This window comes from Scyliorhinus torazame, chromosome 7 (assembly GCF_047496885.1).
Source record: "Scyliorhinus torazame isolate Kashiwa2021f chromosome 7, sScyTor2.1, whole genome shotgun sequence".
Taxonomy (NCBI): Eukaryota; Metazoa; Chordata; class Chondrichthyes; order Carcharhiniformes; family Scyliorhinidae; genus Scyliorhinus; species Scyliorhinus torazame.
The window spans coordinates 262,796,371-262,940,549 of NC_092713.1; the positions used below are offsets into that span (position 1 = coordinate 262,796,371).

The 144,179-nt window shown below is 50.4% G+C and overlaps 1 protein-coding gene across 1 annotated transcript; it reads right to left on the reverse strand.

Annotated features, from left to right (window-relative positions):
• Positions 1–1,906: 1,906 nt before the first annotated feature.
• Positions 1,907–107,154, reverse strand: tgfbi (transforming growth factor, beta-induced). The gene is made up of 17 exons (XM_072512368.1): positions 106,976–107,154; positions 106,394–106,492; positions 66,205–66,269; positions 51,609–51,766; positions 49,582–49,746; positions 49,307–49,453; positions 46,475–46,616; positions 36,139–36,351; positions 24,164–24,301; positions 18,410–18,555; positions 17,388–17,524; positions 16,383–16,513; positions 9,134–9,249; positions 8,938–9,040; positions 6,901–6,980; positions 2,931–2,955; positions 1,907–2,799 (listed from the first exon to the last, which is right to left on the reverse strand). Exons 1-17 carry the CDS (start codon positions 107,083–107,085, stop codon positions 2,768–2,770), a joined length of 2,007 nt encoding a protein of 668 aa, XP_072368469.1. The 5' UTR covers positions 107,086–107,154; the 3' UTR covers positions 1,907–2,767.
• Positions 107,155–144,179: the final 37,025 nt, after the last annotated feature.

A 144,179-nucleotide genomic window follows, 5' to 3' on the forward strand; every position in this document is an offset into this window, starting at 1 on the left:
ACCATTCTCGACTGTTGCAAAACCCCATCTTGTTCACTAATACCTTTCAAGAAAGGAAATCTGCCATTATTATTTGGCCTGGCCTACATTTGACTCCAGATCCACAGCAATGGGTTGGATTCTCCGCAGCCCCGTGGGGAGACATCGGGCCGGGCGGTTCTTCGGGCGCGCGGCTGATCGGGGGGGCTACATTTCAAAGCTGCCTCTGCGGTCCGAGTTCGCCATGGCGCTCGGCGCGGCCACTGGAGGCCGCCGCCGTGCGCATACGTGGACTCCAGACCAGGGGCGGAATTCTCCCCCAACGGCGCGATGTCCGCCGACTGGCGCCAAAAACGGCGCCAATCAGACGGGCATCGCGCCGGCCCAAAGGTGCGGAATGCTCCGCATCTTTGGCGGCCTAGCCCCAACATTGAGGGGCTAGGCCGACGCCGGAGGGATTTCCGCCCCGCCAGCTGGCGGAAATGGCGTTTGTTGCCCCGCCAGCTGGCGCGGAAATGCGGCGCATGCGCGGGAGCGTCAGCGGCCGCTGACAGTTTCCCGGCGCATGCACGGGAGCGTCAGCGGCCGCTGAAAGTTTCCCGCGCATGCGCAGTGGGGAGTGTGTCTTCCGCCTCCGCCATGGTGGAGGCCGTAGCGGAGGCGGAAGGGAAAGAGTGCCCCCAAGGCACAGGCCCGCCCGCGGATCGGTGGGCCCCGATCGCGGGCCAGGCCACCATGGGGGCACCCCCCGGGGTCAGATCGCCCCGCGCGCCCCCCCCAGGACCCCGGAGCCCGCCCACGCCGCCTGGTCCCGCCGGTAAATACCAGGTTTGATTTACGCCGGCGGGACAGGCAATTTCTGGGCGGGACTTCGGCCCATCCGGGCCGGAGAATTGAACGGGGGGTCCCGCCAACCAGCGCGGCCCGATTCCCACCCCCGCCCAATCTCCGGTACCGGAGACTTCGGCGTGGGCGGGATTCACGGCGGCCAACGGCCATTCTCCGACCCGGCGGGGGGTCGGAGAATGACGCCACTGGGGTGAAATTCTCCCCCAACGGCGCGATGTCCGCTGCGCCAAAAACGGCGCCAATCAGACGGGCATCGCGCCGGCCCAAAGGTGTGGAATGCTCTGCATCTTTGGCGGCCTAGCCCCAACATTGAGGGGCTAGGCCGATGCCGGAGGGATTTCCGCCCCGCCAGCTGGAGGAAATGGCGTTTGTTGCCCCGCCAGCTGGCGCGGAAATGCGGCGCATGCGCGGAAGCGTCAGCGGCCGCTGAAAGTTTCCCGCGCATGCGCAGTGGGGAGAGTGTCTTCCGCCTCCGCCATGGTGGAGGCCGTAGCGGAGGCGGAAGGGAAAGAATGCCCCCACGGCACAGGCCCGCCCGCGGATCGGTGGGCCCCGATGGCAATTTCTGGGCGGGACTTCGGCCCATCCGGGCCGGAGAATTGAACGGGGGGTCCCGCCAACCGGCGCGGCCCGATTCCCGCCCCCGCCCAATCTCCGGTACCAGAGACTTCGGCGGGGCGGGGGCGGGATTCACAGCGGCCAACGGCCATTCTCCCACACGGCGGGGGGTCGGAGAATGACGCCCCAGAAGTGCAGGGGCCCATATCCGCAACTAAAGCTGCGTGAATCACTCTGGGTCTCTGCTAGCCACCTGCAGGTGAGTGAATCGGAAACTTTTTTTATCGGAAACGCGGGAGTGAAACACCAGCGTTTTTACGCAGGTGTGGGGACATTTTGGGAGAATCTAGCCCACTATGCTTCTTAAGTGATCCCTCAAGGACAATTTGGGATGGGCAGTTAATTTTGGATGAGCCAGTGAAAGAATAAAAAAGTTACAGAATCATTCAACAAACCAACCAATCTAATAATTGTGGTAACGATACCGTAAGGTTTCTATTTAATTAATAAAGAACAAGACTTTCTAAAAAATGAACACTTTATTGCAGTTTCAAATTACTTCAGAGAAATGAATATTTTTGAAAATATTACAGAAGAAATTTTGAAGATAAATATAATATTTTAAAAGGATTTCCAATGTGTTTGGAGATATATATAATATATATATATGACCCTTACCAAAGTCTAAGTGATATAACATAAAACCCGACTGCAGCTTGTGACATGCATTGATGTGAACACTCAGGTATATAAACATAATCTAGCATGTGTATAGTAGGAGGAAATAAAATTTAAAATGAAATGGAAACAAAATTATGTGGTACTGCAGATATCTTTTCGCATAAATGTTGGGTTACATTCATTGCAAGCAATCCAGAAACCCAAGAGGAGTGCACAGAAACATGCTGCTGAATGGTACATGCATGGGCACGCATTGACTCAAATACAAATGTACAATGTCCCACAAGCACACATGTGATACACACACACAATTTCGATATGCACTTACACACTATTGGGAACAGACACACATATGCTCATGCATACAAAGACTAACATGCACTCGTGTTTTATGTTTCCGACCTGCAAACTTCACTTATAGGCTAGCTGTAGCTTCAAACTAGACTCCACCACTACTCCGCCCGCCCCCCACCATTCATAAGAATGCTAAATGCAACCTCGAGTGACAAATGAGAAAAGTAACGCTGCAATTTCAATCCTAATCCTGAAAATGTACAAATCAGCAAGCAATATGACATTATAGTGAGGAAATGACATGCTATAGAATATAAACATTCAAATTGAGAAAAATATGTGTCACAGAATTCAGAGTTCCTGAAAGGTTCTTGCAATGATCTACTGGCTGCTTTTCACAGTCATTTTACTTGCTCTTTTGCAGAATGGCACCTCGGACTGAAATTTAAAATAAAATTGTATTATTGAACTTATAATGCATTCAACAATGAATCACTAAAATATGCAGTAAGATTGATTACCATTGCAAGAATTAAAATTATATAAATATTTCTGGGTGTTTTACATACCTTTCCGTATCCTAGGGCGTGGAACCTAAAACCCCAAAAAATTAGTTAGACTTTGGTATTCTTGTTCAATCTCTATAAGAAATGTGACAACTTTCATGCACATTACAATTGAATCATATGAAAGAAACAGACTAGATCTGACCAACAAGACTGTTGCCAATTACCCATAAATGCATTCTTTCAAGGCTAGAGGCTGTGCCTTGATTTATCCAAAATCTTTACAATCTGAAGTGACTCTTTGGTAGAGTGCAGATTCTCCAAGAAATAAATTCAATGGGCGGGATTCACCGCAATCGGAGAATTGGCTCGACGCCAGCGCCGAGAACAGAGCGAACCATTCCGGCTTCGGGTCAACCGGAAGTTGAGGAATTCTCCGCACTTCTGGGGGCTAGGCCAGCGCCGGATGGGTTGGCGCCGCGCCAGCTGGCGCTGAAGGGATTACGCAAGTTAGCGCATGCGCAGAACCGTTGGCGTGGTTTAGCGCATGCGCAGACCAGCCGGCGTATTCTGGCACATGCGCAGAGGGGTGTCTTCTTCGCGCCGACCATGGCGGAGCCCTACAGGGGCCGGCGCGGAAGGAAGGAGTGCCCCATGGCACAGGCCCACCCACAGATAGGTGGGCCCCGATCGCGGGCCAGGCCACCATTGGGGGTCCCGGGGCCGGATCCCCCCGTGGCCCAGCCGAGGACCGCACCAGCCGGCCTACCAGCCAGGTCCCGCCGTGAGGGACCATGTCCAATCCACGGCAGCAGGACTGGCCAGAAACCGACGGCCGCTCGGCCCATAGGTGCCCGGAGAATTGCCGGGGGGGCCGCTGCCAACGGCCCCCGACTGGCGTGGCATGATCCCCGCCCCCGCCCGAAAATCGGTGCCGGAGAATACGGCAGCCAGCGTCGGAGCGGCGAGGTGGGATTTGTGCCGCCCCCCCAGGGATTTTCCAACCCGGTGGGGGGTCGGAGAATTCCGCCCAATAAGTTTCGCACCAAGGCATCCTCAGTCATTACTCTGTCAGCCTCTGCACAAAGTAACTCCTCATGGTCTGTGATTTCAATCTCCCACTCATCTCTGCTCCAATTTCACTGCCCTCCTGTTCTCTTAATTCCCCTCCCCTACCCACTCTACATTAACTTCCACAGACACCCCTTGAACTTGTCTTTGCTCGTGGCATCATTCCTCTCATTCTGTCAGTCCATGAGGGTATCTCTGACCACTTTGTTGCATCCCTCGTGATTTACAACCCCAACCCTCTTCGGACCTCATTTCATTCTGCATCCACTGATAGAAAACTCTCTCGCAAGTCACTTACAACCGCTACTTCAAATTTGCAACTACCTCGCCTTTATTTCTACGTTTGCCACAAATTGTCTACAGCTATCACTCTCCTTATATATTCATTCTGCCTTTCATGCCCCGAGCCCAGTTAAACACTCACTCTCTCTTACACTGGCCATTGCCCCATCTTAATTCCCTTAGATCCCAGGGATGCACATTGAAATGTATCGGGGCACAACTGGCTTAACTATCCATTACTAGATTTGGCTTCACCACATAAAGTACTGGAAAGCTATTTTTTATTCTTTCATGGGACGTTGGTGTTGCTGGCTGGGCCATCATTTTTATTTTCTATGAGAATCATAGGATCATAGAATTTACAGTGCAGAAGGAGGCCATTTGGCCCATCAGGTCTGCACCGGCCCTTGGAAAGAGCACCCTACCTAAGCTCACACCTCCATCCTATCCCCGTAATCCCACCTAACCTTTTTTTGGACACTAACGGGATTTTATCATGGCCATTCCACCTAACCTGCTCATCTTTGGACTGTGGGAGGAAACCGGAACACCCGGAGGAAACCCACGCACACACGGGAAGAACGTGCAGATTCCGCACAGACAGTGATCCAAGCCGAGAATCGAACTTAGGACCCTGGAGGTGTGAAGCAACTGTGCTAACCACTGTGCTACTGAGAAGATGGTGATGAACATCCTTCTTAAACCGCTGCAGTCCAATTGGTGTAGGTATACCCATAGTGCTTTTAGAGAGGGAGTTCCAGGAATTTGACCCAGCAACAGTGAAGGAATGGTGATATAGCTCCATTTTGCAGGATGTTATGCATCTACTCCCCTTGTCCTTCTAAGTGGTAAAGTTCACAGGTTTTCAAGGGTGCTATTGAAGGAGCCTTGGTGAGCTGCTGCAGTGCATCTTAGAATAGAATCAGAGAATCCCAGCAGTGGAGCAGGAATCCATTTGACCCTTGAGTCTGCACTGACCCTCTGAAAGAGCACCTTATCTAGACACACGCCCCCAACCTATCCCTGCAACCAGTAACCCTACCTAACCTTTTGGACGCTATAAGATGCAATTTATCATGGCCAAACCACCTAACCTGTACATCTTTGGACTGCGGGAACAAACGAGAGCATCCGAAGGTGACCCACGCAGACACGGGGAGAATGTACAAACTCCACAGAGGCAGCCACCCAAGGCTGGAATTGAACCCAGTCCCTGGCGCTCTTCACCGACCTTTGGAAAGAGCACCTTACCTCGGCCCACTCCCTTGCCCATTGCTTCAACCCTGTTACCCCACCTAACGCCACCTAACCTTTGGACACCGAGGAACAATTTAGCATGGCCAAGCCACGTAACCTGTGCATCTTTGGACTGTGGGAGGAAACAGGAGCACCCAGAGGAGACCCTCTGCACGAATGCATGAATGCACAAATTCACACAGACAGTCACCCAAGGCCAGAATCGAACCCAATCTCTGGCACTGCAAGGCAGCAGTGCTGACCACTGTGCCATCGTGAAAGCGATATCTCATAGATGGTACACAATGTTGCCACTGTGCATCAGTGGTGAAGATGGTGGATGGGGGCTGCTTCGTACTGGCTGGTGCGAAGCTTCTTCACTGTTGTTGGAGCTGAATTCATCTAGGAAAGTGTGAGTATTCCATCACACTCCTGATTTGTGCCTTGTAGGTGACGGACATGACTTTGGGAGTCAGGCAGTGCGTTAGTCTCCACAGGATTCCCAGCCTCTGACCTGCTCTTGTAACCACAGAATTGTTTTTCTATTCATTCATGGGATGACTAGGCCAGCATTTATTACCCATCACTAATTGCCATTGTTAAGGAGATTGTGAGCTGCCTTCTTGAACTGCTACAGTGCATGTAGTGTAGGTACACACAGCGTGCTGCTAGGGAGGCAGTTCCTGGATTTTGGCTCATTGACAGTGAAGTAACGACAACATAGTTCCAAATCAGGATGGTGAGTGGCTTGGAGGGGGACTTCCAGGTGATGGTTTCCCATGTCCCTGCTGCCCTTGTCCTGCTAAATGATAGCGGTCATGGGTTTGGATCATCTCAGCGCATGCGCAGGGCATTCTTCTCCGCGCTGGCCATGGCGGACCGTTACACCGGCCGGCGCAGAGGGAAAGAATACCCCCACGGCACAGGCCCACCCGTGGATCGGCGGGCCCCGATCGCGGGCCAGGCACCGTGGGGCCCCCCCGGGGCCAGATCCCCCCCCCCCCCCGCGTCCACCGCCCGAGGACTCCGCAGGACGTCTGCAGAGCCAGGTCCCGCCGATACGGACCTGGTGTATTTTACGCCGGCGGGACCTGCCGAAAACGGGTGGCCACTCGGCCCATCGTGGGCCGGAGAATCGCCGGGGGCGGGGCGCCATCAACAGCCCCCGACTGGCACGCCGCGATTCCCACCCCTGCTGAAAAACCGGCGCCAGAGAACCCGGCAGCCGGCATCGGGGCGGGATTTACGCCGCCCCCCCCGACGATACCCCAGCCCGCGGGGGGTTGGAGAATCCCGCCCAAGAAGACTGGGACTTCCTTCACTGATTTTCACCTCTTTCATCACATTATACCAAACTGCAAAATAAAGAGTTAAGAACCGGTGTTCCAAGCTACCCTTCAGGGATTTGGAATACCCTCACATTTAACATCAACAGGGTTATTACCTTAGCTGGGCTGACTCCAAAGCGAAGGATATCGTCACTGCTGATCTCCATGCCATTTTGGCTTTCTGATTGTCTCGTAGCTTGTAAATGAAACAATATGTTTGTTTAAAATCCACTATGGTGCATTTAACAGTGAATTACATGCCTGAATTAAATCTCTGGTTGAAAACAAAGCTTAAAATTGATGATCTACCAAATCACAGAATTATTACAGCATATAGGAGGCCTATTGGTCCATTGTGTGCACCACAGTGCTCTCCAAATCAGCATAGTCCAAAATAAACACATTTGCCAGTAGTTTAAGATCAAATCCAAACATTTGTACCCACTTGTTCTTTTTTAAAAAACTAAATTTAGAGTACCCAGTTCGTTTTTCCAATTAAGGGGCAATTTTTATTTTTAGTGTGGCCAATCCACCTACCCTGCACATCTTTGGGTTGTGGGGGTGAGACCCACACAGACACGGGGAGAATGTACAATCCCCACACGGACGGTGTTTATGTAGTTACATTGTGTACCTTGTGTTGCCCTATTATGTATTTTTTTAATGTTATTTTCTCTTCATGTACTTAATAATCTGTTGAGCTGCTCGCAGAAAAATACTATTCACTGTACCTCGGTACACGTGACAATAAACAAAATCCAATCCAATCCAGTTACATGGGGCCAGGATCGAACCCGGGTCCTCGGCACCGTGAGGCCGCTGTGCTGATCACTGCGCCACCGTGCCGCCCTATACCCACTAGTTCTAAGCTTGTGCTTTTGTTTTCTTTTCATAAGATGCTTAGAGACATTTGAAATAAAACCACCATTTGCCAATTATCATCTCGCTACAACACCACTTATACCTGTAAGCAGAAAGATCATTGACCTGAAACATTAACATTGGTTCTCTCTCCCCAAATACTGCCTAACCCGCTGAGCATTCCCAGCATTTTATGTTTTTTAACAATATTTTTATTGGCATTTTCAACATTTACAATATAACAGTTTGGCGTGTAAGGCACATGGTATTTACAAAGTAGCAGCTCAAGTGTGTCTGATATTTACCAGCCAGTTCGTATCCTATGTACAACCGTTTTTACAAGTGGTCCCTTCCTCCCCCCCGCCCTCACCATTGCCACCCCCCCCCCCCCCCCCCCCCCCCCCCCCCAAACCACTTTGCTTTCCCCTGTTTGAGGCATGCTCCATTTCACATGTTCTGGGCATGCCCCAGACTTGTCAGGTTCTGTACAGCCTTCTTTAAGGCGCTTTCCATGATCATGGGGGTGAGGGTGGAGCCATGCCTGAGAGTGGCAGTCTTCGGGGTATCGGAACAGCCAGCCCTTCATATGGGGAAGAGGGCCGACGCCCTGGCTTTTGCATCTCTAATCGCGCGCTGGAGAATCCTGCTTGGCTGCCCTCCTAGAGATGCAGACTGGCTGGCAGACCTGGCAGAATTTCTCCATTTGCCAATAAACACATTTGCCAGTAGTTTAAGATCAAGTGTATTTCATGTTTTTAAATCAAATTTTCAACATACATAGTTTCGGTTTTGATCTGGTTGAAAAATTTATTGACAGCTGGTGGCATTTAATTTCAAATCAATAAATCTGGAATTGAAAGCTCTCAAAAATGATGACCCCCCAAATCATCAGTTCTGCGAAAATCCAGCTGGTTCACTAATGCCCTTTAGGAAAGGGACTCTGCTGCCCTTACCTGGTCTGGCTTACATATGACACCAGACCCAGAACATTGTGGTTGACTCTTAACTGAACTCTAAAATGGCTGAGTGAGCCATTCAATTCAAGGATAGTTATGGATGGGAAACAAGTACCATCCCATAAAAGATTTATTTTTTCAAAATTTCCTGTTGTCTAGAAAGGGGAAGATAATAAAACAAATTGAAGAAGAACGGTTTTCCATTTTTCTCAAGTTACTTAGCTATCCAGTTAAACCTTTCACATTAAACACTGCATGTGTACTGTATACAGTTGTTTCATTGTATAGCATTGTGTGTTGTAAAGCCTTTTTCATTCTATGCAAACTGCTCCTTACCAGAGGGCTGCAGGACCTGGTTAATGGCATGGATCACGCCATTAGTTGCCATCAGGTCGGACTCTATAACGGGAAATTTATTTACATGGAGCACATGTCTTTTCTGAAAGAGATCACACAATATTTCTGTTTATTCACAGTATCAACCAAAGTGAAGTGACGGCAGAATTCAGTGGTAAGAAGCTGAGCACTTAACTGTTCCCACTTCCAGCTTAGCACCGTGCAGGGATTTCAATAACACAATCTGGCTGGCAGCACCACCGCTAACCAAGATTTGTTCAGTAATGTGGTACTTCAACAAACTGGGGTCACCTGACGGGAAAGGAGAAGAAAGCAAAAATGTCAACAAATTGTTAACCTTGGCCGAGGAAGTAACGATTGGTTTTGCTTAACGAAGAAATGTTTATTTTAATTGGCACAGAGTCAGTTGAGAAGAATTGTTACTTCAAATTCAAAATGACGGTTCATCTATTAGCACAGGTTTTAAAAAGATTAATATATTTGCATGAATTAAGATGACAATTGACCCTCGAATGTGAATCCATTTGTCATGAATAGGGAAGATATGTTTATAAGTGTGCGATGAATCAAAAAGGCTCTGGTGCATTTCAATGGCAGTATTGAATGTTGTTATGACATTGGTGCAAATTCAAATTACATGACGTTAAAAGAAAGGAAAGAATGTTCTTTTGCTAATCTATTCTGGTATGTTCTGCAAGGTCTGGCTATACTCTGACAGCTCATTGTAAAATAGTTGTACAAATATTGCCTTCTTTAAAAGTTGTCTTTTGCTCTGAGGTGTTTTTAATAATTCATTTTCTGGATGTGGGCAGTGGTTGAAGCCTGGGATTTGTTACACGTCCCTAGTTGCCCATGTGGGGGTGGAGGTGAGTCTTCTCATTACACTGCATTGCTATTCAGCAGGGAATTGCAGAATTGTGACCATGAACAGCAACATGGGCGTCATTCTCCGAACCCCGGCCAGGTCGGAGAATGGCCGTTGGCCGCCGTGAATCCCGCCCCCGCCCCCGCCGAAGTCTCCGGTACCGGAGATTGGGCGGGGGCGGGAATCGGGCCGCACCGGTTGGCGGGACCCCCCACTCAATTCTCCGGCCCGGATGGGCCGAAGTCCCGCCCAGAAATTGCCTGTCCCGCCAGCGTAAATCAAAGCTGGTATTTACCGGCGGGACCAGGCGGCGTGGGCGGGCTCCGAGGTCCTGGGGGGGGGCGCGGGGCGATCTGACCCCGGGGGTGCCCCCACGGTGGCCTGGCCCGCGATCGGGACCCACCGATCCGCGGGCGGGCCTGTGCCGTGGGGGCACTCTTTCCCTTCCGCCTCCGCCACGGCCACGGCATTCCGCACCTTTGGGCCGGCGCGATGCCCGTCTGATTGGCGCCGTTTTTGGCGCCAGTCGGCGGACATCGCGCCGTTGGGGGAGAATTTCGCCCCATATGTTCAAATCATCATTATGCATAATTTGGAGGTGATGATGTTCTCATGCACCTATTGTCCTTGTCATTCTAGGTGGTGGAGATCGTGGGTATCGGAGGTGTTGCCAAAAAAAATTTGGCTGCTATATTTTCTGTAAATAGTACACATTGTCACCACCCCTTCTAACACAGGCCTACTGTGGCTGCAGTTGATGTTTAGATTAATAGGTGCAGCATTAATCAAGTGGATTGTTTTGTCCTTAATATATTAGAACATGTTGAAAATTCCTCAGCTGAATCCATCCGTGGAGCAGAGAATATCCCAGTTTATTTCTGAGCTGTTACTTGGAGGTGGTGGAAACGCTCTGGGGTGACAAAAGCAAAAGCATTCGTCTCTGACCTAATGGAATAGCTATGACATTTGTGTCTGGTTAATGATGCCACCTGTGATGTTTGCCATGGGAGACTTGCCAATCATTTTACTGACTTCAGGGGCGAAATTCTCCGACCCCCCGCCGGGTCGGAGAATCGCCTGGGGCTGACGTGAATCCCGCCCCCGCCAGTTGCCGAAGTCTCCGGCACCGGATATTCGGCGGGGGCGGGAATCGCGCCGCACCAGTTGGCGGGCCCCCCCGCTCGATTCTCTGACCCGGATGGGCCGAAGTCCCGCCGGTAAAATGCCTGTCCCGCCGGCGTAAATTAGACCACCTACCTTACCAGCGGGACAAGGCGGCGCGGGCGGGCTCCGGGGTCCTGGGGGGGGCGGGGGGCGATCTGGCCCCGGGCGGTGCCCCCACGGTGGCTTGGCCCATTATCAGGGCCCACCGATCCGTGGGCGGGCCTGTGCCGGTGGGGCACTCTTTCCCTTCCGCCTCCGCCACGGTCTCCACCATGGCGGAGGCGGAAGAGACTCCCTCCACTGCGCATGCGCGGGAATGCCGTCAGCGGCCACTGACGCTCCCGCGCATGCGCCGCCCGGAGATGTCATTTCCGCGCCACCTGGCGGGGCACCAAAGGTCTTTTCCGCCAGCTGGCGGGGCGGAAATACATCCGGCGCCAGCCAAGCCCCTCAGTGTTGGGGCTCGGCCCCCAAAGATGCGGAGCATTCCGCACCTTTGGGGCGGCGCGATGCCCGTCTAATTTGCGCCGTTTTGGCGCCAGTTGGCAGACATCGCGCCGTTTCCGGAGAATTTTGCCCCTGGATTGAGGAAGACTTGCTTCCACTGCAGTTCAATGCACTCCAAAATGGATGATATGTCCAAAGCACATTCTGCATTCTCTGCCATATCTGGGGCAGAGAGTGCTCCAATTCGTGGGTAGATGTAGCGCTGAATTTTCCATTCTGTGCACAGCGGAGGAGAGAAAACCGGTGCGCAGCTTGCAGGCTGCACAGTTGAGTTTTCTCTCCAGATCATTCAGTACAGTGTGCAGAACAAATCTGGAGGCATGACTCCTGCTGTCATGCGAGCAGGGCGGGATCAGAACCCCCCCATATGGGGAACCCCACCAATGGAGCTACCAGAGCGCCTATTGGCAATCATGGGGCAGTGCTAGGGGGCAGTGCCTGGCCATGTCTCTCTCCTCCATGAGGCCTATACTTACCTGAACCCCCCCGCCCACACCACCCCGGCCACCCTGCCCCGCCCCCGTCCAGCCGGACTCCCTTCACCTGGTTCCTGTGTTGAAAAGCAGTTGTAAATCTCACCAGCATGATAATTCGAAATGTGTTGGGGGGGCGGGAAGGGACGATATGATGGGGAAACCGGCTAATTATAATTACATTCATTGAAATGAGATTCCCGACCTTCCTATGTGGCAGCTCAGTATGTTAGCGGCGGGGGGCAGAGAGAATCAGGAAACAAAACCTCACCGGTGAGATTTTCGTTTTCCGAGTCTCGTGGGATTGTGCGCCCACGTCGTCATTTGCCTTCGCGGCGAATTTGGGCCGAACATCAAGACGGAGTGCTTTGATGTTTGTGTACTCTTTCCAATGCCTGAACTTCACCTCTGTAAGCTCTCAATGAAATTTTTCAATACGTTCAGAGCTTTACCAAATAAAACTTTTCTATTTTGGTTGGTCACAAGCCAGGGACATCTACAAGTCGGAGGTGATGTTTGACCCCTTCAGCGTCGCTTTTACGACATCTCTAAGCTGTTTCCGCTGTCCTCTTGGGAGTCTCCAAAGCAGAACTGTTGGTTTGGAAGTCAGGGGCGTCATTCTCCGACCCCCCAGCGGGTCGGAGAATGGCCGTTGGCCGCCGTGAATCCCGCCCCCGCCTGTTGCCGAAGTCTCCGGTACCGGATATTCGGTAGGGGCGGGAATCGGGCCGCGCCGGTTGGCGGGCCCCCCCCCCCGTTCAATTCTCCGGCCCGGATGGGCCGAAGTCCCGCCGAGAAATTGCCTGTCCCGCCGGCGTAAATCAAAGCTGGTATTTACCGGCGGGGCCAGGCGGCGTGGGCGGGCTCCGGGGTCCTGGGGGGGGCGCGAGGTGATCTGACGCCGGGGGGTGCCCCCACGGTGGCCTGGCCCGCGATCGGGGCCCACCGATCCGCGGGCGGGCCTGTGCCGTGGGGGCACTCTTTCCCTTCCGCATCCGCCACGGCCTCCACCATGGCGGAGGCGGAAGACACTCTCCCCACTGCGCATGCGCGGGAAACTGTCGGTGGCCGCTGACGCTCCCGCGCATGCGCCGCATTTCCGCACCAGCTGGCGGGGCACCAAACGCCATTTCCGCCAGCTGGCGGGGCAACAAACGCCATTTCCGCCAGCTGGCGGGGCGGAAATCCCTCCGGCGTCGGCCTAGCCCCTCAATGTTGGGGCTCGGCCCCCAAAGATGCGGAGCATTCCGCACCTTTGGGCCGGCGCGATGCCCGTCTGATTGGCGCCGTTTTTGGCGCCAGTCGGCGGACATCGCGCCGTTGGGGGAGAATTTCGCCCCATATGTTCAAATCATCATTATGCATAATTTGGAGGTGATGATGTTCTCATGCACCTATTGTCCTTGTCATTCTAGGTGGTGGAGATCGTGGGTATCGGAGGTGTTGCCAAAAAAAATTTGGCTGCTATATTTTCTGTAAATAGTACACATTGTCACCACCCCTTCTAACACAGGCCTACTGTGGCTGCAGTTGATGTTTAGATTAATAGGTGCAGTATTAATCAAGTGGATTGTTTTGTCCTTAATATATTAGAACATGTTGAAAATTCCTCAGCTGAATCCATCCGTGGAGCAGAGGATATCCCAGTTTATTTCTGAGCTGTTACTTGGAGGTGGTGGAAACGCTCTGGGGTGACAAAAGCAAAAGCATTCGTCTCTGACCTAATGGAATAGCTATGACATTTGTGTCTGGTTAATGATGCCACCTGTGATGTTTGCCATGGGAGACCGTTCAATTCTCCGGCCCGGATGGGCCGAAGTCCCGCCGAGAAATTGCCTGTCCTGCCGGCGTAAATTAAAGTAGGTATTTACCGGCGGGACAAGGCGGCGTGGGCGGGCTCCGGGGTCTTGGGGGGGTGCGGGCGATCTGACCCCGGGGGTGCCCCCACGGTGGCCTGGCCCGCGATCGGGGCCCACCGATCCGCGGGCGGGCCTGTGCCGTGGGGGCACTCTTTCCCTTCCGCCTCCACCATGGCGGAGGCGGAAGAGACTCTCCCCACTGCGCATGCGCGGGAAACTGTCAGCGGCCGCTGACACTCCCGCGCATGCGCCGCCCGGGGATGTCATTTCCGTGCCAGATTGCGGGGCAACAAACGCCATTTCCGCCAGTTGGCGGGGCGGAAATACCTCCGCCGCCGGCCTAGCCCCTCAATGTTGGGGCTCGGCCCCCAAAGATGCGGAGCATTCCGCACCTTTGGGGCGGCACGATGCCCGTCTGATTGGCGCCGTTTTGGGCGCCAGTCGGTGGACATCGCGCTGTTGGGGGAGAATTTTGCCCCAGATGCCAGGCACACAAACTACATATCAATCCCAACAAAGCTGCTCTTCAATAATTAGCAAACGTGTTTGGCTCTGTCAATTGTGACGGTTTATGCAGTATCTTCCTCAAATCTGGCTGCTCTCAGGAACTGGTCATCAACCTCCACCCACCATGACCAACAAGCTGTGATCCTTATCAATGGAACCTTCACAGATCCTGCCTCAGTCATTGCACAATGGACTGTCTCCATATTGTTTGCTGCAGCACCGCACTTCACCTTCAACAAATTACCTACAGGCATGGAGATATTCTATTGGTAACACTATAAAAGACAGGCGATTAAGCTCATTTTTACTAGAGGATATTATTTCCTGCCACTTATATGATGTGAATCATAGAAGTTTACAACATGGCAACAGTCCCGTCGGCCCAACTTGTCCATGCCGCCCAGTTTTTACCACTAAGCCCGTCTCAATTGCCCACATTTGGCCCATATTCCTTGTTACCCATCTTTCCCTTAAATCTGTCTAAATGCTTTTTAAAGGACAAAATTGTACCCGCCTCTACTACTGCCTCTGGCAGCTTGCTCCAGACACTCACCACCCTCTTGCGTGAAAAGAATTGTCCCTCTGGACCATTTTGTACCTCTCCCCTCTCACCTTAAACCGGTGCCCTCTAATTTTAGGCTCCCCTACCCTTGAGAAAAGATGTTGACTATCTACCTTATCTATGCCCCTCATTATTTTATAGACGTCTATAAGTTCACCCCTAAGCCTCCTACGCCCCAGGGAAAATAGTCGGGAGTCTATCCAGCCTCTCCTTATAACTCAAGCCATCAAGTCCCGGTAGCACTCTAGTAAATCTTTTCGGCACTCTTTCTAGTTTAATAATATCCTTTCTATAATAGGGCGACCAGAACTGTACACAGTATTCCAAGTGTGGCCTTACTAATAGCTCGTACAACTTCAGCAAGACTTCCCAACAATGTTACTTGACACCTTTCAGCACATGTTTCTTTTCATGCATTTAGCTAGAAGTGAACACACAATATAACAAACGATTGAAGAAACAACGACGGTTAGTCAATGCTTGAAATTTAACTGGGAAAAGCAGCCATTCTTGAAAATTATGCATCTTGGGGCTAAGTTTCTTGTCACTGTCGAACTGACAGGGAAAAGCTGATTGCTCTGATACTTTCGAGTCAGAAATTTAACAAAACAGTAATTTTAATGCCCAGTCCTCCAAATCACGAAGAATAATGTAGTTGGGGAGGGAGAGTGTCAGTAGAGACTGTACTTTGGTCAACAGAACAGAATATAATCATACTCTCAGACACTGAGGGCCTAATTTAACTTCAAATGATTAAGTTAACTACTGTAACAGGCAAGAATAATAAATAATACTTTAATCAGAACCATTAAGTCAAAAACTCTGAACTTGAGCAGTAGGGAGCTCGAGTCTTCCCCAACAAAAGGCCACACTGCAAGAAAGAACAGCCAGACTATAAAACAAAAAATAGATAGAAATCGTTCATTTTCAGTGTATTGTTAATTTCCAAAATTACAATATAAATGTTTCTCAGCAAATGGTTCCTTGTTATTTAGGAATAAAAGTAAAGTCGCCAAGTCCCAAATGGCCATTGGCTACATTCCCCTCTGTAGGGTGAACCGATTGGTGGTGATTTAACCTGAGGATCACCTCACACCTCAGGCGAGGGACAAGCTTGAGAAAGAGGGGCCTTAATGAATAACGGGAATTGAACCTGCGCTGTTGGCCTCATGAACCAGCTGTCTAGCCAACTGAACTAAATCGGCCCATATAAATGGAAGGACATTTGGATGAAAAATCATGAATGCTCAACAAGAAATTACATGTGCTCAAAGCTGCACAGTATAGTGGTGAATTTACTGGGGAGAATGTCCAAATGCACCTGCTTCAGAAAACTTGAACATGTTAAGAGGTTTGCAAATTTCTATCGCTGCAAACAGGCAAACGAACATATTATTTGCACAACGGAATCTTCTAAACAAATTTAAATAGTGTGCCACAATATTTCAGATATATTGAAAGTGAGATGAGGATGCTGTAACTTTTACCGACTATTCTGTTCCGTTCCCTGTTAGGTAGAGTTAGGATAGCTTCATTGGTTGGTGCAAAGATTGTGAATGTGCCGGGCCTGTTGAGCGTTTCAGTCAGTCCTGCTGTCTGGATGGCTCCCACTAACATACTGAAACAATCAAAAAGCAAAAGATTCTAATTAACAGATTAATTTCCTTAATGATTTATTGAATTCACTATTGGGATCAGCAACAATGAACACAAACTTTTTAATTTTTAAGTGTTTCCTTTCCACCTTTTCTCCTCTCTATGCCATACATGACCTCAATTGGACCCCACCTGGATGCCAGCCTGGTGCTGCCACAGTGCCGAGGTGGCATTGGCAGGGGCACTGCCCAGGTGCTAATCTGGCAGTGCCAAGCTGGCATTTTCCCCATGCTGCAGATCGGCCCCGGGTTGTGCCCTGAGTGGGTGAGTACACCATTATACATGAGTTGGAGCTTTGGGCGAGTCAGGGGGTTGAGAGTTTGGGATGCCATTTAAAAATGTTGTCCAGCTCTCCTTCTCCACTTAGGAGTTCCGGCGAACAGAACACCTCAGTGCAAAAAATGGGACTAAGTGCGACCTCGTTGGGCATTCCCCGCTGAGGCCCCGTATCTACCCAAATGGGCGTTCAATAGCATGGTGTTTATCAGCGCTCCGAGCGCCGGGAAACACCCGGCTAAATACACTCGCTACGAAACTGTTCCCATTCGGGCGAGATCGCGCCCCAAGAATGTTTGCTGGACTAGCTCACTCCATTATTTTCCATCCTTTAACAATCGCATGACTCAAATGAGTAATGTACTATCCTGGAATTATGGTTGGACATCCTACTACTTGGTGTCCAGGATGTTTGTGCTTTATGGACTGTATCACCACAGGATTCCTTAAAAACCTTATTGTATTTTTAATTAATAATTTTATTCTGTATGATTACTCAAGCCCTGGATACTCATGCACTGCCATTGGAAATAACCATTCACTTTTATCTTACTCCATACCTGAAACGATCATCAGCTTTCAGAATGTCCATAACAGTTGCTACTGGAGGAGTTAGTATCTTGTCCATTATCATCATTGAACCATATCTGCCTCTTCTGTCGTGGGCAGCAATACATGAGTTTTCAACACATAAAGCCTTAAAGAGAACAGAGAATTTGATGGATCAAAAGACATTTTCTCAATCCAAGCTTTGCACCTTAAGCTTCAGCTCCTACTCTTCCAATGTCCTATCTTGAACATATGGTTATCATTAAATCATAATGAACATTGGATCATTATCAGTTATTGCGTTGGGAGAAAGGGTTCTGATTTCCATTCTAAAGATTACTTAAAATCATGATTTGTCTGCAAGCACTGGTGATGTACAAATGCCACTGTGTATTGACATAACATGTTATGCTCTGTGAGAAGTTGTTGGGTTGGCAGGTTAGTGGGGCCAGGCCATGCCGGTGAGTGCAGTACTGCAATATTCTCAATGTCATCAAGTTCAATGATTCATATACAAGGCTATTTGGAAACCCCAAATAATGAGCTGACATTATTGTACACAAATGCATTTAACATGTAATGATTTTTAAAAAATCTTTATATAGATATGTACACCTCTGATTGTATATAAATGTCAAGCCTAACGATAAACATTCTCTATCCCACCGCACCAGATTTCTGGTGCGCCGCGCCCCCAGGATTCTCCGTCTCATCAGCCGGCCAATGGGGTTTCCCACTGTGGGCAGCCCCACGCCATCGTGAAATCCCTGGGTTGCCGGCGCAATGGAGAATCCCGCCAGCAGAGAATCCAGCCCCAGATACGTCATGCTGTTATTTGTTCAATCAAAACCAACTTCATATCCAATCAAATGAGTCACATTTTAGTATCAGTTTCAAATTGTTTCTGGCATTTACAGGAAATTCTTAACCTCACCACCAGGCTCAATATCTGTCCATGATACAAGTGCCTCCAATTATTGTTCTTCTTCACAGTAATGTATAGAAGAATCCAAAATACTGAAAATACACATACATTACGGTACACAAAGACTCTCAGTTTTTTGCCATTCAGGGTTTCAAGCAGCTGCCCATGGTACAGATATTTGGAGGAGAGCTGATCTTTCACAATGTGGCTCAGCAGCAGGTTCCTCACATCTTCATTCATAACTGTTGACACCTCTGTATAAAACATAGCAGAGCACTCTCAAAAGAATGTATTTCACTTCAAATAATATTCATGTTGAGCCTGTTTGAGAAGCTGACTTTGTCCCTGTGCAACTAATCAAAAAAGAAATAAAGGCTTTCTGCACTATCCTGCATTCTTTGCACATTAGAGGAGAGGGTTTCAGGCACAAAACTACACAGATATGGAATGCTATTGTTAAAGTTTAAAATGTCAAAGAATCTGTTGGGCTAAGAAATAAGTGGTGCAAATAAAAGAATCCTTGTTGAACAGAAACAGACAGAGCTGCTGAAACATGGCAGTACAATAACAACCTAAGAACAATTCTTCTTGCATTGAGCAATATCTCGAGTGTCTAAAATACTAAGGTACTTCATCAAGTTCTATATTATCACTAATCACTAAAGTGGTCAATAGATTATGTCCCCACTAGGAACTTAACCCCGATTAATATACACACTGACCACAAAAGAGGTTCCTTCTAGCTATGAGGCCAATCCAGGATGGACAGAAGTACTTTTATTCTTTGTGCCTTTTGCCAAATGTCTATCAAACAGAACAATCCAATTGGAGTGCATTCACACCGTAACTGTTATGCTGCAGTTCCTGCACTACAGCTGCAATTTTAGCTGTGGCCATCTAGTATTACACGGGATTTAATAGCCTGCAGTGACTTCAGATCATTTACTGCCCTGATTACACTCAGGCTTTGACTTCTACCATCTTGGCAAGTACGTTATTTGTGAAGCTGGAACAGCCACGTGTTGCAGGTGGGAAGTCTATTTTGATATATAAATCAGGATCCAATGGCATATATATTGCACCAATTTCAATGTTGACGCACATATTGGATAAGTACACGGTGCTCATGTTCTGCCCATTTATAGAGCGAATTAACCTGGAAGGGGATATTAACCAGCAGTCCTGAAAAGGACCTTGAGGCCATTCAAGCATTAGCCTGAAAATGTTTAATTTTAAAAAAATTTCAGGGGTCATAATTTTCTTTCTGTCTCTACAGAAATACTTCACCCTGGGCATAAGCTCTCCCCCACCCACACTGAGGAAGCACCCTCCTCCTCATAGGACTCAGCTGATCACACCTCATTGTCAGGACAAGAAGCAGCCAAACGGATTCACGCAAATGAGGCCCGGACCTTTTTGATTTGTCCTCAGGGTGTGGCCATCGCTACCAAGACCAGCATTTAGTGTCTCTCCCTAATTTTGAAGCATAAATGGATCAGCACATGTTGCGTATATGTTCTGCCTATTATCACCAGCCCATTTATTGGAAGGCAGGGAAGTAACCAGCAATCTTGAAAGGGACCACTGCTACCACTGTTGCTGATAGTGGAAGGAGTGAAACTGTAAGGTGGTGGATGTGGTGCTTTATAGGTGGTGGACAGGCTTTGTGGAGTCAGGAGGCGAGTTACTCGCTGCAGAATTCACAGCCTCTCACCTGCTCTTACAGCCACAGAATTTATATGGTTGTTTCAGTTCAGTTACTTATCAGTGGTAACCCCCAGGATGTTGGTCGTGGGGTATTCAGCCTGGTAATGCCATTGAATGCTATGGGGAGATTGTTAGATTCTCTCTTGTTGGAGATGGTCATTGTCTGGCACTCAACGTGTGAATGTTACTTGCCACTTATCAGCCTTCACACAGCTTAGACTTCACGGGGCAATGCAGCAATCGCAACTGTACGCAACCTGCCAATGGCACGTTTTGTGCCAAACTTTATTTTCAGCCCCAGTGTGAGCCAGTCTGAATCTGACGTCAGCAGCTGGTACCAGAACAAGGTGGCACAGGGCCCCTTGGTAGTCTCATTCTGCTTCATTCCAGGATCAGTTAGAATCCTGACACCTAATGTACTAACCAGAAGATTGGCAAAGTTCAAGCTTCCTCACACTAATGTGAAACATAGGCCGGGATTCTCCGTTCTCGTGTCTGAGTGCTTGGGATTGGTCCCCAATGGCTCTAGCAGCACCCCCAAAGTGCTATTCTATGGCACCTGGAAAGAAATTTGTTGGAAATCGGGTTTTGTGGCACAGTGGTTAGCACTGCTGCCTCACAGCACCAGGGACCCTGATTCAATTCCGGCCTCTGTCTGTGTGGAGTGTGTACGTTCTCTCCGTGTGTGCGTGGGTTTCCTCCGGGTGCTCCGAATTCCTCCCACAGTCCAAAGATGTGCAGGTTAGGTGGATTGGCCATGCTAAACTGCCCCTGAGTGTCCAAAAGGTTAGATGGGATTACTTCCACTTTAATATGAGAAAATGTTATTTCTTACATACTGAATTACTGTTTACAGGGTTTAGAGGTGCAGATAAGAACACTTTCACTTTGCTGCGAGGAATGTGTATTTATGAGATAATGAATGACTGTGGGCAGCACGGTAGCACAGTGGTTAGCACTGTTGCTTCACAGCTCCAGGGTCCCAGGCTCGATTCCCGGCTTGGATCACTGTCTGTGTGGAGTCTGCACGCTCTCTTCGTGTTTGTGTGATTTTCCTCCGGGTACTCAAGATTATTTAACACCTTGCCACTCCTCAGACTGCAAGCTGCAGGAACCATGGGCGTCATTCTCCGACCCCACACCGGGTCGGAGAATGGCCGTAGGCCGCCGTGAATCCCGCCGCCGCCCCCGCCGAAGTCTCCTGTACCGGAGATTGGGCGGGGGCGGGAATCGGGCCGCGCCGGTTGGCGGGACCCCCCGCTGGATTCTCTGGCCCGAATGGGCCGAAGTCCCGCCCAGAAATTGCCTGTCCCGCCGGCGTAAATCAAACCTGGTATTTACCAGGGGGACCAGGCGGCGTGGGCGGGCTCCGGGGTCCTGGGGGGGGCGCGGGGCGATCTGACCCCGGGGGTGCCCCCACGGTGGCCTGGCCCGCGATCGGGGCCCACCGATCCGCGGGCGGGCCTGTGCCGTGGGGGCACTCTTTCCCTTCCGCCTCCGCTACGGCCTCCACCATGGCGGAGGCGGAAGGGACTCTCCCCACTGCGCATGCGCGGGAAACTGACAGCGGCCGCTGATGCTCCCGCGTATGCGCCGCATTTCCGCGCCAGCTGGCGGGGCAACAAACGCCATTTCCGCCAGCTGGCGGGGCGGAAATCCCTCCGGCGTCGGCCTAGCCCCTCAATGTTGGGGCTAGGCCGCCAAAGATGCGGAGCATTCCGCACCTTTGGGCCGGTGCGATGCCCGTCTGATTGGCGCCGTGTTTGGCGCCAGTCGGCAGACATCGCGCCGTTGGGGGAGAATTTCGCCCCATGCTCCTCAATACTTGCATCAATTCACTCCAGCGGGTTCTTTTTGCTGGGAGACCAGAGCTCCCATCTGGCTGGTGAATGGTGAGTCCTGCCTATTGAGCTATTTGCATGAACCCGCCGTGTCGGGGCGGAAAGCCCGCTGGGACGTCGGGAAATCCGCGATGGCTGGCATGGGAAGCATGGAGAATCCCAACTGGTTCGTCAACCGGCACGAATCCTGGGCTGGATTATCCGATTTTGAGGATATGTCCGGAGGATTCCTGGCGTTTTACATGTGAACAATTGCCGTCGCCCAGCACCGATCCTCCGACTGGTGAGGGACTAGCAGCCGCGCCACGCAAAACGCCCAGCCACTACAAAATAAATGGCTGGAGAATTGCTGGGTCTGTGGCCGCGCATGCACACAATGATGACCAGCAACAATCACGCCGTACGACATGGTGCAGGCTGCACAAATGCGACCTGCCAAGTAGTGCCCCCCTGGACACCCCCTCGCACCCCCTGGCCACCCCCCACAAGTCTCCACAGCCCTCGCCAAAGCCCCCCTGGCCAGCAGCATGGCTCCCACCTGACTGTGGCAGCGCTGTACGCAGTCCGCAGCTGCCACGCCGGGTTCCCGACCACTGAGACCACATGTCAACCACACGGTCGGGAACTCGGCCCATCGGGGGAGGGCCTTCAGGTGACGTCCTTCAGGTGACGTTCGGAGGCTGTCCCAACAGTGCGCGCCACGATGACGCCGTTTGAGAGGGCAGAGCAGCGCAACCTGTGTAAAACAGTTGCCACCCCCGATTCCTGATTCCGAAATAGTCGTCGGGAAACGGAGGATCCCGCCCCCGGAATTTGCCTCGCCGCAGGATTCTCCCCAAGACCGGCACTCCCAATCTTAGAGACGGTGAACGGAGAATCCCAGCCATAGTGTGCCAGCACGGTGAGTGCCGAGCCTTTCAAGGTATGGAATGTGCTTCAGTTTGACCTGGGATATTGCACTCTGATCAAATTAATTTTAAATTGTTTTATCTCCCTACCAGCACGATACCGATATCAATCATTTTATTCTACTTTTTATGTGCAATTTTCAATAATTAATGCTTTTTTAATGCAGGGAAACCTCATAAATGTCGACCTTTCACTCGATGATATGAATATTCATCTCAAAGATCATCACAACAAAAGAAGAAGTTCTAAGTTCAAAATAGTTTAAAATGTACTAAATAACAACTCCCCTGTCATGTGGGCAGCACTGTAGCACAGTGGGTAGCACTGTTGCCTCACAGCTCTCGGGTCCCAGGTTCGATTCCCGGCTTAGGTCACTGGCTGTGTGGAGTCTGCACGCTCTCCCTGTGTCTGCGTGGGCTCCCTCCGGGTGCTCTGGTTTCCTCCCACACACCCCAAAAGACGTGCCGTTAGGTGAATTGGACATTCTGAATTCTCCCTCTGCCTCCCGAACAGGCGCCGGAATGTGGCGACTAGGGGAGTTTCACAGTAACTTCATTGCAGTGTTAATGTAAGCCTACTTGTGACAATAATAATGATTATTATTAGTAAATACCCATGGATGTTGGAAATTTGAAATAAATACACAAAATACTGGAAAGACTCAGCAGGGGTGGCAGCATCTGTGGAGAGAGAAACAGAGGGCAAGATCTCCCGGCTGGTCATGCTGACAGGATGTGCTGGTCCTGCAGGTGGCGCATCGCTGCCATGGATTTCCCGGTGGAGTAGGGTGGACTCAATGGGAAATCCCATTGACCGCCGTGAGACCAGAAGGTCCCTCCGCCAGCCAATGGCAGGCCACTCTCAACACTGAGAAACAAATAACTTCATTGCAGTGTTAATGTAAGGCTACTTGCGATGCTAATAAAGATTATTATTGTTACATGCCTCGGCGAGGACAGAGAATCTCACCCAGAGTTAGCATTTCAAGTCCATATGATTCCCCTGACATCTATTCGGAGTAATGTAACACATGGAACGCAGCTTTTGCAAAAACTGAATAAGTAATTTAAATTCACTGATCAACCTGCAGTATTGATGAAATTATAGTCACTGATACAGATTAGTACAGATGGGAAATATTTAACTTTTACTTTCATTTACTTGGAATTATTAGATTAACATGTGCTCCTGTTTGTGAGATCAGTAAATGACTTCCTTACATACTACAAAACAGGATTATTTTGATTCATAAATCAAGAACGGCAGTGTCTAATTCCACTGAGCAATTTAACATTTTGTACTGCTTCTTTGAAAACCATACTTGGATGAATGTTTCAAAAATAAAAAGACACAGTGAATTGGATTTTGTTTTTAGAAATGTATATGGTGCGCAGATTCCCCTTACCTGTGAATGCTACATCCTGAGGAGCAAGAAGCGTTAAAAGTTCTTTCCCTTCTAGATAGGAGGTCAGGCCAGCTTGTTTGAAGAGGTCTCCAATCTTGGTGACACCAGGCTTTTTAGTCAACTCTAGAAGCGTCTTGGCTGTAAAATAATCAAGATAAATGAATCTTTTGGAACAATTTGTAGCAGAAAGCCAACAAGATTTATTTTGGAATTATATGTTTAAAAAATGGAAAGGGGGTGACACGGTGGTGCAGTGGTTAGCACTGCTGCCTCACGCCGCTGAGGACCCAGGTGTGATCCGTGTGGAGTTTGCACATTCTCCCAGTGTCTGCATGGGTCTCACCCCCACAACCCAAAAGATGTGCAGGGTAGGTGGATTGACCACACTAAATTGCCCCTTAATTGGAAACATTTTTTAAAAAAGGACTGATTTTCTAAATCAAATGCATTATTTTCACAAGCTCCATTTGTCGACATGTTGCAGTTTATCAATTACTTTAAAAACGCACCGATACAATTTTGTACATATTTATTGTTTGTGCACCTATTGAATGACTTCTTTTCATCAGGATTGAATTTGTTTCTAATCCCAAGATCAAAAATCATGCTTCACCTCTGATTGTAAAGCAGTGAAAGAACTGGAATTAATAACAAAATACTGAATGATGTTGGATTCGAAATAAAAGAAATGATTAGGCAGTCACATTGACTTTGCTGGATATTGCAAGCAATTTTAATTTGCTCCAGAAAATAGCCAGGTCAAATGGAAAGCTAATACTGAGTGGACAAGCACGCATCTCGAAACAACCCGGAGTTCACAGGTCAGAAAATAAATCAGAGCAACGCGGGAAATTGTCAAAAGGTAAATGAATATAAAAGAGGTTGTGAACTCCATACAAAAGGCATAGCACTAAAATTATATGCCAAACTCTAATTCACCTCTTTTCTTGATTCCTCTACTGTTGCAAAATCATTAGACTGCTGAACCAACATCGAGAGCTGGTTGAGCAGAAATGTCCTCCAATTAATATTAAGTTGTTCAAAACCATTGTTTTCAGTCCCTTCTCAAAACTCTATTCCCCTGGCAAGCGACTCCATTCCTATCCCTGGCAACTGTCTGAGATTAAGCCAGTCTGTCCACAACCTTGGTGTCACATCGGATTTTGAAACTCCCTCCCTACACTTCTCCCCACTCTCTACCTCGCTTTCCTCCTTTAAGGCACTTAAAACCTAACTTTTAGTCCCAGCTTTCAGCTCTCCAACTATCTCCTGATGCGGCCCAGTTCAAACATTGTTTTCTGGGGCGAAATTCTCCGTTATCGGCGGAAACTCCGCCGATCGGCGCAAAAAACGGCGCAAATCCCACTTGCGTCACGTCATAAAAATGGGCCAATAGTCTGCAGCCCGAAATGGGCTAGCAGCGACGTAACGGGATCCGCGCTTGCGCAGTGGTTCACGCCGTGCAGCGTCATACGCGCTGCACGGCGTGACGGCTCATAAGGCCGCGCAGCTCCCCCCCACCCGACCGGAACACCCGACCGCAACACCCGACTTGATGGCTGGCCGTCGCTCAGCCCCGAGGTTCGAGTCACGCGATGTGGAGGCGCTCCTGGACGCGGTGGAGCAGAGGAGGGACGCCCTGTATCCCGGGCACGGCCGCAGAGTTGCCCCACGCCACAGCCGGCGTCTGTGGAGGGAGGTGGCAGAGGCCGTCACCGCTGTGGCCCTAACACCACGGACAGGCACCCAGTGCCACAAGAAGGTGAACGACCTCGTCAGAGCAGGCAGGGTGAGCCTCCCCCATATCCCCCATATCCCCCCCTCCCCATATCCCCCATATCCCCCCTCCCCCATATCCCCCATATCCCCCCTCCCCCATATCCCCCTCCCCCATATCCCCCATATTCCCCCCTCCCCCATATCCCCCCTCCCCCATATCCCCCATATCCCCCCTCCCCCATATCCCCCCTCCCCCATATCCCCCCTCCCCCATATCCCCCATATCCCCCCTCCCCCATATCCCCCATATCCCCCCTCCCCCATATCCCCCCTCCCCCATATCCCCCATATTCCCCCCTCCCCCATATCCCCCCTCCTCCATATCCCCCATATCCCCCCTCCCCATATCCCCCCCTCCCCCATATCCCCCCTCCCCCATATCCCCCCCTCCCCCATATCCCCCCCTCCCCCATATCCCCCCTCCCCCATATCCCCCATATCCCCCCTCCCCCATATCCCCCCCTCCCCCATATCCCCCCCTCCCCCATATCCCCCCTCCCCCATATCCCCCCTCCCCCATATCCCCCATATCCCCAAGTGAATCCAGCCCTAACCTTAACCTCTGCAATGCACGCGCAACCGATGGCGTGCATTCATATACCTTCCTAACACTGTTGCCTTTTACCCCTGCCACCACCCCCCCCCCCCCCCCCCACAGGAGAAGCGCGCACACAACAATAGGGAGCATGTGAGGACTGGAGGAGGGCCCGCTGATGAGAGGCCACTGACCGTACACGAGGGAAGGGCCCTGGAACTGGCTGGCGGACCTGAGGACCGGGAGGTTGCTGATGCAGAGGTCGGGGCCCCACGAGCAAGTGAGCCACCAACAGCCCGTCCCCATATCCCCCCTCCCCTATATCCCCCTCCCCCGTATCACCTGATCACTGCCTGATGTCTAACCATGCATGCTTCATTGTGTATCGCAGGACCAAACGTCCAAGCACCCATCCCCGCAGATGCAGACCGCCCGCAGGATGCCCCTCGGAGACCACAGGAGACAGAGAGACCCGCACCCTCCAGCATGCGACGCCCACAGGATGCCCCTCGGAGACCACGGGAGACGGAGAGACCCGCACCCTCCAGCATGCGACGCCCGCAGGATGCCCCTCGGAGACCACAGGAGACGGAGAGACCCGCACCCTCCAGCATGCGACGCCCGCAGGATGCCCCTCGGAGACCACGGGAGACGGAGAGACCCGCACCCTCCAGCATGCGACGCCCGCAGGATGCCCCTCGGAGACCACGGGAGACGGAGAGACCCGCACCCTCCAGCATGCGACGCCCGCAGGATGCCCCTCGCACATCACGGGAGACGGAGAGACCTGGAGCAACAGGGAGACGACACCCCCGTCACGTGCGGGAGCGACCACCCAGCGATGAGGGGGGCAGCCACAGGCCCCCGTCACATCCGAGCCAGGACACCACTAACCAGGACACCACTATCCAGGACACCCCTACCCGGGACACCACTACCCAGGACACCCCTACCCGGGACACCACTACCCAGGACACCCCTACCCGGGAAGACGAAATACCGGACAGTGACTCAGAGTGGATGGGTGGAGACGAACCCCCACCCCAAAGTGCCATGGACTCAGAGTGGGACGAAGAGCACGACACAACGCCACTGCTGTCACCAACACCCTCCACCATCGCAGAAACACTCACCACGGTTGGGCACTTTAGTGATGAGGCGTCTGGTACACTCACTGGTGCGCACAACACAGCCGTCCCGGTACAGCAGGTGGAGGTAGGAGCAGCAGACGGACCGGGCGGTCGGAGGGCAGCCCAGGCCAAGCGAACATCTGCCGCCCAGATGGATCCCGGGTTCCTGCAGTTACCACACCCACACATAGATCCGATGCAACCACCGACACGGAGACGAGCGAATAGGGTGACGGGTGGCTTGCGGCGGCTGCGGTCGCAGGTGGAGGAGTCCACCCGCGTCCAGGAGCTGGGAGTGGTCCCGGTCATGCGTGCCACCCAGGCTGACACCGCACGGGTGGCGTCCGCGGTGGAGGCAATGGGTGCGACGGTGTCAGACATGGGGAACGGTTTGCGAGGCCTGGGGCCTTCCGTGCAGGCGGCGTCTGTGGCCCAGGAAATGGCTGCCCTCTCACAGGAGGCCATGAGCCAGTGCCAGCGCCAGATGGCAGAGGCGCTCAACGCCATAGCCCAGTCTCAGCAGGCCATGGCCCAGTCTCAGCAGGCCATGGCCCAGTCTCAGCAGGCCATAGCCCAGTCTCTGCAGGCCATGGCCCAGTCTCTGCAGGCCATGGCCCAGTCTCTGCAGGCCATGGCCCAGTCTCTGCAGGCCATAGCCCAGTCTCTGCAGGCCATGGCCCAGTCTCTGCAGGCCATGGCCCAGTCTCAGCAGGCCATCGCTGAGGGCATCGGCGCCAGTGGCCATGTGCGAGCTGGCGTCGCACTGTCGCAGACAGGGTTCGACAACCCCCTGGGCTCCATGGCTGCAAACCTGCAGACCCCTGTCGATACCAGCACGGGCCTCCAGGACTGGCAGCGCCAGATGTCGGGGGCGCGTCGGATGGCCAGTCCGTTCGCATCCCCCACCCATGTAGAGGCCTGGGGGCCATCGGGCACCCCGAGGGAGGAGGAGGTGGTGTGGTCCGTCCCGGCTCCCTCTGTAGGGGAGGTCCCGGTACACCGCGACACCTCGGACTCCCCCCCCTTCCATCCCAGGTGCATCGGGTGGGCAACGGGCAGGACAGGCTGGCAGCTCGCCATCCCAGTCGCCCGGGCCGCAGCCTGGCCCATCTAGGCCAGGACGCCCCAGGAAACGGCCGCCAAAGGGATCCGGTGTCAGAGGGCAGGAATCACAGGAGTCCACCTCCAGTTCTGCTGTACCGTCTGGGGAACCACGTAGACGTAGTCAAAGGGCCCGTAAGGCCAAACAATTAGACACTGAGTAAGTTGGCACGGGTGCAGGGCACAGATGAGTTTTAGGGGCTAGGGCACGTGCATGAACTCCTTTGGTTATTAAAGTCAATGTTAAACCTACCGAAGCTGCCTTTGTGCTCTGTCCAAAGTGTGCGGGCGTGTCATGTACGTTGAGCGCAAGTGTGTGTGTGACAGGTGGTCTTACCTCAGCCCCAGGTGAGTCTGCCCCCTTCCCCCTGGGCCGTCATCAACATCCCCCGGGCAGAGGACGGGACCGTGCGCTGCAGTGTCACAGCCGCATGCAGGGATGGTCCGGGTGGATGGTGGTACTGTGGCCATGGGTCAGACATAGTCCAACGATGTAGAGCCAGGAGCTCATCGGAGGCGGGTTGTCATCATCCTCCATGGCCTGCGATAGACACGCGTCCACCCGCAACTGGGTGAGCCCGGCCCGTTGTGCCGCCGGTGGATCGGCAATTGGGGGTGGGGGGGTGGTGTGCATGCGGGTGGGGTGTGTGGGGTTGGGGAGGGGGGTGAGGGTGCTGGGTGGGTGGATGGGTGGGGGGTGTGGGTGGTCGGCTGTTGTCATGGTGTGCGGTCTGTGGCCATACTACCCGATTCCCACGCCCATCTAGTCAGTGAAGCGGGCGTCTATCAGTCTGTCCCGTGCCCGCTGGGCCAGCCGGTAACGGTGGACAGCCACCCGCCTGTGTCTACCCCGTCTGCCCTGACCATTGCCCCCATCCCCCTCATCTGGAGAGGACTGGGCCTCTTCCTGCTGCTCCTCCACTCCGCCCTCCTCTGCCTGCGGCACATCGCCCCTCTGCTGGGCTATGTTGTGCAGGACGCAGCACACCACAATGATGCGGCCGACCCTATCTGACCGATACTGGAGGGCGCCCCCAGAGAGGTCCAGGCACCTGAAACGCATCTTCAGCACGCCAAAGCACCTCTCGATCACTCCCCTTGTCGCTACATGGGCATCATTGTAGCGGTTCTCCGCCTCATTGCGTGGCCTCCGTATAGGCGTCATCAGCCACGATCGCAATGGGTAGCCCCTGTCGCCCAGCAACCAGCCCCTCAGCCGGGGATGGCGTCCCTCGTACATGCCGGGGATGGATGACCGCGACAACACGAATGAGTCGTGTACACTGCCTGGGTGACGGGCGCAGACGTGCAGGATCATCATGCGGTGGTCGCAGACCACCTGTACGTTCATTGAATAGGTCCCCTTCCTATTAGTGAACACGGCCCTGTTCTCTGCAGGTGGCCGCACGGCGACGTGCATCCCATCGATCGCGCCCTGGACCATGGGGAACCCGGCAACGGCAGAGAAGCCCACGGCCCGGGCATCTTGGCTGGCCCGGTCCACGGGGAAGCGGATGTAGCGGTGCGCCATGGCATAAAGGGCATCTGTCACTGCCCGGATGCACCGATGCACCGATGTCTGCGATATGCCGGACAGGTCCCCACTCGGTGCCTGGAATGACCCCCGTTGCATAAAGGTTCAGGGCCACCGTAACCTTGACGGACACGGGGAGAGGGTGTCCCCCACCAGTGCCACGCGGTGACAGGTGTGCCAGCAGGTGGCAGATGTGTGCCACGGTTTCCCGGCTCATCCGGAGTCTCCTCCTGCATTCCCGGTCCGTGAGGTCCTGGTATGACTGCCGGGGCCGGTACACACGGGGCGCCCTCGGGTGCCTCCGTTGCCGTGGGGCCACGACGTCCTCCTCCCCCTCCTCGTCCTGTCGGTCAGGTGTCCCTCCAGCCTGGGCGGCTGCCGCCTGCCCCTCTGCGGCAGCCTGCGCCGCCTCTCTGGCACGCTCCTCCTCCTCCTCCTCCTCCTCTTCATCCAGGGCAACATAGACATGAGCGGCTGCCACCACGGCGGCCAACATCGCTGGATGGTCTGAAAACATGACGGCCTGGTGGGGGGGGAGGGGAACGACGACATGTCATCATTGCCCATATCCCCTCCTCCCCCCAGCCAGGTGGCATGGACCGCATGGGTCCAACTGTTGGAAGCTGGCACCTGGCCAGGTGGACCAACTCATTTGCCCTCCCATCACCCACCCCGGCACGGACCCCCTCCCCAACCCCCAACCTCCACCCCAGCACGGACCCCCCCCCAACCTCCACCCCGTCACGGACCCCCTCCCCAACCCCCAACCTCCACCCCAGCACAGACCCCCCCCCCCCCAACCTCCACCCCGGCACGGACCCCCCCCCAACCTCCACCCCGGCACGGACCCCCTCCCCAACCCCCAACCTCCACCCCAGCACGGACCCCCCCCCCAACCTCCACCCCGGCACGGACCCCCTCCCCAACCTCCACCCCAGCATGGACCCCCCCCCCAACCTCCACCCCGGCACGGACCCCCTCCCCAACCACCACCCCAGCACGGACCCCGCCCCCCAACCTCCACCCCGGCACGGACCCCCTCCCCAACCTCCACCCCAGCACGGACCCCCCTCCCCAACCTCCACCCCGGCACGGACCCCCTCCCCAACCTCCACCCCAGCACGGACCCCCCCCCCCAACCTCCACCCCGGCACGGACCCCCTCCCCAACCTCCACCCCAGCACGGACCCCCCCCCCAACCTCCACCCCGGCACGGACCCCCTCCCCAACCTCCACCCCAGCACGGACCCCCCCCCCCAACCTCCACCCCGGCACGGACCCCCTCCCCAACCTCCACCCCAGCACGGACCCCCTCCCCAACCCCCAACCTCCACCCCAGCACGGACCCCCCCCCCCAACCTCCACCCCGGCACGGACCCCCTCCCGGCACTCCCCCGGAGCCCAGCCTACTCTAACCACCCCCCCCCCCCCGCCGCACACACACACAAGCCGAGACACACCTCTCCTCACGCAATCAGTCTGCGGCCACGCCATTTCCTGCCCAGAGCCAACCCCCCAGGCCGTCACTCACCTCCTCGCTGGTCGGCGTGAGCCTGGAGCACCGGGTCACGCCGATGAAAAGGAGGTTTGATTCACGTCGACGTGAACGGTCATCACGTCGACGGGACTTCGGCCCATCCGGAAGGGAGAATATCGGCAGGCCGAAAATCGGCTGCCTTGCGCAGACCCGTGACATTCTCCGCGGCAGCGGCGCCATTAACGCCCCGCCGACTTTTCTCCCTTCGGAGACTTCGGCGGGGGCGGGGGCGGGATTCACGGCGGCCAACGGCCATTCTCCGACCCGGCGGGGGGTCGGAGAATGACGCCCCTGATGTTCCTGTGAAGTGCTTTGGGACTTTTCAGTTTCACTGGGCTGGTTTTAGGTGGCGCCATTGTCCCTGTCTACCTATGCCAGCGATGGCAGTGCAAAGGTGCCAGCCTGGCAATGCCAAGGTGCCCAGGTGGCAGAGGAGAGTTAGGGGTGCCATCCTGCCCTGTCCCAGGTGGCGTAACGCCTGGCTCACATTTGTGTGACCAGTACTACTTGACGCTCACGCGCACTCTGCCGGCCGGCGGAAGTCCGCGCATGCGCGGGAGCGTCAGCGGCTGCTGACATCATCCCCGTGCATGTGCAGACTGGGGGGGGGGGAGTGCGGGCACCTCCGCGTTGGCCATCGCGGAGGCTATGGCTGACGCGGAGGGGAAAGAGTGCCCCCACGGCACAGGCCTGACCGCGGATCGGTGGACGCCGATCGTGGGCAAGTCCACCGTGGGGGCACCCCCTGGGGCCAGATTGCCGCCCCCCCCCCCCAGGATCCCGGAGCCCGCTCGCGCCGCCTGGTCCCGCCGGTAAGGGAGGTGATTTAATTCACACCGGCGGGACTGGCATTAAAGCAGCGGGACTTCGGCCCATCGCGGGCCAGAGAATCGCCGGGGGGGGGGGGGGGGCGCCGACTGGCGCAGTGCAATTCCCGCCCCCGCCGAATCTCCGGTGCCGGAGAATTCGGCAGCCGGTGAGGGCAAGATTCACTCCGCTCCCCGGCGATTCTCCGACCCGGCGGGGGGTTGGAGAATCCCGCCCCTGGTTTGTGATGCAGGGCGATGCCAACAGCATAGGTTCAATTCTTGTACCGATGACCAGAGGCTGCTCTCCCCTTTTGAGAGGGAGTTGACTGGTGGTAATTTAACTAGAGGGTCACCATACCTCAGGCGAGAGGCATGTTTGAGAAGACGGGGCCTTCATGAATACCCTCAGCCGGTATGAGAATTGATTCCATGCTGTTGCCGTTGCTCCGCATCATAAACCAACTGTCCACCCAACTGAGCTAACCGACCCTCAATCAGCAGACACCTCCGTGCACCAGCCATATAAATGCTGCTGCTATAAGATTAGGATGGAGGCTGGGAATTCTTTGGAACTCACCTCCTGACACCCCAAAGCCTGCCCACCACCTACAAATAAACAAACAAAAGACCTGGGGCAAAATTCTCCGGAAACGGCGCGATGTCCGCCGACTGGCGCCCAAAACGGCGCCAATCAGACGGGCATCACGCCGCCCCACAGGTGCGGAATGCTCCGCATCTTTCGGGGCCGAGCCCCAACATTGATGGGCTAGGCCGACGCCGGAGGAATTTCCGCCCCGCCAGCTGGTGGAAACTGCCTTTGTTGCCCCGCCAGCTGGCGCGGAAATGACATCTCGGGGAAGCGCATGCGCGGGAGCGTCAGCGGTCGCTGACAGTTTCCCGCGCATGCGCAGTGGAGGGAGTCTCTTCCGCCTCCGCCATGGTGGAGACCGTGGCGGAGGCGGAAGGGAAAGAGTGCCCCCACGGCACAGGCCCGCCCGCGGATCAGTGGGCCCTGATCGCGGGCCAGGCTACCGTGGGGGCACCCCCCAGGCCAGATTGCCCCGCAGGACCCCGGAGCCCGCCCACGCCGCATTGTCCCGCCGTTCAAAAGGTGGTTTAATCCACGCCGGCGGGACAGGCAATTTATCGGCTGACTTCGGCCCATCCGGGCCGGAGAATCGAGCGGGGGGGGCCCGCCAACCGGCGCGGCCCAATTCCCGCCCCCGCCGAATATCCGGTACCGGAGACTTTGGCAACCGGCAGGGGCGGGATTTACGGCAGCCCCCGGCGATTCTCCAACCCGGCGGGGGGTCGGAGAATGACGCCCCTGTTCCTGGTATAAACAAATAATTCTAGGGGATTAGATTGTGCTTCGACCTCTGGGGCTGAGGTGATGAAATGTTGCCTTTCCATCAGGTTTGTACAGTCCCAAAGTTAAGTCAGTTGATGACAATTGTTGCTTTCTGCTTTTGCACTTCCACCACTGCCCCACCACTGGCCCAACTCCCTGACAATCACGGTTCCGTGCCCCCATTTTATATGGCAATCTCTGCCTCTGAGGCCCAGATATTCACCATGATGGAGAGTCTCTCTGTTGTGGCAAAAATAGTGGAACTGTCTGAAAATTGTAAGGCCTGTCCCCGAACACGGCACTGCCCATTATTTGAGGTAGTGGGATTGGCAGTGGGACACATTTCGTGTATGAAGATTTTACGGAAGCAGCTTAAACCAGCAGCTGCCTCCAGTTTCGTCACATTTTGGTAGCTTCGGGTTGTGAAAGCCGGGGTGTGCAAAGTAGACCTGCTAAGTACAGGTCTGGACTTGGCGCATTTGTTTGGATAGCCAGCACACCCCCTTTGGAGAGGTCTGGTACCCCTGTGGAATTTGCTTTAAAATTTTATTCACTGCCCCAAAAGAGTCACAAAACAAATTAGGACTGTCTCCCCTTAGCCCAAGAGTAGGAGGGTGAGGTTCCTCGTCTTGTTGTTGCCCTCGCCAACTTGTGCACCCAGGTGGCAGGAAGAACGTTGTGCTGGGGGAGGGTGCACAAAACTTTGTGCAAAGAAAGATGGGTGTGGCACCCTGACACTAAGAGGGCTTCGAAGCCAGTCACTGAGTCACCCGCCGAGGCCAGAGGGAGGGCAGAAGATGGCCAGGAAGATTCTCCCACAGGGAAAGGCTATGATGGACCATCTATTCCAGGGTCAGCTAACAGTTTGACAATATTTACAGTTTTGACACTAACTTGACAAGGTAACGACATCACAGGGACTTGAGTATTGATGACTTGCATGATGCACGGTGGCACAGTGCTGCCTCACAGCCGCAGGGACCGGGTTCAATTCCGGCCTTGGGCGACTGTGTGGAGTTTGCACTTCCTCCCCGTGTCTGCATGGATTTCCGCCAGGTGCTCCGGTTTCTCCCACACAGTCCAAAGATGTGCAGGTTAGGTGGATTGGCCATACTAAATTGCCCCTTTGTGCCCAAAAGATTAGGTGGGGTTACTGGGATAGGGTGGAGATGTGGGCCTAATTAGGGTGCTCTTTCCAAGGGCCAGTGCAGACTCGATGGGCCAAATGGCCACCTTCTGCACTGTAGGGATTCTTTGACCTATGACTTATACCTCTCAATTAGATCATTTTGAGGGCCTCATTATTTATCTGCCCAGAGTTGCCCAACCTGCACCAAGCCCTCACTACTTCCAGGGTCGCCCATCCCGACTCCTATTCTAACACATCGCCCCACACACTTCCTCCACCCCCAACCTGAAAATTGGAAGTTTGGGCAGACAGTTTTTAGATGTTGGGTTCGCTGAGCCGGGAATTCTCTGGTCACTCCTCACCTGACCCAGCAGCGAGAATCTGAGCCCAAGTGTGATAGTATATAAATTCCTGATGTGCACTCTTAGTAACATAAAGTTACTGCAAAAGCAATTAAAGTGTTAGTGCCAAAAATGTATCCTATCAGGATCAAATATAAAGTATGATACTCTCCTTTTATAAATTCTTAGTTGGGACTCATTTAAATCATTATATCCAATTTTGGTCCCTTAAGTGGGGTAAAAGCTCTCTAAGAAGTTCAAATGAGGGTCACCAGAATGATAAATAGTTTAAAGGCCCTTAACTGAAATACTGGGCTCAGTAAGGTGAGACTTTCAGAAGTTCATATAGACGTCACAGCAGAGAAACAAGCCATTTTTTAAAAATCATTATTTCATGGGCTGTGAGCAACTCTGGGAAGACCAGCATTCATTGTCCATGCCCAAGTGTCCTTGAGAAGGTGGCGGTGAATGGTTTTCCTGAACCGAAATTGCATTGAACTGAATTGAAGTAAAATTGTTTCAATAATGAGAAGAACAGAAATTATATTCATTCATACAAATTTAAGAAACTCAAATGTTGGTGAATTTCCATAATCCGCAAAGGTTTCAGTTCGACCAATAACTGTACATAGATTTGTTACGGTGAGATCATCTTTATCCTTATGGCAATTTCCTGCGATATTGAATCTTAATGAGGCAAAACAATGATATCACAAGAGTGCTGCTTACCAGAATCAGGGATTAGTAGTTCATCAATTGTATGAATGACCCCGTTCGTTGTGAGTAGGTCCTTGTTGGTAATGATTTTCTTGCCATTGATTGTGTGGCTGTTACCGTCACAGCCGACCTCCAATGATGAGCCCTCCAAGGTCTCCATGGGTGCGCCTGAGATGATGGCTTCTGCACATTGTATTTTGTTCAAAATATGGTAATTCAGAAGAGCTGTGGAAACATTGCAGAAGCAGAATTTTCACTCATTTATTGCTGTTAATTTATTTTTCTAATTCATTGATGAGATGTGTAGGCATCGCTGGCTGGACCAGCATTTGCTGCTCATCCTTAATTGTCCTTGAACCATTCCAGAGGGCATTTAGGAGTCAGCCACATTGTTGTGGACCTGGAGTCACATGTCGGCCAGACCAGGTAAGGACTGCAGATTTCCTCCCCTAAAGGGCATTAATGAATGAGTTGGGTTTTATTGATAAGCGCAGTGGTTAGCACAGTTGCTTCACAGCTCCAGGGTCCCAGGTTTGATTCCCGGCTTGGGTCACTGTCTGCGCGGAGTCTGCACGTTCTCCCCGTGTCTGGGTGGGTTTCCTCCGGTGCTCCGGTTTCCTCCCACAGTCCAAAGATGTGCAGTTAGGTGGATTGGCCATGATAAATTGCCCTTAGTATCCAAAAAAATGTGAAGTGGGGGTTACTGGGTTACGGGGATAGGGTAGAGACGTGGGCCTGAGTCGGGTGCTCTTTGTAAGGGCCGGTACAGACCCGATGGGCCGAATGGGCTCCTTCTGCATTGTAAATTCAAAAAAAGAAAAACAAAAATTGTTTCATGGTCATTAGATTTTTAATACCAGATTTTTATTGAATTCATATTTCACCATCTGCCATGGTGAGATTTGAACCTGGGTCCCCAAAATATTACGCTGGGTCTCTGGTACAAATATTCCTTTTTTAATTACTGTATGATTTCTGCAATATATACAGTACAATTCAGTAAAATAAGTATATAGAAGAAACTAAGATAATAATTGCAGCGCTCTTGCTTCTGAGTCAGAAAGCTGTTGATACAAGATCGACTCCAGGACTTGAATATATTTGAGGCTGCCTTTTGTAAGGGCCACAAAGAATCCAGCACGAGTTTTAAGGACACAAAGTAATAACATTTATTTACTATAACATATATACATAACAGTAGCAGTAACTTCCCTTGCTACAGACTCCTTCCTGCCGGTACCTGAACTGGCCAGCTTATTTATACTAGGAGTTTACTAGTGGTTTCTCCGCCCACCTCATTGGGGAAGCTCATACTCCCACAGGATTGTGGGATAGTCATTAGTCCCCAGCCAATGGTAAGTAGGCAGGTTATAACATCCCTCCCCCCCCAAAGTCCAAGGAATCCACCGAAGACCCTGGCGAAGGAGGGCGTCGGACTCGTTTTGCCGCAGGCCGGACACCATTTGCACGCGGCGCTGGATCAGGCGGCGTGTAACGAGACGGAGACCGGCGCTTCCGTGATGAACGGCGCGGTTGTACATCCACGGCCCGTGGACCCGAGGATTCCCCCTCTGATGCATCCTGTGTCTCCATCTCGGAGTCAGAGTCTGCTGCCTCCGTCATGTCAGCGTCTCTATCTCCATTCGGTCCCGTAACGACCTGCGCAGGCTTAGAGTGAGGCACCAGTGGAAGATTGTGAGGACTACCTTCCCTTGTCTCTGGTCTCTGCGGCTGTTGAAATGAGCTCCGGGGGCGGGGAATCTTTTGAGGGGATGGTCTTCTGGACCGAACGTGGTCTACATGTTTTCGCTGGAGACGACCCTGGGCTTGCACTTGGTAAGATATAGGGCCCGTTTGGCGAAAGATTACACCAGGAACCCATTGAGCAAAATTCCGAACGAACACTGGGTCACCGGGCGCAAACTGCCGAATCGGCCGATGCCGAGAAAATCCCTGTCCCTGCCGTTCTTGTGTGCGGCGTACTTTTGCGCCAATGTCCAGGAAAACCATACTAAGGCGGGTGCGAAGTCTCCGGCCCATTAGGAGTTCTGCGGGAGCTAACCCAGTCACTGCATGGGGGGTGGTCCTGTACGTAAACAAAAAGTGAGCCAGTCTCGTGTCCATTGATCCGGAAGACTGCTTCTTTAGGCCTCTTTTGAATGTCTGCACTGCGCGCTCTGCCAACCCATTTGAAGCCGGGTGGTAAGGGCCAGTGCGGATATGGCGGATGCCGTTCATCTTCGTGAACCTCGCAAACTCCTCACTCGTGAATGGAGTGCCGTTATCCGTGACCAGCACCTCGGGGAGGCCATGCGTACGAAATGATAGACGCATCTTTTCAATTGTTGCGCAGGACGTTGTCCCCTGCATCTTATGCACCTCTAGCCATTTGGACTGGGCGTCAATTAGTAGAAGGAACATGGATCCATGAAAAGGGCCTGCGAAATCTGCATGCAAGCGTGCCCAAGGCTGCCCTGGCCATTCCCAGTGATGTAGGGGCGCGGCCGGCGGAAGCTTCTGATGCTCCTGGCAAATGGAGCAGTTTTAGGCCACCTCCTCAATGTCGGTGTCGAGGCCTGGCCACCAGACATAACTCCGGGCCAACATTTTCATTTTGGTCACGCCTGGATGCCCATTGTGCAAGTCTGATAATATCAGCTCCTGGCCTTTTTCCGGGACAATCACACGCGTCCCCCACAAGAGGATGCCGTCTTCCACGCTGAATTCTGACAGCTTGGAGGAAAATGCCCGCAACTCGCCTGGGAGCTGTCTATGCTGCCCACCATACAGGTCTATGTGCCGAACCTTTGACAGGACTGGCTCCGTCTGGGTCCACTCACGGATCTGTGATGCAGTGACAGGCAAGGTGTCCATAAAATTTAGGGTTGCAACCACCTCACCGGTCGTGGGGGTCGACATGGGGCCGGTCAATAAAGGCAATCGGCTCAGTGCGTCGGCATTTGCTATCTGCGTACCTGGTTTGTGCTCCAGAGAATACTTGTATGCAGCAAGCAACAAAGCCCAGCGCTGGATCCGTGCAGAAGCAATGGGCGGTATTTGCTTATCCTCTCTGAAAAGTCCCAGCAGGGGCTTATGATCAGTCACGATAGTGAAATGGCGGCCGTATACGTACTGGTGGAAACGTTTCACCGCAAAAACCACTGCCAGGCCCTCCTTCTCGATCTGCGCGTACTTTTTCTCCGCTGCAGTCAATGTGCGGGAGGCGAAAGCTATCGGTCGTTCGGCCCCGTTCTCCATCTTGTGGGACAGGACGGCCCCAATACCATACGGGGATGCATCACATGTGATGAGCAAAGGCTTTCCAGGATCATAGTGGGTTAGTAACCCAGACAACGACAATTGTTGCTTTACCGCCGGAAAGCGGTTTCTTGCAGCTGACCCCAAACCCAGGTGTGATTTTTCTTTAGCAGAAGGTGCAAAGGGGCCAGCGTAGTTGCCAGATTGGGGAGGAACTTCCCGTAATAGTTTACGAGACCGAGAAAAGAACGAAGATGCGAAGTGTCAGTCAGGGTGGGGGCATGTTGAATTGCACGCACGTTCTCTGCGACGGGGTGCAGACCTTCGCGGTCCACCCGATAACCTAGGTAGACTACTTCCTTTGCCTGAAATACGCACTTTGTGCGACGTAAACGGACTCCAGCCTCCGAATGGCGTCTAAGGACAGCCTCCAGATTTTCCAAATGTTCCTGCTCCGACGTCCCTGTAATCAAAACGTCATCTAGGTAGACAGCCACACGTGGTAAACCTCTCAAAATGCCCTCCATAACACGTTGAAAAATTGCACAGGCAGAGGATACTCCAAAGGGCAACCGTGTATATTCATACAGGCCCCTGTGTGTATTAATCGTTACATATGGTCGGGAGGCAGGGTCCAGCTCCAACTGCAGGTAGGCGTGACTCATATCTAATTTTGTGAACGAGAGTCCACCTGCAAGTTTCGCGCAGAGATCCTTTATGCGAGGCATTGGATATCGGTCGAGTCGGGAAACCGTATTCACTGTAAGTTTATAGTCGCCACACAAGCGAACTGTGGCATCTGGCTTCATTACAGGTACAATTGGTGCTGCCCAGTCAGCAAAACGGACGGGCCTGATAATACCCAAACTCTCCAAACGAGTGAGCTCCCCTTCTACCTTCTCGAGCAAGGCGTAAGGCACTGGGCGCGCTCGGAAATAGCGCGGCGTGGCTCCTGGTTCAACTTGGATACGGGCTACGGCCCCTTTTATTTTCCCCAAACCAGGCTGGAATACATCTGGGTATCGTCCTAGCACCTTAGTCAACCCTCCAGAAACTGTTTGGAGGATGTGCTGCCATTGCAACCGCAAATGGTGCAACCAGTCCCGACCCAACAGGCTGGGCCCATGGCCGCGCACCACAATAAGTGGGAAACGCCCCTCCTGGTGTCCATAGACAACAGGGGTCATTGTAGTTCCAGCAATGCCCAGTGGTTCCCCCGTGTAGGTGGCCAACCTGGCCTGTGAGTCGGTTAATGTAAGGGTCTGTATACCCTGCTTGATGCGGTCGAATGTCCTCTGGGCGATCACGGAGACCCCTGCACCAGTATCCAACTCCATCTCAAGCGGGTGGCCATTGACCCATACTGTCACCTTAATGGGGGCCACACGGAGAGCTGCCACACAATGCAACTGCAGGCAGTCATCCTCCGTCTCCACGTCCTCAGGCGTAGTCGCCGCAGGTTCATCCACATGGAAGGTATGGCCTCTGGGCTGGTCCCAGTTACGGCCCCTGGGCTGGTCCCAGTTTCGGTCGGAACGACGGCGCCTCTGGCGCCCCCAGGACCGCCGTCCGCGACGGGGTCGGCGCCTACAAGTCTGACACGGACATGGCTCCTCATCCATTTGCTCTGGAGAAGGCTCCCTTCGGGGAGGAATGTCCGACGGCCACTGGCGTCGGTCCGGACGTTGCCTCACCCAAGGTACCGCAGGAGTGTGGGGGGACGTTTTCGGACGGAAGGGGTTGCGCCCCAAGGCATGCACTTCCATTCCCTGTAGCTCCTGTACTCCTCGCTCTGCGCTCTCTCGGGACAATACTATTTGAATGGCCTGTTGAAAAGTCAATGTTGGCTCAGCTAACAACTTTCTCTGGGTGGCCGCATTGTTAATACCGCAAACCAAACCGTCGCGTAACATTTCTGACAAGGTCTCACCATAGTCACAGTACTCCGCAATCCTGCGTAGCCTGGATAGAAAGTCGGCAAGGGATTCTCCAGGGGTCCTCTCAGCGGTGTTAAACCGGTAACGTTGGACTATCGTGGGCGGGGTTGGGTTAAAATGTTGCCCCACTATATTCACAAGTGCATCAAACGTTTTGGTGTCCGGCGCAGCTGGGTACGTAAGGCTCCTAATCACCCCAAATGTATGCGGCCCGCAGGCGGTGAGCAATATGACCACCTGGCGCTCGTTTTCAGTGATATTGTTTGCCCGGAAATAGTAACGCATCCGTTGTGTGTACTGGTTCCAGCTTTCCAGCGCAGCATCAAAAACATCCAAAAGTCCGTACAGAGGCATGGTAGAATAGAAAACAACTTCCAACCTGTATCCAACAAAAATCCAGGGAGGTGGCTTCAGCAGTGTAGACAGCTATTCACTTTTACCTTCGTCGCCAGTTTTGTAAGGGCCACGAAGAATCCAGCACGAGTTTTAAGGATACAAAGTAATAACGTTTATTTACTATAACATATATACATAACAGTAGCAGTAACTTCCCTTGCTACATACTCCTTCCTGCCGGTTCCTGAACTGGCCAGCTTATTTATATTAGGAGTTTACTCGTGGTTTCTCCGCCCCCCTCACTGGGGAAGCTCATACTCCCACAGGATTGTGGGATTGTCATTAGTCCCCAGCCAATGGTAAGTAGGCAGGTTATAACACTACCATTTCAATTCAATTTTGAGGGAGTGCTACATTACTGATTGCAATGGTCCCTCCAGGTAAAAGTACTAATTAAGAGCGCGATTTAACAGAGTCCCGTTTTGGCACGCACAGCGAGGTGTTTCTCGGTGCCTGCAGCACAGAGATAGACACAGCTATCTAACGGGACTCTGATGTTTTTTTGGCCTCGGTCAGGAACACCCCTCTGAGGCCACACTTATCTCACTTCCTGCACTGACGAGCTCAGCGAGATTTAACGATTTTTCTTGAACCGCTGCAGTGATTGCAGTGTAGGTACACCCACTGTACTATTAGGGAGGGAGTTCCAGAATTTTAACCCAAGGACAGTGTGGTGAATGTATTCTGATAGCCATTCACCACTGTATTGCATTGTACTATGTTATTGCCCTTGTAGGCTCCACCTATGGACCATTGTATTGTATTACACCACTTTGTATCATGTTGGTGCCCTTGTGGGCGGGGGAGGTACATAGAGCTGCTGCCCTGCAGGCGGCTCTCAGTGCAGAGCAGTCGCAGGCAGGCACAGTTCTAGCTGATTAAAGCCACTGTTCACTTCAACTCTTCATCTCGAGTGAATTGATGGTCGCATCAGACAGTGAAGGAATAGTGATATATTTCCAAGTCAGGATGGTGAGTGACTTGGAGGGGAACCTCCAGGTGCGGGGGTTCCCATGTATCTGCTGTTCGTGTCCTTCTAGATGGTAGTGGTCATGGGTTTGGACGGTGCTCCCTGTGGAGCCTTGGTGAGTCCATGCAGTGCATCTTATTTTATAAATTTAGAGTACCCAATTCATTTTTTCCAATTAAGGGGCAGTTTATCAAGGCCAATCCACCTACCCATACTTCTTTTGGGTTGTGGGGGCGAAGCCCACGCAAACACGGGGAGAATGTGCAAACTCCACACGGACTGTGACCCAGAGCTGGGATCGAACCTGGGACCTCGGCGCCATGAAGCGCCGTGAATGTTTGTGGAAGGGGTGCCAATCAAGCAGGCTGCGTTGTCATGGATGGTGTCGAACTTCTTGTGTGTTGTTGGAGCTGCACTCATCTAGGCAAGTGGGGAGTATCCCATCACACTCCTGACGCGTGCCTTGTAGGTGGTGGACAGGCTTTGGGGAGTCAGGAGGTGAGAAATTGCCACAGGATTCTTAGCCTCTGATCTGCTCTTGTATGCACAGCATTTATATGGCAAGCCCATTCAGTTTCTGGTCAATGGTAACCCTCAGGATGTTGAGAGTGGGGGATTCAGTGATGGTAATGCCATTGAATGTCACGGGGAGATGGTTTGATTCTCTCTTATTGGAGATGGTCACTGCCTGGCACTTCGGTGGCGTGATGTTACTTGCCACTTTTGAGCCCAAGCCTGGATATTGTCCAGGTCTTGCTGCATTCAGACATCGACTGCTTTAGTGTCTGAGGAGTCGCGAATGGTGCAGAATATTTTGCAATCATCAGTGAACAGCCACACATTGGACCTTAAAAAGAACAAAGGACAATACAGCACAGGAACAGGCCCTTTGGCCTTCCAAGCCTGGGCCGACCATGGTACCTGCCTAAACTAAAACCGTCTGCACTGAGAGTCTGTATCCTTCCATTCCTACCCTATTCATATATTTGTCTAGACGTCCCTTAAATGCCGCTATTGTACCTGCGCCCGCCACCTCCCCAGGTTGCGCGCTCCATATATTTACCACTCTTCTGTGTAAAAAACTTGCCACGCACATCTGTTCTAAATTTTTTCCCATGCACTTTAAACCTATGTCCCCTAGTACTTGACTCTCCTACCCTGGGAAAGAGCATCTGACTATCCATTCTGCCCATGCCACTCATAATCTTGTAGGCCTCAATCAGGTCGCCTCTCAACCTCCATTGTTCCAGTGAGAACAGACCAGGTTTATCTAACCTCTCCTCATAGCTAATGCCCTCCATACCAGGCAACATCCTAGTAAACTGCTTTTGTACCCTCTCTAAAGCATCCACATCCTTCTGGTAGTGTGGCAACCAGAATTGTACACAATATTCCAAATAAGGCCAAACTAAGGTCCTGTACAGCTGCAATATGACTTGCCAATTTTTATATTCAATGTCCAGCCGATAAAGGCCAGCATTCTTGACCACCTTATCCACATGCCACTTTCAGTGATCGGTGGACATTCACGCCCAGATCTCTGCCTGTCAGTACTCGCTAGAGTTCAACCATTTATTGTGTAATTCCTACATGCATTGGACCTTCCCAAGTGCATTACCTCACACTTGTCCGGATTAAACCCCATCTGCTATTTTTCCACCCAAGACTCCAACCAGTTTATATCCTGCTGTATCCGCTGACAATCCTCTTCACTATCCGCAACGCCACCAATTTTTGTGTCGTCTGCGAACTTACTAATTATGTTGGAAGGAAGGTCATTGATCTAGCAGCTGAAGATGGTAGGGTCTAGGACACTACCCTGAGGAACTCCTGCAGTGATGTCCCGGGACTGAGATGGCTGACCTCCAACCACCACAACTATCTTCCTTTATGCTAGATATGAGTTCAACCAGCGGAGAGTTTTCCCCCTGATTCCAGTTTTGCTAGGGCTCCTTGATGCCATACTGATCAAATGCTGCCTTGATGTTAAAGGCAGTGACTCTCACCTCATCTCACCTCTGGAGTTCTGATCTATTGTCCATATTTGAACCAAGGCTGTAATGTGTTTGGGAGCTGAATAACCCTGATGGAACCCAAACTGAGCATCAATAAGCACGTTATTGCTAAGTGCCGCTTGATAGCACTTTTGATGACCCCTTCCATCACTTTACTGATGGCTGCGAGAAGACTGATAGGGCAGTAATTGGCTAGGTTGGATGTGTCTTGCTTTTTGTGCACAGGGCATACCTGGACAAGTTTCCACATTGCTGGGTACTGCCAGTGTTGTATGGTAAAAATCACCATAGTCCCAGATGACCATAGGCTGCATTCCCATTTGAGGGGGAGAGTTGACTGGTGGTCATTTAACCTGAGGATCACCACACCTCAGGTGAGGCGCAAGGTTTAGAAGACGAGCCTTCCTGAATAACCTCAGCTGATATGGGAATTGAACCCACGCTGCTGGCTGCATCACAAACCAGCTGTCTAGCCAAGTGAGCTGAACCGGCCCCCGGCCAGTGTTGTAGCTGAACTGGAACAGCTTGGCTAGATGTGTGACAAGTTCTGGAGCACAAGTCGTCAGTACTATTGTCAGAATATTGTCAGGGCCCATAGCCTTTGCAGTATCCAGTGCCTTCAGCCTTTTCTTGATATCACATGGGGTGAATCGAATTGGCTGAAGACTGGAATCCGTAATGCTGGGGGCCTCTGGAGGAGACCGAGATGGATCATCCACTCGGCACTATGTTAAACTTATATGAATTTTTTAAGAGTACTATGAACAGTAAGTGTTTCCGTCTGCTTAAAAGTTGAAAGAGACACTGGAGAAGGTGAGAAAAGATTTACTAGAATGCTGGCAACGTAACTGAGAGACGATACTTGTCAGGAGCAATTTAACATGCTCTGGCTCTTTTTTCAAGAACGGAGAAGTTCAGAAGCTAATCTGATATGAGGGTGGCACGGTTGCACAGTGGTTAACACTGTTGCTTCGCAGCTCCAGGGTCCCAGGTTCGATTCCCGTGTGGGTCACTGTCTGTGCGGAGTCTGCACATTCTCCCTGAATCTGCGTGGTTTTCCTCCGGGTGCTCAGGTTTCCACCCACAAGTCCCGAAAGACATGCTTGTTAGGTAATTTGGACATTCTGAATTCTCCCTCTGTGTACCCAGACAGGCACCGGAGTGTGGCAACCAGGGGCTTTTCACAGTAACTTCATTGCAATGTTAATGTAAGCCTACTTACGACAATAAAGATTATTAAATCAAATTAAAAATCACTGAGATTATAAATGGCTTTGATAGAGTATATGTAGTGAAGATGTTTCCACTTTCAGAAATACTGGAACTACATAGGATTACATCGGACATAGGGCGGGATGTACCGACCAACCCACATGTGTTTTTCACGGGGGAGGCAGCCCGCCCCCGGGGTTTTCTAGTCCCGCCGTTGTCAATAAATCCAGTAAATAATCCAGAAGAGACTTTTTAAGCTTCGAGATTGGTTAGAATGAGCAATTTGCTCCCACAAGGAGTGGTTGAAGTCAGTACTTCGATGTATTTAAGAGGAAACTAGATAAATACAGGTGGGAGAAAAGAACAAAGGATTATGCTGATGGGGTGGATAAAGAAAGTTGGGAGGAGCTTGTGTGGAGCATAAACACTAGCACGGACCTGCTAGGCTGAATGGCACTTTTTCTGTCCAATAAATATGTGAGACTACTGTGAAAGCAGAATATCAGATACCTTATTGACTTGCATTAACAGCTGTATTACATTGTTAAGTTCTACCTTACATTTCAAAGCCTCTGGATCTCCTAAGATTCTGTTCAGAGTGGCAGGTGGTATCTTCTTGAATGCTTCATCAGTGGGAGCAAAGAGCGTGTACTCTCCATCTTGGCTAAGCATTTCCTCGAGACCAGCAGCAGCCACTGCAGCCTGCAACACACAGTGCATGAGTACAGGGAAGAAATCCACGTCTGAAATCTCAATATTTGCCAAAATAATTTTGGACAGTTTCAAAATTTAATAACTGTTATTTTCTTGAATTACTGGACACTTTACAATTGATTTAATAAACAGATTTTGGTGCTGTGAAGTATTGGCCACTGGAACATATGTTAGGAAATTGCAAAAGCATATCCCGCGATTTTACAGCCAAAAGATTTGCCAATAAATTGATTTGACAGTCGGGGCTTCCTAACAGCAGAACACATTTGTGAAATCAAACTTAGCATATGGAAAATTGATAGAAAAAAATGCATTAGAAAGATAACAGTTGTATGACCTTGCAATCTTCATGCCAATTTCTTCCAAAACATTGGGATGGCACTTCACATCTTACAATGATTTCTTTTGGTTCAATGATTACATGGATTCTTTTTGGGAAACAATAGATGGGAATTGAGTTTGCTTTTTGCATCAACTGGCACAGGATCCTAACCTGTCCATGGACGGGGTCAACATTAAGAATGTCATCAAAACAGAGTGGTGCCGCTCGTGTCAACTTAAGTACAGCTCCAATTCCAAAGTGGATTTTGAAATCGGAAATCTCTGGTTAATTAGGATAGTACTGAAGCAAATAGACTTGAAAGCAGAAAGAATTTCTGATATCCTGATGACTGAAAATTCAGACAAATTCATAGAAAGAATTCCATTTAAATCCCAAAATGAATCTGGGTATTTATTTTACAACAATTCCCGAGGATAAATGCTAATCTATATCCAATTGCAATGCTTTGAATCTGACAGAGAATGTATTCAACATCCTGGGGGTTGACCAGAAACGGAACTGGACTAATCACATAAATACTGTGGCTACAGGAGCAGGTCAGATGCTGGGAATCCTGCAGCGAGTAATTCACCTCCTGATTCCCCAAAGTCTGTCCACAATCTACAAGGCACAAGTCAGGAGTGTAGTTTAATATTCTCTCCTTGCCTGGGTGCGTATAACTCCAGCAACACTCAAGAAGCTTGACACCATCAGGACAAAGCAGTCTGCTTGATTGGCACCTCATCCACAAATATCCACTCCCTCCACCACCTCCACACAGCAGCAGCGATGTGTACCATCTACAAGATGCACTGCAGGAACTCAGCAAGGTTCCTCAGCACCTTTCAAACCCACGACTACTACCATCTAGAAGGACAAGGACAACAGATACCTGGGAACACCACCATCTGGAAGTTGGCCTCCAAGCCACTCACCATACTGACTTGGAAATATATTGCCTTTCCTTCACTGTTACTGGGTCAAAATCCTGGAATTCCCTCCCTAACAGCACTGTGGGTGTACCTACACCTCATGGATTGCAGCAGTTCAAGAAGGCAGCTCACCACCACTTTCTCAAGGGCAACTAGGGATGGACAATAAATTTTGGCCTAGCCCACATCCTTTGAATTAATAAAGGAGAGTGAAAATATTTTGGGTGCTCTGCCCATAGACCTTGGCTCATTATCTGCTGCTTCACCCTGGACTGTTTACTGTCATAGCCATAGCCTTCCACTCACAAGGGCAGGGTCAGGATGCAGGTGCTCAAGTCTCCCTCAGCCAGACTGGGAATTGAACCCACACTGGAGTTTTTCTGAGCCATCTAGCTAGCTGAGATGAGCAGACCCAAATTAGACAAAGTATTAGCACACAATAAAACTGTAAAAGAAAACAGAGAAAATATTCCTTGAGAACCATTTCAATTATACTAGTATGAGATAGAAATCAATGCATTTCTGTAAATTTGGAAACATAGACTGCCTTTTAAGCTATTCCTAACATATATGGCTTTCAATATCAACAATCGTGGTGATATTAATGGGTTTATTCCCTGCTCAATTCACCGTGTTTCTGGGGATTAGTAAGGCAATTGCTTTGTGCCTGACCTGACCTCATCAAATTTATAGAATCGAGTCTGCATGACTGTGAGTTTTCTCAGGATCAGGCAATCTCCCAGCAGACACATTTATCTGGAACCAATGGTGGGAAGACCAACAACTGCTGCAGGTAGAAGTGGCCGGCAGTATTGGAAGTAGCTTCCAACAATTGTCCTAAAAATAATGAGATGTCCTGTAGTCTGAGACAACCAGTGGGTTCCTGAAAAAAAGCAAGGCTGCATTACTTTTTTGGGCCTTTTCAGGTCGCTGCCTGTTGACTTCAGACATTCTGATGTGGGGACTCCAAGCACTAGGGGCTCTTCAGGCACCTTTATATTTCAATCTGCAAAACTTTGGGGGAAATGGTGGTGGGAAATCCCTGTTCCACCTCATTTACCTGCCATGACCTTCATTGACACCCAGAAGCAGACAGTGAATTCTTGGAATTCTCAGGTCAAGATAAAGTGTTACGAAGGTTATTGTCTTGTGGCATTGCCTCTCTTCCCTACGCTGATTGTCTGTAATAATTTTTCCCTAGGTGAAAAACACAGTAACATTGTATTGGCTCCATAATTAATGATGGATAAAGGAAGCATAAAAAATGGCTGTGGAACTGAACACGCAGATTAGGAAGTATTAGATACAGAATCCTAGAAATTAAAATATCAGCAAATAAACAATATCAGCAAATAAACACTTTGTACAGCATCCATAAAATAATCCTGCTATTTTAACTCAAGTGTCAATCTTTTTATACGTACTCTAAGCTGTTGAAAGTTATCATCAACATCAAGAGTGTCCTGAATGGTATTTGTAAAAGCTGTGATGACTTTGTCAATGACATGCACAACACCATTGGTTGCAAGATGGTCAGCCATCATGATTCGAGCGCAGTTGACTGTCACAATCTGTATAGATATAAACAGGCAATATTTGAACTGTTTTTTGAAAACATCTAGAATGGTGAAGAAAAAGAAAATGAACAAAAAGGGACAATATGTTTGCAGAATAGTAACAAAGAATACATTTTTCTTACGCCATTGGAATAGTGATGTATGTATATATTTAAATCTTGGTACATTGAGGGCAATGTCGCACCATGCCTCAGTTCATCTGTGAGAATGCGTCTGTCAACCATGTGGTAATGTAGGGCATTGAGCAACTCAATGTTGACATTGCTTACGAGAGCATCAATAATTTCCTGCATTTAAAGGAAAAAGGCAATTAGATCAAACTGCAAGACATAGAATCACTACAATGCAGAAGTAGGCCATTTGGCCCATTAGAATTGTGTCCATAATCGAGTCTGCATTGAACCTCTGAAAGAGCACCCTGCCTAGGCCCACTCCCCCGCCCAATCCCTGTAATCCAGTACCCCATCAAATCTTTTTCGGACACTTAAGGGGCAATTTAGCATGGCCAATCCTCCTAATCTGCACATCTTTGGACTGTGGGAGGAAACCAGAACACCCCAATGAAACCCACGCAGAAATGGTGAGAAAATGCAAACTCCACACAGACAGTCACCCGAGGCTGGAATCGAATCTAGATCCCTGGCGCTGTGAGGCAGCAGTTCGAACCCTGTGCCACCGTACCGCCCATCATTTAACCATTCAATCTATCAAAGGATTATTTTCTTCTTACATGTCATATTTCAATAAGCAAATGCTTCACATCATGCGGTGGTGAAGACGCAGTTGAGCCACAAAAAGAAAGCACCTGGCTTAATCCCATTTCAGTTAAAGTGAAAAGTGCCATATTTCACTTGGCCTCACCCTCCACAGGCTAAAAAGTGAAACAATTATTTTTGGTTTCCTACTATGACTGCTACCCCATGCGCCCAGAGTGGTAATGTACACATCAACTGGCCACATTGCTAACGTTGATGATTGATGGGGCGATTTTTTGATGGCTTTCGCCACAGTCAAAAATGGCGACACCGGCGGAAAATCCCGCAGGAGCACGGGAGCGAAAATTTTGGCAATGAGACCGCCTTCTCTGATTTTCCGGTCCCTCACCAGAGATGTAACGAGGTACCTGCCCATTTAAATTAATTTTCATGAATTAACTGATATTTAAAGGGCTTCCTTATGTTCCCCGGCCCCCAGATAAAGAACCTAAGGCCGTGAACCAGGTTGCGCCAGATCCTGCTGGCCGGGGGCATCACGCTCCATTCGATGTCCTGCGTCAAACCCATTAAAGGGCTCTTCCGCTATTCTCAGGGCGTTAGAATTGTGTCCATAATCTGTAGACTGGTACTTTAGTGCAGTGCTGAGGGAGGACTGCCTTTTGATCTGAGATGCCATCTTCTGAATCAGATATTAAATCAAGGCCCTATCTGCCCTCTCAAGTGAAAGTAGAATTAATTATCCATTCATTTTACCGCCATACTAGTCTGAAAATGCACAATCTCATCTGATCTCGGAAGCTAAGCAGACTCAGGCCTGGTTAGAACTTGGCTATGGGTGGCACAATGGTTAGCACTGTTGCTTCACAGCACCAGGGATCCAGGTTCAATTCCTGGCTTGGGTCCCTGTCTGTGTGTGGAGTCTGCATGTTCTCCCAGTGTCTGCATGGGCTTTCTCCGGGCGCTCCGGTTTCCTCCCACAAGTCCCGAAAGACGTGCTTGTTAGGTGAATTGGACATTCTGAATTCTCCCTCAGTGTACCCCAACAGGCGCCGGAGTGTGGCGACAAGGGAACTTTCACAGTAACTTCATTGCAGTGTTAATGTAAACCGACTTGTGACAATAATAAAGATTATTATTATTTCACTGCTGTTTGTGGAACTTTGCTGTGCACAAATTGACTACTGCATTTCCAACATTGCAACAAGAGTACTTCATTGGTCGTAATGTGTATTTGGGACATCCTGAGGTTATGAAAGCTATTGTATAGATCCATATTTTTATTCAATCTATTCTGCGTGTGAAAAAGGTGGGCTCTTAATTTTATGAACTCGTCTATAAATGACATACAGGTGATCAAACTGACAATCCGACCAAGTCAATCAGGATTTCATACACTTCAAAGCAAAGTGAAAAGTAAAGTTGACATTGATTACTTGAGGCAGAGAAGCCCAGGCTTCATTACTGGGAGCAAATATTGTGAAGGTTCCAGGTCCTTCGATCTCGGGTCTGAGTTTGGCACGGTCAGAATACAGCTGAGTGGTGCTGGATCCAACATTTCCCAGGGTATTGTAGATGTTGTCAATTGGTAAAGCTGTAAAAGTGGAGAAAGGACAAAAGTAACATTTCATTACATCTAATGTCAGAATGTGTTAAAAAGTACAATAATGTGATCAGTTGTATGAACAAAGTGATGGTAAGAGAGTTGTGAAGATGCAATGGAAATTAAGTTTGCTATAGTTTATCTGAATATCAAATGTATCAGATGTCAAAGGACAGAATTGCTTTTCTCTGGCATGACCCTCAATTTGACATGCATGGCCCTTGTGCGTTGTCTCCTTGTTTCCCATAGAATTCCTACAGTGCAAAAGGAGGCCATACAGCCCAACGTGCCTGCACTGCCCCTCTGAAAGAACCTACCCAGGCCCACACCTATCCCCATAACCCCGTAACCCAACCTAACCTTTGGACACTAAGAGACAATTTTGCATGGGAAATCCACTTAACCTGCACATCGTTGGACTGTGGGAGGAAACCGGAGCACCCGGAAGAAACCCATGCAGACATGGGTAGAATGTGCAAAATCTACATAGACAGTTACCCAAGGGCGAAATCAAACCCAGGTCCTTGGTGCTGTGAGACAGCAGTGCTAACCATTCTACCACCGTTCTTTGAAATTTGAAGGTCTGTAGTGTACAGAGGGTAGCGGGCGTTTCATCATTGAGTATATTCAAGTTTGAGGCAGAGTTTTGGGGCGGGATTCTCTGACCCCCCGCCTGGTGGGAGAATCGTCGGGGGTCAGCGTGAATCTTGCCCCCGCAGTCCTCCCAATTCTCCCGCCCCCCAAAAACTGACCCGGCGTGAGTCGCGCCGCCCGCCTCGGAGAATAGGGGGTCCGGCACGACTCAATGGGCGCCAGGGCCGCCCGAATTCTCCGGCCCGTGATGAGCTGAAGTCCCGCCCGTCTGTAGCCAGTCCCGCCGGCGTAAATTAGAGTAAGTCCCTTACCGGCAGGACCTGGCGGCACGGCGGGCTCTGGGGTTCTTGGGGGGGTCGCAGGGGTATCTGGCCCCGGGAGGAGCCCCCATGGTGGCCTGGCCCGCGGTCGGGGCCCACCGATCCGCGGGCGGGCCTGTGACGTGAGGGCACTCTATTGTTCCGCACCAGAGGCCGTGATCTTCCGCCATTCCCAGTGCGGAATCGATTCCTTCTGCGCATGCGCAGGGATGACACCAGCACGCGCTGGTGCTCCCGCGCATGTGCTGACTCGCGCCAGCCGGCGGAGGCCCTTTGGCGCCGGTTGGCGTGGTGCCAAGCCCCTATTCCGTCGGCCAGCGGGGCGCCAACCACTCCGGGGCGGGCCTAGCCCCTGAAGGTGCGGAGGATTCCGCACCTTTGGGGCGGCCCGACGCCGGAGCGGTTCACGCCACCCATCCCGCCGGGACCCCCCATGCCGCCGGGTACGGGAGAATCCCACCCATGGTCTCTCAGGAAATCAAAGGAAATGAGGAGTGTGCCCGGGAGGAGCAGCGGGACCTGTGAGGGTCAGCCTGTGCCGAGGAGGAGCAGCGGGACCTGTGAGGGTCAGCCTGTGCCCGGGAGGAGCAGCGGGACCTGTGAGGGTCAGCCTGTGCCCGGGAGGAGCAGCGGGACCTGTGAGGGTCAGCCTGTGCCCGGGAGGAGCAGCGGGACCTGTGAGGGTCAGCCTGTGCCCGGGAGGAGCAGCGGGACCTGTGAGGGTCAGCCTGTGTCCGAGAGGAGCATCGGGACCTGTGAGGGTCAGCCTGTGCCCGGGAGGAGCAGCGGGAACTGTGAGGGTCAGCCTGTGCCCGGGAGGAGCAGCGGGACCTGTGAGGGTCAGCCTGTGCCCGGGAGGAGCAGCGGGACCTGTGAGGGTCAGCCTGTGCCCGGGAGGAGCAGCGGGACCTGTGAGGGTCAGCCTGTGCCCGGGAGGAGCAGCGAGACCTGTGAGGGTCAGCCTGTGCCCGGGAGGAGCAGCGGGACCTGTGAGGGTCAGCCTGTGCCCGGGAGGAGCAGCGGGACCTGTGAGGGTCAGCCTGTGCCCGGGAGGAGCAGCGGGACCTGTGAGGGTCAGCCTGTGCCCGGGAGGAGCAGCGGGACCTGTGAGGGTCAGCCTGTGCCCGGGAGGAGCAGCGGGACCTGTGAGGGTCAGCCTGTGCCCGGGAGGAGCAGCGGGACCTGTGAGGGTCAGCCTGTGCCCGGGAGGAGCAGCGGGACCTGTGAGGGTCAGCCTGTGTCCGGGAGGAGCAGCGAGACATACATGGATTATTACATAGAATTTACAGTGCAGAAGGAGGCCATTCGAGTCTGCACCGGCCCTTGGAAAGAGGACCCCACTTTAGCCCACAGCTACACCCCATACCAGAAACCCAGCAACCCCTCCCAACCCCTTTGGACACTAAGGGCAATTTAGCATGGCCAATCCATCTAACCTGCACGTCTTCGGAGAAAACCGGAGCACCCGAAGGAAACCCATGCAGACACGGGGAGAACATGCAAAGTTCGCACAGGCAGTCACCCAAGCCAGGAACCAAACCTGGGACTGTGAAGTGACAGTGCTAACCACTGTGCTTCACTGCCACCCACAACCTGTGAGGAACATCCAACACCCATGAGGAGCAAGCCGGACCTGCGAGGGACAGCCTGTAACCGGGAGGAGCCACGGGACCTGTGAGGGACAGCTTGTGCCCGGGAGGTGCAGCGGGGCCTGCGAGGGACAGCCTGTACCTGGGAGGAGCAGTGGGGCCTGTGAGGGACAGCCTGTACCTGGGAGGAGCAGCGGGGCCTGCGAGGGACAGCCTGTACCTGGGAGGAGCAGTGGGGCCTGTGAGGGACAGCCTGTACCTGGGAGGAGTTGCGGGACCTGCGAGGGACAGCCAGTACCTGGGAGGAGCAGCAGGGCCTGTGAGAAACAGCCTTTGCCCGGGAGGAGCTGCGGGACCTGCGAGGGACAACCTGTACCTGGGAGGAGCAGTAGGGCCTGTGAGGGACAGCCTGTACCCGGGAGGAGGAGCCAGACCTGCGAGGGACAGTCTGTACCCGGGAGGAGCAACAGGACCTGCGAGGGACAGCCTGTACCTGGGAGGAGCAGTAGGGCCTGTGAGGGACGGCCTGTACCCGGGAGGAGGAGCCAGACCTGCGAGGGACAGTCTGTACCCGGGAGGAGCAACAGGACCTGTGAGGGACAGCCTGTACCCGGGAGGAGCAGCGGGACCTGCGAGGGACAGCCTGTACCCGGGAGGAGCAGCGGGACCTGCGAGGGACTGCCTGTATCTGGGAGGAGCAGCGGGACCGGCGAGGGACAGCCTGTACCCGGGAGGAGCAGCTGACCGGCGAGGGACAGCCTGTACCCGGGAGGAGCAGCTGACCGGTGAGGGATAGCCTGTACCCGGGACGAGCAGGGCGACCTGCGAGGGATGGCCTTTACCCGAGTGGAGCAGTGGAACCTGTGAGGGACACTCGGACCTGTTTTATTATGCTTTTGACGTAGCATAAGCTGCTTCCTTGATGTGCACTCTGACAAAGGAAGTTTCAGGCTCAAATAAGCTTGATAGATCTTCATGGTCTTGTTCATGCATGGCGTTCGCTATGGAGTGTTTGCTTGATTCCATTTTTGAGTCTGTCACTGAGCTGTCTGTGGAGGCTTGCGTCGCTCTCCTTGTGGAGGCTTGTGTCGTTCTCTTTGTGGAGGCTTGTGTCACTCTCTCTGTGGAGGTTTGTGTCGCTTGCTCTGTGGAGTCCTTCATCGCTCTCTCTATGGAGTGCTGCATCGCTCTCTCTGTGGAGTCTGTCATCGCTCTCTTTGTGGAGTCGTGCAGTGTTCTCGCTGTAGAGTTGATCTGTGCTCTCTCAGCAAAGTCGTTCTGTGCTCTCTGTGTGGCGTCGTCTTCGTCTTGGGTATTGCTGTCATCCAATGTATCGGCGATCTGCCATGGCACCATGGTATTGGATGCATCTACCATGAAAAGAGTCGTGTTGAGCTTTTCAACCGTGTTGCTGATGCCGTGATCAGCATATCCGAATAACTCAGCCATGCCTGAGCAGTGTTGTGTGTATTGTTCGATAGACAAATCATCGCTTTTTGTTTCGGAGTTGTGATCGTTCTCTTCATGTTCAATGAAAAAAATCATCTTCTTTTGTGGTGGCTGGGACCCTTCGTGGTGCGTGGACCACTCTCTGTTTCTTGGCGTCAGGCATAATCCTGCACTCACGAGTCGGGATGTCATAACTGCTGGGCTGAGGATTCCCCAATCCGTAGAACTCATCGACGGGGCCTTCACGGTACAACACTTCTAGTTGCGGTTCGAATTTGGTACTGGTAGCCATCTCCCAAGATGAAATTTTCGCCTGAGTCGTTGTCTTCCAAGACCATATCATCACGTTTTGTGTCAGAGCAGGCATTGGGTTCGCGATGTCCAAAGAAGAATTCAAGGTCTGAGTCATCGTCTTCAAGGACTGTATCATCTCTTTGGGCTGTGCTAACTGCTTGTTGCAGGGTTCTGCGGAGGTTACTTTCAACTACTGGTCGAATTTCAGGCATTGTGCTGTTGTTCCAGGTGAAAGAATCGGGTTTTACGGCTTTAAATTTTTATTTTTTGTGTTTTGGACATTTCCCCTTTAAGTGGGCGTGGTCCGGGGCCTCTGACGTCACGAAGTGTGTGACGTAGTGCATAGGAAGCTATTGCGCATGTGCAGATCGCTATTCCTTTACTTGGGGCCTTTTTCGCAATTGCTTCTCGCCCATGCGCAAATGGACCTTCCCGTTCTGTGCACTCTTCGCGCAACTGTGCATGTTCAGCACCTTTTCCAAGATGGCTGCAATTCAAAACTGCCGTTCGTTGCTGCAAGTCTACCTCGTGGTGAGTTTTGGCGCCTCTTTTACCTTTTCTTCTTGTATGTTCCTCGCAGAATTCTTGGAATTTGCCCAGGATTGCCTGGAAGTCGCTCTTGTTTTGCCCCTTTGAGTATTTGAAGGTATGGAAGATTTCAGTTGCTTCTGGACCCGCAATGGTAAGTAGAAGCTTTATTTTCTCTGCATCCGCCACGCCATCTAAGTCGGACGCTACCAGGTAGATCTCGAATCTCTGCCTGAACGTACGCCAGTTTTCACTGAGATTGCCTTGGTACCTGAGTTGCTGTGGAACCGGAATCTCGAACATCATCTTGCCTGGCTGCTGTTGCTGGTTGTCACTGTTTGCTGAGTTGCAATTATGTGGATTTAACAGCCACTCCTGGTACCATGTTTTGTTATGCTTTTGACGTAGCATAAGCTGCTTCCTTGATGTGCACTCTGACAAAGGAAGGTTCAGACTTGGAGATAGCTTTAACACGTTTATTGAACTATCAACAATTCTCCTACTTGGATTCGACTCCACTATTAATCTTTCTATAGCTACTCAGACTGACGAACCAGTCTGCTGCAATCCACGTGGTGGGTGTGATGTTCAATCAATCCTGTGTCTGTACTCACTGAGTGTCTCCACTGGAAAGAAGAAGATTATGTGTGCAGTGTCCTTATATATGGGTTGGTGTAATTCCCTCCTGTGGTAGTGTCACCTCTGTGTGTATCGTGAATGCCCATTGGTCGTGTCCTATCTTACTGACCTATTGGATAAATGCCTGTGTGTCATGTCTCTAGTGTTCCCTCTCGTGTCTATCTAGTCTACGTGTATTTACACTAACCACTTGTGTATTTAGTGATGCATATCACCACAGGACCTGCGAGGGGCAGGCTGTACCCGGGAAGAGAAGCCAGACCTGCGAGGGAGACCTGTACCCGGGAAGAGCTGTGGGACCTGCAAGGGGCAGCCTGTACCCAGGAGGAGCTGTGGGACCTGCGAGGGACAGCCTGTACCCGGGAGGAGCAGCTGGACCTGTGAAGAACAGCCTGTACACGAGAGGAGCAGCTGGACCTGTGAGGGACAGCCTGTATCCGGCAGGAGCAGTGGGACCAGCGAGGGACAGCCTGTACCCGGGAGGAGCAGCGGGACCTGCGAGGGATGGCCTGTACCTGGGAGGAGCAGCTGGACCTGCGAGGGACAGCCTGTACCCGGCAGGAGCAGCGGGACCTGCGAGGGACAACCTGTACCCGAGAGGAGCTGTGGGACCTGTGAGGGACAGCCTGTACCCGGGAGGAGCAGCTGGACCAGCGAGGGACGGCCTGTACCTGGGAGGAGGAGCCACACCTGCGAGGGATGGCCTGTACCTGGGAGGAGCAGCTGGACCTGCGAGGGACGGCCTGTACCTGGGAGGAGGAGCCAGACCTGCGAGGGACGGCCTGTACCCGGGAGGAGCTGCAGAACCTAGGAGGGACAGGCTCTACCCAGAGCAGCGGGACCCGAGAGGGACAGTCTGTACCCGGGAGGAGCAGTGGGACCTGCGAGGGACGGCCTGTACCCGGGAGGAGCAGCCAGACCTGCGAGGGACAGTCTGTCCCCCGGAGGAGCAGCTGGACCAGCAAGGGACAGTCTGTACCCGGGAGGAGGAGCCAGACCTGCGAGGGACAGTCTGTACCCGGGAGGAGCAGTGCGGCCTGCGAGGAACAGCCTGTACCCGGGAGGAGCAGCTGGACCTGTGAGGGACAGCTTGTACCCGGGAGGAGGAGCCAGACCTGCGAGGGACAGTCTGTACCCGGGAGGAGCAGTGGGGCCTGTGAGGGACTGTCTGTACCCGGGAGGAGCAGCTGGACCTGCGAGGGACAGTCTGTACCTGGGAGAAGCAGCTGGACCTGCGAGGGACAGTCTGTACCCTGGAGGAGCAGCTGGACCTGCGAGGGACAGTCTGTACCTGAGAAGAGCAGTGGGGCCTGCGAGGGACAGGCTGTATCCGGCAGGAGCAGCTGGGCCTGCGAGGAACTGCCATAAAGGGTTAAGACATGGCACCAAGCCATGATCTGCACTTCTTGCTCCATAAGGGAGACCAGGAACATTTCCAGTTCCCAGGACCAGGATGTGGGCAGGAAGTGTCTCCAGCTCAGTTCCTGGAAATCCGAATTTCTCAGCTGGAGCGGTGGCTGGGGTGGCTGTGGTGTATATGCGAGGTGGAGAGTAACATGGATAGCACGTATAGAGAGGTGGTCACTACTCAGTCTCAGACACCACAGGCAGGAAGGAAATGGGTGACCACCTAGCAGAGCAAGAGGCAGGCAATGCAGGAATCTCTAGTGGCTATTTCCCGGCAAAACAGATATACCGTTTGGGATACTATTGAGGGGAATGGCCTCTCAGGGGATAACAGCAGCAGCAAAATTAATTGCATCACGATTGGCTCTGCTACACATGGGAGGAACAAAAGGTGCGGTGCATAAATGCAATAGTTATAAAATGATTTAATTATGAGGAGAATAGATAGATCTTTCTGTGCCCACAAAAGAGACTGAAAGATGGTATGCTGCTTCCTTGGTGCTAGTGTCAAGGACGGCTCGGAGCGGTTAAAGGACATTCTGAAAGGGAAGGATGAACAGCCAGTTGTTGTCATACACATTGGTACAAATGATATCGGTAAAAAAGGGGTGAGGTCCTAAAAGCAGAATATAGGGAGCAAGAAGCAAGTCAGAGAAGAAATAGCAGGATATATAGGATGAATATGTAGCTGAAGGATCGTGTGAGGGAGAGGGTTTCAGATTTTGTGGTATTGGGACTGGTTCTGGGGGAGGTGGGACCTGTACAAACAGGATGGGTTACACCTGAACAGGACCGGGACTGATGTACTTGCCCGGGGGGCAGGCTGTGCCAGCATTTATTGCCCATCCCTAATTGCCCTTGTGGGTGCAGTTAAGAGTCAACCGCATTGCTGTGGGTCTGGAGTCACATGTAGGCCAGACCAGGTAAGGATGGCAGATTTCCTTCCCTAAAGGACATTAGTGAACCAAATGGGTTTTTCCAACAATTGACAATGGTTTCATGGTCATCATTAGACATTTTAATTCCAGATATTTTTATTGAGTTTTAATCTCACCACCTGCCATGGTGTGATTCGAACCCAGGTCTGCAGATCATTATCCTGGGTCTCTGGATTACTAGTCCTGCGACAATACCACTATGCCACTGGTTTAAATGAATATGGCAGGTGGGTGGGAACATATGTAAGGATTCAGAGCAGGGTAAATCAAGAACAAGGGAAAAAGACAGTAAGGAGAGTAAAAAAAGTGATAGGCACAGTAATCAAGGGCCAGGATCAGATAAGGACAGAGTAAGAAATAGTAGAAAAGCGACAAGGAATGTTAAAGTTTTGTACCTGAACACTCAGAACATTCAGAATAAAATGGATGAATTAGCTGCGCAGATAGATGTACACGGGTATGATATAGTTGGGATTGCAGAGTCATGGCTCCAAGGTGACCAAGGATGGGAACTAAACATTGAGGGCAGTGTTTAGGAAGGACAGACAGAAAGGAAAAGGTGGTGGAGTTGCATTCTTGATTAAAGAAGATATTAATATGATATTGAGAAAAGATATTAGCACAGATAGGTCGAGTTAAGAAACACCAAGGGGCAAAAAGAAATTTGTGGGGGTGATATACAGACCGCCAAACTGTAGTGGTAATTTTGGAATTAGCATAAAACAAGAAATCAGAGATGCTTGTGATAAAGGAACATCTGTGATTAAGGAATATCTGTGATTATGGTTGACTTTAATCTGCATATAGATTGGGTGAGTCAAATTAGTCACAGTATAATAAAGGAGCAATTTCCCGAGTGTACACGGAATGGTTTTCTGGCCCAATATGTTGAGGGACCAACAAGTGAATAGACCTCCTTGAACTGGGTATTGTGCACTGAGAAAGGATTAGTTGGCAATCTAGTTGCGAGAGACCCCGTGGAGATGAGTGACCATAACATGATAGAATTCTTTATCGAGGTGGATAATGAGGTTGTTAATTCTGAGACCAGGGTCCCGAATCTCAATAAAGGTAACTATGATGGCATGAAGCATGAGTTGGCTGTGATGGACTGGGAAACATTACTGAAAGGAAGGACAGTGGACAGGCAATGGCTGGCAATCAAGGAACAACTAGGTGAACTCCAAAAGTTGTTTATTCCTATTTGGCACAAGAGTGGAAAGGGAACAGTGGCTGACTAGGGAAATGAGAGATAGCATTAGATTCAAAGAAGAAGCAAACAAATCGCAAGAAAAAGCAATGGACCTGAGGATTGGGAGCAGTTTAAAATTCAGCACAGGCAGGCCAAGGGATTGATTAAGAAGGGGAAAATAGAGTATGAAAGTTAACAAGTGGGGAACATAAAAACTGACTGTAAAGGCTTCTATAGGTAAGTAAAGAGGAAAAGATTGGCAAATGCTAAATATAGGCCCCTTACAGTCAGAAATGGGGGATTTCATAGCAGGTAACAAAGAAATGGCTGAGGAACTAAATTCGCACTTTGCTTCTGTCTTCACAAAGCAAGACATGAATAATTTACCAGGAATTCTGAGAGACACAGGTTTTAGTGAGGAGCTGAAGGAAATTACTATTAGTAAAGAAATTGTTTTGGGGAAATAGATGCGATTAAAGCCTTGTAAGTCGCCAGGGCCTGATAGTCTTCATCCAAGAGTACTTCAGGAAGTCACAGTAGAAATAATAGATCAATTGGTAGTCATCTTCCAAAATTCTTTAGACTCTGGAATGGTTACTCCACATTGGAGGATAGCTAATGTAAGCCCGTGTTTCAAAAAGTGTGGTAGAGAGAAATCAGGGAACTATAGGCCAGTGAGCCCAACATCGGTAGGAGGGAAGTTGCTAGAGTCCATTATGAACGATTCTATAGCACAGCATTTGGAAAGAAGCTTCCCTTTCCCGACTTATCCTCAAATCAGTCTATCTCAGCCTTGAACATATTTCTACAGCCCTCTGCGTTAAAGAATTCCACAGATTCACTACCCTCAGAGAGAAGAAATTCCTCCTCATCTCTGTCTTAAATAGGCGACCCTTGCTCTGAGATTATGCCCTTCGTTCCTAGACTCTCTCACAAGAAAAATCATCCTCTCAGCATCTACCCGTCAAGCATCCTGAGAATTCTGTGCATCTCAATAAGGTCACCTCTCATACTTCTAAACTCCAATGAGTACAGGCTCAACCTACTCAACCTCTCCACATAAGAAAATCCCTTCATACCCGGAACCAACTTCCATACCTGGGATTGCTGGACTGCCTCCAATGTCAATATATCTTTCCATAGACAAGGGGACCAAAACTGTCCAGAGTATTTCAGGTGTAGTCTAACTAATGCCTTATATAGTTTTAGCAAGATTTCCCTAATTTTATACTCCATTCCCTTTGAAATAAAGGTCAAAATTCTATTTGCCTTCCCAATTACCTGCTGATCTTGCTAACATTTTGTGATTTATGCATGAGGAATCTCAAATCCCTCTGTGTTACAGTTGTCTACGGTCTTTCTCCATTAAAATAATAATATTCAGCCTCTTTATTCTTCCTACCAATGTGCATAACTTCATAATTTCCTAAATTATATTCCGTCTTCCAAGTTTTTCCCACTTACCTAATCTACATCGCTTTATCCTCACCACTTGCCTTTCCACCTGTTTTTGTGTCATCCACAAACTTGCCAATAGCACATTCACTTCCCTCATCTAAGTCATTTATATATATTGTGAATAACTGTGGCCCCAGCACTAGTTATAGGTTGTCAACCTGAAAATGCACTTCTTATCCCAATTCTCTATCTTCTATTAGTTAATCAATTTTCTAGCCATGCTAATATGCTATCCCCAACACCATGGACTCTTGTCTTATTAAGTAGCCTTTTGTTTGGTACCTTTTTGAATGCTTTTTGGAAATCCAAGTATATTACATCTACTGGTTTCCCTTCATCTACCCTGCTCATTAGCACCTCAAACAATTCTAATAATTTAGTCGGGCATAATTTTGCCTTCATGAAAACATGCTGACTCTGCTCGAGTGGATTATGCTCTGCTGTCACATCCTTTATAAAGGACTCCAACATTTTCTCAGTGACAGAAGTTAAGCTAACTGGCCTATAGTTACTTGTTTTTCATCTCTCTTCCTTTTTTGAATAAAGGTGTTACTTTGGCAGTTTTCCAATTCTTTGGGATATTTCCAGAATTTAAGGATTCTCGGAAGATTACTGCAAATGCATTCACAATCTCTTAGCTGCTTTCTTTAATATCCTGGGATGCAACCGATCAAGCCCAGGGGACCTATCAGCCTTTAGCCCTATTAGTTTCCATAGTACCTTCTCCCTAGTGATTGTTATTGTAATTATTTCCTCCCCATTCTCCCCTTTGATTATTTATTTTTGGAATATTATTAGTGTCTTCCACCATGAAGGCTGACAGAAAGTATTTGTTTTTAACTCCTCCATTTCCTGTTGCCCCATCATTATTTCCCCAGTTTCATTCTCTTTCTCTAAGGGGCCTCTCTCTTCCTTTTTATATATTTAAAGAAACTCTTGTCCATTTTTATATTACTTGATATTTTACCCTCGTAGTTTATCTTCTCCTGTTTTATTATTTTTTGGTCATCTTTTGTTAGTTTTTAAGCTTTCCAAATCCTCTAGCTTACCATTAAGCTTTGCCACGTTATATGGGTTTTTTCTTTCAGTTTAATACTATCTTTCATTTCCTTGATTAACCACAGTTGAGTTATCCCCTTCCCAGAATTCTTCTTCATCACTGGGATATAATTTTGTTGTGAGTCATGAACTATTTTCAGAAATGTGTACCATTTCTGATCAATCGTCTTTCCTGTTAAACTCCTTTCCCAGACCACTCCTGCCAACTTTGCCTTCATTATTTATGATTACCCTTATTTGGGTATAGCGCAGTTGTTTTTGATTCAAGCTTCTCACTCTCAAATTGAATGCTAAATCCTACCATGTTATGGTCACTGCTTCTGGTCATCATGTTATGGTCATCCTACCATGTTATGGTCACTTTAATCCAACCCTTCATGTTTGATAAAATGTTTTTTTTGTTGTTAAAACTAATTTACGGATTTTTAACTCTGAGATTATTTATTAAACCTGTCTCGTTACACATTGTGTAAAAGCAGTTAAGGCAAAGGAAACCTGAAAGGGGGTGCTAAAAATTCTGGACTGGGTTCACTGTTAAAAGTGGAGCAGAAGCTTGGGTTAAAAGAGTAATTTGTAAAACCTGAACTGGATTTCGGAATGTAATCTGCTAAGGGAAAGTATAATTAGAAAGAAGATTTTAAAGTGTGTTTTTGGGAGTAAAGTTTGGAAAGTCTCATGTAATCATCATCTGGAGGAACTGTGTGGAGAAATCCACAGACACCACCTTGGGTTTGGAGAAAAATGTATGTATTTGACCACAGTCATCCTATATGTTAAAGGGAGTTTGTGTTACTGAGGCCATTGTAGTTTAAGATATACTTTGTAACCCATGTTGATCTTTAAATCTGTGTGCATGAAAATGAAATGACAATCGCTGATTGTCACAAGTAGGCTTCAAATGAAGTTACTGTGAAAAGCCCCTAGTCGCCACATTCCAGCGCCTGTTCGGGGAGGCTGGTACGGGAATTGAACCGTGCTGCTGGACTGCCTTGGTCTGCTTTAAAAGCCAGCTCTATAGCCCTGTGCTAAACCAGCCCCCATTTGTTAAGCTAAGGAAGGGGAGGGGAATAAAGGAGTATTGTATAATAATCCAACCCTTCATGTTTGATAAAATGTTTTTTTTGTTGTTAAAACTAATTTACGGTCCTGTGATTCTGTTTCTCCCGTGTTTTATTTTAAAAATGTTACTGTTTTTTTGAGCCAGGTTTCCATTCTGGGATCTTACCATTCACTTACAACATGAACTGGGATCGTAATAGATTTAAGAGACTTGCTTCGTGAATGATGCCGCAAGATTCCATGGATTTTGAATGAACAAAAATAAACTTTACTGTACAAGGTCAGTAAGATAAAATTATTTACAATATCAATCTTATACGCTAATAATCAACCTGTCCTGGACCCGCAGAATTTAAAGATGCAGAACTGCCGAATTACACGTGTGTAGCCTGCTCCCTGCATTTGTGGGGAGTCCAAAGTTGTCAGGAGTTTGGGTTCCTGCCTCTGCATTAAGTTTGGGTTTCATAAAGACCTGCAGAAATCTCCCAGTGTAACAACCTCCAGGGTGCTCTGCAGATTGTAGGAAACCTTGTGTAATATGCACCTCAGGGAGATTTTGCAGCAGCTCCTTCAGGCATTTATATGGATTTGTTTTGGGCAGAGGCTGGCAGGTATATGTTGCGAAGATTAGTATGCCCTATTGATCCTTGACATAGACATTTAATGGCGCTAACCATAAGCCTCAAACGGGACAAGTGATGTTTGGTGGGTGTGGGGTTGGGGAGTCAATTCACAAGCAGCTTTCTATAGCAGACAGTAATTCAGAGGAAAATCCATAATGGATTTGAAAAGTTTAAAAATTACTTAGAAACTGCCTCAATGTTGATTGCAGATTTGAGTTAGGAGATTGGGGTGTGTGTAAAGATGGCACTTTCAAAGACTCCATTAGTGAACGCAAAAAGGATTTATTGATAAGAATTGTTCAGCAGCGCATGGCTGCAGCTTGCTCCTTACATGACTCTCACCTAAAATGACTACACTCCCTCGGGTGATTCCCCACTTTGAGTTCCAATTGATCCCCTAGGCTAGGTGACCCTTAATCTGCTCTATGGCCTTTACAGGGACAATCAACACAGGATGAATCACTTGATAACAAAGGTAGGGAAAACTTGGAGTTAATCAATTGGATGAAAATTAAACCTATGGACGGAATTTACCGTCTGTACACGGCAGCGAGAAATTCCGGTCCCAAGCCAACTCGCGGGTTTCTGGGAAATCCCATTGATGACATCGGGGTCAGTAGATCCCGGTGGGGGAGCCACCTCCGCCACTGAAAAACACCCGGCAGGGTGGTCGGTAAATACCGCCCTATAGTTCTGCTCTAAGATTCCACTGAAGTTTCAAGGAAATCTTGTGCTCAATGGAAGGAGTTGCCATTGGCAGGGGAGGCACCCCCTGGGAAGACACCCTTCGACCCTTCAAAATGACGCACCCCTTCCCTTTGCCCTGTTAGGATTCCTCTGCCTGGCTTGTTTGTCCAGCTGTCCGACAATGATCTTTGGGCGTCCTGCAGTACTGGTAGTGGCCATCGTTTCCAGTATTAGAGAGCAGCCTGCTTCTAGCCAGTAGCTCTCAGAGGTAGGACATCCCGCCTGCAATGAAATGTCTGGTGGGAAATTGACCTGGTAGAGTTGGGAACCCTGACGCAACCAGCAGGCTGCATAATCCCACCTATCGGCTCCTAGAAATTGCCACGGTGGGTCTCACCACCAGCTCTTCAACTGATGGATGGGTCCTTTGGTGCGAGCATGAAATTCCACTCAAAGCGTTTCAGTTTTGGCGCTCAGCCTTCCAAAAGAGCACTCGCTTTGTCTGTATCAAACTCTGGTCATCTAAAATCAATCATTAAATCAATGAATTCCATGATATAATAATGGTATATCAATTATTGCTAATATCTTACCAACAGGGCAGCCTTTTTCTCCTTGCACCCTCGAGTATCCCGGGCAGCATTCATATCGTATAACACTGTAAAACAAGTTAAATAGCATCCAATTATGGAAAGTTGACTTTTTTCCAGCTAAAATAAAAGCTTTCATGCGCTATGTTGTGCCTGAACAAGGTTTGATCAGGACTAACGTTTAGGTACGAATTCGAATTGGTGTTGCAGAAACAAATGTCTTCCACTACTGCTGTAAGGAGGGATCATTTTGTTCACAGAGTATCTTAGTCATCAACAACTTACGATGGGTATCTCCGAGTTGTATGGAGTACAAAAAAATATTTCAATGTGCAATGGAATCACAGGCTAAGATGCAATGTGTTAGTGATCCTTTATATATGAAATCAGGTCCATTCAAGCTTGAGGCAGCCACTAGTTGAAAACAATGGAAGCACAATCTGTGCCCTAGGCCTCGGTCCAGTTTAGCTCAGTTGCTTGTGCTCTCAACTCTACATTAATGTGCCACTTAACTGGCTTTTCAGCAAAGATAAAGCCCATGGAATTAAAGGGAGTGGGACCATTGGCTGAATGACAGTAAATAGACGAGTGGTGTCAGACTGGAGGAGGAATACAGTGGAGTTCAAAATTTGCAGATAACACAAAACTGGAGAATATTGTGAACCGTGAGCAGGCTAGTGATAGACTTCAAGGGGACATAGGCGTGGAATAAACGGGCATGTGACAGATGAAATTTTTAATGCAGAGAAGGGTCAAATGATGCATTTTGGGGGGAAGAATTAGGAGAGGCAACACAAAGCAAAGGAAACAATTCCAAAGGGGCTACAGGACAAAGGGATCTAGGGATTTATGCGCAAAAATTGTTGAAGGTCTGAGGGCAAGTTGAAACAGTGGTTAAAAAGGCATAGGTGACCCTGGGCTTTATAAAAGCAAGGGAGTTATGGTGAGCATTGGTTCGGCCTCTTCTGAGTATTTTGTCCATTCCTGGGCAGCACTTTGCGAAGGCTTTAGAGAGGTGCTGCAAAGATTTACAAGAATAGTTCCTGGGATAAGGGACTGGAGTAAAGTGGATACATTGGACATGCAGGGCTGTACTCCATAGAAAAGAGAAGGTTGATAGATGTGTTCAAAATCATGAGAGGATTGGATAGGGGAGTTAGTGAGGAACTGTTCTCATTCATTCTACGATTCATTGACGATATCTGTGAACACTGGACACGCTATGTACACACAATGACAAACATCACTCCGATAGTGCTTTACACATTGGCAGCACTGGCAGTGTAGCAAACTGGCTGTACAATGTGATAAATTACTTTTTAACCAGCAGTATTTCAGACTGTCAGTACTCATGTCAGTACTCATGCTGTCACTACCTTTCTCTGGCAGCATTTCCTAGTGACTATACTTGACACTGATAATGTATCAATACTTTTACTGGCAATACTTACTCCTTGACCATTATATACCTTTGCATGACAAGTTCAACTGCTTAATTTATGCCTTTGAAAAAAAGCTGTTGGAAACCTAATTTAATACTTCCAGTACATTTACAAGACAAAAGCAATTCTGAGTTCTCCCTCAAGCATGAAGTAAGGTTGATGCAGTTTGCATAAATCTTTCACTAACCTTTCAAATAAATAAAAAATAGAGCATAGGAGGAAGTGATAAACAGGAAACAAGTTGTTTATAATAAATTATGCTAATGTGCATTAATATCTCAAACAACTAGAAATACGTTGTGAGGGCTTACATGGTAGGCAGTGCAAAAAGATGGGATTATCAAGTGACCACACTGAAGTTGGAAAGTCACATCTATCGTGTAATAAATTTGGTACACAGGGCATGCATTTTACTGAAGACCTATTACAAATTATTACAGTACCTGTTGCTTTTGTAGGTTGCACTGTGTTAGGACTTTCAGAGTATATCACCTTAAGATTGCACAGTTTGGCCACCAGGTTCGCACAAATTAATGAATGTGCATTTCAAAATGTTTTTCTTCATCCGTATCTCTTCACAGTAAATCGAATTTCAAATTTTCTAACTAAGGGTTTATACTGAGTAAAATGTACAGCAATTAGATATTTCACAATAACAATTAAAATTTATCCAAGAAATTAGCTTTTATGATTTTTAATGACTTAACCAAATGTTTACTTCTCCTGGGCTCGGACCTGATGGATAGTTTTGTCCGGAACTGGGACATTGTGAACATTTGGTTTAGTTCAAAATTCAGCTGGTGTTTTGTTTTCGCACAGTGTGTCTTACAATTGCCTAAAATAACATCAGCGGTAAAATTGAAGGCTTTGGCTGCCTGAGGCCTTCAGCAATTAAGTGCTGGACCCAAATTGGAGGCGGGGAATGTCTCGACCCCCTTGGGAACCAAGGGGCTGGATTCTCCGATTCTGAGGCGATGTCTCCACGCCGACAAATTTGGCGTAAAACGGCCATCTATCCTCCATTTGGCTGGGGGCTAGCAGCCGAGCAGCGTAGAGTGAAGTGGAGCAGCCACAGCCGCTGTGCATTATATTGCCGACCCGCTTTGTTCAGAGGCCTCCACTCCGAATGGTGAGATGCTGCGCATTGGGAAACGTAACCAGTTTGACACGGGTACAGATATCTGTACCCAATACATAGAGCGGGTGCAATAATTTTTTTCGGTCAAATGGAAAGGTTGGAGATGAACATCAGACCATTATCCTGCTGGCAGCGTTTGAGGGACCCAACTATGTGCTCATTTAGAGCCAAACACACCGGGACAGACCGAACTCCAAGCCTTTCACCATATTGGTGGCCCTAGTCGAGGCACATCTTAACCCGCAGCCCATGATAATGGTTCCGTTTTCACACAGCCTCGCAAACCCAAGGAGAATCAAACGGCGACTTTTTGGCATGCTCGAGGACGTTTGCCGCCTCATGTGAGTTCAGGGTCGCACTCTCTGAATCCTATGGGACCGTATCGTCTGTGGGCTCAGAGACACCGATACCCAAAGAAGATTTCTTACGGACGCTGACTTAACCGTTCAGAAGGTGGTGGACATGGCCATTTCGTGGGAGAGGCCGAGCATATTATGTGGATGGCCAAGAGCAAGAGTGCCAGCAGTTGCAGCCCCCAAGGTCGCACTCATCCGAATTACATAAGAACATAAGAACTAGGAGCAGGAGTAGGCCATCTGGCCCCTCGAGCCTGCTCCATCATTCAATGAGATCATGGCTGATCTTTTGTGGACTCAGCTCCATGGGCATCATACATGAAAGGTGAGCGGATACCCCATTAAATGGAGATCGATACCGGAGCAGCAATCTCAGTGATCAGCCGCCGGACATTCACTGTGATCAAGTCCGGTCTCCAGACCTTGGACCTTCAGGACACGGATGCCCGATTGGTGATGTACACTGGAGAGCCTTTGGCCATTGAGGGAACCACCCACATGACCGTGGCATAAGGGGACCAGTTGGCATGTTTGCCCTTGGTGGCAGTCCGCGGAGAAACACTCAGCTTACTGGGCCCTGATTGGCTACACCACTTAAAATTGGACTGGCAACGCGCCTATCGCATGCACCCCCTCAGCCCAGAAGGAGTGTTGGCAAAGTTTCCAAGCATTTTCGTGGAAGGCCCCGGAATGATAAAAGGTGCAGCGGCCAAAATCAGTGTGGGTGAAGATACGCAACCTCATTATTTCCGCGCCCACGCAGCACCATACGCACTGCGACCCAAGGTCAATGCCAAGCTGATCGTTTGGAACGCATGGGCATCATGCGCCTCATCCATTTTACTGATTGTACTGTGCCAGTGGTCCCGGTGCTAAAGCCTGATGGGTCCATATGTCTGTGTGGGGCTACAAGGTGACGGTGAACTGGGCCTCTCACCTTGACTGTTACCCAGTCCCACGCATTGAGGACCTGTACGCAAAACTCAGCAGTGGAACAAAATTCATGAAACTCGACATGAACCACATGCACCTGCGGCTGGTCTTCGTTCCGGACTCTCGGAAGTACATGACAGTAAACACCCACAGAGGGCTGTATGAATACACCCGACTACCTTTCAGGATTTTATCGGCCTGTGCGATTTTCTAACGCATGATGGAAAACATCCTTCGGGGTCTACCCAGTCTGGCCGTATACCTGGATGACGTACTCATCACCGGGGTCTCGGAAAATGGACACTTGGAGAATCTGGCCAAAGTCTTCTGGCAATTTGAACAGGCCGGTGTCCGCCTCCACAGGGAAAAGTATGTTTTCGATGCCCCAAAGTCACCTACTTAGGGTACCGGGTAGACATGAGGGGGCTCTACCCGGTGGAAGACAGGGGCGGGAATCTCCGGTTGCTGACGCCGAAATCGCGTTTGGCCGGAGAATCAACATTTCCGGGAAAATCGGGGAAGGTGCCGCTTTTGTGATGCTCTGAACCTCCAAAGCGGCGTACTCTAGGACGGTGCCTGAGGCCCTCCCCCCATTGCTGCACCTCCGACCGGCCACGTTCCTGATGGCTTCGGTCGCGTGTGCTTTTTTTTGTCGGGAACTTGGCATGGACGGTGCGGATTCGGTCCAGCGCCTTCACAGTCGGAGGAGGGCCGATCCGTGGGCAGGGGGGACATTAGCAGGGGCTGGTGGCACTGTTGGGGGTTGGTCTGGGGGTCGCAAGCCGGTCAAAGGGCGGCACTATTTTGCCGCCGTGCGCTTGTGCAGCCACGGACCCAGCAATTCTCCGGACCCGGCAATTCTCCGGGCCATATCGGCAGCTAGAGACGGGTGCTCTACACTGCCTGCCTACAAGCCCCCACCAAACGGAGGATCGGTGGCCGTTTTGCCCCAACGTTTTGGTTGTAAAATGCCATTGTTTCCATCCCGGCGTCAGGACATAGCCTGAAAATCGTAGAATCCAGAAGGTGAGGGCCATCCGGAAGGCTCCCATCCCTAAAGGCCTGACCGAACTCCGCACCATTTTAGGACTTATCAACTACTACGGGAAATTCATCCTCAACTTGTCCACACTGCTTAGTCCACTCCACCAATTGTTAAAAAAAGGACACCAATTGGAATGGAACCCACCCCCACACCGGAAGGCCTTCCGGGAGGCAAAAAGGCATTTGTCATCAGAGAAGCTGTTGACGCACTTCGACCCAGAGAAACAACTTCTCCTGGCTTGCGAAATTTCCCCCCACGGTGTCGGAGCCATTCTCGCACCCCAGTTGCCTGATGGGTCAGAGCGGCCGATAGTTTTCGCATCTCGCACACGGGCCAACGCCGAGCGGAACTATGCCCAAATTGAGGGCTTGGCTATTGTATTTGGTGTGATGAAGTTCCACCAGTATGTCCAAGGCCAAGTATTTACGGTCTATACCGACCACAAACCTTTACTTCGGCTATTCAAGGAGGATCAAGTAATTTTCCCCGATCGCGTCTACCAGGGTCCACTGATGGGCATTATGCCTATTTGCATACGAGTACATGCTGGAACACTGCCCAGGCACACGGATCTCACATGCTGGAACACCACCCAGGCTCGCGAATTCCACACGCCGACGCAACAAACCATCTATCCCTCTCCACAATTCTGCCAGCTCCCGCCTCGACCACAGAAATAGTAGCGACCCTCCTCTTATGGATTCCTTGCCGGTCATGGTGCTCGCGTAAATGAATGGACCTGGACAGACCCACAGCTTCTCGGGGCCGACACATGGTCCAGTATGGGGGCCAACACAGAGCTTTGCCCAACTATCTGTGAGTATATACGTCAAAGCTCCTGGAGCGGAGCATGGGGGATGGCATCTTATTGTGGGGGACACAGGTGGTCGTCCCGGGACATCCGGGAGTATCCAAGATTAAGATGCTATATCTGGGATTGATTCGGACATCGAGAAGGTGGCCCAGCGCTGTGGCCCATGCCAGGAGAATCAGAAGGCCCCACCAGCTGCACCAAGAAACCATTGGGAATGGCTGGGAAAATCGTGGCCCTGCGTCTTCGTCTGGTCATTTCAGGGGGAGTCTTTCCTCGTGATGATAGATGCCCATTTGAAGGTGCAAACCGTGACAATGTAGATGCCAGTAGATAGGCTGCGGCACACATTCAGCACCCATGGCATACCCAAAGTGTTGGTCAAATAACGGTGTTGCATTTACCAGCAAGGAGCTCAAGGCATTCACGACCTCGAACGGAATTCGGCATGTATGGACCGCCCTGTGTCACCCAGCCTTGAATGGTTTGGCCGAGAGGGTGGTCCACACTTTCAAAAGGGCAATGAAAAAACTGACCTCAGGGTCTTGGGTGATGCGCCTGGACTGTTTACTATTCAGTTACTGGATGACTCCTCATGCCGCCACGGGTGTGGCACCAGCAATTACTTTCTCTTTTTTAATAAATTTAAAGTCCCTAATTCATTTATTATTTTTACAATTAAGGACCAATTTAGCGGGGCCAATCCACCTACCCTGCACAATTTTGGGATGCGGGGCGAGACCCACGCAGACACGGGGAGAATGTGCAAACTCCACACGGAAGTGACCAAGGACCCAATCCAACCAAGGTCTTTGGTGCCGTGAGGCAGCAGTGCTAACCACTGTGCCACCGAGCCGCCCATACCAGCCGGCTCCAGACCTGCCTCAGCTTGGTCATCCAAGAACTAGGCGCTCGGATCCGCCAGCAACAGGACTGCTCCGAGACGGAAGCAGGTCGACGCTCGCAGCAGCACGAGTTCAAACCTGCAGTCACTGTGGGGGCGATTCTCCAACATTGGGCCCAAGTGTTCGCGCCGTCGCGAACGCCGTCACGTTTTACGACGGCGCAAACCTGGACCGGGCACGACGGATAATGGCCCCCACAGGGGGCCAGCACAGCGCTGGAGCAGTTCACGCCGCTCCAGCCTCCTTATGCCGTGCCAACCCGCGATTGCGCAGTTGGGCCGCGCCAAGCTGCGCATGCGTGGGGGACTTCTTACGCGCGCCGGCCCCGACCCAACATGGGGTCGGTGTTCAGGGGCCGGCTGCGCCAGAAAGTAGGCCCGAGAGGGGAGAGGCCGGTCCGCCGATCGGTGGGTCCCGATTGCGGGCCAGACCCCATCGGAGGGCCCCCCGCTGAAGGAGCCCCCTCCCCCACCCCACAAGCCGCCTCCCGACCGTTCTCGCCGGCAGCGACCAGGGGTGACTGGCGCCGCACCAAATGCGCCGGCGCAAATGGCGCCGATTCTCACCACCTCGGAGAATCGCACGCCGGCGTCGGAGTGTCGTGGCGCGGTTGCGGCAATTCTCCGGCCCGGCGGGGGGGCTCGGAGAATCACCCCCTGTATTTGTGCACAATTTTGCCGCTGCACCATGTGAATTTCGGGCGTGGTAGTCCAGGCCACTGGTCCGGATTCCTATTCGACACAGGGACATGAAGCCAGCCGTCACCTAGACCACATCGACGGCCACATGTCCGCCACATGTGGGGGCCTCCAGAACAGACTCTGTATACGCCAGTCCAGGTCCGTCCACGGTCCCCATCGCCATCTAGGTCGTCACACTGGTCACTGTCGCCTCCGCCCGAAGCCCAAGAAGCTGGAATGCCTAACGCCTCATCAGAAAGGTCCGACATCGGCTCAGCCATGGACACTGGCACCATTGCCGGCATCACCGCCAAGGCCTGTGCTCCATTCGATTTCCCACTTACACAGTTGTGTGTGAACTCCCCCTGTAATTGGGGCGTGGTTTCCTTGAACAAGGGGAAACTACTCTGTATAAAAACCCTGACCTGGGTGCAAATCAGGGAGGGTGAACCTTCGAGGACAGGAGTAGTAGTTTTTGTGTATTCCGTAGTAAACCTGTCGTTTATTTCTACCCTACCGTGTGTTCCTGTTGTCAATCCTGTTCGGCTCCTCCCACTGGGGCACCTCAAGGCCTTTATTGCCACTACCCAGGGCTTTCTGTCACTTTGCACATGGATGTGGGGATTAGTGAGGCAGGAATGAGGGACATTCTCCAGGATCTCAGATCTGCTACTGCCATAGTCGGTGAGCATAAGCGGTGGCCAGTGATCATAGAATTGAGAAATAGGCAACTCCCCTCCCCCCTAATAAAACCCTTCTTTTTGTAAAGAATATGGAGAAGGCTGATTCACACATTGATTACTTGATTATGTTTTTGTTATCTCCAGGAATGTGTACCCTGAGCCATTGTGGTAGTCTGTGTAGAGGTATTACGGTACCTGCTAATGCTGGAACACCATTGGTAGATATTGTATGTTTCCTATTGGTCAAGCTGTATGGTAGCTCCACCCTGCAAGGCGGGGTATAAGAGCCCGTGCTGCCCCAGCAGCCTTCCTGTACCTGAGCTGCTGGGGGAAACATCGAGCTTATTAAAGTTAGACTACAACCTCGCTTTAGTGGTCATTGATCGTGCATCAATTTAATAAGCTAGATTTGAAAGGATGGAGCTCCAAATCAAGCCGGAGTGTCTGCAACTCAGCCCCCATGTAGCAAACTCAACGGCAACCTTCAAGCACTGGCTGGCGTGTTTGGTGGCTGGGGTGTGCGTGGGGCTCCGGCGGGCGGCAGGTCTCGTAGGGAGACCGTATCTTGTCGGCCGTCATGGTACGCCACGTAGGCGTACTGGGGGTTAGCATGGAGTAGATGGACCCTCTCATCCAACGTGTCCGACTTGTGTGTCCGCAAGTGTTTTATGAGCAGGATGGGTCCGGGAGCTGCCAGCCAGATCGGGAGCGAGGTCCCAGAGGAGGAATTCTTGGGGAAGACAAGGAGACGTTCGTGAGGTGTCTGGTTGGTTGTGGTACAAAGCAGTGACCGGATGGAGTGGAGGGCATCCAGGAGGACTTCCTGCCAGCGGGAGACTGGGAGATTCCTGGACCGCAGGGCCAGTAGGACGGTCTTCCAGACCGTTCCGTTCTCCCTCTCTACCTGTCCGTTACCCCGGGGGTTGTAACTGGTCGTCCTGCTCGAGGCGATGCCCTTGCTGAGCAGGAATTGACGCAGTTCGTCGATCATAAAGGAGGACCCCCTATCACTATGTATGTAAGCGGGAACCCGAACAGTGCAAAGATGCTATGGAGGGCTTTGATGACGGTGGTTGCGGTCATGTCGGGTCAGGGGATGGCAAATTGGAACCGGGAGTACTCGTCAATCACATTCAGGAAGTACGTGTTGCAGTCGGTGGAGGGGAGGGGGCCTTTGGAGTCCATGCTGAGGCGTTCAAAGGGACGGGAAGCCTTTATCAGGTGCGCTTTCTCTGGCCTGTAGAAGTGCGGTTTGCACTCCGTGCAGATTTGGCTATTCCTGGTGGCTGTCCTGACCTCCTCGATGGAGTAGGGCAGGTTGCGGGTTTTGATAAAGTGGAAAAAGCGAGTGACCCCCGGGCGGCAGAGGACCTCATGGAGGGCTCGGAGGCGGTCCACTTGTGCGTTGGCACATGTGCCGCGGGACAGGGCATCAGGAGGCTCGTTTAGCTTCCGGGACGATACAAGATCTCGTAGTTGTAGGTGGAGAGTTCAATCCTCCACCGCAAGATCTTGTCATTTTTTATCTTGCCCCGCTGTGCATTATCAAAAATGAAAGCAACCGACCATTGGTCAGTGAGGAGAGTGAATCTCCTGCCGGCCAGGTAATGCCTCCAATGTCGTACAGCTTCTACTATGGCCTTTTAGACTGAGGAGTGGCGGATTTCGGAAGCATGGAGTGTACGTGAGAAGAAGGCCACGGGTCTGCCCACTTGGTTGAGGGTAGCCGCCAGAGCTACGTCAGACGCATCGCTCTCGACCTGGAAGGGGGGGACTCGTCGATGGCGTGCATCGTGGCCTTTGCAATGTCTGCTTTGATGCGGCTGAAGGCCTGGCGGGCCTCTATCGACAGGGGAAAAACTGTGGATTGGATCAGGGGACGGGCTTTGTCCGCATAGTTGCAGACCCACTGGGCGTAGTAAGAGAAAAACCCTAGGCAACGCTTCAGGGCCTTGGAGCAGTGAGGGAGGGGGAGCTCCATAAGCGGGCGCATGCGGTCAGGGTCGGGGCCTATAACTCCATTTCGCACTACGTAGCCGAGGATGGCTAGACGGTCGGTGCTAAACCCGCATTTATCCTTGTTGTATGTAAGGTTAAGGATCTTTGCAGTCTGGAGGAATTTTCGGAGGTTGGTGTCGTGGTCCTGCTAGTCGTGGCCACAGATGGTGACATTATCGAGATACGGGAATGTTGCCCGTAAACCGTACCGGTCAACCATTCGGTCCATCTCACGCTGGAAGACCGAGACCCCGTTAGTAACACCAAAGGGAACCCTTAAGAAGTGGTGGAGCCGCCCATCTGCCTCGAAGGCAGTGTATTTGCGGTCACTAGTACGGGTGGGGAGCTGGTGGCAGGCGGACTTAAGATCCACCGTGGAGGAGACCTTGTAACGCACGATCCTGTTTACCAGGTCGGATGTGCCGGGGAGAGGGTACGCGTCCAGCTGTGTAAACCTGTTGATGGTCTGACTGTAGTCGATGACCATCCTATGCTTCTCCCCGGTCTTTACCACCACTACTTGAGCTCTCCAGGGACTGTTGCTGGCTTCAATGACTCCTTCCCTCAGTAGCCTTTCGACCTCTGACCTAATAAAGATCTGGTCCTGGGCACTGTACCGTCTGCTCCTGGTGGCGACGGGTTTGCAATCCGGGGTGAGGTTCGCAAACAGGGAAGGCGGGTCGACCTTAAGGGTCGCGAGGCAGCAGACAGTGAGGGGGGGTTTAGGGCTGCCGAATTTCAAAGTTAAACTTTGGAGATTACACCAAAAGTCTAAACCTAAATGTGGCCGCGCATAGGTGGGGAAGGACGTAGAGCCGGTAATTTTTGAACTCCCTTCCGTGGACTGTGAGGTTTGCTACACAAAACCCCTTTATCTCTACTGTGTGGGAACCGGAGGCCAGGGAGATTTTATGATTAACGGTGTGGACGAGGAGAGAACAGCGCCTTACCGTGTCGGGGTGTATGAAGCTCTCCGTGCTCCCAGAGTCGATTAGGCAGGACGTCTCGTGCCCGTTGATAAATACAGTCGTTGTAGCAGTTGAGAGTGTTCGAGGCCGACGACTTCCGGTTGCGGCTATGCGGAGCTAAGTCGCACATTTGGCGGCTCCTGCAAAAACAGACTTTTGGGCTCTTTTCAGGGCCCCAACGGCACTTTTTCGACATTACCCGGTGTGGGAAGGAGATTACAACAATTCCCCGATAGTATATGGATTTTACCAGGAGCGGGGCGACTAAAAAGGTGGTGGTGGACCCGAAGAAGGTGTGAGGGAAGAAGAACAAAAAATGGCGGCGGGCGGAGACCAGGCAGCGTGGATGCAGTGGGCGCAGGAGCAACAGGAGGGTATCCAGCGTTGCTTCAGAGAGATTAAAGCGGACCTGCTTGAGCCGATGAAGGCTTCTATTGATAAGCTGTAGGCCCAAGGCTAACGAGCCTCCGCGGGCGGTGCTGATGCGGTTTCATCGGTTCACTGATCGGGAGTGTGTGCTCAGGTGGGCCAAGAAGGAGAGGAGCAGCAGGTGGGAGAACGCGGAGGTTCGAATATACCAGGACTGGAGTGCGGAGGTGGCAAAGAGGAGGGCCGGGTACAATCGAGCGAAGGTGGTGCTGCACAGGAAGGGGGTGAAGTTTGGCATGTTGCAGCCGGCGCGACTGTGGGTCACCTACAAGGACTGGCACCATTATTTTGAGTCTACGGAGGAGGCGTGGGCCTTTGTTGAGGCCGAGAAGTTGGACACAGATTGAGGGTCAGGATGGACGTTTGGTGATTGCGGTGGATATGTTACTTTTTGAGGGGGGGTCCTTTGCTCTTGGTTTCTTTTTTTTTCTTGTGTTTTTCTCTTTCTGGTCGGTGAGGGTGGTTAGGGCGGGTTGGGCACTGTTTTGGTTGGGTTGGTCGTGGGGGCTCTTGGAGGGGGGTAAGCAAATGGAACAGGGGTGGATGGCCGGCGATGAGATGGGGCCCCGCGGGGGAGGGGGAGGCCCGAGTCGGGGGTGAGGGGACTGGGCCTGTAAAAGGAGCTGCGTCAGAGGTGGCGGGGCCGGGTAGGTGGAAAGCTCGTTTTTTTCCCGCGCTGAAGACTGGAGGGGGCAGGGCTGGGGCGGGGAAGCGAGGCTTGTTTCCCACGCTTAGGATGGAAGGGGGAGGGGGAGAGCCTGTGGATGGGGAGCGGGAGAGGAAGGTGTGTCACACAATGGGAGCAGTCGAAGGAGATGCGGGAGTGGCCGGGGTCAGCAGGAGTCAGCTGACTTGCGGAAGTGCAATGGGGGGAGTAAAACAGCTAGGATGGGTCCTAGCGGGGGTAGGGGGGGCGGCGGGGGGGGGGGGGGGGAATCGAGTTGCTGCTGCTATGGTCAAGGGGGAGCTGGAGTGAGTGGGGGGGGGTCGAGATGGGGGTCTGCCGCCGTGGGGAACGGGCTGGGAGGGGGGTGCGGGTGCGTGGCTGGCCGAGGAGGGGTTATGGATAGTCGGTGGGGGAGGGGGGCGGGTAGCCCCCTGATCCGGCTGATAACCTGGAATGTAAGGGGACTGAATGGGCTGGTCAAGCGGGCCCGCGTGTTCGCGCACCTGAAGGGGCTGAAGGCGGATGTGGTCATGCTCCAGGAGACACACCTGAAAGTGGCAGACCAGGTAAGATTGAGGAAAAGGTGGGTAGGTCAGGTGTTTCATTCGGGGCTGGATGCCAAAAATCGAGGGGTGGCGATCTTGGTGGGAAAGAAGGTGTCATTCGAGGCGTCGAGCATTGTGGCAGATAATAGCGGTAGGTACATAATGGTAAGTGGTAAGCTGCAGGGAGAGAGGGTGGTACTGGTCAATGTGTATGCTCCGAACTGGGACGATGCGGGTTTTATGCGGCGCATGTTGGGTCGGATCCCAGACTTGGAAGTGGGGGGCCTGATAATGGGGGGAGACTTTAACACGGTGCTGGATCCGGCACTGGATCGCTCCAGTTCTAGGACGGGTAGGAAGCCGGCGGCGGCTAGAGTGCTGAGGGGGTTTATGGACCAGATGGGAGGGGTGGACCCTTGGAGATTTGCAAGGCCGGGGCTAGGGAATTTTCATTCTTCTCACATGTCCATAAGGCTTATTCCCGGATCGACTTTTTCATTTTGAGCAGAACGCTGATAGCGAGAGTAGAGGATACCGAGTATTCGGCAATAGCCATTTCGGACCACGACCCGCATTGGGTGGACTTAGAGCTGGGGGAGGAGAGGGACCAGCGCCCGCTGTGGCGCTTGGAGGTGGGGCTGTTGGCGGACGAGGAGGTGAGCGAGCGGGTCCGAGGAAGTATAGAGAGGTAACTGGAGGCCAACAACTATGGGGAGGTCCGAGTGGGGATGGTATGGGAGGCGCTGAAGGCAGTGGTTAGGGGAGAGCTGATCTCCATTAGGACCCACAAGGAGAGGAGGGAGCGGGGGGAGAGGGAGAGGCTGGTGGGGGAGATGGTGAGGGTAGACATGAGTTTTGCGGAGGTGCCCGAGGAAGGATTGTAGAGGAAGAGACGCAGCCTCCAGGCCGAATTCGGCCTGGTGACCACCAGGAAGGTGGAGGTGCAGTGGAGGAAGGCTCAGGGGGCGACTTACGAGTATGGGGAAAAGGCAAGCCGGATGCTGGCGCATCAGCTTCGGAAGCGGGACGCAGCTAGGGAGCTCGGGGGAGTTAAGGACAGGGGAGGGAGTGTGGTGCGGAGTGGGGTTGGCATCAATGGGGTCTTCAGGGACTTCTATGAGGAACTGTATCGGTCTGAGCCCCCATGGGAGGAGGGAGGGATGGGCCGCTTCCTGGACCAATTGAGGTTTCCGAAGGTGGAGGAGGGACTGGTGGCGGGATTGGGGGCCCCGATTGGGCTGGAGGAGCTGATCAAAGGGATAGAAAGCATGCAGGCGGGGAAGGCACCGGGGCCGGATGGTTTCCCGGTTGAGTTCTATAAAAAATATATGGACCTGTTGGGACCGTTGCTAGTTAGGACCTTCAGTGAGGCAAGGGAGGGGGGGTCTTGGCCCCCGACGATGTCCCGGGCACTGATCTCCTTGATCCTGAAGCGGGACAAGGATCCCCTTCAATGTGGGTCTTACAGGCCGATTTCGTTGCTAAACGTAGATGCCAAGGTGCTGGCAAAGGTCTTAGCCACGAGGATTGAGGATTGTGTGTCACAGATCATCCACGAAGACCAGACCGGGTTCATGAAGGGGAGGCAGTTGAACGCGAATTTGCGGAGGCTTTTGAACGTTATCATGGCGCCGGCGAGGGAGGTGGAGGCGGAGATAGTGGTGGCGATGGACGCTGAGAAAGCCTTCGATAGGGTAGAGTGGGGGTACCTGTGGGAGATGCTGAAGGGGTTCGGGTTTGGGGAGGGGTTTGTCAGGTGGGTTAGGCTGTTGTATGAGATCCCGATGGCGAGTGTGGCCACAAACAGGAGGAGGTCCGAGTACTTTTGGTTGCACCGAGGGACGAGGCAGGGGTGTCCCCTGTCCCCCCTGCTCTTCGCACTAGGGATTGAACCCCTGGCTGTGGCACTGAGGGAGTCGAGGAACTGGAGGGGGTTGGTGCAGGATGGGGAGGAGCGTAGGGTGTCGCTCTATGCGGACGACTTGCTGCTATATGTGGCGGACACGGTGGGGGGAATGCCGGAGGTAATGAGGATCCTTAGGGAATTCGTGGATTTCTCGGGGTACAAGCTCAACATGGGGAAGAGCGAGCTGTTCGTGGTTCACCCAGGGGACCAGGAGAGGGGGATTGGCGAGCTCCCATTAAGAACGGCGGTGAGGAGATTCAGGTATTTGGGGGTCCAGGTGGCCAGGAGCTGGGGGGCCCTGCATAGGCTTCATTTCACAAGGCTGGTGGAGCAAATGTAGGAGAAGTTCAAGAGGTGGGACGCGTTGCCGTTGTCCTTGGCGGATAGGGTGCAGTATGTCAAAATGACAGTGCTCCCAAGGTTTTTGTTCCTGTTCCAGTGCCTCCCCGTGTTTATCCCTAAGGCCTTTTTTAGGCGGGTCAACAGGAGTATAATGGGGTTTGTGTGGGTGCGAGGGACTCCAAGGGTGAGAAGGGTGTTCCTGGAGCGGAGTGCAGATAGGGGGGGGCTGGCGCTGCCCAACCTCTGTGGGTACTACTGGGCCGCCATTGCGATGATGGTGCGCAAGTGGGTGATGGAGGGGGAGGGGGCTGCATGGAAGAGGTTGGAGACGGCATCTTGTGTGGGTACGAATCTGGGGGCGCTGGCAACGGCGCCGCTGCCGTTCCCTCCAAGGAGGTATACCACGAGCCCGGTGGTGGCGGCTGCCTTCAAAACTGGGGGCAGTGGAGACGGCACAGGGGGGAAGCTGGGGCCTCGGTGTGGACCCCAATACGGGGGAACCACCGGTTCGTCCCATGGAGAACAGATGGAGGGTTTTCGGGGTGGCACAGGGCAGGGATACGAAGGCTGGGGGACCTGTTTGTGGACGGGAAGTTTGCGAGCCTGGGTGAGCTGGAGGAGAAGTACGGGCTCCCCCCCGGGGAATTCCCACGGCTGCTGCCACACACAGTACAGGACAGGGTGCTCTTTGGGGGGGGGGGGGGGGGGGGGGGTTGGAGTGGGGAGGATCTCGGGAACTTACCAGGTGATGCAGGAGGAGGAGGAGGAGGCCTCGATGGTGGAGGTGAAAGGCAAGTGGGAGGAGGAGGAGTTGGGAGAGGAGATTGAGGAAGGGACGTGGGCAGATGTCCTAGGGAGGGTGAACTCTTCCTCATCGTGCGCGAGGCTCAGCCTCATACAGTTTAAAGTGCTGCACAGGGCACACATGACCGGGACAAGGATGAGCCGGTTTTTTGGGGGTGAGGACAGGTGTGTTAGGTGCTCAGGGAGCCAGCCCAGCAAATCACACCCATATGTTCTGGGCGTGCCCAGCGCTGGAGGAATTTTGGAAGGGCGTAGCGAGGATGGTGTCGAGGGTGGTAGGATCCAGGGTCAAACCGGGCTGGGGGCTCGCAATATTTGGGGTCGCAGAGGAGCCGGGAGTGCAGGAGGCGAAAGAGGCCAGTATTCTGGCCTTTGCATCCCTAGTAGACCGGCGAAGGATTCTTCTTCAGTGGAAAGATGCGAGGCCCTCAAGAGTGGAATCCTGGATCAACGATATGGCGGGGTTTATTAAGTTGGAGAGGGTGAAATTCGCCATGAGATGGTCGGCACAAGGGTTCTTTAGGCGGTGGCAACCGTTCTTAGACTTCCTGGCAGAATGGTAGACATTGGTCAATGGCAGCAGCAACTCGGGGGGGGGGAGGGGGGGGGGCGGGGGTGGCAGCAGCAACTCGGGGGGGGGGGGGGTGGTTTACTTTACTTTATTTTTATTTTTGTTTGCGTTATTTACACTGGAGGGTCTGAGGGGGTGTATATACCTGTTGTGTTAAGTTGGGGTGTCAATGTCAATTTATTATTTATGTACAGGGGGGAGGGGGGTATGGAGGCTTGCTTTTCTAGACTGGTTTTGTACTTAAACCTGTTGGGTTCCTTTTTCATTTTGTTATTGATATTTTATGGAAACATTAATAAAAATTATTTGTTAAAAAAAAAAGTGTGTTCGAGGCCGGGACTGATCCAGAGTCACTGAGGCTAATTGCAGCAGTTGAGTGTTCTCTTTGGGCAGTGCGTGGTCAGCTGAGCTGGGGTCCAGGGGGTCCATCCAAGATGTCGGCTCCCATTGGTCGCACATGGCTGGGGGTGCACAAAATGGCAGCGCCCATCCATCTAACGTGGCGTCCACGGGACAAGATGGCGGCGCCCGGTGGCCGCACGTGGCCCTGGAGTAGGAAGATGGCGGCGCCCGCTGGCCGCACGGGGACCGTGGAGAGGTTTGTGGTGGCGGTCGGCATTCGCCGCCGGAGACCGCGGCAACCGCACGGGCCTGGCATACCACCACGAAATGGCCCTTTTTACCGCATCCCTTGCAGGTGGATGCGCGGGCCGGACAGCGCTGGCGGGGGTGCTTGGCCTGCCCGCAAAAGTAGCAACGGGGCCCTTCGGGGTTGCCAGGCCGCCTTGCAGCACAAGCCTGTGGTGGGATGGGGGATGTCTCGGAGTCGGCTGCGGAGGGGTTCCACATTGCCCAGGGAACTGCCGCGCGGTCGGGAACGTAAGCACGGCCGTTTCTGGAGACCACATCCAGGGAGCCTGCAATGGCTTGTGCCTCCTTGAGACCTAGACTGTCTTTTTCCAGCAATTGCTGGCGGATTTGGGAGGACAGCATACCTGCCACGAAAGCGTCCTGGACCAAGACCTCAGTGTGTTCGCTCGCCGAAACTTGCGGGCAGCTGCAGTTTCTCCCCAACACCAGGAGTGCATGGTAGAATTCTTCCAACGATTCCCCAGGGATTTGTCGCGTCGTCACTAGCAGATGTCGGGTGGAGATCTGGTTTACCGGGCGAACATAATGTCCTTTTAGCAGCTCTATTGCGGCATTGAAGTCTTCCGCTTCCTTGATGGGGGTGTAAATCTCCAGGCTCACTCTCAAGTGCAGGAATTGTAATTTCTGTTCTCCCGTGGGTGTGTTTTTGGCCGTCCCGAGATACCCTTTAAAACACGCCAGCCAGTGCTTGAAGATTGCCGCTGAGTTCGCCGCGTGGGGGCTGAGTTGCAGACACTCCGGCTTGATTCGGAGCTCCATCCTTTTAAATCTAGCTTATTAAATTGATGCACGATCAATGACCACTAAAGCGAGGTTGTAGTCCAACTGAAGGCTTTAATAAGCTAGATGTTTCCCCCAGAAGCTCAGGTACAGAATGAAGGCTGTTGGGGCGGCACGGGCTCTTATACCCCGCCTAGCAGGGCGGAGCTACCATACAGCTTGACCAATAGGAAGCACACAATTTCTACCAATGGTGTTCCAGCATTACCAGGTACCGTAATACCTCTACTACCACAGTTACCATGTTGTAGTATCAAGCCACCACACCCGACGGACTCTTTTAACAGGCTGTTACGGTACCTGGTAATCCTGGAACACCATTGGTAGATATTGTATGTTTCCTATTGGTCAAGCTGTATGGTAGCTCCGCCCTGCAAGGTGGGGTATAAGAGCCCTTGCCGCCCCAGCAGCCTTCATTCCGTATCTGAGCTGCTGGGGGAAGCATCTAGCTTATTAAAGCCTCCAGCTGGACTACAACCTCGCTTTAGTGGTCATTGATCGTGCATCAGCCATTCCCTTCAATCTTGCTGCATGGTCATTGTTCTCACAAACTATTGCAATCTTTCAGTTTTCTCTGGGAATGTGTTCCAAGTAATCCTTCAAAAGCAGGGATTACCTCTACCTTTGTGCTGATCTAATAAAGATTGACTTTTTTGGAATGTTTCTGTTTAGTGAATAATTGCAGTTGGAAACATTATTTAGTTGAGTTATTTATATCTTTTGAACATTTTCTATTCTGCACTGTAGCCACTCACATAAATAAATGCATTTGGACAAAGCAGTGTATAATTCCATTTCATTTCTGACAGGCCACTCATGCTTAGCAAAACAGAACATGGATGTATTCATGCATTATGATTAATTTAATGGCACAGTTTCCTGATCTCTCGAATTTGACAGGGATTCTGCAGTGTACTTTAATCCAAGTTCACACTGCAGCAGTCCCAGGGGGCAGCCTAGTTCATATACATGAAATGGAGGGCACGATTTAACGGGGGGAAAAAAGTCTCATTTTGGGCGTGACTAGCGGGAGGGTGCAGCGCTGAGAATGACCCTGCTATCAAACAGGACTTAGGGCCTCTGCAGGGAACGCCCACCGAGGCTGCACTTACCTCATTTTCTCAGCTCAGCTCGTCTCTACAGGAAGAGATCAGAGCGCCCCGATCGTTTGACCCCCCTACCGCAACCTCTGGACCTCCCCAATGCCCTAACTTACTGATTAAGGAGTCTTTGAGCACCCCACCTCATAAGGGCACCACCAGGCCCGATCCCGGCCATAGGCAGCCTGGGTACCTTGGCACTGCCAGCTTGACACCCTAGAGGTGCCCCTGTCTGCCTGGTGGTGCTCTCTGGGCACCCTGGAAGTGCCAGGGTGCCATTACGGCAGTGTAAACGTGCTGCGGTGGCACTATCAAGGTGCCAGAGTGACAGTGCCAAGGTACCAGTCCACCATCGGAGGTGCCAGGTTACAACCCAGCCCAGAGCCCGACCACCCATCGGCCTCCGGTAATCTGTGAGACCCCACCAAGGGCCTTGACACCTGGTCCACGTTTGTGGAAACCAGTGCTAAACAGCACCACTACGAAGTATCCCAGCCGCGGGCGTTCAATCCTGGGCCTTGGGATATTCCGGCATAGACATATTTGGGTGGCACGATGGCACAATGGTTAGCACTGCTGCCTCACAATACCAGGGACCCGGGTTCAATTCCAGCCTTGGGTGACTGTGTGGAGTTTACACTTTCTCCCCGTGTCTGCGTGGGTTTCCTCCGAGTGCTCCGGTTTCCTCCCACAGATGTGCAGGTTAGGTGGATTGGCCATTAGAAAATTGCCCCTTTGTGTCCAAAGATTAGGTGTGGTTACGGGGATAGGGCGGGGGTGTGGGCCTAGGTAGGATGGCTCTTTCAGAGCGTTGGTGCAGACTCGATGGGCCGATTGGTCTCTTTCTGCACTGTAGGGATTTTAAGGGAAATGAACTGCTCACCTAAATATGCAAATCTGGATCCCGCCCAGTGAGGACGACATCCAGATCCCGACATCTGCGAGATCTCCCATGGTGTCCTGAGCATTGTAAGTCTCGGCTTCTTTGCGTCACCAACCCAGATGCGACAAGGCCATTCGATCCTGCCCAAAGTCCCAGAAAACCAAGATGGGCCACACAGTTCCCGTGGTACCTCAGACCTGCATTCAAGAGCACCTGACTTCACTCTAACCCACAACCGCCCTTCACTCCTCCTCTCCCAGTGTCAAATTCTGTTTTCTAAAACTCCAGTGAAGCACCTTGGAACATTGTTACCACATTAAAGAAAAATTGTTATTGAAGCACTCACCCGGTGGTCCATCAGAAGGTACTGATTCAGGAACAGGGTCAGAAACCAAGTTGAATCAAGCTCTTCACTACTTTTCTTCCCCTCTCTCCCACGTTTGCCAGATGTCCAGCTCATTACAGCACTAAATCTCTGGGCTTCATTCTTTCCTGGATTTAGAGCAGTGCAATTTGTGGAAATCCTTTTCACATGTGGTAGATGAAATGAATAATATAAATGCTTTTTTAGGGAGTGCTCAATAATGGCAGGAGGGAGACAGAATCGAACAATATTCAGAAGAAGTTGCTTTGGAGGGAGCATATGAGGAGCATAAACATTGGCAGAGAGTTGGACCCAATAGCCTTTTCCTATGTAAGGCAGGAAAAAAATAGCTTTTCTTTCCGAACCTCAGGACCTTCCAAAGAGCTTTACTGCAAATTAAGATCTTTTCAAAGTAAAGTCACTTTTGTACAATAGCAGATGCGGCAACCAATCTGTGCACATCCAGGTCCTGCAGACAATATGGATGTGACCAGATAATCTGTCTTTGTGGTAATCTTTGAGGTGTACATATTAGGCAGGGCACTAGGGAGAACCCCTGTTCTTCTTCAAACAGTGCTGTGCGGCATTTTACTTCCAACTGAGAGGGCAGGCAGAGCCTTGGTTCAACAGCTTGAGTGAGGGACAGCGCTCCGGCAGCCTCAGTATCAGGTTTGATTCTGTGCCCAAATCCCTGGGGTGGGGCTTGAACCCACAAGTCTTCTGACTGTGAGGTAAGAACCCCTGCTGATAAATCTATCATTCTGTGTAATGTAGTTATAACAGACACGAGAAATACATTTCATGAGGTTCATCCAATAACATTTTCAAAATTCATAAGCGGTAGCAATGCAGGATTCAACAAGCAGTTGAAACAGGCGAGCTCAGAGAACTGATGATGAATTTATCTTTATGGAGATAGAAGTAAATAAAAGAGATGTAACTAACAGAAGGATAGATACTATTTCATGGGGTTTGGTTCACTGGCACCAGCAGCATTGTGGCAGGAAGGAGCAATATAATGGGCTGGGTTCCACCTGAACCAGAGTGGGATTAATCAGAGTGGAAAGGATAATTAAGCTGAATACAGAACTTTAAACTGTTAAAGTGGTAGTGTGGGTGTCTGCTGACAATAACATAAGATGCAAGAGGACAAAAGTGAAGAATGAGTATAAAATAAATGGTCAGGGGAAAAAATACAACTATAAAACATAAGTATAATGGAACAATAGTTAACTTTTGGAAGGGAATTTGAATCTGATATCAAATATATTTGAACCTATGTGGTTTTATTCCGTTGACTAAGCATACAAGTCGCAGACCAACAGAGAATCAATATTACCCCATTTTCCTTTGGGTGGAGATGTAGCTTCATTGATCCTTTCAATCCTGATTCTCCGTGAATTATGAAGGAAAGAACGTCTTTCTAGACCTCTCATCATGCATGCAGCCCTCGATGACAAGAGTTATTGCAAACAAGATCCTGAGAAATGCTACAATTCCTAGAAAACAGATGATCCATCTGTTTACTATTCAACATGTAGCAAGTTATCTTAGCCCCATGGTCCACTTCCTTGCTCAAGACTATCTTGCCCATCTCCTTTCATACTGTGGCAGTAAAATAAATCAACAGGCATGAGTCATACATTCTGCAAACAACATCCTTTACCCTTCAGAAAATAAACAACAGTCATTCAAGATGTTTAATGATAGCATGCATGTTCATCAGAACAAAACCTTAATCTTGATTCTATGTATATCAAGATCAGTTACTTTGTACTCCATAGCAATGTATATTGCATCCAAAATAAAGCAGGGGAAATAGAGACAATGGGTGCGATTCTAACGGGTTTGGTAGGGCGATTCTCGGTGGCTGCAGCACCGAGAAACATCCAGCTACTCAACGGCACTTTGGCGGTTTTCTTTGCCTCGGGGGGGGGGGGGGGTTCTCCATGCTGAGGCCACACTTAAAGAGATGTCCTGCTGATCTCACCAGCAGGAACAGTTGCTCTCAGATCAGGGCACCATTTTGTCTGGCAGCCCTGGTCCGACCGGAGGCATTCCTTTGTTGTACCCAATGGGTACAGAGCTTGCTGTGTAGGCCTCTGGAGGAGCCTCTGTTTCCACTGGGGGCCTGTGTAGTAGGCTACATGGTTGGAGTGATGTGGTATTTCCTGGTGCTAGTTCCAATACCTGTAGTAGGTGAAGCCTGTTTCCAACATAGTGAGCAACGTCTGAGCCTACCACCTAACTGTTTGGCTGTGGAGCATGTCTTTGTACCACCGCCAACTTGACATGGCCGTGGGGTGGTCTGGCTCCTGACCATTTCACCAGGTGTTAGAGGGTCAAGTGTATAGCACCTTTTCCCTCTTAAATTTGCATTCCAAGAGGGCACCACTCATATTGGTTTCGATATTGAGCCTTGGCAGTAGGAATTGTCATCCTGGTGCATTTGGAAAAAGACATTGTACTGATGAGTGCAGACCCTGTCCATAGAACCATAAAATTTCTACAGTGCAGAAGGAGGCCATTCAGCCCATCAAATCTGCACTGGACTTCCAAAAGAACTCATGGGGAAGCTCCATTAAGGACTCCGGCCAGTGCCTCATGATGATGTTGTGTAGTTGTCTGCACGTGATGTCCGCTTGTTAGGCATCTTTGAGTTCCTAGATTCTACGAGAGGACAGCACCTCTATGGTAATGCTGTCAATGTCTTCCTCAGGATCTGCCTGGTCTTCCTCATGATCTGCCTGGCCTGTGATGGGTAGGAAGGCTCTGGAAAGAGCTGCAGCCAAGTACAGCTCTTTCCCACATTTGTAGATGACACTGAGGTTGTAGAGTTAGCATCGTGCGCTGCAGTCATGCAGATGCAGTGTGAAGAGGCTTTTCTCTTCGGAATAGTTACAGGTGGCTGATGATCAGTTTCAGTGCTTGCAGGGTGACTACATAATGAAGTTTCTGACAGGTCAAGAAGTTCCTTTTCGATCTGAGCATAACCAGTCTCAGTGTCATTGCGGGGCCTTGATGCAAAGGCTATTGTTCTGCCATTCTGGATGCAGGCTGCACTAAGCCGGAGCTGCGAGGAGCTTGCTGATATGAATATGGGTGCCCGAACATCAAAGTATTGTGGGGCTGAGAGAGCCTGTTTGAGTCTGTTGAGTACCACTGTGTGGTTCTTGCCAGTCTGTTGAGTACCGCTGTGTATTCTTGCCAGTCTGTTGAGTACCACTGTGTGGTTCTTGCCAGTCTGTTGAGTATCGCTGTGTGGTTCTTGCCAGTACCATTTGACATTCTGGTGGAGGAGCTGACAAAGAGGTAACAGTGAATGAACTTGGAAATAATTCATCATATCAGGGAAGTGCTGTAAAGCATGCTTGTCCACAGGAATAGTTGTCTGTCTAATAACCATCGTCTTGTCTGGATCCTGCTTCACGCCATCGACTGTGAGTAAATGGCACATGTAGGGAACCTGGTTGAACCGGCATCTGCACGTACAGGGTTCAGTTTAGCAGTATGGTTCTGCTTTTTTAGGAATGAGTCAAAGACATGCACATGTTCTTGAAAACTACGACCCCGAACCAGGATATCATCGACAAATGATTTTGCAGGATTGCCCTGCAAACGGTTGCTCCGTGCATCGCTGGAAAACATCGCTGTCAGTGGAGATCCCATAGGGCATACAAAGAAAATCATATCTGCCTACCAGAGACATGAATGTGTTAAGTTGCGAAGAATCCTCATCTCAGGAAAATAGCCAGGACCTGCAATTCGCACCCAGGATGCTGAAACTTTAGCATTGAGCATGTCAGCTTTTACCTGTTCAGCCATCCTCATAGGGTGATGAGATCTGAGCAGTAGCTTGTTTAAGTGAGATAGGCTGATGCAAATCCTGACCATGCCATCCTTCCTTAGCACAGCCAGCATTGCTGAAACACATTTGTTCCCTCATCGATAGGAGTTAGGACATCTAATGGCATCATCCGACACTGTGCTCATTGACAACGTTTTGCTTCATAGCTAATGGTACTCTTTTCAGAGCACAAACTGTTGGTGGTACTGAATCTTCTAATCTGGTGTGGTATACGACAGGTAACTTACCAATGGTATCGCAGTTGAAGCGGTCTTTGTACGCTCTCATTTCCGAGTCCTGGTATGGCAGAGCATGTGCATCTGGACCAAGGTGGATGAGCCCCAGTGTGATGCTGTCCCTAAAAACCGAACAGTTGGCTTATGTTCTGGTCGACTATGTGAAACTTGAAGTTCACCTGTGTGCAATGGAGAGTAACCAAACATTCCATACAGCTGATTTGTTCATCACAGGCCACGAGATCCACCTAGGTATTGGGGTCTGGTGCTGCATAAGGGTCTAGTTCCCATAGCATTTACCTGGGCAATATATTGCACTTTGCTCCCATGTCAATCTTTACCTTCAGTCTTGCGTTGCTGCGAACAATATTTGGGGTGGTGAAAATTTCACCTTTATCTGTGACAATGTTGACACTCTCGCAGTCAAGTGTTGTTAGTTACTCTGGCTAAGCTCCAGTTCACTTACCTTGCCCAAACCCCGAACCTTTGAGGAATAATTGGATGCAATGTGACTGGTGGCTCGGTAGCACAAGTGGATAGCATTGAGGCTTCGCAGCGCCAGGGTCCCAGGTTCGATTCCCCGCTGGGGTCACTGCCTGTGCGGAGTCTTCACTTTCTCCCAGTGTCTGCTTGGGTTTCCTCTTGATGCTCTGGTTTCCTCCCACAATCCAAAGACATGCAGGTTAGGTGGATTGGCCATGATAAATTGCCCTTAGTGACCAAAAAGGTTCGGAGGGGTTATTGGGTTACGGGGATAGGGTGGAAGTGAGGGGTCAAGGAGGTCGGTGTAGACTCGATGGGCCGAATGGCCTCCTTCTGCACTGTATATTCTATGTTCATGAAGGTTGCTGTGGTTTAGATCTGCAGCATTTTGCAAAATGGTTCCATTTGCCACATTTATTGCAGGGTTTACCAAATGCCTAACATGCTGCTAGGTTCTGAGGGTGATGGCCATCACAGATGGGACAGGGCATGCTCTACTGTGAAAACTTCTGTTTCCCACCTCAACGCTTTGCTTTTTTTTCCAAACTATTTGTTTAGCGTGCAGGTGCTGATAGCTATTTGCAATGTTAAATCTTTCTCTTGAAGTAGCTGCTTGCTCTCTGAGGACCTCACAGACTACGCAATCCCTGATTAACTCATTGGTAAGGGTGCCTAACGCACATTTATTGCTAAAATATTTTAAGTTTGCAGTATATGGCTGCATCGATTTGTCAGATATTTGGGTTGTCGTGTTAAACGCACACCGGTTGAGTATTATGTTCTTCACCGGCAACCAAACATTCTCAAACTTTTTTAGCAGTATCCTGGGGTCATCTTTCTCCTCCTCCATTTGGAAGACAAAAGATTCAAACTTCTCAACAGCTTTGGGCCCTCTAAATTTAGCAAGCTTGCACCATTTTAGATTTGTCTAATAATCCGGCACCATGGTTGATGTGCCTTTTTAAACTTGGCCCAGTTGTCTGGAATGTTTTTGTCAAGCATGAGCGGCTTGAAGCGGCAAAGTACTTGTGCCATACTGCCAACTCCTGACACCATGTAGAAGACTGTGTTCCAATGACTGGCAAACAAGGACTTATAACAATAATACTTTCTTCAGTGCTCTCAGTAGCTCTTACTCGCTTCCACTCTTTCCCCGCTTGGGGATAACCCCCATGCTTCTGACACCCTTTAGGTAGCAGCCACATCATCATATGGCCACTCGGTCTACAATGGGCAAAGGACATGGAATAATATTAATCCAAGATTTTAGCTACCCCAATATAATCTGGCAAGAAGAGGTAGTCAGAGAGGTACAGGGAACAGAGGTTTTACAATGTATACAGGACTCCTTTCTTACACAGTATGCAAAAGGTTCAAGAAGATGGACCTAATAATGCGAGATGAGCTGGAACAGGTCAGAGAAGTAAATAGAGGGGAGCATCTAGACAATTGTGATCACATTCCATTTTTAATAATATTAGGAGTGTGTTGCCAAGTTGTCGGCCGTTTTCGATGCAGCAGTCCCTAAGTTGCCAATTGTCTGCACTTAAGCCACACTTCTATATTAAAGCCAGAAATTCACAATATGCTGTAGCTGTACCTTAGAATGCTGAGTCAATCACAAAGTCCATATATAGAACATTAGTGCAGAAGGAGGCCGTTCAGCCCATCGAGTCTGCACCGACCCACTTAAGCCCTCTCTTCCACCCTATCCCCGTAACCCCTCCTAACCTTTTTGGACACCAAGGGCAATTTAGCATGGCCAATCCACCTAACCTGCACATCTTTGGACTGTGGAAGGAAACCGGATCACCCGGAGGAAACCCACGCAGACACGGGGAGAACGTGCAGACTCCGCACAGACAGTGACCCAGTGGGGAATTGAACCTGGGACCCTGGCTATGTGAAGCCACAGTGCTATCAACTTGTGCTACCGTGCTGCCCACATATAATGCTATCAATGATGTTTCACACTTGGCCTCTTTACTTCATACAACACCTTCATAAACAATGGGGTCAAATTTGATGTGATTGATAATGCAAAACTGTTGGTAGCGAACAGGCAGCCCAATATTTTACCATTGCAAATTTACGTTGTCTATTTTTATCTGATTTGAAAAATGTGCCTGGATTTGAGTGCAGAAGGTTCACTTCAATATAGGGAGGTGGCCTACGCTAATTTCGGTCATCGCTGCCTAAACTGAAATGCCCTACTAAATTTAGCAGTAGCCTGTGCATATATCCAGAAATTGGGCCTTCCAACCACAAAATCGATGGAGGCAACGTTGCTTATTTTTTTAAACCTCCCCCCACTCTCCTCAGTGTTCCCACCTGGATCTCTCAGGCTTGTATACAGAAATTTTTACTTAAGAGTAAGCCATTATTTGATGAACTAAGATTTCAGAAACAAATATTAGTCCTAATGGCAGCTTTTTGATCTCCACAATTTATTTATATTCCTAGAAGCTAACAGGATAAATCTTGTTACCTTCCCAACGAACTGTTCTGTCTTTTGATCTACCACAACAGGAGAGAATCGCATATCTTCGGCTACAGGAAAGCAAACAGGAGTTCTCAGTGTTCCAAGAACTGTACACAAATGACCACAAGCGCCAGGAAATAAAAATATTTGCGAAATGATAAATGTTCTGACTCAATGAACATGCAGCTGTGGTTGCTATCATTGGTGTCTCCAAACTGATCACTGTCTCCCCATGCAAGATTTGAGACATCTGTCTTCTTAGCTAGTTTTCTGTAATGAGAGTTCATTCCTGTGGGCTGCACAGAATTTCCTTTTCTAGCTAACATTTCCTCTATTTTAGTTTTCACTAGTGTATTTTGTTTCTTGATCCAATATTCTGTAAGAATATATGCTATTACTGGGAGTTATTACTGGTTCTTCTGATAACTTTTGTTTTGACAAGTAGCTTACCCTTATCATTATTATGTGATAGGACATTAACATATCCTGTCAAGTTATTGATAACATACTAATAGCGAGATATTACTAAAGTATCGGTGTCAGAAACCTGCTGGATGTGATCATTATTGATCAGGTGGAATGACCTTGGAAGTGCTTTGGCACTGGATGCAGTGACTTTCAAACAAGACATGAAACCAGCTGGATGTAAAAGATCTTACGGCACTGTTCGAAGAAGAGCAGAGGGGGTTTCTGGATGTCGAGTCCAATGTTTATCTTTCAACCAACATGAAGTACTTCATTCACTGTAAAGTACATTGAGATGGTGAGATGATGATAAACACCATGGGCGCAATTTATCGGCCTCATCGTGTCCAACTTGGTATCGCGAAAATGCCGCTGAATCTAGCGAAAGGCCTCTTGCACGATTCACGACGCTCGAGATGTCCACAAGATTGAACGGGGCATCGCGATCTGGATCTCGCCATTTAAATATGCAGCGCCGGATTCTCTGGGCTCCCAGTAACTAAGTGTCACCCCAGTGAAGCCTTGACCGGGTGCCGTTTAGTACTGGTTCACACAAACGTGGACCAGGCATAATGGCACCTGGGGGTCTCCTAGGCCATTTAGACCTCATGGTGGTTGGGAACAGGGCATGGCAGAACCCTGGCTCTCCCTCTGGCACCTGGGCACCTTGGCACAGCTTTTAAACACTCCCTCACAACTCACTCCCAGTCAACACACAAGTATGGCAGCACACGGACCTACTCCACGCTTCGGGGATGCCAAACTGGCCAGGCTTCTGGATGCCCTGGAGGAGAGACAGAACATCCTGTTCTCCGAGGAGGTCAGAGGAGCAGCAGGGCCGCCAATGGCACCTGGGAGACAGTGGCAGAGGCCGGTAGTTCGGGCAGCGTGACCAGGAGGACTGCTATTTAGTGCAAGAAATAAACCAACAACCTCAACTGACCCGCAAGGTTAAGTGAACACCTGCCCCCTGGCATCAATTCCACCTGCCATCCCCCTGACCTACGCCACCTCCCCACCCAAGCAGGTCAGCTGCTGGCACCCTGGGCCGTCCCCACATCAGATGACGGCGCTTGTCCCTGGCATCTACCAGCATGACCCCTCCATGTCTAGATGCAGTACCCACACATGCCACCTGCCGTAGACCCCCGGAAGCATCAAGCGCATTGATCACGATGCCTCCACTCTGTCCTCGGAGGAGAAGTTAGCTCAGAATAGGCGTGAAAGGGCCCAATCAGCGGAGTTCCAGATATCAGAGTCCTCACCGTTATGAGGAACAGGCCCTGGAGCTCATGGGGTTGTCCGAGGAGAGAGCAGTCACTGACAGCAAGGTTGGCCAGCACCGCAGAGCTGAGGATCCACTGCCAGGTAACCGGTCTTAAATTAGTTGTCATTTCAGACAAAATGATCCTTCCCTCTCACTGATGACGACATGTCCATTTTCATGCAGCATCTCCACCTGATGGGGATAAGCCCCCCCCCCCCCCCCCCCCATGCCCTGTCTCCCAGGGGAACATACCCGCAGAGGAAAGCTCCAAGGAGACTACCATCAAGACATCACAGCTGTTATCCCCACCTTCCACCAGTGCAGAGACACACCCCTCTAGTGGACAGGCCCCTGGGGCTCAATCTGTTGAGCATCATACAGATGTTGATGCACAGTAGATAGAGGCAGGAACATCCAAGGGAACCGGCAGTCTGAAGTCTGCTGGGTCTAGGACTCAGCTGAGACCCAGTCAGATGCTGGCCCTCTGGGCAAGGGTATCCCGGGACTGATGCAGACACTAGGGCACGGCCGTGACATTCAAGAGGGGATGTCTGCGACACCTCGAGTGCATAGCAAATTGGAGGAGCCCCAAATGTTATGGGTGCAGGAGATGATGCCAATGATGTGAGGCACCGCTGCCAACACTGTTAGGGTGGCGTCCGCAGTGGAAAGCTTGGAGCATGACGTCAGTGTCTTGAGTGGTGGTGTCCAAGGCTGGCTCAGTCTGTGGCAACCATGGCTGAGGACCTCAACTTTTCATGTCCCAGTCGCTGAGGGACATGTTCCAGATGCAGGTGGACATTGCTGAAGCACTCCACAGCATGGCCCAGTTACTGAGGACCATCGCTTACGACGTCAATACCATGGTGGAGACAATGGAGAGCCGACAGGACTACTGGCAGAGCCAGATGGCTCAGAGGCTTCTGGAGCTCACTCCAGTTGCCATGGAGATCTTCAGGACCCTACGGGCAATTGGATGAGGGAGCAATAGAGGCTGACCCTGTGCCTACTACAAGGGAGCTGATAGCCGTCTCGACCTCATCCGAATCCCCCCTCCCCTCCTGAGACCAGGGGTCTCAAGGTCAGCAGGCAGAACAGGGTGGTATGGTGATGACAGTGGCACTGGTAAGTCGGCCGGGGCCCTCTGGCTCCAGGCCCTCCAGAGGACATCTGCCAAGGGCAACAAAGGCCACAGGGTGCGAAATGCCTCCTCCTCTGATGTGCATACTCAAACACACCTAGACGTAGCAGTCGAGCACAAAAAAATCCAGAAGATCAAGGATCATTGAGTGGGCATTGGGGGCATGCGGAGGAGGGCACTATTAGTAGCTAGGGGCAATTGAATTTTCAATTGTTCACCATTAAACATATAACACCTGATAAAATGTGAAGCCTCTGTCATGTTACTCTCCACAGTGGGCCTGACAGCACCCCCACACACTGCCGTCCTCCACTCCCCCCTCCGTCTGCCTCCCGGGCACAGTGGTCCACAATGAGCTCCCAATGCGGACCCCGTTCAGAGGATGGGTGAGAGTGCTGTCAACAGAAAAACAGGAGTCAGACTTTGAAATAAATGAGGCGCATCAGAGCTAACCTTACAACGGGTATTATCACTCGCCTGTCTTGTATATTGAACAGCTGGCAATGCTGACGCAGAGGTGATGTTACACAGACCCTGGGAGAGTGGAACAGGGTAGGGCAGATGGGGTGGGGGAGGTTGGGAAACGGCTGGAAAGGATTGGGGTGGGCGTGGTCAATGGGAGGAGCCAATCAATGTGGGGGGGGGGGAGGAGGAGGTGAGCTGATGGATTAAAGCTTTGTCCTATGAGAAGCGGGCAAGGATGAGGTCCTCCCTGGCTCTCTGGGTATGCCGGACCCTCGCCGCCACCTGTCCTCCAACCTCAGGCTGATCCAATGGGTCCTGCGTGGGCTTGTCCTCCAGCCCCTCCTGGTCTGGCCCATCCTCATACGAGGCCACATGTCCCTTCTCCTCCAGCATGTCGCCTGCTGCTGTGCCAGGTTGTGGGGGGCATGGGTAGACCCTCTGGGGGTATACTGCAGAGCACCACCAGAGCGGTCCAAGCATTGGAACCGCATTAAAAAAAAAATTTTGAGTACCCAATTCATTTTTCCAATTAAGGGGCAATTTAGCGTGTTCAATCCACCTACCCTGCACATCTTTGGGTTGTGTGGGCGAAACCCATGCGAACACAGGGAGAATGTGCAAACTCCACACGGACAGTGACCCAGAGCCGGGATCGAACCTTTGACCTCGGCGCCGTGAGACTGCAGTGCTACCACTGCGCCACCGTGCTGCCCTGGAACCGCATTTTTAACAGCCCAATGGACGACTCAATGGCAGCACAAGTGGCAACATGGCTTTTATTGACAGTGCAGTGAACTTACTGTGAAAATCCACTAGTCGTCACACTCCGGCACCTGTTCGGGTACACAGAGGGAGAATTCAGAATGCCCAATTCACCGACTAGCATGTCTTTCAGGAATTGTGGGAGGAAACTGGAGCACCCAGTGGAAACCCACGCAGACACAGGGAGAACGTGCAAACTCTGCACAGACAGTGACCCAAGCCAGAAATCGAACCCGGGTCCGTGGTGCTGTGAAGCAACAGTGCTAACCATACCACCCCAAGTTGAACATTCAGCATGTGGAACCTCTGTTTATGAAGGGTACTCCCTGATGCCCCAGTGTGCACAAGGCGACATGCATGCCATCAGTTACCGCCTGGACCTGGGGAATCTCAGCGATGGCGGAGAATCCTGCAGCCTGGGCACCTTGCTGGGCTTGCCCCAGCTCAAAGTTTATGTAGTTTGTTGCGGGGCATACGGGACATCCCTGACTGCACAGATGCACTTGTGGGTTGTAGCTTGGGAAATGCCACGCAAGTATCCACTTGACCCTGGAATGACACGGTCACATAAAGGTTCAAGGCTGCAATGACCTTCACGACCTCCAGGAGTGGGTGTCCTCCTCCACATGGTGCTAAGACTGCGAGGACATGGCACAGGTGCCGCATTATCTCTTTGCTGAGATGCAGTCTCCTGTGCCTCATGCTGTCTGTCATCTCCCCGTACGACCACCGAAGCCTATGGACCTTGGGCAGTTGCAGCCGTTCCTCTCTGGCTCTCTCCTCAGTCTGAGTGCCAGCCGGGTCTGCAGGGTGTGTGGCGACCCCTGCATAGGGGGTGGTGCCTCCAGCCTGCTTCAACGCTGCTGCTTCTACTACGTCTGGCCACCTGGGCTGCTGCCAGATCCGCGAGGGCTGTGCTGCAGGGTCAACAACACCACCCATTTTAATATCTATAAGGAATTGGAGAAGGAGAGAGATGGACAATCAGTTCAGGCTTCCTCTATGGGATCCTAAATTCCCCAGGCCTCCCCAACCCGTACGTGCCCTGCCTTCTCTCAGAGTGCCTTCCATCAAACCAGTTGTGCCGGAAAACTTCACTCTGCACAATCATCCTTGGCCACAGCAGAGAGCTCCTAGACCCCAGACCCAGCCAGGAACATGAGGGAGACCGTGATCAGGTGCTCTCCCCTGATCCACACACTCACCTTTTGGTCACGCGGATGTTCCCAGTGCGGAAGCCCCTCTCCTGAGTGTCTGATTGTTGGCCCCTGCCTCTGTGACATTGATGTCTCCAGGGTTCAGGCAGACTGTTCGGGCCTCATAGTTTGTTTGGAATGCCGGACAATAACACTCGTCTGAGACATGGCATGTGTACCCATGAGAATGTACTTAGAATTTACAGTGCAGAAGGAGGCCATTCAGCCCATCGAGTCTGCAACGGCTCTTGGAAAGAGCACCCTACCCAAGGTCAACACCTCCACCCTATCCCCATAACCCAGTAACCCCACCCAACACTAAGGGCAATTTTGGACACTAAGGGCAATTTAGCATGGCCAATCCACCTAACCCGCACATCTTTGGACTGTGGGAGGAAACCGGAGCAACCGGAGGAAACCCACGCACACACGGGGAGGACGTGCAGACTCCGCACAGACAGCGACACAAGCCGGAATCGAACCTGGGACCCTGGAGCTGTGAAGCAATTGTGCTATCCACAATGCTACCGTGCTGCCCTATGAAGTTGGGAGCTATGAAGTGCTCACATAACTAATACTGCATTCTGTGAGGATAGGGTCTATTTAAAAAGCACCAAAAATACCCAACTTTATTCTCATTTGGACCATTCATTATGAGTTACAATTTACAATGAACACTTTGTATATAACATAAATATAACGCATTCGGAAAACAAAAGGGCAGCAAGGTGGCTCAGTGGTTAGCACTGCTGCCTCACAGTGCTGAGGACCCGGGTTCGATCCCAGCCCTGGGCCACTGTCCGTCTGGTGTTTGCACATTCTCCCCTTGTCTGTGTGGGTCTCACCCCCACAACCCAAAAAGATGTGCAGGGTAGGTGGATTGGCCGCGCTAAATTGTCCCTTAATTGGAAAAAAAATAATTGAGTACTCATTTTTTTTTTAAATTCAGGAATATCTCTCCCACACCGTAGCCTCGATTTAACGGTCTCGTCGGGCCCGACCTGATGTCTCAATGGGGCTGTTGAATCTCGAGAGAGGCAATTAGCGACACTCAAGACATCTCGTGTGATTCAACCGAACCTCGCGTGATGTCACGATCTGGATCTCACCTGCGCTGTGCGAGATCCACAATAGCGCATATAAATATGCCTGTGCCATGTTCTTTGGGTTCCCGGGAACTAACAGCGTCCCCAGCAAGGCCTCCACCGGGTACAATTTAGTACTGGTCCACACAAACAAGGAGCAGGTGTAACGGCACCTGGGGGGTTTTCCCATGCCTTTGGCGACCCTTGGTCGGTTGAGGACAAGACAGGGTGCTATCCTGGATCTCCCTCTGGCATCAAGGCACATGGCACTGTCAGGCTGGCAGCTTGGCTCTGACACCCAGGACAAGCAAGTGTGCCCAGGTGGCACTGCCAGGCTAGTAGGAGCACTGTCAGGGTGGCAGTGCTAGGGTTCCCAGGGAGGCACTGTCAAGAGTCAGGGCTTGAGGGGGGCCATGCCCATAAAAGGGACGTTGAGGGAGATATGTAGGGCTGAAGGGCGGGTATGAAGGGGCCTCATAAAGGTTGGGAACACGCAGGTGGGGTCCTGAAAGGGAAGGTATGGTCCTGAAAGGGAAGAGAGGTCCAAAAATGCAGGTGGGAAGACCTGACGATGCAGGAGCACACAGCGATGTGTCCTCACTTGTGTGTGGAGGTGGGTGTTGGTAATGCCCATGTGTGGGGGAGGGTGGAAATGTCCATGGGTGGGGGGGTGTTGGGATCCTCAAGCTCACTTAGAGATCAGGATGCCCTTTCAAAATGGTGGCCCGATATCTGAAGAGTCAGTCTAGCAGGCGAGTTCAGCTCTCCGGTGTTGAAAAAATTTTCAAATGTGGGCTGGACCGGGGAGAAATTCCTCAAGACACCAAAAAATAACTAGGGTGCTATCTAACCAAAAAACCCGTAGTCCGTTCTGGGTGGGATTATCGGGGTCGTTCCCAATGGTTGTAACACTGGGAGGACCCTAACTAATGGAATTCTGCCTGTTTAGTGCTTGGCGGGGAATGCCCCATTATTTCACGCCCTGAGGATCCCCGGTGAGCGGAGCTCCTCAGTGCATGATGAGGTCGGACGCCATTTTTAAATGACATCCTAATCTCTTGAATCCCTGACTCGACCCCCAGACTCCCCCAAAGCCCCAACTCACCTATAAGGGGGTCTCAGGGTCTCGGCCCCTCCCCCCACACCCCTCACTCACACGAGCAGTGCACCCCTAGCCTGATCTCGGTACGAGCAAAAATGCCAGCCTGACATTTTGCCACTGTGTAGCGCATAAAGACTCCATGAGACGAATATAGTGAAGTCGATGAGGCTTTATTAAGCGTGTCTGTTCCCCAGCAGCTCGATAGTAAACTGGCTTGCGGGGGAAGACACCGGCTTCTTATACTTCGCCTTCAGGGCGGAGCTTGAGGTCAACGGCCAACCAGTACCGGGGATCTGTCAGCCAATGACATTAGGGCTTCCAGTCCCACATGACCCCCAATACATACTACCACACACTGTCTGCCTGCCATCCTGGCAGTATCCCTGCCAGCGCCACCTGGGCGCCCTGGAAGTGCCAGGCTGGCACCTGTGTGGCATTGCCAGGGTGCACTGCTGGGAATGCCAAGGTGCCTGTGTGGCATCCACAATGCCAAGGTGCCACCTTGCCCAGAGGCCAACCGCCTGGGGGCCTCTGACCACCTGGGAGACCCCCCACGTACCGTTCCATCTGTTCCCAGTTTGTGGGAACCAGTACTGAACAGCACCCGGCTGGGGTCTCCTCGGTGAGGCCGATAGATGCCGGATGGCCGTTTGATCTGGCGGTAGCACGGCTATGTTGGTTCTGCAGGACCCAGATTGCGATGCCCCATGAGATCTGGTTAGATCTTGCGAGACGTAACGGCCATCAGGAATCCCCCTCCCAGGATCTACAGGCGGCATCTCGTCCGGTTCCGGCAGGATGCGGCCAGTAGGTTGCGCCCTAAGGGCGTCATTCTCCGACCCCCCGCTGGAGTGAATCCTGCCCCCGCCGGTTGTCGAAGTCTCCGGCATCAGATATTCGGCGGGGGCGGGAATCGCGCCGCGCCGGTTGGCGGGCCCCCCCGCTGGATTCTCCGGCCCGGATGGGCCGAAGTCCCGCCGATAAATTGCCTGTCCCTCCGGCGTGGATTAAACCACCTTTTGAACGGCAGGACAAGGCGGCGTGGGCGGGCTCTGGGGTCCTGGGGGGGGGGGGCGCGGGACGACCTGGCCCCGGGGGGTGCCCCCACGGTGGCCTGGCCCGCGATCGGGGCCCACTGATCCGCGGGCGGGCCTGTTCCGTGGGGGCACTCTTTCCCTTTAGCCTCTGCCACGGTCTCCACCATGGCGGAGGCGGAAGAGACTCCCTCCACTGCGCATGCGTGGGAAACTGTCAGCGGCCGCTAACTCTCCCGCTAATGCGCCGCCCCGAGATGTAATTTCCGCGCCAGCTGGCGGGGCAACAAAGGCCGTTTCCGCCAGCTGGCGGGGCGGAAATCCCTCCGGCGTCGGCCTAGCCCCTCAATGTTGGGGCTCGGCCCCCAAAGATGCGGAGCATTCCGCACCTTTGGGGCGGCGCGATGCCCGTCTGATTGGTACCGTTTTGGGCGCCAGTCGGCGGACATTGCGCCATTTCGGGAGAATTTCGTCCCAGGTGTGGACGAATACCAGTGTGAATCTCACCCAAAAATCTAGTATTGTTTATCTGCCCCTTTGATATTCAATTCCAGGGTCTGCAATGGAACTGAATGCTGGTGTGCAGCACTCTTCTCTATTGTGACAGATGAAATTCTACCTAGTGTGTGTACTACATGGATCAGAAACCTTTACTTTTGAGTTAAGTCATATTTTAAAAGCGTCATCAAAAACATGACATAAGCAACCATTAGCTGTACAACAAAAAGAACAAAAGGGGGGAAATGCTCGCAGCATTTATTATGTAATTAATGTGAATTATGCTTTGGCTGGTAATTACACAGCAACATATTTCCAACCACTACCACTTACACTGACTTGAGGAATCAATTTGTAATCAGGTCTGTTGCCATCCCACCAGTCTAAGCACTGGTTTTGCAGGATGTACAAATAGAATAATTGAGAGCCTTAAACTTTGCTTTGGAAATTGATCCAGCATGTTACTATTAAACATGGTGAAAATAAAGGCTTGCTTTTCATGGCCTCAGGGTGTCCCAAAGTTCCTTACAGATAATGAACTACTTCTTAAAATCTGGTGAAATGTAGGGAATGCAGTAGCCAATTTGCACACAGCAAGGTCCCACAGGTGGCAATGATATAATGACACATAAATCTGTTTACAAATATTGGCTGAGGGTTAAATATTGGCCATGAAGGAGAACTCTGCTGTTCTTCATGTAGAAAAACTACAGGAGCTGGTTTGGTTTGCGTACACTTAGTTGTGTTATAAGAGTAAAATAAGATATTAACCATGACTGCAAATTCTACCCTTTTACTGGAATTCCCTCATTTTTCAAAATTCGCAGAAACAATTGATAATAGGCAGATATCGTCAACTCTGGTTTCTGCCTAATTGGAAGCTCACTACCCCTAACGGTAAAGCAGTAATTTCAGGTCATTCCCATACTGTTGGTTCCGTGGTTAACCATAGCGGACGCTATGATTATACATAAATGTTAACTCCAATCTTATGAAACCATGCCTCACACTAAATTATGGTAGCAGACAGCCTTTCCTAATTTTCAGAGGCAAACAAGTTATGCCCCTTTGGGCAGAAATATCGACTGAGACAGTTCTGGACAGCAACGAGAATCATCAATCTGCTTGCAGTGTTCACAGAAACGTCACTGTTCAATAGACACAAGTAGGCTGTTCAGATAATATTACTATTCTTGAGTTATACTATTGTACAAGCGGAGGTAAGGCAATGGGAGCCAACTCACATAAAAGAGAGAGTGACTGATGCTACTAATCCGGGAAATACCAATGGCAAATCGGAATTTGTACAGTGGGCGATGGCTGAGACCCAATGTTTTAGCCACCTACTAATTCTAACAGATTTAGGCTCACACGTGAAGAATCAACACTTTTAAGTTACTGTGTAAAGATGCTGGCACATAATTATCCAGAACAATTATCCAGTCTGAAACATAACTTCAAAAGAGCAGGAAATTTAAGCACTAAGAAAAACAAAGGAGCATCAGTGAAGAATATTTGAAAAGATGTAAGAGCTGAAGAGATTATGAATTTAGAGATATTGAGAAAGGGAGATAAAGAGATTTTAATTATTGTTCCCACCAATATAGCACCCAAGCTATTTTGCGGTTCAGAGCTGCTGGCAAACTGCACCTTCTCAACGGACAACTCACCGAAGCATCTCTGCTGGTGGCCAGCATAATATTGGGTGTTTCATACATTACATTTGGCTACAGGTAGGTCCTGAGGTAAAGTGCTGGAACAGCTGTGGGATGTGGGGGCAAAATGAAGAGCCTAATCTGGCAATGACCTTTGGTATTATTTGTGGAGTCAGGAGAATCATTCCTTCAGGGACCACTGATGGATGGACAGTGTGCAGCAAAACCTCCACTCATTTGTCCCTTAAATTGCAGACAGACACCTAACTATATCATAGGACGTCAATATGCATAGTAATTCAGTTCTCCAAGCCAATCGCCTGAAACAGGTGGTGTTTCAGAACCCATGGAAAATGCAGAAGGAGGCCATTCGGCCCTTCGAGTCTGCACTGAACCTTCGAAAGACCACTCTACCAACTCCCCCACCTTATCCCTTTAACTCCACCCAACCTTTGGACACTTAGGGGCAATTTAGCATGGTTGGTAAAGACAAGTGGCATTGGGGTACTTCAAGCCAAAGTATTTTAATATGATTCCCACATGTTTCAGGCAGAAGCATAAAAGGTTCATTTCAAAATCTATCTGAACATTGCGTCATGCAGGTCTTGGCTGTTTTTTCAATAGCTAGTCATCCTATTTTTAACTGAAAATTTTCAATTGAAAATTCTTCAAGGTGATTTGGTGCCAAAGTGCTAACCTGATTAACAAAGTCCGGATTTAGCACCATCAATGACTAGTTTAAATGTGGAATTTTTTAAAACTCCCTGGTAATCATTTAAAAATGTAATTTAAGTAATGGGAAAACAATGAACCAAATGGAAAATCCAATGTGCATGTAGTTGTCTCAGAACCACATTACAGTCGTACACACTGAGTAGACTGGTGTTTCCTTGTGGTTTTTGAAATTTGCAATAGTTGGAGTTCTTGATATTTCTGAAGTACTGCTTCATATCAAAAACTCACTTGTTTAACTTTGCTGATTCCTGTGATGTGATAGCTAAAATTTATCATTCAACTGGTTTCAAATTTTACAGGCTTTTGCTTCTTTATGGATGTGTAACTCTAGGGAAGAGTAATAGAGACGTAAATCCCAGTCATGGTGTAGATTGTGACAACTGAAATAAAGAAAAGATTGGATGATAGAGCCATTATCTAACCACTCTAGAGCACAAAGTGATTGTTTGAAAGCAAATCCTCTCACCTTTCTTGGATTTCTAAAATAAAATTTATAATAGGTCTATGTGTACTTCTAATTCATAAAATAATTCATACAAGGGCCTATCAATAGAGAATACATGAGGAAATATGGATATGATTTGTAATCCCAGCGGGATTCTCCTGATGATTTGTGAACAATATGTTTTGATGGTTCCACGAGTGGATGAAATCGTGTCAGGTGTCTCCTCATCATGTACTCTGCTCATACTCTATTAGGTAATTTGTGTGGGTGTGTCATCACCATCAAACATTTTTGTTGCTTTAGAGCATTTGTTTTCAATTATGATGCTGCCACATGGGTATAAAATTTATCTCAAAAAGTTTTCTGTGAGGAATATAGAAACAAACTGATTTATAAGTCTCCATGTTAAGGTGAAGTTGTAAAATTTGCTGAAGAACCAGAAACATCTGTCCTACCATCGTGCAAATAATATGGAGCAAACCCACACGGTTTCCTTTACATCGTCTGGATCACGTTGATCCCATTTAAGATTAAATATTCCACGAAATCAGATCTCTGTCATGGTTTCCCTTCCCCAGTGGCCTGCTGATGTGAGTGGCACCATGTGCTTGTGCAGTGGTTGGAGCCAGGCTTAACTCAAAAACCTTTAGCTGCCACAACAAAAGAAGATTTGTCAAAAATTTCACACTGCAGGTCATTTACCACAGCTTGCTAAACTTGTCCCAAATACACTGTCCTTTCAGATGCAAAGTTACTTCATTCAAATGCTTTTACAGCCGATAATCATTTCCTCCACATACATTCCATTCTTCCATTTATTGCATTTTTACGGCCAATGTGCTAACTATATCCAGACAGCACAGAATTGGATTTACCTGTCTGAGGAAATCAGACCTCACCATACACAACACAAAGTCCACTGTCAAACCATCATTTGCAATTTACCTATACTAATACAGTTCTGACTCTGTCAATGTAAAATTGAAAAACCAGATTATAATATTGTTTATTTTAATTTTTGCAGGTAAATTATCAGTGTATATTCTTTCATCAGTACATTAGTACAATTTCAGCCAAACACGTAAATAAATAACTTTTAAATATTTTGTTTATGTGAAAAATTAGGTTATTCACAGAGAAAATACTTTGACACAAAAATCAAAGTTATTCGAACTTTATTCAGGCCAAATCCACCACCCGCTTGTGATTATAACTCAAAAATCTACAATTTTGCTCAAGATTTTTAATTTTATGCCACTATTTAGGATTGAATTTAAATGGCGTGATACTCACGTTGGTTTGCCGCAGATTTTCCGATGGTACCACTGTTTGCAGTTGGTGAAGTACTTCTTGTTGGATCCCATTATTTGCTGCATAGCACATACATTGGGGCTGAGGGGGAACACACACACACACATTTTTCTTTTTAAAGCAAAGAACGGTGACCAAGGGCTTTCCAGGAAGCAGCAAGAGCATAATCCATCTGCTGTCCAGCTCTTCAATGGAACCATTGTTTCAAATCAAGACTAAATTAAAAACGGTTATACCAAATTTGAACTTCTTTTACCATAGAGCAACACAACACTGCCAACACTGTTTTCGTAGTTATGTAGGTTTTTAAAAAATTCTTAATGAACAGGAACATGCTTAGACTTCTGTCTTTATAACATACTTTAATTTGAATGTAAAATTCAGCCTTTTTGATCCTGGGACAAATATATATCTTTTAAATCAGATTCATTAGTTTTTTCACATGCACTTTATATTTATAGAGTGCAGCATGTTTGGTCACATTTGCATTACGTTGAATTAAAGGTAAGATGTGCAGTAATTTCATACAGAACTTTTGTTAAACTTTCTTTAAAAGTTGCTTACCCATGCTGTCTGCCTCTGATCCTGCTGTGCTGTAATACTTGTTTGTAGGGTAAAAAAGCACTGGTGCAAACTAAAACCAAAGGAAAAACAAATAGAACAAAATAATTCATGCTGACTGAAGACTTCAGCCTCTTTCGTCTGCAGAAATCCAAGCAGTCTCCTGAGGTAAAAGGCTGCCTTTAACTGAGCTGCAATTTATAGGGCCCTGAGCTGAAGGGGCGGAGAGGAACAGTTAACATGCAAAATCCTAACTGATGTAACTAGTGGGCAGGTCAGGACCCCACAGACTGGGGGAGTAACACAGAGCTTTGTCATTGAAACATTAAAGAAACATCTCTCTCTCTCTTCCTATTTGCTTTGTTGTGGTAGAATGATTGCATAATTCTATGCTTTTAAGGTTAAAACAAATTAAACAAAGTTTTAAAGATTATATAGTGTTACACATGGAAATGAAATAATATAGGCGTTTGAAGGTTAAAAAGAGACACAAAGGTTATGGGAGCATCGGAATAGGAATAGATCTTTCAGCACCTTGAACATGTTCTGCTATTCAGTACACTGGACGAAGCAAGCATGTAGCTAAGAGCACATATTATATCAATATTTATCATAGGTACGTTTGAACAAACTCAAGATTTATGTTAGGGTCCCCTGTTGGCTCAGCAGGTTTAGGTGATGAACAATTGAGCTGTAAAAACTAGGAAGAGCAGATTTGATCTTTGATTTTTTTGCTGAATTAGCTCATCTCAAATGGAGAGGATAGAAGGCATGACAATTGGCATTGCTGTCCGAGATCAGGGAGAGGATAATCAACTAGAGTTCCTGCATTGAATCAGTATAAGTACCTTAATGGAAGTAGACATGTTTATAGACATTAGGCTGAATTATTAACTGAGAAAAGCAGGGGAGATGGAGTCGATTGAGCAGTTAACATGCCAGGAATCTGCTCCCTGATCCAAACTTGCCTCCGACCTTTTTAATTTCCGGCTTTAACTGAGGACAGAAGATGGCCAACCCAATCCAAGGAGGGAAGCAGGAACTCTAAACACAAGAAAGAGTTTGCAAACCTCATTGTCATTCCACTTTTGAACTTTAACAACTGTCAGCCAGTCGAGCACCGGGAAACCTGGCAGATTTCACAAGACAAATAGCAGATTCAGGAGTTACGTGTTATCATGCCTCCCGCTTGGATCCAGGTCCCTTCCTGAGGAGTCTCCAAGATCAATGCTTCCTCTAAGACCTCCAAATTCCCCACACCACTGGACCCTTCTCTCCCTCCCTGCACCACTAGGCCCTGCTCTCTCCATTGCTGGTTTGCCGTTTACCTTAGGTGACTCTTGCCAAATCTACAATAGGTTTATTTACAATACTTTAAAATCACTTTAGAACTGACTGGATTTTCTGTACAAAGCCATCACTCTCAGAATTGGCAGCCCCACAATTTGAACCCTCCCATACCCTGATCACCAAACCCCCACCACCGTCGAAACATCCCACTCTGGTTGATGCCCCTCCTACTGGCACCCCCCAGCCCACTGAACTCCTACTTTCTAGACATGAAGATACCTGCTCTCTGACCATGATCAGTGACAGGCTCACTGCCCAACTGAAGACCCAGCTATCAGTCTGGCTGGGCCTTCAGGTGAGGAACCAATCATTAACATTAAGCACACACTGTTGAATTAAAACTTCACAGCCTGAAATGCATTCCCATGCCAACTGTAATGTTTATCGTCTAATAACTGAAATGTTCCTAAATTACAGGTTCTGTCCCCCTGACATTCAGACCAAGGCACTTCCTGTGAGTCAGGTCAGTAAAAGTTCTGCAATTGTGCCATTGGCCAAATCGTGTTGGAGCAAGGCATTTCATGGTATGTGCTTTGCACAGACTTTATTCCCTACCCTGTAGTTTAAAGCATTTTTCTTGGAAGTGCGAGTTTACAACTACTTTGAGGCCATTAGGGTTTGTGAATGATAGAATCAAGAGTGTCCATCTGTAACCAATGAGATTAAAATATTGAGAAAGAAACAGAAATGATGGAGAAATAGTGTGAATTTGAGTCAAATACAGATAAATAAATAGAGAGGGAAAGAAAGATTGGATAAGTAGCAATAAAAGAAACAGAAAGAACTGAAAGAATAAAAATTGTAAAATGTAAAATTAGATTTTATTATTTTCAAATAACTCATTATTTCCTTTCACAGCCAGAGAACTTAATTGGCATCGCATTAACAATCATCGCTTCATTGAAATTACACTTCCACTCTTAATTACTCTAACTTTCTTCAATTAGTTTAATGACCAATTAATGTGCAAATCCAGCATGTTCTTCAAAGTAATAGGAAGACTAAGGGCAAGATGTTGTTGATGCAAAGCAAATGATGGTGCGATTTTAATGGACCAGCAAGTTTTGGAGATTTGCAAGGCTGGCATACCTTTTAATACCCTGAATTTGCTGGATGGTTTGTGCACTAATGAAGACATACGTATTTAAAATGCTGTTATTTTTCAAGCAAGATTCAGCCCATTGAATTAGTTATGATGCCTCGAATCCTGACCTGCTGTGCTTTAACAGGCCCAGGTCATGCTCAGTCTAGCTCCTGGAGCTGTTCCTGATGCTCTCTTCTCCCAACTGTCCCTCCAACCAGAGTACATAAGCAATGCTGTCACTTATGACAAGCAAAGAGGGCTTAGTGAAGATAATTTAAGGTAAAAATTAGGAAAAAAACTTAATATGATAGTTTGTCAATGCTGTGGAAATCCCATAATCTCTACAGCACAATCGTCCCTATATTCCTTTGTAAGAAGTGTTACAACCCCAGGTTAAAGTCCAACAGGTTTGTTTTGAAATCACTACCTTTCGGAGCACTGCTCCTTTCTCAGGTGAATGAAGAGGTGGGTTTGAAAAACGTATATATAGACAAAGTCAAAGATGCAATACGATACTTTGAATGCAAGTCTTTGCAGGTAATTAAGTCTACAGGTCCAGGCGGAGCAACTGGAGAGAGGGATAATCACAGGTTAAAGAGGTGTGAATTGTCTCAAGCCAGGACAGTTGGTAGGATTTCGCAAGCCCAACCCAGATGGTGGGGCTGAATGTAATGCAACGTGAATCCAAGGTCCCGGTTGAAGCCGTACTCATGTGTGCGGAACTTGGCTGTAAGTTTCTGCTCGGTGATTCTGCATTGTCGCGCATCCTGAAGCCACCTTGGAGAAGGCTTACCCGAAGACGCCCTTGTCTGCTGAAGTGTTTCCCAGCACTCTACACCAGCATCCCCCATGACGACGGCATTGCTGCAACAGCCTCAGTACTCAGCACCAACAACTGCCCAATCTCCAGACGCAATTCTGCAACTCATTCGCTTCATTCTGGATCACAACGTCTTCACCTTCGACAACACGTTTTTCATCCAGACACACGGAGCAGCCATGGGGAACAAATTCACACCTCAATATGCCAACATCTTCATGCACAAGTTTGAACAAGACCTCCTCACCGCACAGGACCTTCAACCAATGTTATACACCAGATAATCAATGACATTTTTTTCCTTTGGACCCACAGTGAAGAATCGCTGAAACGACTACACAATGACATCAATAAGTTCCATCCCACCATCAGACCCACCATGGACTACTCTCCAGAATCGTTTGCATTTTTGGACACACTCATCTCCATCAAGGACGGTCACCTGAGCACTTCGCATTACCGCAAGCCCACGGATAACCTCACAATGCTCCACTTCTCCAGCTTCCACCCTAAACACATTAAAGAAGCCATCCCCAATAGACAAGCCCTCCGTATGCACAGGATCTGCTCAGACGAGGAGGAGCGTAACAGACATCGACAGACGCTGAAAGATGCCATTGTATGAACGGGATATGACGCTCAACCAATCGATCGACAGTTCCAACGTGCCACAGCAAAAAACCGCACCAACCTCCTCAGAAGACAAACACGGGACACAACCGACAGAGTACCCTTTGTTGTCCAGTACTTCCCCGGAGCGGTGAAACTACGACATCTTCTTCGCAGCCTTCAACACAACATTGATGAAGACAAACATCTTGCCAAGGTCATCCTCACACCCCAATACTTGCTTTCAAACAACCACGCAACCTCAAACAAACCATTGTTTGCAGCAAACTATCCAGCCTTCAGAACAGTGACCACGACACCACACAACCCTGCCATGGCAATCTCTGCAAGACGTGCCAGATCATCGACATGGGTACCACCATTACACATGAGAACACCACCCACCAGGTACGTGGTACATACTCATGCGACTCGGCCAACATTGTCTCCCTCATACGCTGCAGGAAAGGATGGCCCGAAGCATGGTGCATTGGCAAGACCATGCAGACGCTACGGCAATGGATGAACGGACATCACGCAACAATCGCCAAGCAGAAATGTTCCCTTCCTATAGGGGAACACTTCAGCAGTCAGGGGCATTCAGCCTCTGATCTACGGGTAAGCGTTCTCCAAGGCGGCGTTCAGGATGCGCAACAATGCAGAATCACCAAGCAGAAACCTGTAGCCAAGTTCCGCACACATGAGTACGGCCTCAACCTGGACCTTGGATTCATGTCGCATTACATTCAGCCACCACCATCTGGGCTGGACTTGCGAAATCCTCCCAACTGTCCTGGCTTGACACAACTCACACCTCTTTAACCTGTGGTTATCCCTCTCTCCAGTTGCTCCGTCTGGACCTGTAAAGGCTTAATTACCCGCAAAGACTCACATTCAAAGTATTGTGTTGCATCTTTGACTTTGTCTATATATATGCTTCTGGAACCCACCTCTTCATTCACCTGAGGAAGGAGCAGTGCTCTGAAAGCTAGTGATTCAAAACAATCCTGTTGGACTTTAACCTGGTGTTGTAACACTTCTTACTGTGCTCACCCCAGTCCAATGCCGGCATCTCCACATCATATATTCCTTTGGGTTCAAATAAGTTCCCTTTAAATTCTTGTAGCAACTCTGGTCAGTCAGTTTCTGAAGACTATCCTATAAGGTTTTAGAAAGAAATGTGATATTGGGCAGTTTTCCATCCAACCCACTTAAAATAGCATTTCAATGATATCAGGGAAGCACAATTTGTAAGGCACTGTTTCTTTCTGCTGTTTTCAGGCTGAAGTCCAATTGACCATCAGCCAGTTCCCAGTGGGAACAGGATAGTAAATCAACTTTTGTGCTCATAGAATCACAGAATGGCCAGAGCACAGAAGGAGACCATTTAGCCTGTCACGTCTGAGCCAGCTCTCTGCAAGAGCACCTCAGCTAGTCCCACTCCCCTGCCCTTTCCCTATAGTTTTCCTAGGTCTCTGTATTCCTGCACCCCTTTAGCTTCCATTGCCTCTCCTTATTCTTCCTAGCAAAACATACCACTTCACACTTAATCCATTAAATTTCATCTGCCACGTGTCCACCCATTCCATCAGCCTATGTCCTCTTGAAGTCCATCACTATCTCCCTCACAGTTCTTGATATTTCCAAGTTTTGTGTCATTTGTAAACGTTGAGATGACTGTACATTTTCTTTTTGTGTGACTTTAAGACCAAAGTGAAACTGTGGGTATTCTGAAAGATGAGTAACTGGTTTCCTGGTTATGCATCATTGCAATCCAATGGTGACCTGAGGTGGCTATTGGGGTGAAAGTTGAAGCCAAAAGTAAATAGAAAGCTAATTTCAGTGGCGTCTGGTTCTGGCCAGTCTTGTAGCAGACAGTTCAGAACTCAGAATTTGTGTCAGGGAAGTCAGCTGAGCTTTCTACAAATAGATTAATTTTCTGTTTCACAGCAAGAAGAAAATTCAACTCCAGGTACTTTTGGTGAGGCAGTGAGCAAGCTGAACGTTTCTATCAGAGAACCGGACTGTGAAGCGGGTGTGTTGGTTGGTTGGTGAAGCGAGCATTCTGGATAGCTGCTGGATTGTTATGGCCCGAGTGGGACAGAGTTAGCAGTTGTGTACCTCATTGGTGTTAACCATGTCGAGGGTCTTGAGATGGAATATAACTGTTGGTGTTTCCGAATCAAGGGTTAAAATGATTCAATGGAAACTGAGAGACTGCACACAACAAAGATTAAATTGAAAAACCTGTCACATTTATGCAGGAATGAATGTGAGTGCTTGTAACTAGGTGAGGTGTAGCTTTATTGTATCAGCAGTGCAGAGTGAAATTTACCTTTCCATTTGAAATATCCTGGGCGGGATTCTCCCATCCCATGACAGAGTGTCCACGCCGTCGTAAACGCCGTTGTAAATGCCGTCGCATTTTATGACGGTGTGAACGGGCCATTGCCAGGAGTAATTCTGGCCCCTACAGGGGGTCAGCACGGCGCTGGAGCGGTTCGCGCCGTTCCAGCTGCCGATCCTGGCACAAACTGGACACCGCGGGATCCGCGCATGCGCAGTGGCACCAGCGCCAACGCGCGCATGCGCGGTGGCCTCCTTCAACGCGCTGGCCCCGACGCAACATAGCGCAGGGCTACAGGGGCCGGCGCGTAGGAAAATAGGCCGAGGGACAGAGAGGCTGGCCCGCCGATTGGTGGGCCCCGATCGCGGGCCAGGCCGCATTGGAGGCCCATGGGGTCGGAGCCCCCCCTCCCCCCCCCACAGGCCACCACCCGACCCTTGCACGCAGAGTTCCCGCTGGCTGCGAGCAGGTGTGGACGGCGCCGGCGGGACTCAGCATTTTAACAATGGCCGCTCGGCCCATCCCGAGCCGAGAATCGTCAGGCCGGCCACGTACAGCGGCCCACGACCTGCGCCGTGCCAACTACGCTGGCGCCAATGGCACCGATTCTCTGCTCTGCAGAGTATCGCGTGCCGGCGTCGGGGGGCATGGCCCGGTCACGGAGATTCTGCGGCCCGGACCCGGGCTGAGAGAATCCCGCCCCCTTTGCCTGTTAAGTAATGTTTGAATTACAGTGGTTTGTTATAGTAAAGGTTTAAAAAGTGAAATCTTGTCTGTGGTGTTCTTTGTGATGCTGTTTTCCGGATGGATGTTGTAGTGTTCACAAAGACCACAGAAGCTAAGTTCATTAACAAAACTAACATTTATTTACACTACTTAAATTAAGTTCGACCACTTACTCTGTAGTAAACAATAATGATGGTAATCTACACTCTACTAACACTAGTCTCTACACTCTAACTCTAACTGTACTCTTTCCTCTCTAGATATCTCCTATGCACTCTACTCCAGCCTTCACTCTGTCTCCCAGAAGTCTGAGAGTCAGTGTTTTACATAGTACTGCATCTAGCTCCATCCAGTGGTTAATTGTAACATGACATTAACTCTTTGTATACTGAACATTTCTATAATGTCACCTTGTTCATCGGTTTTCCTTCAACTGGCTTTAGCCCGTCCACCGCCTGCAAATCAACGGCAAGGTCCCGTAAAACTCTCCTCAACGTGAAGTAATAGACCAGTTTAATCAGATGACGTTAGCAGCAGGTTAATAAATTTAAGTTGTATAACACTTCTGTTGTAATAAAACAGTAGTGTGAGCAATTCCATGTTAGTTCTGCTGGATTATTTGAATGACCGATGCATCAAAATGATTTCATTTCAAGTTGTGTTCCCGAAGTTTAAAATATCATCTGAGCAATGTTGTTTTTGGCTGATCTCCGACAGCATACAGCATGATCAAAGAATCCTACAAGTGATAACAAACTCTCAGTGTGAATTTCTGCGCAAAGGATAGAGTTTCAGAAAATTCCACGCTGTAGGAGGCAGCTTCAAAGGCAGGAGAATAAAAACATAAAGCCTTGATGCTGGCTGCTGCCTGTTGTATTGGCATCGAAGGGGGAAATTTTTTATAATGTAATGGGGACTACACTTCCTATGTTGTCATGTGGCACTGAGCCAATAATGCATGGAAGCCATGCAAACTCCAAGTTGAACCCTTGATTTTGCTGAGTCAGCTGATCTCACTGAGGATAGCCATGACCATGATGCGATGGACCTCGGCGCAACATCAAGGGCCGAAGGGCTTGTACTGCGCTGTAATGTTCTATGTTCTAAGTGTCCCCAGCTAAGCAGCAAAAATCAAGCAGAGTTTCAACTCCTTCAAAAGTATCATATATTTGTTAAGTTGTACGCATGCGAATGTCAAGTAAGGATGGGATCAGATGTTTCTCACAGAAAAACAATGTGTTAATAGCTAACGTAGTAGATTGCAAAATGAAGACACTGATGTTATTTTCTGCCAGCACCAGTATGAACTTTTCTTGATCCATCTCAGCAGGAAAGTTGGTTAACCAGTCCCTTGTAAATGGCGATGTGGGATGATGGACAATGTTTTGTGTTTAAAGACAGCTGAGCTTCTCAGTGGTTTCTCATTGTCGGTCTTTTTTGAACTGATCTAAGATGGTAGCTTACAGAGATCGCTGCATGGCAGAGGTGACCTGACTACGGCAAGGCAGATAGGACTTGTAGTACTGTTGCAGTTCAAAATCCAAACATCCCCCTTTTGCTGTCGAACAAAAGACAAATTTGCATGAACCATTTCTCAGTCAGAACATTGTATTGTTCTGTTTACAGTAGTGCTCTGGTTGCATTTTCTTTTAAATTCATTTTTACGGGAGGTGGGCATCGTTGGCTAGGCCAGCATTTGTTGCCCATCCCAAGTTGCTCTTGAGAAGTGGTGGTGAGCTGCCTTCTAGAACTGCTGCAGTCTATGTGTTGTAGGTACATCCACTGTGCTTTTAAGGAGGGAGTTCTGACCCAGAGACAGTGAAGGACGGCGATATATTTCCACCTTACAGACCACTATCACCATTCCTGGGTATGTCCTATCTCAGCGGCAGGACAGACCCAGCAGAGGTGGCGGCACAGTGTTCTCCAGTCGGGAGGGAATTGCCCAGGGAGTCCCCAACATCGACTCAGGACCCCATGAAGTCTCATGGCTTCAGTTTAAACATGGGCAAGGAAACCGCCTGCTGATAACCATGTTCCGGCCACCATCAGCTGATGAATCAGTACACCTCCATGTTGAACACCACTTGGAGGAAGCACTATGGGTGGCAAGGGCACAGAATATGCTCTGGGTGGGGGACTTGTCCATTACCAAAATTGGCTCTGTACTACCACCACAGACCGAGTTGGCCAGGTCCTAAAGGACATAGCTGCTAGACTGGGACTGCAGCAGGTGGTGAGGGAACCAACAAGAGGGAAACACGTACTTGACCTCATTCTCACCAACCTGCCTGCTGCAGATGCATCTGTCCATGACAGTATTGGTAGAAGTGGCCACCACACAGTCCTTGTGGACACAAAGTCCTGTCTTCACATTGAGAATACCCTCCATCGTGTTGTGTGGCACTACCACTGTGCTAAATGGGATAGACTTCGAACAGATCTAGCAACTGAAGACTGGGCATTCATGAGGCACTGTGGGCCATCAGCAACAGCATAATTGTATTCAACCTCATGGCCCGGCATATCCCCCACTCTACCGTTACCACCAAGCCAGGGGATCAACCCTGGTTCAATGAAAAGTGCAGGAGAGCATGCCAAGAGCAACATCAGGCATACCGAAAAATGAGGTATCAACCTGGTGAAGCTACAACCCAGGACTACTTGTGTGCCAAACAGCATAAGCAGCAAGTAATAGATCGAACTTAATTATAATTTAGAGGGGTATCTAAGCCAGAGATCGGAGAGTACTATATTTAGCTTTTTCATTTATATTAGCAATCTAGTGCTAGGAAACAGATAGTTAACATTAACTTTTAATTTTAATTAATTGACGCAATGTCAGTTAGAGGGGTGCAGTGCTCTGACTGTGAGATGTGGCAGGTCCGGGAGGCTTCCAGCATCCCGGATGGCTTCATCTGCAGAAAGTGCACCCAACTGGAGCTCCTCACAGACCGCATGGTTTGGTTGGAGCAGCAATTGGATGCACTTAGGTGCATGCAGGTGGCGGAAAGCGTCATAGATCGCAGTTATATAAATGTGATCACACCCAAGGTGCAGGCAGAGAAATGGGTGACCACCAGAAAGGGCAGGCAGTCACTGCAGGAATCCCCTGTGGTTGTCCCCCTCTCAAACAGGTATACCCCTTTGGATACTGTCGGGGGGGATAGCCTATCAGGGGAAAACAGCAGCAGCCAGAGCAGTGGCACCACGGCTGGCTCTGATGTTCAAAAGGGAGGGTCAAAGCACAGAAGAGCAATAGTCATAGGGGACTCTTATAGTCAGGGGCACAGATAGGCGCTTCTGTGGCGTGAAAGAGACTCCAGGATGGTATGTTGCCTCCCTGGTGCCAGGGTCCAGGATGTCTCCGAACGGGTAGAGGGCATCCTGAAGGGGGAGGGCAAACAGGCAGAGGTCGTTGTACATATTGGTACTAACGACATAGGCAGGAAGGGGCATGAGGTCCTGCAGCAGGAGTTCAGGGAGTTAGGCAGAAAGTTAAAAGGCAGGACCTCTAGGGTTGTAATCTCGGGATTACTCCCTGTGCCACGTGCCAGTGAGGCTAGAAATAGGAAGATAGAGCAGCTAAACACGTGGCTAAACAGCTGGTGTAAGAGGGAGGGTTTCCGTTATCTGGACCACTGGGAGCTCTTCCGGGGCAGGTGTGACCTATATAAGAAGGACGGGTTGCATCTAAACTGGAGAGGCATAAATATCCTGGCCGCGAGGTTTGCTAGTGTCACACGGGAGGGTTTAAACTAGTATGGCAGGGGGGTGGGCACGGGAGCAATAGGTCAGAAGGTGAGAGCATTGAGGGAGAACTAGGGAATAGGGACAGTGGGGCTCTGAGGCAGAGCAGACAGGGAGAAGTTGCTGAACACAGCGGGTCTGGTGGCCTGAAGTGCATATGTTTTAATGCAAGAAGTATTACGGGTAAGGCAGATGAACTTAGAGCTTGGATTAGTACTTGGAACTATGATGTTGTTGCCATGTACTGCGGGAGGACACCTCAGAGGGCAGTGAGGCTATATGGGTAGAGATCAGGAATAAGAAGGGTGCAGTCACAATGTTGGGGGTTTACTACAGGCCTCCCAACAGCCAACGGGAGATAGAGGAGCAGATAGGTAGACAGATTTTGGAAAAGAGTAAAAACAACAGGGTTGTGGTGATGGGAGACTTCAACTTCCCCAATATTGACTGGGACTCACTTAGTGCCAGGGGCTTAGACGGGGCGTAGTTTGTAAGGAGCATCCAGGAGGGCTTCTTAAAACAATATGTAGACAGTCCAACTAGGGAAGGGGCGGTACTGGACCTGGTATTGGGGAATGAGCCCGGCCAGGTGGTAGAAGTTTCAGTAGGGGAGCATTTCGGGAACAGTGACCACAATTCAGTAAGTTTTAAAGTGCTGGTGGACAAGGATAAGAGTGGTCCTAGGATAAATGTGCTAAATTAGGGGAAGGCTAATTATAACAATATTAGGCGGGAACTGAAGAACATAGATTGGGGGTGGATGTTTGAGGGCAAATCAACATCTGACATGTGGGAGGCTTTCAAGTGTCAGTTGAAAGGAATTCAGGACCGGCATGTTCCTGTGAGGAAGAAGGATAAATACGGCAATTTTCGGGAACCTTGGATAACGAGAGATATTGTAGGCCTCGTCAAAAAGAAAAAGGAGGCATTTGTCAGGGCTAAAAGGCTGGGAACAGACGAAGCCTGTGTGGAATATAAGGAAAGTAGGAAGGAACTTAAGCAAGGAGTCAGGAGGGCTAGAAGGGGCCACGAAAAGTCATTGGCAAATAGGGTTAAGGAAAATCCCAAGGCTTTTTACACGGACATAAAAAGCAAGAGGGTAGCCAGGAAAAGGGTTGGCCCACTGAAGGATAGGCAAGGGAATCTATGTGTGGAGCCACAGGAAATGGGCGAGGTACTAAATTAATACTTTGCATCAGTATTCACCAAAGAGAAGAAATTGGTAGATGTTGAGTCTGGAGAAGGGTGTGTAGATAGCCTGGGTCACATTGAGATCCAAAAAGACGAGGTCTTGGGCGCCTTAAAAAATATTAAGGTAGATAAGTCCCCAGGGCCTGATGGGATCTACCCCAGAATACTGAAGGAGGCTGGAGAGGAAATTGCTGAGGCCTTGACAGAAATCTTTGGATCTTCACTGTCTTCAGGTGATGTCCCGGAGGACTGGAGAATAGCCAATGTTGTTCCTCTGTTTAAGAAGGGAAGCAAGGATAATCCAGAGAACTACAGGCCGATGAGCCTTACTTCAGTGGTAGGGAAATTACTGGAGAGAATTCTTCGAGACAGGATCTACTCCCATTTGGAAGCAAATGGACGCATTAGTGAGAGGCAGCATGGTTTTGTGAAGGGGAGGTCGTGTCTCACTAACTTGATAGAGTTTTTCGAGGAGGTCACAAAGATGATTGATGCAGGTAGGGCAGTGGATGTTGTCTATATGGACTTCAGTAAGGCCTTTGACAAGGTCCCTCATGGTAGACTAGTACAACAGGTGAATTCACACAGGATCAGGGGTGAGCTGGCAAGGTGGATACAGAACTGGCTAGGTCATAGAAGGCAGAGAGTAGCAATGGAAGGATGCTTTTCTAATTGGAGGGCTGTGACCAGTGGTGTTCCACAGGGATCAATGCTGGGACCTTTGCTGTTTGTAGTATATATAAATGATTTGGAGGAAAATGTAACTGGTCTGATTAGTAAGTTTGCAGACGACACAAAGGTTGGTGGCATTGCGGATAGCGATGAGGACTGTCAGAGGATACAGCAGGATTTAGATTGTTTGGAGACTTGGGCGAAGAGATGGCAGATGGAGTTTAATCCGGACAAATGTGAGTTAATGCATTTTGGAAGGTCTAATGCAGGTAGGGAATATACAGTGAATGGTAGAACCCTCAAGAGTATTGAAAGTCAAAGAGATCTAGGAGTACAGGTCCACAGGTCACTGAAAGGGGCAACACAGGTGGAGAAGGTAGTCAAGAAGGCATACGGCATGCTTGCCTTCATTGGCCGGGGCATTGAGTATAAGAATTGGCAAGTCATGTTGCAGCTGTATAGAACCTTAGTTAGGCCACACTTGGAGTATAGTGTTCAATTCTGGTCGCCACACTACCAGAAGGATGTGGAGGCTTTAGAGAGAGTGCAGAAGAGACTTACCAGAATGTTGCCTGGTATGGAGGGCATTAGCTATGAGGAGCGGTTGAATAAACTCGGTTTGTTCTCACTGGAATGAAGGAGGTTGAGGGGCGACCTGATAGAGGTCTACAAAATTATGAGGGGCATAGACAGAGTGGATAGTCAGAGGCTTTTCCCCAGGGTAGAGGGGTCAATTTCTAGGAGGCATAGCTTTAAGGTGAGAGGGGCAAGGTTTAGAGTAGATGTACGAGGCAAGTTTTTTTACACAGAGGGTAGTGAGTGCCTGGAACTCGCTACCGGAGGAGGCGGTGGAAGCAGGGACGAGAGTGACATTTAAGGGGCATCTTGACAAATACATGAATAGGATGGGAATAGAGGGATACGGACCCAGGAAGTGTAGAAGATTGTAGTTTAGTCGGGCAGCATGGTCGGCACGGGCTTGGAGGGCCGAAGGGCCTGTTCCTGTGATGTACTTTTCTTTGTTCTTTGTTCTTAACTAAGTGATTCCACAACAAACGCATCAGATGCAAGCTCTGTAGTCCTGCCACATGCAGCTGTGAATGGTGGTGGACAATTAAACAACTCACTGGAGGAGGAGGCTCCATGAATATCTCCATCCTCAATGATGGACGAGCCAAGCACATATGTGCAAAAAACAAGGCTGAAGCATTCGCAACAATCTTCAGCCAGAAGTGCCAAGTGGATGATCTATCTCGGTCTCCTCCAGAGGTCCCCAGCATCACAGATGTCAGTCTTCAGCCAATACGATTCACTCCACATGATATCAAGAAACGGCTGAAGGCAGTGGATACTGTAAATGCAATAGGCCCTGACAATATCCCAGCAACAGTACTGAAGACTTATGCTCCAGAACTTGCCGCACCCCTAGCCAAGCTATTCCAGTACAGCTACAACATTGGCATCGATCCGGCAATGTGGAAAATTTCCCAGGTGTGTCCTGTACACAAGAAACACGACAAATCAAATCCAGCCAATTACTACCCTATCAGTTTACTATCCATCGTCAGCAAAATAACGGAAGGAGTCATCAACAGTGCTATCAAGTGGCACTTACTCAGCAATAACCTGCTCACGGACACTCAGTTTGAGTTCCACCAGGGTCACTCAACTCCTGACCTCATTATAGCCTTGGTTCAAACATGGACAAAAGAGCCGAATGCCAGAAGTGAGGTGAGAGTAACTGCTATTGACATCAAGGCAGCATTTGACTGCATATGGCATCAAGGTGCCCGAGCTAAACTGGAGTCAATGGGAATCAGGGGAGAAACTCTCTGCTGGTTGCAGTCATACCTGGCTCAAAGGAAGATGGTTGTCTTGGTTGGAGGTCAATCACCCTCAGCTACTAGCCACTTCTCCAGGTCATCACTGCAGGAGTTTCTCAAGGTAGTGTCCTACACCCAACCATCTTCAGCTGCTTCATCAACGACCTTCCTTCCATCATAAGGTCAGGAGTGAGGATGTTTGCGGATGACTGCACAATGTTCAGCACCATTCGCGACTCCTCAGATAATGAAGCAGTCTCAAGTCCAAATTCAGCAAGACCTGGACAATATCCAGGCTTGGGCTGACAAGTGGCAAGTTACATTCCCGCCACACAAGTGCCAGGCAATGACCATCTCCTGCAAGAGAGGACCTAACCACCACCCCTTGACACTCAATGGCATTACCATTGCTGAATCCACCTCATTCAAAATCCTGGGGATTACCATTGATCAGAAACTGAACTGGACTAGCCATATTAATACTGTGGCTACCAGGTGTTGCCAATAATGTTGGTGTTTTTTGGTCCCACCCAGCAGCGTTGCCAATACTGTGGATATTTCTTAGTGAAATCATCATATTATCTTAGTGAACCACAAGCCTTCCCTTATATCGATCAAATGACCAAACAATCAGTTAGTTAGTTCAAAAGATGGTTTATTTACATACACAAGAGTTATCTCGACATGCAAACACAACATCTACTACGAGTTAAACTACACCTATCAGCTACAATAACCTATACTTAACTTCAGGGCAACCGGCACTGTGCAAATGGATAAGGCCTTAATCTGGATTTCACTTGGCTGGTTCGAAGAAAGTGGCTCTGTCTCTGCTGGGCTCATCCGTCAAGTAGCGAACATTGGTCTTGAACTTAGCTGGTTGTTCTTGCTGCAATTGGGTTGGCACAGGCTGGATCCAAAAGAGACAGAACACATGGCTGTGTCCTCTTTTATCCTTCTGGGATTTCGCACTCTTTGGGGCGGTCCTTAACCTTGGATCTAATAGTTCGACAGGGCTCTGATCACTGTCTTCGACTTCGGCCAATAAAGGGGTGGGTGCCTTGGTAGCTGGGTGGGTCCTTAGTGGTCATTGACCTTGGCAGTTGTGCTTTCTGAGTAAAGGGAGTGTCGCCGATCAGTCTGTGGCTGTACCGGTTGCTTGATTGGAGTTCTATTGTCCTGGGAAAATGGGCCATTAAAATGCAAACGAGCGGGCGTTTCGATCAGGTCTGGTTACCTGTGTTTTAGATACACATAGGCTGTGTATCTGTCTGAGTCCTGGGTTGGCCATAATTCCCATGGTCCTTTACAGGTGGCCATCTCAGATGGCTACGCAGGGCAGGTCAAAGGCTAGGAATCCTATGGCGAGTAACTCACCACCTGACCCCCCCCCCCCCCAAAATGCTGTTCACCATCTACAAGGCACAAGTTAGGAGTGTAATGGAATACGTTCCATTTGCCTGGATGAGTGCAGCTCCAACTACACTCAAGAACCTTGTCACCATCCAGGACAAAGCAGCCCGTTTGATTGCTCCCCTTCCACAAATACTCAAACTCTCCACCACCAACGAACATTGGCAGCAGTGTGTACCATCTAAGGTTCCTCAGGCAGCACTTTCCAAACCCACGACCACTACCATCTAGAAGGACAAGAGCAGCAGATACCTGGGGACCCCACCATCTGGAGGTTCCCCTCCTAGTCACTCACCCACCCTGACTTGGAAATATATCACTGTTTCTTCACTGTCACTGGGGCAACATCCTGCTAGTCCCTCCCTAACAGCACAGTGGGTGTACCTACACCTCAAGGACGGCAGCGGTTCAAGAAGGCAGCTCACCACCACTTTCTGAAGGGCAACTAGGGATGGGCAATAAATGCTGGCCCAGCCAGCGATGCCCACATGCCATAACTGAATAAATAAATAACATGCTGATTTATGTTTTCCTTCAGAGAATCCCACCTCATGTTTTGTGTTTAAAGACAGCAGAACTTCTTCTCAGTACTTTCTGATTATCAGTCTTTTATTCAGTTGATCTAATATGGCAGTTTGGAGGGGTTACCTCGTGGCAGAGATCATCTGACTATGGCAAGCTAGGTAGAATTTGAATTGCCTTTCAAAACCCAAATAGACAGGAGTCTGGAAAGCCGCCTGGTTTCATTGGCTTAGGAACCAGCAACCACAGGAACCTCAAGACCCTGGGTGGTGGCAGAAGCAAAAGCACCTTTTTGGTGGAAGCATGCAGAGTTCTGAGAATCTTATCTATCATTTCTACCTCCAGTCATTGGCTTTGAGTTGGCCTTAGTACATTAAGAATATAAAACAGAATTTTACAGTAGATTTCAAATGTTTCTGGCCCTTTCAAGGCAGCTCCTTTCTTTCTACCACTACAATGGCTGTCTTGATACACGATCACCTCTTGTCCCATGTAAAAAGGACCAGTAATCCAAATCATATAAATCATAGAATTCACAGTGCAGGAGGCCATTCAGCCCATCAAGTCTGCTCTTGGAAAGAGCACCCTACCCAAGCCCACACCTCCACCCTATCTCCATAACCCAGTAACCCCACCCAACACTAAGGGCAATTTTGGACACTATGGGCAATTTAGCATGGCCAATCCACCTAACCTGCACATCTTTGGACTGTGGGAGGGAACGGGAGCACCCGGAGGAAACCCACGCAGACACGGGGAGAAAGTGCAAACTTCAAACACACAGTGGCCCAAGCCGGGAATCGAACCTGGGACCCTGATGCTGTGAAGCAACTGTGCTAACCACTATGCTACCGTGCTGCCCTCTCTGTAAATGGAATCCTCTCTGCGTTATTAATGACTGCTGGCACAGGAAGTAGGTTTGTGTTCTGGCCGAGTTAGGTCTGCAGGCAGAAACCAGACACCTCCTCTGGCAAAACAAATCTGCTCTGGAGCAAATTCAAGCCTTCACTGTCCAGGCTGGTAAGTGAAAAATAGTCACAGTCATCGAGTCACTTACAACACTGAAGGAGGCCATTTTGCCCATCGAGTCTACGCCAGCTCTCCATTCGTACCATTCCCCTGCTCAATCCCGGTGACCCTGCTGGTTTATTTCCTTCAAATGCCCACCCAATTTCCTATTGAAGTCATTGATTGTTACCACCTTCATCACCCCCTTAGGCAGCAAGTTCCATGTCATTATCACTTCTTCCTCTCACTCCCCCTGCATCTCATTGCTAAAATCTTAAATCTGTCTATTCTAGTCCTTGTACTATCAGCTAATGGGAACAGTTTTTTCCTTGTCTACCTTATCCAAATCTGTCATTGTACCCCCTTTTAAATCTCCCCTCAATGTCCTTTGCTCCAAAACGAGCAACTCCAGCTTCTCCAACATAACCTTGGGCCTAAAACCGCCATCCGTAGAACCATTGGGTAAATTTGCTATGCACTCTTTCAGGGACTCTCACATCCCCTCTAAAGTGTAGTGTCCAGAACTGATGCAACACTCTACTAATTGGGGCCTAACCAGAGCTTGATAAAGGTACGCCATAATGTCCATGCTTTTATACTCAATGCCTCTATTCATGAAGCCCTACACCCTATATGCCTTCCCAACCCCTCCCTCATTATGTCCTGCCACCTTCAAAGACTGATGGATGCATTACCAGAGGAATGTCATGTCCTGTGGAACTTTATCCCATCATGAATCAGGAAAGAGGAGAGAAAACCGAAAGATAAATCATCGTTATTCAGTTACATACAAACGCTTATTTCACCATCTCCGAGCATAAGGAATCGATGCAGGAATAGACCATACAGCTGGACCCAGGATTTAACAGGATCATGGCTGATTTTCTCAACTCTCAAATCCTTTATCCCACATGATCCTCATAATCACTTTATTTCCTTAGTCATTCATTCACTACTTAAAATCTTCCTCTTTGACCAAGCTTTTGGTCATCTGACCTAATATGTCCTCATATGTCTCACTGTCATACTTTGTTTTATAATGCTCCTATCAAGTGCCTTAGGAGGTTTCATTACATTAAAGGCATTATATAAATATACGTTATTAGCATTATATCAGCCTTAAATAACAACTGAGTTTCTGCAGCCTTCCGGCATATAGAATTCCATAGATTCGCAGCCCGCTCCAAGTAAAAATATTTCTCTTCTTTTTATTTCTAAATTGCCATGTCCTTGGGCGAGATTCTCCAATAATGGGGCTATGTCACCACGCCAGCGTCAAAATTCTCCAATTTGCAGGGGGCTAGTAGGGCCCCGGAGTGCTTCCTGCAGCTCTGGCTGCGGATACGGGGCCCTGCACTTCCGGTTGCGAATCTGCACATGCGCACGCGGGAGAATCGCGGGAGTGGGTCACACCGGATTTCAGCATCAACACTCATTCTCAGCCCCCACGCCGATTGCGATTTCAGAACGGAGGCTCTGGGAATTCCGCCCCTTATCTTTAGAATGTAACCTGTTTGAAATATATATTGATGCACTATCAATTACGGCGAGACGTGAGTAGAATGTAATTGAGGCTTTATTAAGCAGAGATGTGTGGCCTCCTCCAGCTGCTGCTGAAATGGCTGCAGCTTGGTGAGCACACACATTTATACTCCACCTACTGGGCGCAGCCAGCAGGCAGGGATCTACCCCGGTGCCTGTAGTACGGGTTCCTTACCGTATTACATCTCGGGCGAGATTCTCCGACCCCCCACCGGGTCGGAGAATCGCCGTGGGCCGTCGTGAATTCTGCCCCCGCCGCCCGCTGAATTCTCCGAAGGGAGAAAAGTCGGTGGGGCGTCAACCGCGCCGCACGCCTCGGAGAATAGCACGGGTGGGCGCGAGGCAATGGATTTCGGGGCTGCCGATATTCTCCCGTCCGGATGGGCCGAAGTCCCGCCGACGTGATGACGGGTCACGTCGGCGTAAATCAAACCACCTTTCAATCGGCGTCAACCAGTGCTCAAGGTTTACGCCGACCAGCGTGGAGGTGGGTGACGGCCTGGGGGGTTGGCCGCTGGAGAGGCGATGGCGTGGCCGCAGTCTGTATGTGTGGGGGAGAGGTGTGTGTAGGGTTGTGTGTGTGTGTGCGGCGGGGGGGGTGGGGGTGGTGGTTAGAGTGGGCTGGGCTCCGGGGGAGTGCCGGGAGGGGGGGTGAGTGCCGGGGACGGGAGGATGACTGCCAGGGAGGGGACGGAGGACGGGGTCCGTGCCGGGGAGGGGGACGGGGGGGGATGGGGGTCAGTGCCGGGGAGGGGGACAGGGGACGGGGTCTGTGCCGGGTAGGGGGACGGGGGACGCGGGGTCCGTGCCGGAGAGGGGGGCGGGGGTCCGTGCCGGGGAGGGGGACGGGGTCCGTGCCGGGGAGGGGGACGGGGGATGGTGGTCCGTGCCGGGGAGGGGGACGGGGGTCCGTGCCGGGGAGGGGGTCGGGGGGGGGGGGGGCCCGTGCCGGGGAGGGGGGTGCGAGGGCAAGTGAGTTGGTCCACCTGGCCAGGTGCCAGCCTCCAACAGTCGGACCCATGCGGTCCATGCCACCTGGCTGGGGGGTGGAGGGGATATGGGCAATGATGACATGTCGTCGTTCCCCTCCCCCCCCACCAGGCCATCGTGTTTTCAGATCATCCAGCGATGTTGGCCGCCGTGGCGGTAGCCGCTAATGTCCATGTTGCCCTGGATGAGGAGGAGGAGCGTGCCAGAGAGGCGCAGGCTGCCGCAGAGGGGCAGGCGGCAGCCGCCCAGGCTGGAGGGACACCTGACCGACAGGACAAGGAGGGGGAGGAGGACGTCGCGGCCCCACGGCAACGGAGGCACCCGAGGGCGCCCCGTGTGTACCGGCCCCGGCATCCGGGCAGTGACAGATGCCCTATAGGCCATGGCGGACCGTTACATCCGCTTCCCTGTGGACCGGGCCAGCCAAGGTGCCCGGGCCGTGGGCTTCTCTGCCGTGGCCGGGTTCCCCATGGTCCAGAGCGCGATTGATGGGATGCACGTCACCGTCCGGCCACCTGCAGATAACAGGGCCGTGTTCACCAATAGGAAGGGGACCTATTCGATGAACATACAGGTGGTCTGCGACCACCGCATGATGATCCTGCACGTCTGCGCCCGATACCCGGGCAGTGTCCACGACTCATACGTGTTGTCGCGGTCATACATCCCCGGCATGTACGAGGGACGCCACCCCCGCTGGTTGCTGGGCGACAGGGGCTACCCAATGCGATCGTGGCTGATGACGCCTATACGGAGGCCACGCAATGAGGCGGAGAACCGCTACAATGATGCCCATGTAGCGACAAGGGGAGTGATAGAGAGGTGCTTTGGCGTGCTGAAGATGCGTTTCAGGTGCCTGGACCTCTCTGGGGGCGCCCTCCAGTATCGGTCAGATAGTGTCGGCCGCATCATTGTGGTGTGCTGCGTCCTGCACAATATAGCCCAGCAGAGGGGCGATGTGCCGCAGGCAGAGGAGGGCGGAGTGGAGGAGCAGCAGGAAGAGACGCAGTCCTCCCTAGATGAGGGGGATGGGGGCAATGGTCAGGGCAGACAGGCTAGACATGGACGGGTGGCTGTCCACCGTTACCGGCTGGGCCAGCGGGCACGGGACAGGCTGATAGACGCCCGCTTCACTGACTAGATGGGCGTGGGAATCGGGTAGTATGGCCACAGACCGCACATCATGGCAACATCCCGACCACCCACACCCCCCCACCCATCCACCCACCCAGCACCCTCACCCCCCTCCCCAACCCCACCCACCCCATCCGCATGCACACCACCCCCCCATTGCCGATCCACCTGCGGCACAACGGCCGGGCTCACACAGTTGCCGGTGGACGCGTGTCTATTGCAGGCCATGGAGGATGATGACAACTCGGCCTGCGATGAGCTCCTGGCTCCACATCGTTGGACTATATCTGACCCATGGCCACAGTACCACCATCCACCCGGACCATCCCTGCATGCGGCTGTGACACTGCAGCGCACGGTCCCGTCCTCTGCCCGGGGGGATGTTGATGGCGGCCCAGGGGGAAGGGGGCAGACTCGCCTGGGGCTGAGATATGACCATCCCTCACACACACACTTGCGCTCAACGTACATGACACCCCCGCACGCTTTGGACAGAGCACAAAGGCAGCTTCTGTAGGTGTAACATTGACTTTAATAACGAAAGGAGTTCATGCACGTGCCCTAGACCCTAAAACTCATCTGTGCCCTGCACCGTGCCAACTTACTCAGTGTCTAATTGTTTGGCCTTACGGACCCTATGACTACGTCTAGGTGGTTCCCCAGACGGTACAGCAGAACTGGAGGTGGACTCCTGTGATTCCCGCCCTCTGACACGGGATCCCTTTGGCGGCCGTTTCCTGGGACATCCTGGCCTAGATGGGCCAGGCTGCGGCCCGGGCGACTGGGATGGCGAGCTGCCAGTCTGTCCTGCCCGTTGCCCACCCGATGCACCTGGGACGGAAGGGGGGAGCCCGAGGTGTTGAGGTGTTCTGAGACCTACCCTACAATGGGACCCGGAACAGGCCCCAGCACCTCCTCCTCCCTCGGGGTGCCCGATGGCCCCCAGGCCTCTACATGGGTGGGGGGTGCGAACGGACTGGCCATCCGACGCCCCCCCGACATCTGGCGCTGCCAGTCCTGGAGGCCCGTGCTGGTATCGACAATGATCTGCAGGTTTGCCGCCATGGAGCTCAGGGAGTTGGCAATCCCTGTCTGTGACTGTGCGACGCCGGCTAGCACATGGGCAATGGCGCTGATGCCCTCAGCGATGGCCTGCTGAGACTGGGCCATGGCCTGCTGAGACTGGGCCATGGTCTGCTGAGACTGGGCCATGGCGTTGAGCGCCTCTGCCATCTGCCGCTGGCGCTGGCTCATGGCCTCCTGTGAGAGGCCAGCCATGTCCTGGGCCACAGACGCCGCCTGCACGGAAAGCGCCAGGCCTCGCAAACCGCTCCCCATGCCTGACACCGTCGCACCCATTGCCTCCACCGCGGATGCCACCCGTGCGGTGTCGGCCTGGGTGGCACGCATGACCGGCACCACTGCCAGCTCCTGGACGCGGGTGGTCTCCTCCACCTGCGACTGCAGCCGCCGCAAGCTGGCCTTCACCCTCTTCGCTCGTCTCAGGTTCGGTGGTTGCATCGGACCTATGGGTGGGTGTGGTAACTCCAGGAACCCGGGATCCATCTGGGCGGCAGATGTTCGCTTGCGCCGGGCTGCCCTCTGACCGGCCGGCCCCTCTGCTGCTCCTACCTCCACCTGCTGTACCGGGACGGCTGTGTTGTGCGCACCAGTGAATGTACCAGACGCCTCATCACTAAAGTGCCCAACCGAGGTGAGTGTTTCTGCGATGGTGGAGGGTGTTCGTGACGGCAGTGGCGTTGTGTCGTGCGCATCGTCCGACTCTGAGTCCATGGCACTTTGGGGTGGCGGTTCGTCTCCGCCCAGCCAATCCGTGTCACTGTCCTGTATTTCAGTTTCCTGGGTAGTGGTGTCCTGGATAGGGGTGTCCTGGGTAGGGGTGTCCTGGGTAGGGGTGTCCTGGGTAGGGGTGTCCTGGGTTGTGGTTTCGTGGCTCGGCTGTGACGGGGGCCTGTGGCTGCCCCTCTCGTCGCTGGGTGGCACACGCCTGCGTCGCCGCACCCGCACGAGATGGGGGTGTCGTCTCCCTGTTGCTCCAGGTCTCTCCGTCTCCCGTGGTCTCCGAGGGGCATCGTGCAGGCGTCGCATGCCAGAGGGTCCAGGTCTCTCCGTCTCCAGTGGTCTCCGAGGGGCATCCTGCAGGCGTCGCATGCCAGAGGGTCCGGGTCTCTCTGTCTCCAGTGGTCTCCGAGGGGCATCATGCGGGCGGTCTGCATCTGCGGGGATGGGTGCCTCGACGTTTGCTCCTGCGATACACAATGAAGCATGCATGGTTAGACACGCAGGCAGTGATCAGGTGATATGGGGAAGGGGGGATATGGGGGAGGGGGGATATGGGGGAGGGGGGATATGGGGGAGGGGGGATATGGGGGAGGGGGGATATGGGGGATATGGGGGAGGGGGGATATGGGGAAGGGGGTTATGGGGACGGGCTGTCGGTGGCTCACTTGCTGGTGGGCCCCCGACCTCTGCATCAGCAACCTCCCGGTCCTCAGGTCCGCCAGCCAGTTCCAGGGCCCTGCCCTCATGTTCGGTCAGTGGCCTCTCATCAGCGGGGCCTCCTCCAGTCCTCACATGCTCCCTGGTGTTGTGTGTGCGTTTCTCCTGTGGGGGGTGGTGGCAGGGGTAAAAGGCAACAGTGTTAGACAGGTATATGAATGCATGCCATCGGTTGCGCGTGGATTGCAGAGGTTAAGGTTAGACTGGATTCACTTGGGGAAATGGGGGAAGGTGGATATGGGGGAGGGGGGATATGAGGGAGGGGGATATGGGGGATATGGGGAGGGGGGATATGGGGAGGGGGGATATGCGGAGGGGGGATATGGGGACGGGGGATATGGGGACCGGGGATATGGGGAGCGGGGATATGGGGGAGGGGGATATGGGGGAGGGGGGATATGGGGGATATGGGGGAGGGGGGATATGGGGGAGGGGGGATATGGGGAGGGGGGATATGGGGGATGGGGGATATGGGGGAGGGGGAATATGGGGGAGGGGGGATATGGGGAGGGGGGATATGGGGGGGATATGGGGGATGGGGGATATGGATATCGGGCAGGGGGGGAGGCTCACCCTGGCTGCTCTGACGAGGTCGTTCACCTTCTTGTGGCACTGGGTGCCTGTCCGTGGTGTCAGGGCCACAGTGGTGACGGCCTCTGCCACCTCCCTCCACAGACGCCGGCTGTGGCGTGGGGCGACTCTGCGGCCGTGCCCGGGATACAGTGCCTCCCTCCTCTGCTCCACTGCATCCAGGAGCGCCTCAATGTCGCGGGGCTGGAACCTCGGGGCTGAGCGGCGGGCGGCCATCCGGTCAGGTGTTCTGGTCAGGTGGGGGAGCAGCGCGTCTTATGAGACGTCATACACGCCGCACGGCGTGAACCACGTGAGCCAGCGCGGATAGCGTCATGTCGCTGCTAGCCGGATTCTCCCGGCTCCTGGCACCCTTTAAAACTTCGGCCCAATCTCTGTGAAGCCAAGCTTGCCGCCGTCTTCGGGTCGCACACAATACTTTTTGGTGCATTTAAATAAATTTCACCCTTTATATACGCTCGGAGATGTCAATCAAACCGTGAAATGACAGGTACCCCACTGTGATAGGTTGAAAATCAGTTATGTAGCACTAATCCTATAATGGTAACCTTCAGTCATCAGTTAACAGAGGGAAATAACAAGTGCTGGTTATTTTCCCCCTACCAGGTTTAAAATGCACAAGTGATATTTTGGGCATCACACTAGCGAAAATCAGATCTAGCTGAGGCAGCTCCAATTGAACATATGCTGTTGCTTCTGGGAACCTTGGATGTGCTATTTAGAACCCGCTCCGATTCCTATCTCATGTGAAAATGATGGGGAACTCATCCTCCACATTATTATTACACATTCGGCTTGCCCAGTTGTACGAAGGTTAAAGTCTCCCATGATTACTGTATTACTCTTGTTATATGTGCCTCTAATTTCCTGTTTTATATTCCATCCTTTCTTACAACTTTTTTTTTAGGGGCAGCAAGCTATATTTGGATCATTCAGCAGAATCACCAATTTTAGAGGGTTCACTTGAGAGAGTAGCAGCAATATTTTTTTTTTAAGGGCCTCACGGGTGTTTAATCTTTAATTTTATTTTTCCTTTTAAATCTCTTTGGGAATTCAGATCAGAGGAGGATGGTAGCTAGGGAAGTTACATGCTCCTCCTGTAGGATGTGGGTGGTAAGGGACACCACTAGTGTCGCCACTGACTACACCTGCGGTAGTGCACCCAACTCCAGCTCCTCTGAGTTAGGGAACTGGAGCTGGATGAACTTCGGATCATCCGGGAGGCAGAGTGGGTGATAGAGAGGAGTTACAGGGAAGTAGCCACACCAAAGGTTCAGGACAAGTGTAGCTGGGTTACAGTAAGGGGAAGGAAAGGACACAGGCAGACAGTGCAGGGATCCCCTGTAGCCCTTCCCCTTCAAAACAAGTATACCGTTTTGGATGCTGTTGGGGGGGAATGACCTACCAGGGGAAGGCCAGAGCGGCCAGGTCTCTGGCACTGAGCTTGGCTCTGTGGCTCAGAAGGGAAGGGGGGGAGAATAAGAAAGCGATAGTGATGGGAGACTCAATGGTTAGGAGAACAGATGGGAGATTCTGTGGAGACCCCCGGAAAGTATGTTGCCTCCCGGGTGCCAGGGCCAGGGATGGCTCGGATCGAGTCTTCAGGATTCTTAAGCTGGAGGGGGAGCAACCAGACGTCATGGTGCTCATAGGCACCAACGACATAGCATAGAAAAGGGATGAGGATCTAAAAAGTGATTTTTAGGGAGTTAGGTTGGAAGCTAAAGAGCAGGACAAGCAGAGTAGCAATCTCCAGATTGCTATTGGTGCCACGTGCTAGTGAGGCAAGGAACAGAGAGCGAGTGCAGCTGAACACGTGGCTACAGGGCTGTTGCAGGAGGGAAGGGTCCAGATATGTAGATAATTGGGATACCTGCCGGGGAAGGTGGGACCTGTACATGAAGGACGGGTTGCACCTAAACTGGAAGGGCATCAATATCCTGGGTGGGAGGTTTGCTTGAGCTCTTCGGGAGGGTTTAAACTAGTTTGGCAGGGGGATGGGAACCAGAGCTACGTATCAGAGGATAAGGTAGCTGTTGAACAGGCAGAAATAGTATGCAGCTAGTCTGTGAGGAAGGATAGACAGTTAGTAGGGCAAAGTTGCACTCGGTGGGATGGGTTAAAGTGTGTCTGTTTCAATGCAAGAACATAGAACATAGAACAGTACAGCACAGAACAGGCCCTTCAGCCCTCGGTGTTGTGCCGAGCTTTGTCCGAAACCAAGATCAAGCTATCCCACTCCCTGTCATTCTGGTGTGTTCCATGTGCCTATCCAATAACCGCTTGAAAGTTCCTAAAGTGTCCGACTCCACTATCACAGCAGGCAGTCCATTCCACACCCTAACCACTCTCTGAGTAAAGAACCTACCCCGGACATCCCTCCTATATCTCCAACCCCGAACCTTATAGTTATGCCCCCTTGTAACAGCTGCATCCACCCGAGGAAATAGTCTCTGAACGTCCACTCTATCTATCCACTTCATCATCTTATAAACCTCTATTAAGTCGCCTCTCATCCTCCTCCGCTCCAAAGAGAAAAGCCCTAGCTCCCTCAACCTTTCCTCATAAGATCTATCCTCCAAACCAGGCAGCATCCTAGTAAATCTCCTTTGCACCCTTTCCAATGCTTCCACATCCTTCCTATAATGAGGTGACCAGAACTGCACACAATACTCCAAATGTGGTCTCACCAGGGTCATGTACAGTTGCGGCATAACACCACGGCTCTTAAACGCAAGACCACTGTTAATAAACGCTAACACACTATAGGCCTTCTTCACGGCTCTATCCACTTGAGTGTCAACCTTCAGAGATCTGTGGACATGAACCCCAAGATCTCTCTGTTCCTCCACATTCCTCAGAACCCTGCCGTTGACCCTATAATCCGCATTCAAATTTTTCCTACCAAAATGAATCACCTCGCACTTATCAGGGTTAAACTCCATCTGCCATTTTCCGGCCCAGCTCTGCATCCTATCAATGTCTCTTTGCAGCTGACAACAGCCCTCCACCTCATCCACTACTCCACCAATCTTGGTGTCATCAGCAAATTTACTGACCCACCCTTCAGCCCCCTCCTCCAAGTCATTGATAAAAATGACAAATAGCAGAGGACCCAGCACTGATCCCTGTGGTACACCGCTGGTAACTGCTCTCCAGTCTGAACATTTTCCATCCACCACCATCCTCTGTCTTCTATATGATAGCCAGTAACTTATACAATTGGCCAAATTTCCCTCTATCCCACACCTCCTTACTTTCTTCATGAGCCGACAATGGGGAACCTTATCAAACTCAAGGAGTGTCAGGAATAAGGGAGATGAACTTAGAGCATGGATCAGTACTTGGAATTACGATGCTGTGGCCATTCCGGAGACATGGATTTCACAGGGGCAGGAATGGTTGTTGGATGTTCCGGAGTTTAAATGTTTTAAGAAGAATAGGGAGGGAGGTAAAAGAGGAGGGGGAGTGGCACTGTTAATTAGGGAATGCATCGCAGCTGCAGGAAAGGAGGTAGTTGAGGAGGGTTTGTCTACTGAGTCAGTGTGGGTGGAAGTCAGAAACAAGAAAGGAGCAGTCACTTTATTGGGAGTTTTCTATAGACCCCTTAATAGCAGCAGAGATATAGAGGAACAGATTGGGCGGCAGATCTTGGAAACGTGCAGAAGTAACAGAGTTGTTGTCATGGGTGAATTCAACTTCCCTAATATTGACTGGAACCTCCTTAGTGCAAATGGTTTGGATGGAGCAGATTTTGTCGGGTGTGCCCAGGAAGGATTCCTGACTCGATATGTAGATAGGCCGACTCGGGGGAAGGCCATATTGGATTTGGTGCTTGACAACGAACCAGGCCAGGTGTCAGATGTCTCGGTGGGAGAGCATTTCGGTGACAGTGACCACAGCTACTTGACCTTTACCATAGTCATGGAGAGGGTTAGGAACAGACAGTATGGAAAGGTGTTTAATTGGGGGAGTGGAAATTATACTGCTATTAGACAGGAGCTGAGGAGCATAAATTGGGAACAGTTGTTCTCAGGGAAATGCACAACAGTAATGTGAGGGTTGTTTAAGAAGCATTTGCTGCGAGTGCTGGATAGTTTTGTCCCACTGAGACAAGGAAGGAATGATAAGGTGAAGGAGCCTTGAATGGTAAGAGAAGTGGAGCTTCTAATCAAGGGGAAGAAGGAAGCTTACGTAAGGTTGAGGAAGCAAGGATCTGGCACGGCTCTAGAGGGTTACAAGGTAGCCAGGAAGGAACTGAGAAATGGACTTAGGAGAGCTAGACGGGGGGCATGAAAAAGCCCTGGCGGGTAATATTAGGGAAAACCCCAAGGCGTTCTACACTTATGTGAGAAATAAGAGGATGATCAGAGTGAGAGTAGGGCCAATCAGGGATAGTGGAGGGAACATGTGCCTAGAGTCTGAGGATGTAGGGGAGGTCCTAAATGAATATTTTGCTTCAGTATTCACTAGAGAGAGGGACCTTGTTGCCCGTGAGAACAGTGTGAACCAGGTTAATAGGCTCGAACAGGTTGATATTAAGAAGGAGGGTGTGCTGGAAATTTTGAAAAGCATCAGGATTGATAAGTCCCCTAGGCGAGACGGGATATACCCAAGGTTACTACGGAAAGCGAGGGAGGAGATTGCTGTGCCATTGGCGACGATCTTTGCATCCTCACTCTCCACTGGAGTAGTACCAAATGATTGGAGGGAGGCGAATGTTGTTCCCTGCTCAAGAAAGGGAATAGGGATATCCCTGGGAATTACAGACCAGTCAGTCTTACATCTGTGGTGAGCAAAATATTGGAAAGGATTCTGAGAGATAATATTTATGATTATTTAGAAAAACATAGTTTGTTTAAAGATAGTCAGCATGGCTTTGTGAGGGGCACGTCATGTCTCACAAGCCTCATTGAATTCTTTGAGGATGTGACGAGACACATTGACGAAGGTCGGGCAGTGAATGTGGTGTATATGGATTTAAGTAAGGCATTTGATAAGGTTCACCATGGTAGGCTCATTCTGAAAGTTTGGGGACATGGGATACAGGAAAATTTGGCTGCCTGGATACAGAATTGGCTGGCCGAAAGAAGACAGCGAGTGGTAGAGAATGGAAAGTATTCCGCCTGGAGGTCAGTGACCAGTGGTGTCCCACAGGGATCTGTTCTGGGACCTCTACTCTTTGTGGTTTTTATTGACGACTTGGATGAGGAAGTGGAAGGGTGGGTTAGTAAGTTTGCCGATGACATGAAGGTTGTTGGAGTTGTAGATAGTGTTGAGAACTGTTGCAGGTTACAACAGGACATTGACAGGATGCAGAGCTGGGCTGAGAAGTGGCAGATAGAGGTCAACCTAGATAAATGTGAAGTGATTCATTTTGGAAGGTCGAATTTGAATCCTGAATACAGGGTTAAAGGCAGGATTCTGGGAAGTGTGGAGGAACAGAGGGATCTAGGGGTCCGCGTACATAGAACCCTCAAAGTTGCCACCTAGGTTGATAGGGTTGTTAAGAAGACGTATGGTGTGTTGGATTTCATTAACAGGGAGATTGAGTTTAAGAGCCGCGAGGTTTTGCTGCAGCTTTGTAAAACTCTGGTTAGGCCACACTTGGAATATTGTGTCCAGTTCTGGTCGCCTCATTATAGGAAGGATGTGGATGCTTTGGAGAGGGTACAGAGGAGATTTATCAGGATGCTGCCTGGACTGGAGGGCATGTCTTATGAAGAAAGGTTGAGGGAGCTCGGGCTTTTCTCACTGGAGCGAAGAAGGACGAGAGGTGACTTGATAGAGGTGTACAAGGTGATGAGAGGCATGGATAGAGTGGATAGCCAGAGATCTTTCCCCAGGATGGAAATGGCTGTCATGAAGGGACATAATTTTAAGGTGATTGGAGGAAGGGTTAGGGGAGATGTCAGAGGTATGTTCTTTACACAGAGAGTGGGGGTGCGTGGAATGCACTGCCAGCGGATGTGGTGGAGTCAGAGTCATTCGGGACATTTAAGTGACTCTTGGACAGGCACATGGAAAGCAGTAAATTGAAGGGGTGTAGGTTAGGTTGATCTTAGATTAGGATAAGTGGTAGGCACAACATCGTGGGATGAAGGGCCTGTACTGTGCTGTACTGTTCTATGTTCTATTGTTAGAGGGCTTGTAGGCAACTCCCGCCAATGATTCTTGCTGGTTTTTTTAGCTCCAACCAACCATACACTATTGAGCTTAGATTCTTTTACTCTTCTGTCTTTATCCCATCCTCCATTATCAGGGCCACTCACCTCCTCTCCCAATTTACCTATCACCTCAAAAAGCTAGCTATCCTGGAATTTTAATCCCAACTTGGCCATTTTGCAACCATGTCCCCAATAATGGCTATTTGATCAATCCTATTATTCTCTCTGTGCTATTAATTCATCTAATTTGTTGTGAATATTTTTTGCACTGGGCACTTTTTCCTGATGTTGCTGATTCACCGATGACCCTATTGCCTTTGTTACTCTCTGACCCTCCCTGACCCACTCTGCTTATTTTTTTAAATCCAAAATGCTGCTCCAGAGAATTGAAATTTCCCTGGAAAATTTGTAAATGCTCCTTTCCTGAATCCTCTATCCTTTATGGAATAGTGGTGTTATGTTTGCTATCTTCCAATTCATGTTTGCTTTTTTGATAAATCTCTCTGAAGCCAGCTGCAGTTCTCCTTTCACAGTTACCTGATTTTGTATACAGGTATCCCCCAATAATCAACATCCTGGGAGTTACCATTGATCAGAAACTGAACTGGACTAGCCATATTAATACTGTGGCTACCAAGGCAGGTCAAAGGCTAGGAATCCTATGGCAAGTAACTCACCTCCTGACCCCCCCCCAAAGCCTGTCCACCATGTACAGGGCACAAGCCAGAGTGGAATGGAATACTCTCCACTTGCCTGGATGAGTGCAGCTCCAACAACACTCTAGAAGCTCGGCACCATCCGGGACAAAGCAGTCCGCTTTATTGCTCCCCCTTCCACAAAAAACATTCAAGCCTCCACCACTGATGAACAGTGGCAGCCGTGTGTACCATCAACAAGATGCACTGCAGTAACTCACCAAGGTTCCTTTTTCAACACCTTTCAAACTCACGACCACGACCATCTAGAAGGACAAGAGCAGCAGATACCTGGGAAGCCCACCACCTGGAGGTTCCCCTCGAAGTCTCTCACCACTCTGACTTGGGAATATATCGCCGTTCCTTCACCGTCACTGGCGCAATATCCTGGAACTCCTTCCCTAATAGCATGGTGGGTGTACCTACACCTCAAAGACTGCAGCGATTCAAGAAGGCAACTCACCACCACCTTCTGAAGGGCAATTAGGGATGGACAATAAATGCTGGCCTAACCAGCGAAGCCCACATCCCCTAAATAATTTTTTAAAAAGTAAATGATTATTTTCTTTTTGTTTCTTAAACAACGGATGTCCATAAAATGGTCATCTACATCCACTGCATTGACGGACATTGATATCTAATGTAATACTCACAGCCAACATAAAAATGTGTATTATGAAAAGAATACTGCCTTCCCATCAACTCCACTATCAAAACAGTGTGCATTGAAGTCCTTTTTAAGCTTCATTCCTTCAGCTTAATAGCTGTGTTTTCTGGCAACCCATGAAAAGTTAACATGGGCAAGTACTGTCGAAGCATTAATAAAGTAATGAGATGATATCATAACACATATCATGTCAACAGTCAATCAGGCAAGTGATCTGGTATGTTAAGCTTTGTTGGAATAATGCACATTACTCAGATCCAGTTGTGCTGCAGCTGTGGTGTGACTGATTGGGACACTCATAGCTGACAAATAAATCACACATTCTAACAGTATGATTGGGCAAGCCCACTACACCCCCATCACCCACCTACCAACAAACCCTATTCCTCAGTGGTTAACTCTAAAATTCATAAGCTTTCCCTCACCCTCACATACTTGGCACTGTTACAAGCCTCACACCCACAAGTCACAGCTCACCCACACTGGCAGCTATCCAACTGTGACAGTCACATAGCCCAAACCTGTTGACATGCTTCCCACTTTCTTGCTGTGGACGTTAGCACATAACAGGAGGCAGTGGGCAAGAGCTGGCGGAGGAAAAATGCATCTGCATCCTTTAACCCTCTGTAGTCAACAGTGCTTGAAGGGGAAATGGGAAGGAGCATCGCTGAGGTTGATGGTGAGGGTGTCTGCATATCTAATCTTCCTTCTCTCATTCCACTCCTCCCTCATGCCATAATCTCTTCTGATTCTGAAGCTGCAGACGCTGCAAAACACACTTCTTGCTTTTTCCTCTTTCTTCATCACAACCCAGCCCTTGACTCATTTTCATTATAGATAGCCAAGAGCTGGAACCGTCCCAGTCAGTGCAGACAGTGAAAATGAAGCTTCACTTGATTTTACACATGCATCCGCCGGCTCAGGATTTGGCACGTCATGTGGTTTAGAAACTGGGAAAGTGGAGTGATTAACATGTGATGTGACACTCAGCACAAGTTTATTACAACAGCAGGGGGAAAGGGTAGCAATTCACCGGACAATGTGGTTGTACACAAGTTCTGTTGCAGAGGACTCAGATCAAGGGCCGGGATTCTCCAATAATGGGGCACGCCCACGCCCACCAATGCCCTAACGCCCGCCAAAAATGGGCACGAAGCACTCCAGACATTTTTGAAAAAAGTCCGGAGTGATTCTTCGGTATTAAGAGAGATAGCAGGGCCCCGGCATGCTCCTGCTGCCGATACGGGGCCCTGCACTTCCAGCCGCGGGTCCGCGCATGCGCACAGCGCCCGTTTTCGCACCAGTAGTAGGGGTGTGGGGATGACCTTGGCAAGATTTTCATCTTCATCGATGATGTGTTGAAGACTGCAAAGAAGATGTCGTAGTTTCTCCGCTCCGGGGAAGTACTGGACAACAAAGGGTATTCTGTAGGTTGTGTCCTGTGTTTGTCTTCTGAGGAGGTCGGTGCGGTTTTTTGCTGTGACGCGTTGGAACTGTCGATCGATGATTTCGCAAGTCCAGGCCAGATGGTGGGGGATGAATGTAATGCAACATGAATCCAAGGTCCTGGTTGAGGCCGTATTCATGTGTGCAGAACTTGGCTATAAGTTTCTGCTCGGCAATTTTGCGTTGTCGCGCATCCTGGAGGCCGCCTTGGAGAACGCTTACCCAGAGATCAGAGGCTGAATGCCCTTGACTGCTGAAGTGTTCCCCGACTGGAAGGGAACATTCCTGCCTGGAATGTTTGAGGTTGCGCGCGGTTGTTTGAAGGCAAGTAGTGGTGGTGTGGGGATGACCTTGGCATCCCCAACTGTCAACGATCGACAGTTCCAATGCGCCACAGCAGAAAACCGCACCAACCTCCTCAGAAGACAAACACGGGACACAACAGACAGCGTACACTTCGTCGTCCAGTACTTCCCTGGAGCGGAGAAACTACAACATCTTCTTCGCAGCCTTCAACACGTCATCGATGAAGATGAACATCTTGCCACGGTCATCCCCAGGTACCCACTACTTGCCTTCAAACAACCGCGCAACCTCAAACAAACCATTGTTTGCAGCAAATTACCCAGCCTCCAGGAGAACAGCGACCACGGCACCACACAACCCTGCCATAGCAATCTCTGCAAGACGTGCCAGATCATCGACATGGGTACCACCATTACATGTGAGAACACCACCCACCAGGTACGCGGTACATACTCATGCTACTCGGCCAATGTTGTCTACCTCATACGCTGCAGGAAAGGATGCCCCGAAGCGTGGTACATTGGCGAGACCATGCAGACGCTGTGACAAAGGATGAACGGACATCGCACGACAATCGCCAGGCAGGAATGTTCTCTTCCAGTCGGGGAACACTTCAGCGGTCAAGGGCATTCAGCTCCTGATCTCCAGGTAAGCGTTCTCCAAGACGGCCTTCAGGACGCACGACAACGCAGAATCGCCGGGCAGAAACTTATAGCCAGGTTCCGCACACATGAGTGCGGCCTCAACCGGGACCTGGGATTCATGTCGCATTACATTCATCCCCCACCATCTGGCCTGGACTTGCGAAATCCTACCAACTGTCCTGGCTTGAGACAATTTACACCTCTTTAACCTGGGGTTACCCCTATCTCTGGATCTGTGAAGACTTAATTACCTGCAAATGCTTGCATTCAAAGCATTGTCTTGCATCTTTGACTTTGTCTATATGTATGTTTCTGGAACATACCTCTTCATTCACCTGAGGAAGGAGCAGTGCTACGAAAGCTGGTGTTTGAAACAAACCTGTTGGACTTTAACCTGGTGTTGTAAGACTTCTTACTGGAAACAATGGTCATTTCTGGAATACACCCAGTCAAGAAGATGCAGCGATGGACGCTGTCTGTTTGCAAGGTGTCTGGTGTTGCAGGTTACACGGGATTCCCCTGAATGGTAGTTGGAGACAAAAAAAAAGAAAAAGTCTGCAGCAAACTGCAAAATAGCCAAATATAAACCCCAAAGGTTCAGCAAAATTAAACCAAAAAGGTAATAAAAATACTGTTTCTCAATACAAGGACAGACATTTAATCTAATAGATAATAATGCAATGTGCTTCAAGTGACACCTAAAGGAAATTTAGAAGATGGAGACCTTGGAGAGATGGTAGCAATGTAGCAATGTCACTGGGCCAGTACTCAAGAGGTCCAGACTACTAATCTGGAGACATGGGGCGTCATTCTCCGCCGGCGGGAGTCTCCGTTTTGCCGGCGCCCGGGGGTTTCCCGACGGCATGGGGCTGCCCCACAATGGGAAACCCCATTGACCGGCCGGTGTTACGGAGACTCCCGCCGGCCGGTCGGGGCAGAAATGTGGCGGGGCGGGTAGGAGAATTTTGCCCCTGGGTTCAAAACCCACATGACAGCTGGTGGAATTTAAATTCAACTCTGGAATATAAAGTTACTTTTAGAGTGAGCATGACAACTATCATTGATTGCCATAAAAACCCATCTGATTCACGCACACAGCCTGGCATACTTGTGACTTTAGATTCACATCATGTGTTGATTTAGAAATGGTCGAGCAAGCCACTCAGTTCAAGGTCAATTAGGGAAGGACAACAAATGGTCTTGCCAGTGTCACCCACATCTCACGAAAGAATAAGAAAAACATAGGTTTGTGACATTTGATGAACATTCTGCACTCCAGCAGTAGCCTCCTGAAACTGCCATGCTGTCCAGTTATATTGAGCATTGTGCTCTGATCAAACTCCGCTTCATCCCCATGTCTAGAGCTGCTTGGGTCATGGGTGCATATCAGAGCAGAAAATGTCCCTTTGACCATCAATTAACTCTGACTAACCAAGACTTTCATGTCTCCTTCCCTTATGGCTGTGTACTTGTCACTTGTTTATTTATTTTTTGACAACGGCTACTGTTTACATTCCATCCTTATTTTCAACTATTATGTTATAATATGCACTCACGTGCACCATGAGGTAAACACAGGCAGTGATAGACACCCAGGTTAGCCAATCAACACACAGGACAGAACACAACCAATCACTAGACAGAACACTAGAGAGCGGCTTTCTACTATAAAACACTTGAGGCATCAGCACTCCACCTTTTTCCACTGGTGACAACTGTAGTGACAGTCAGGGTGTATATATTAGTTAGCACCTTCTACACGTGGCTCAGAACTATTATGGTCTAATTAGTTAGAGTTAGCACACTTAGAGTAGTAGAGTGTCAACCCACAGCAAGCTGTGTGCCTTGTTACAGAAGTTCAATAAATCATATTGAACCAACGTCTAAGTTTGGTGTCTGCTTTCCAGTCTAATTGCGTCCAGTTGCAGTCCGTGTTACCCCAGGGTCAATAACATGACATGATACCAGGAGTCTACTTCATCTAAGTAATTTACCTTGAATAATTCAGTGACGACCAGCAAGTGCCTTCCAGCGGCATGGAGAAGATCCAGGCTCCTCCACAGCTACGGATCTCCGGCAATCTCGACACCAACTGGCGGGTCTTCAAGCAGAAGTTCAATCCCTACATAGAGGCTTCAGGCCTCGAGGGTGCATCCAATGCCAGAAAAATCGTGCTGCTCCTATCGACTGCGGGGGACCAAGCCATCCAAATCTTCAACTCACTCACTTTTGCCGATGGCGAGGACAGGACCAAATTCAAGACCGTTTTCACCAAATTCGACTGTCACTGTGAAGTCGAAACGAACGAGAGCTTTGAGCGCCATGCCTTCCAGCAACGCCTTCTGGGTAAGGGTGAGCCATTCCAACCCTTTCTAACTCATCTCCGTACATTAGCGCAGTACTGCAACTATGGTGACACCGCTGATTCCCTCATCAGGGATCAGATCGTGTTTGGGGTCTATTCCGACGCCCTGCGGGAGCAGCTCTTAAAAATAAAAAACATGACCCTGCCAGTCGCTATTGAGACGTGTAAAGTGCATGAACAGGCGAAAAGTCGCTATTCCTGCCTTAAATTGGCAGCACAGGGCCAACTTGCCTCCCACGAGGCAGAGAGTGTACAGGCCATCGCCTGGATGCGGCGCCTTAGTATCGATGAAGGCGGCCATTTCGCGCACTTTTCCCGGAGTCCCACGCATGCGCACCACGTACAGGAGAATGAAGTGGCCGAAGACCATACTGCGCAGATGTGAAAGGCGGCTGACCGCACTGCACATGCGCGACGACGCATGGAGCGTGATGACGTCAACGTCATGACGTGCCCAAACTGCGGCACCACCCACTTAAAGCGGCAATGGATTGGATTGGATTGGATTTGTTTATTGTCACGTGTACCGAGGTACAGTGAAAAGTATTTTTCGGCGAGCAGCTCAACAGATCATTAAATACATGGGAAGAAAAGGGAATAAAAGAAAGTACATAATAGGGCAACACAACATATACAATGTAACATAAGCACTGGCATCGGATGAAGCATACAGGATGTAGTGTTAATGAGGTCAGTCCATAAGAGGGTTATTTAGGAGTCTGGTGACAGTGGTGAAGAAACTGTTTTTGAGTCTGTTCGTGCGTGTTCTCAGACTTCTGTACCTCCTGCCCGATGGAAGAAGTTGGAAGAGTGAGTAAGCTGGGT

Excerpts from the sequence above, each read along its gene's own strand:
- tgfbi (XM_072512368.1), bottom strand. The coding sequence starts at position 107,085 with ATGAATTATTTTGTTCTATTTGTTTTTCCTTTGGTTTTAGTTTGCACC. Across the intron at positions 106,493-106,975 it reads ATCAGAGGCAGACAGCATGG|CCCCAATGTATGTGCTATGC; the intron begins GTAAGCAACTTT and ends GTTCCCCCTCAG. Across the intron at positions 16,514-17,387 it reads AAAGCTGATGATCGTTTCAG|TATGTTAGTGGGAGCCATCC; the intron begins GTATGGAGTAAG and ends TGATTGTTTCAG.